The 137,874-nt window shown below is 39.3% G+C and overlaps 9 protein-coding genes and 1 long non-coding RNA gene across 20 annotated transcripts; 5 read left to right on the forward strand and 5 right to left on the reverse strand.

Annotated features, from left to right (window-relative positions):
* Positions 1 to 6,171: 6,171 nt before the first annotated feature.
* LOC127351959 (uncharacterized) lies at positions 6,172 to 24,972 on the forward strand. The gene is made up of 3 exons (XR_007881005.1): positions 6,172 to 6,236; positions 23,362 to 23,426; positions 24,665 to 24,972. It is a non-coding gene; the product is annotated as an uncharacterized LOC127351959 (long non-coding RNA).
* A 23,957-nt stretch (positions 24,973 to 48,929) lies between these two features.
* Positions 48,930 to 63,452, reverse strand: ap1m1 (adaptor related protein complex 1 subunit mu 1). 2 transcript variants are annotated; one of them, XM_051377572.1, is made up of 12 exons: positions 63,244 to 63,452; positions 61,899 to 62,055; positions 61,708 to 61,775; positions 61,458 to 61,588; positions 60,230 to 60,377; positions 59,890 to 60,016; positions 59,477 to 59,619; positions 57,240 to 57,311; positions 56,831 to 56,989; positions 56,463 to 56,588; positions 50,178 to 50,253; positions 48,930 to 49,774 (listed from the first exon to the last, which is right to left on the reverse strand). In XM_051377572.1, the coding sequence occupies exons 1-12, from the start codon at positions 63,283 to 63,285 to the stop codon at positions 49,752 to 49,754; spliced, it is 1,272 nt and encodes a 423-aa protein (XP_051233532.1). In that variant the 5' UTR covers positions 63,286 to 63,452; the 3' UTR covers positions 48,930 to 49,751. The 2 variants fall into 2 exon arrangements, with proteins under 2 accessions (XP_051233532.1, XP_051233620.1); XM_051377660.1 differs by lacking the exons at positions 61,899 to 62,055; positions 63,244 to 63,452 and having other exon boundaries at positions 61,458 to 61,587; positions 61,706 to 61,775.
* A 5,990-nt stretch (positions 63,453 to 69,442) lies between these two features.
* Positions 69,443 to 79,868, forward strand: tpm4b (tropomyosin 4b). 4 transcript variants are annotated; one of them, XM_051378680.1, is made up of 9 exons: positions 69,443 to 69,826; positions 72,683 to 72,808; positions 76,941 to 77,074; positions 77,946 to 78,063; positions 78,171 to 78,241; positions 78,352 to 78,427; positions 78,687 to 78,749; positions 78,830 to 78,899; positions 79,523 to 79,868. In XM_051378680.1, exons 1-9 carry the CDS (start codon positions 69,713 to 69,715, stop codon positions 79,603 to 79,605), a joined length of 855 nt encoding a protein of 284 aa, XP_051234640.1. In that variant the 5' UTR covers positions 69,443 to 69,712; the 3' UTR covers positions 79,606 to 79,868. The 4 variants fall into 4 exon arrangements, with proteins under 4 accessions (XP_051234640.1, XP_051234741.1, XP_051234893.1 ...); XM_051378781.1 differs by lacking the exon at positions 79,523 to 79,868 and adding an exon at positions 79,091 to 79,323; XM_051378933.1 differs by lacking the exons at positions 69,443 to 69,826; positions 72,683 to 72,808; positions 79,523 to 79,868 and adding exons at positions 75,404 to 75,734; positions 79,091 to 79,323.
* A 1,945-nt stretch (positions 79,869 to 81,813) lies between these two features.
* LOC127351670 (ras-related protein Rab-8A) lies at positions 81,814 to 87,109 on the forward strand. Its single transcript, XM_051379484.1, has 8 exons — positions 81,814 to 82,004; positions 82,616 to 82,676; positions 83,204 to 83,264; positions 83,353 to 83,430; positions 83,528 to 83,617; positions 83,758 to 83,823; positions 83,917 to 83,967; positions 84,220 to 87,109. Exons 1-8 carry the CDS (start codon positions 81,881 to 81,883, stop codon positions 84,307 to 84,309), a joined length of 621 nt encoding a protein of 206 aa, XP_051235444.1. The 5' UTR covers positions 81,814 to 81,880; the 3' UTR covers positions 84,310 to 87,109.
* Positions 87,106 to 91,067, reverse strand: cib3 (calcium and integrin binding family member 3). The gene is made up of 6 exons (XM_051379741.1): positions 90,857 to 91,067; positions 90,313 to 90,347; positions 89,843 to 89,954; positions 89,181 to 89,328; positions 87,885 to 88,080; positions 87,106 to 87,744 (listed from the first exon to the last, which is right to left on the reverse strand). The coding sequence occupies exons 1-6, from the start codon at positions 90,905 to 90,907 to the stop codon at positions 87,723 to 87,725; spliced, it is 564 nt and encodes a 187-aa protein (XP_051235701.1). The 5' UTR covers positions 90,908 to 91,067; the 3' UTR covers positions 87,106 to 87,722.
* A 2,170-nt stretch (positions 91,068 to 93,237) lies between these two features.
* On the reverse strand, positions 93,238 to 95,580 carry admp (anti-dorsalizing morphogenic protein). The gene is made up of 5 exons (XM_051377910.1): positions 95,229 to 95,580; positions 94,993 to 95,129; positions 94,753 to 94,875; positions 94,457 to 94,646; positions 93,238 to 93,945 (listed from the first exon to the last, which is right to left on the reverse strand). Exons 1-5 carry the CDS (start codon positions 95,551 to 95,553, stop codon positions 93,521 to 93,523), a joined length of 1,200 nt encoding a protein of 399 aa, XP_051233870.1. The 5' UTR covers positions 95,554 to 95,580; the 3' UTR covers positions 93,238 to 93,520.
* A 1,606-nt stretch (positions 95,581 to 97,186) lies between these two features.
* Positions 97,187 to 102,076, reverse strand: pnhd (pinhead). Its single transcript, XM_051378456.1, has 8 exons — positions 102,036 to 102,076; positions 101,786 to 101,901; positions 101,159 to 101,254; positions 100,836 to 100,975; positions 100,271 to 100,547; positions 99,313 to 99,494; positions 98,439 to 98,497; positions 97,187 to 97,526 (listed from the first exon to the last, which is right to left on the reverse strand). Exons 2-8 carry the CDS (start codon positions 101,835 to 101,837, stop codon positions 97,376 to 97,378), a joined length of 957 nt encoding a protein of 318 aa, XP_051234416.1. The 5' UTR covers positions 101,838 to 101,901; positions 102,036 to 102,076; the 3' UTR covers positions 97,187 to 97,375.
* A 2,611-nt stretch (positions 102,077 to 104,687) lies between these two features.
* LOC127350557 (serine/threonine-protein kinase NIM1) lies at positions 104,688 to 107,688 on the forward strand. Its single transcript, XM_051377326.1, has 4 exons — positions 104,688 to 104,772; positions 104,893 to 105,180; positions 106,362 to 106,630; positions 106,861 to 107,688. Exons 1-4 carry the CDS (start codon positions 104,703 to 104,705, stop codon positions 107,614 to 107,616), a joined length of 1,383 nt encoding a protein of 460 aa, XP_051233286.1. The 5' UTR covers positions 104,688 to 104,702; the 3' UTR covers positions 107,617 to 107,688.
* A 3,860-nt stretch (positions 107,689 to 111,548) lies between these two features.
* Positions 111,549 to 113,800, reverse strand: ccl25a (chemokine (C-C motif) ligand 25a). Its single transcript, XM_051379833.1, has 5 exons — positions 113,717 to 113,800; positions 113,084 to 113,169; positions 112,638 to 112,755; positions 112,386 to 112,493; positions 111,549 to 112,135 (listed from the first exon to the last, which is right to left on the reverse strand). The coding sequence occupies exons 2-5, from the start codon at positions 113,145 to 113,147 to the stop codon at positions 112,084 to 112,086; spliced, it is 342 nt and encodes a 113-aa protein (XP_051235793.1). The 5' UTR covers positions 113,148 to 113,169; positions 113,717 to 113,800; the 3' UTR covers positions 111,549 to 112,083.
* Positions 113,801 to 124,477: 10,677 nt separating this feature from the next.
* On the forward strand, positions 124,478 to 137,237 carry ranbp3b (RAN binding protein 3b). Of its 7 annotated transcripts, none has more exons than XM_051376909.1 (17): positions 124,478 to 124,567; positions 126,752 to 126,807; positions 127,207 to 127,243; positions 127,338 to 127,415; positions 127,524 to 127,595; positions 130,264 to 130,329; positions 130,518 to 130,610; positions 130,839 to 130,948; positions 131,294 to 131,413; positions 131,793 to 131,893; positions 131,999 to 132,074; positions 132,165 to 132,261; positions 133,461 to 133,588; positions 133,682 to 133,802; positions 134,425 to 134,567; positions 135,616 to 135,811; positions 136,029 to 137,237. In XM_051376909.1, the coding sequence occupies exons 1-17, from the start codon at positions 124,546 to 124,548 to the stop codon at positions 136,070 to 136,072; spliced, it is 1,560 nt and encodes a 519-aa protein (XP_051232869.1). In that variant the 5' UTR covers positions 124,478 to 124,545; the 3' UTR covers positions 136,073 to 137,237. The 7 variants fall into 7 exon arrangements, with proteins under 7 accessions (XP_051232869.1, XP_051233047.1, XP_051232961.1 ...); XM_051377087.1 differs by having other exon boundaries at positions 133,464 to 133,588; XM_051376566.1 differs by lacking the exon at positions 124,478 to 124,567 and adding an exon at positions 124,606 to 124,828.
* Positions 137,238 to 137,874: the final 637 nt, after the last annotated feature.

A 137,874-nucleotide genomic window follows, 5' to 3' on the forward strand; every position in this document is an offset into this window, starting at 1 on the left:
TCTGTCAGTGCAGCCATGAGGTTTCCACATCCTGATCCCTGATCTGTACTGTGTGTTCAGTGGAAAGTGCGTCACACGGCAGGAGTCCAGTAAGGCCGGAGAGGAAGTGTGTTTTTAGTGGCAGTGGAGCTGATGTCTGAACCCCTGACCGCTGACTCTGACCCCAGCTCTGTGCAGCAATCCTCCTCTTCTCTGCCTACAGTGAGAGTGCTTTCACTTCCCCTTTTACTCTGCCCACTTTAATGCTTTGTAATGCTCCAAAGTGTGAATTTAAGGAACTTTATACACTTAGTAGTTATGGTCGTATCTTATAATTTACTTGCAATTTTGCATTTTTTTTATGTAATTCCATAACCTTATGCAATTATTTTCACACTGGAGGTTCTCACCTGTTAAATATCAGTGGGTGTGGACCTTTGATTGTTCTTCAATATGTAAAACCAGGCTATCTCAACAGCTAATCACACATTTGTGCTATTTCATGAACTTGTCATGACCTCACTGATTTGAAATGCAATTTAATGTAGTTGTTATGTTGTTTTTTTGCTTAAAGGAATAGTCTGACTTTTTTGGGAAATAATATTATTTGCTTTCTTGCTGAGAGATAGATGAGAAGATTGATATTCATCTCATATTTGTGTGTTCAATATAAAGTTACAGTCTGGAGACCATTTGCTTAGCTTAACTAAAATACTGTAAACAGGGGGAATCTGGGTTTGTCCAAAGGTAACACAATCTGACAGCCCCTCTAAAGCTCACAGATTCTCCTGTAGCCTCAATTTGGAAATTACCTGACTAAATCCACTATACCTGACCATCTCTACACCTCTGAACAGAAACATTTCACATGAGTAGCCTGAAATCCTGAGAAACTGCACACATGATGGGAGAAAGGCAAAAAAGAGAGCTGTAGTTGGCAAGTCTGGTGTTTGCCCGGAGGTAATTCTCATGACGTTTAAGAGACAGGTTTGTGTTTCATTCTGATCCGTCACTTCCTGTGGAGAAGTGTACGTACCCAGCGATAGAATTTTATTTGGGCACATTGGGTTGAGTGTACAGGACCGTACATACGATGGGTGGGACTCACTCTGCATCAGCCCAAATTAAAACATTCCTTAGTGGAGGTTTCAGTTAAAGAAAATTGTAAGAAGTTCATAAAGAGGTGGTAGTCAATTATTCCCTGTAAGGAAAATTCTCCATTTGCTTGCCCCCTTCACAGAGAGGTCAGAGGTTGACACCTTGTAGGGATTCAGTGTTCTCAGATTCTTGACCCAATGCCCTTCATCAAAGCACGTCTCCCTACCTGCAGCCTCATGTGAGCTGCACATTTCTTTTTTCCTCCAGAAGAGGAACCACTAAAATCACTGTATGAAGCGTGTTGAATGTAAACGAGCAACATTTCCACAGAAGCATGAAAAAGGATCTCTTTCCCTGAATTGCGATTTTACACAATACTATTGTCATTGGGCAACTTGCAAAGTCATTTCACAATTGTAAAACTTGTTCAATAGGAGCTATTTAAGTTATCTGTGCATTTAAGTTCTCAAGTCATCAACAAGCTGTCAAGCTGTTAACAAGTCATAAAAGTTGGTGACAAGTTCTTGCAACAGTGACACACTTTAAAATATTCCATTTTCTTAGCACAGTTGTGCTTACAAAAACTTTCTCATGGATTTAACAGTAAACATTTAAAGCATTTCTCTTTTGTTTTTTTTCCAAGAGCATTTTGAAATTTTCTTCTTTTTTTTTTTTTTGAAATACATCATCGGCAAAAAGATAAAGCCTATTTACAAACAGAACTTCCCAAACCCACCGCACCCAAACACAGAAACAAGAGGGCTCAACCAAAATACAAAGTGGTCTTTTTTATAAATAAAGAAAAAAGAAAAAATAGACAATACAATTCTGAGAAATGGTATAAAAGTGTAACTCATATATGGAAATTGGTGTGTTTCCACCTCCATCCTTTCACTTAAGCATTTACAAAAGAAATACACAGTTTTAGACAGACTACAAACACCTATGACGTTAACAGTATAACAATAAATCTACAGAGGTTTTCTTAATAATTAGGATACGTAACATGGCACGTCACACAGATGTCTGTCTATATTCTCCATGATGAATCCTCATGTTGTCACTCATATGTTGTAATTGGGCTGTTCAAGTCAGTGACTTGAGTACAGGCACACATTATGTCTGGGTCATGTCTGTAAGTGTTTTGTCACTGTGGTGAGGATTTGGACACACCAGCTCTGCCTCATGTGGCATACTCTGCTAACTTCCATGGAAAAACTGTGTGTAAGTGTCAGAGGTAGCGCCGGGCCTGCACGGGACGTCCTGACTGAGCGAGAGTCAGTGAGAGTTTGAGAGTGAGTGGGATCCTGCTCCAGGCTTATATAGCCCAGTTATTTTTAACTGCCCACCCCTTGCTTATTACAGAGTTTCCCCCCGGACCACTCAGGAAGCACGTTTGGCTCCTTTTCCTGCTCACACGCGGCCAGATTCAAACAGAATCAAAGAATGATAGCATTGAGGCTCTCCAACCCCCTGTTGGAAAAAGAAGGGGGAAGGAGGATGAGGGAGGAGAGAAATGTTTAGCAGAAAAGGTTGGCACGCGCCAACAGCATGACATTAAAAGAGCTGGCTCTGGTCCTGCTCCAATTTCAGAAAACCTCAAACATTTGTTAGAAAAACAGCACAGGGACCGGGCAGATTGTCCCGAACACACATTTGTACCTGCTGGGGAGCATTCAACAAGGTTTCTGTAGTAAATGCGCATAACTAAAGTACAGTTGAGTTTCACTGTTAAAGATAACTGTCAGCAAACAGAGGTGCCAGCAAAACCTTCAGTAGCCTATATACAGAAGTTAATTGCATGACACTGCCTGGTTGTTTACATTGTTAACATGTAAAATTAAACAAGTTGATGCTTGAGAACACAGACAGACCAATTGTCTACCACCAAGACAAACATAACAACACATTTTAAAGGTATTTTAGTTCGGATATAGTGGGTTTTTATGGAGAAAAATCCCACTCATATAAATGAGGGTTGACCGAATATTTGAAACACTTCTCAGTAGAATTCAATACAGTTCAGGAGAACCACAAAATTACATAATGTTGCATCACCACCTCTCTAGAACAATTTGTCAAACTGTTGCAGGGCTGTTGTATTAGACTAGGTTTAACTAGGTGTACTAAAAAGGTTCCAATTGTGTTGAGGGTTTGTCAGGTATATTGCATAAAACTTACAAATACCAGTGAAAAAAAACCTTTCATGTCTATATTTTTAAGACAGAAATTTTGTTAGTGAGTAATAAACCTGTTAATTGTCTCTACATGCATTACTGAGGTGAGACTTTAGAAAACAAAAGGCATATACTGGCTCCTGCTGCGTTCCCCAGCACCTCTGCATTAAAACAGCCAGCGTCTGGCTTCCACAGAACCCAAACATGTGTCTCAACAACCAACGTAGCTTTCAGCAAGTGTTATGGAAACCAACCTTTTAAAAATATGCAGCTCACTCTGGCTAACATGGCAGGAATAATGGCTACATGTGGATATAATTGAGCCAGTAGAGCACTGGTGGGGGGGGGGTTGGGGCAATTTATTAGCTGTTAACACCAGGAATCACACCGGTCCCACTCGTCATACCACACACACATGGCTTCACTGGCAGTGAAAATGTTGTTTTTCTCTCTCCAAAGTGTTAAGAAAGTTGCTTTTTATTTGATAAATGAGAATAGGCAGGCTCTCAAGGGCTTGAAATGGGCCACTCTGAAAAGACTGGAACATTTTTAGTCTGGCCGCTGGACATATAACAATTCAAAGTGCTGGCCATGCAACTTATGAAATAGAAGTTATTCTATTATGTTAAGTATGTTTTTATGCATCTTTACAATAAAGGAATAGTTCAACATTTTCGGTTGATGTTCTCATCTCAGATCAATACCACTCTAATGTTTGTGTGCTAAATATGATGTTAGGCAACTATTACCATAGCTTAGCCCAAAGACTGGAGACTGGAGGAAACAGCTTACCTGCCTCCGTCCAAAGCTACCAAAATTGCGGACTTCCCATTATTCCAATGGTCCATTATTCTGAAAACCATAAAATGTATCATTGGACCAAAAGCCCATTTGTCTGACTGTTATCCCAAAAACAAATGCTCTTTACATCTTGGTGTAGTTTGATGTGCAAACATCAGGTGAGCTTTGTCGTCCTAGTAACAATAATAAACACGTGCTTAAGTTGTTGCAGTTTGGTTAGATTTTACAAAACTTTTGATTAGGTTTAGGAAAAGATCATGGTATGTACATTAGTTACGTCGGTTTGCATTACATATGTGAGTTAAATACTTTACATGAGTTAAATACATTGTGTAAGTTATACTAGGCTGGTATTTTTGGAGAAATGTGCCTCCAGCTACCAGCACCTCTAAATCCAACTAATTATTTTGTTATATCTTGTTTGTCTAATCCATACAAAAGTCCATATAAAAACAACAGCCAGACTAACCCCCCCCTTTTCAGCCAGAGAGTGGTATCAATCTTAACCTATAAATCGTAATCGTAAAGCGTTTTTCCCACAAAATGTCAAACTCCTCCCTTAAAGTGCACATGAGTATTGTACTGTGCATAATGTGGGAATCTTTTTGATGATGAAAACATGTGTCTATTCCTTTGCTATTGTGTTTTGGTGCTCATTTCTGATCCATTTTAGTCAGCAGGTTAATTCAACTGTTTCACTTTCAGAATGATGACACTGTATAAAGTAGAATCTATCCTGATGAACATTCAACCTGTGTTTTCTTCCTCTGTGTGGTACGACAAACTCAAACCTGTGCACATTTGAACATGCCTAACTAAACTATGCCAGCTGTTCAAACAGCATAACCCCCGGCCTCGACACAGGTTCCCCATTGAAGCCACGCTCCGCTTGATGGAGTGATCCAGCCTGCAGTGCACTTTATAGTGTACACACCTCGAAATGGCGACATTTGTAAAAAGGCTAATAAAAACATTCCTCCAGCAAGGAATGCTCCAGGTATTTCCTCCCCTACACCTGGTTACGATTCCTTGAGTGCACTGGTCTGTTTTCACAGAACCACGCTCTTTCAGAGAGTGGATATTGATCCTGTACTTGTGAATGGCGTTGTGTTTTTCTAAAAGGATGACATTGAAAACACGGGTCTCTTAAAGGGCCAAAGCTCGACAGTGAGTTGTTTGGGAGCTTATGAGTTATAAAGTGATGGTGAAATGAATGGAATTACGTAGTGAATAATCGTCAGGGAGTCAGGAGAAGTGTCAAGTACAGAGGTGAAAAGGTCAGGATGGGTTTGTGAGAAGAAGCCTGATGTTGGATGTGACAAAGCAAGACTACAGCAAGACTATATGACTAAATGTTTATGAGGAGAGTTTCTCAATCTCAGGGTTGTGGCTTCAGATATGTCATTAAATATTTCAAATACTTATGTATGTTGTGAGCTATCTTTTAAAGGGGAACTGTGAGCTTGGGTTTGACACTTAACATTTTTAACATAAAGTCAAACAAACTGGAGTGGGATGGCTTCAAACTACTCCATAATGGAGTGAACGCAAGAAGCTCCCTCCACTTTTTCAATTGCTCTGACATGACCCTGTTAACTTAAAGGACCAGTGTGTAGGTGAAGGTGCAGATTGCAACCATTTGAATACAGCTCAGCCTTCCAAGCGTGTAGGAGAAATTATGGTGGCTGTGAAACTTGTGAAAAAACGCAAAAGGACCTGTCTAGAGCCAATGTTTGGTTTGTCCATTCTAGGCTACCTGAAACATGGTGGTTCAACATGAAAACATACCTATGAATATATTATATTCAATTTCTGCAAATGGAATAGCCTCCTAAAAGTTACACACTGGACCTTTAATTTGAAGGGTTCACAAAAGTGGGGTTAGAAAAGAAGACCGCATAGAAGGAAGAGAGAGTCACATGAGAGACCCTTACTAGAGACTAGAAGTCAAGATATATCTGCCTCTGTTCCTTTGTTTTTGCCAGATCTTTTTGAATCCCTCTTTGAGGAAGTGCAATACTAAAGTACTTCTTACATCGAAACTGATGTTAAATATATCACAAGCTGACAAATTGAAAGTTGTTTAACACTCTCTAAAGAAACTTTATAAAGTGAAGGCAAAGAAACGCCTGATATAGAATATTTAAAGTTAGTAATATATTTGTACAGCCTCTACTTGAGGTAAGAGTTTTTTTTCCTAAATTTAAAAGGCTTTCCCAAATGTCTTGGCAGTTGTTGTGAATAGTAGAATAATTACAGAAACTTAAATCCACACAGGTAAAGTCTGTTTTTCTTCTTAGATGCTATCTCAAAGGATCATGTAGACATTAACCCAGAGTCTAACTGTCATAAAACACCCCTGTTTTTCAGGCGGGTGAGGGGTGAGAAAGATGCTGATGTATGTTATCGAGCGTAGTATAGCTTACTAAGTATCACTTGTTGTTGGCCCATACTGTGTAATATGGAAACTGCAGTTTCATTGTCAGACTGGTTCTCATTAAATTATGGCCACAGTGTGAGTTTCATATTGAGGAAAATACACATGATTAAGGGATTTTCTGGGTGTAACAATTGCAAAATCAATGTCTTTTCTACTTTGGACAGTTAGAACAGTTAAAGGGAGTGTTCAGGTGCTGAGGGTGTATCTACAACTGAGTAATTTAGATTTTTGGGTTTGGTTGCAAAAAGGCAGTGAAGATAACAACCTGTGGTTGACAAACAAACGAGATCCGGTGTGTACCGACCATTTGGCACGCGCAGCATTCAGATTTTGATGTGTCCCTCTTTCACTCTTAGCCAGCTGACAGGAATTGGTGTTTGTAGTGTGGTTTGTCAGCTAACCAGGTGGGTCCACGATGCAAAGAGAATCCACACGAATGCAAAATATTCAGTTCATCATGTGTGAAGTGTGCTACCTCAACGGAGAGAGTGGTTTGCTGAGCCGCATGTCGGTTTCCTCTCCAACTTTCAGCAGTTTCTTTTGTGGCTATGAGCAATCCATTGATGTAAACTGATTTAAAATCTGTACAACGTGCGTTTACAGTTGGAGGATTTTCATCTATTTTAAATACCGTAGTGTTTTACTGCTGTAGCAGAACTGAAAATGCCCACGCAGTACCCAACATAAAGGCAAAGATAGCTTCAAAAATTCCCCAAGCATCGCAGTGAGTCAAATTACTTCTAAAGCCACATACCTAATTGATTTATTTACTACACCTGGCATCAATAAAGGGAACCAAAGCGCAGGTTACTGGTCTATTTAACACTTCAACTAAGGTATAATTAACCTGCTGTAATAGCTCAGGGGCCTCAACCGACTGGTTAACTTCAAACTCCCCCTCCTCCCCACTGCTTTTAATAACCTGTATCTCTTGTATTATCTGTGCTTCTTCACCCACTTCCTGAATGGGGCCCACCATTGATCAGGCTGTAATTTATGGGCTTCTTGTGGAGTGAAAATAGACTGGGGCTGGTTCCTATCACCTGAAATGCTGAGCAGCAAAAACGGTAATAGCACAGTTGTAATCTAAGAACATGACACCATCTGACATCAGAATGATAATTATTACAGAAGAATATAATTACCATACACCAGGCGTCAATGCATATTTGTCTAATATGTCAAGGCAGGGTTAGGTTTATTTGTGAATGACCGAGGTCATTACTACAAGGATGGACTGTTGACGTAACTGCACTGCGGTGTTGTGTGACTGAGTCTCTTATTCATCAACCAACTGTTCCCAAAATATGTGATAATCTTGTAATGTCACAGTGAATAGTGAGTGTAACACACTGCATACACACACACACCCAGTGCTTAGCAATGGCATGTGCTCAGACAGAGTGGGGAAAGCCGACACAGAGCAACTCTCCCACTTAAAAATCTGAGCCTGTGACCACATCTCCTTCAAGGGTCAGAGGTCAAAGTGGCTGCTTCTCTGAGGCATCCCTGAGTCCATGACTTCTAGAGAGCTCGAGGTCCCCTCCCTCTCAACCTTGACTGACCACTTAAAACTTACCTGAGCTCGCCCTTAAGCACTTATCAAGCTCATCTTGTTCGCAGCTCAGCTCAACTGTCAGAACCTGTTCTCACACTGGCTCGTCACAAGACCTGTTGCCTGTGTTGTCCTTTGAGCCACTGACATTAACTGCTGAGATAATGACTCTTGGCTCGATTAAGTCCCTTCTTGTTTTTGTTTCCATCTAAGCCCTCACAATTGCCAGCATGCCTGGGCACTTCTCTACAGCAGGACAGGTCGTGTACTTCAACCTGCGGCAGGCCGAGGGGATGAACACACTTGATCCATAAATGCATGCGTGCTGATTTGGAAGGGGAGCCCCGCGGCTTTGAGTGACATTCTCAGATGCAGCTGGTCTGTTTAACCTGAGGCACAGACAAAGTGCGGGAGAATAAGCCTTTGCTAATCTACCTGCTTGGCATATTATGCAATTCTGACATTCTTTTGTTAAAGGGATAGAGATAGGGAAGGCATGCATGTGAATAAGTAAAACTTTCTAATGACAAGGAGGTGCATCTTTAAAAAAATGCATTCTGGCACAATTAAATAATGGGCTTGTTTGAACATGTGTCTCTTATGCAAATAAATCAATAAAAGGAGGAGGTGGATCAGTTTTCTTGGTTCTGCTTTAGAGTTTTTAAAGTAGTCAGATATTGCAGGTTGTCAGTGTATTTTGAGTTTGAGTATTACGGAGGTGTACTCTGGTTTAATGCAGCTGGTAACCACTTCCTGTTTTTTTAACAGTGAATCTTCTCACAGTTTGGCCATAATTTCCTGAAGTGTTTCGTGTGTGTGAGTGCAAGCATTTGTGTGTTGTGGGTTAACGCAAACTGAGGTGGCTTGCATTTCTGCAATGAACAATCACAGTTCCTCTCTACTCAATGTGGTGTGGTGCACCTTTATGAGCAGCAAATACTATATATTTAAAGTTTCTGGCAAGAATGCACAAATTACATTTTGTATTTTTGTGGGTGCATGCGCAGCAATGCAAACGTGTGTGCCACTGTAGCCTCATGTGTGAGTGTGGTAGCTGTGTTCATAGACGGATGGTGTAATGGAACAAAATGAGCCTCTCTTTTTTTTCTGAGTCACATGTGTTGAAGCTTCTTTGTCTTAAAACGCTGTCAGGAAACTGATGCATCATCCACCATGGCATAGCATCGTACTGTAACTCTCTTGCTCAGCTGAACCTTAACATGTGAGAGCTGCGTTCACGTCTCTTAATCACTTCATCACTCTTTTGTCCTTTGTCTACGATCAGCTCAGCGGTGTGGATCTCACACAGCCTCACGACAGAGATTCCACATTCTTGCTTGTGCTGAGGCTCATGTCGAATGTTGTCTTTCAAATCAGTGATTAACAGGAACACATGTACACCAGTTGTGTATATAATGTGAGTGTCTCTGAGTGAGCCAAGGGGACTGCCGGGCCCTAATTTGTTTTTGCAGACTCTGAGGTCGACTGTGTGAAGATTTATACTCATCTGGCATTTTTCGCCCTCGCCCCATTGCGTTGCACAAGCCTGACTGATACGCTGTTGGCCTGGAAATACAGAGAAAGGACTCACAACTTGTTCTGCTCTCTGCATTTGATCAGTCAGATGAGAGATTTTCAGCATATCATGTTTCTAATCTTGTGGAAAATACTCAGGAGGTACTGAAACTCTCCATCAAGGTCTTACATTTGGTATTAATTCTATTAACTAGTTTCTACTATCAGTTTGGTAATTGTTTACATCGCACACAAAAAGCCCCTAACAAAGGAGAGAGAGAAAAGGGAACTGTTGGGTCTATGTAAATCATTTTATAAGGAGTACGGTTTAGACCTGCTCTATTTGCAAAGTGTCCTTAAATAACTTTTGTTATGAATTGGTGCTATACAAATAAAACTGAATTGAACTGAATTGAAAACAGATAATTTAGCAACCGTATCACATAGGTAGCCACATACACCACAAGTTAGAGAAGTGGGCCCTACTTGTGGGGGAAGAGGTTCCCCACTGGTTTTACACACAGAGATAAACAGCACATTTTGCTGAAAATAGATCCCCTTCATCTCTACTTGACCTAGAATTTTGTGCGCCCACATTGAGGGTTTTCCACCCAACCCTGTTGTTACCTGCTACTGAACAATTGAGGAGAAATCTGAGACAACTAGCGGCTTGAAGCTCATCCGTGTAGGCCGTAACCCAAAGCAGCCCCCAAAAACCGGAGGGGTCCTTCACAAAAAAAAAAAAAAAAGACATCCTCCTTCATCCTGAAATATCCTCATCAGAGGACAAAATGGGGTTATAATGGAAATGTCTGGCAGGGTGTGGCGTGTTATGAGAATCCCACAAATTATGGGCTGGTGGGGAATTGTTCTAATCCAGCAAACCCATGCCACAGAAACAGAGCTGCCATTTTGGAGAAAGGGAAGGAGCCAGTTATTTCCTGAGTCCAGGCTGAGATCTAATGGTTCATAAGGAAGATGTGTGGGCCTGGTGGGTTTTTTCTTTAAACCGGGGACCCCACAGTTTTGAGGGTTTGGGGTTTTTGCATTTGCAAGTGTATGAAAATACCTGTCAGTAAGATCGTAAATTATAATTAGGGTCACTTCTAATCCAAATATGGCTCAGATTCATGTCTTTTCCTTCTCTCAGCAGGAATGAACAGCAATCAAAGACAGCGTAAGATGTATGCGTTTCAGTCATTTAAGATTTCAGCCATTTTCTCTGTCCTTGGCATCATTCTTTACTAATAATTCATTGAACTTGCTCAGCTAAAGCTTTCATCAGATGTTCAGACGCAGCAACGTCCTGGATCATGTTGTGTTTCTGTGGTGTGCTGCTTTTCTTGGAATGTGTGCCGGCTCTTTGATTGTTCTGTTTCCTGTGATTTCAGAGGCCCTTTGTCTCTGCGTGGTAACTCACTAATCAGGGAACTCCGTCATAGCTCCCTGTCGCTAGGCCGCGCTCCCCTAATGTCACCCTCTGTGTAATGATATTTTTGGCTCTACTCTCATGCCTCTCACAGTTCAATGAAGCAAAAAAAAAAATCAATGTTGGCAGGAACAATCACCTTTAGGAATTCGCAGACTAAAAATGAGATTGTGGCATCAGTGGCAGCTGAGGGGGTAACTGCTCCGTCATGAGGTAGTGAAAAAATAACAGTAAATCCCTCTCAACAGGACCTTCCCCTCACCTTCATATGCCCGTTAGCTCCTGTGTGATTTATGATTTGATATATTACAGGCTACTGGATACATGGTTCATTTTTCTCTGTTCATAAAATGTGCAAGTAGAAATGTATTTGCCAAGACTAGAGAATCATAACGAGGTCAGTTTTCTTGCACTCTGGGTTTCCCCCATCTTCTTTTGCTTAGACTGTGGTTTTGCGATGTGTTATGGGATCCATGAAACAACAATGAAACCAGATGTGCTTAGTAATGCGTCTATGTACAGTCTTAACAACTTTGCAGAAGTTGAGCCGAGAGCACACCATGTAGCCAGTGTGAGAACTTTGTGCCGTTTAAGCTTTCTGGAAGGGCCTCTGTTCCCTTTTATACCTCCTCTTAAAATAAGCCCCCTCCCATTGGCTGAGAGCAGTCTGGTCATTGAATCACATCAGGCCAATTAGAGAGTAACACTTCCTTTACCGTGAAAGATGTTTCCTGTTGATAGTAAACGTGTGGCCTGCTGAGGAACAGAGAGAGGGAGGGGAGGGGGGAGCTTGTTGAACCACTGCCAGTGTTTCCTTGACCTTTGTGGCCTTCATGGCGGAAAAACTGATGCTGTCGCTGGGCTGAGGTGTATGTTTTGACTGTGTGTATGTGTTTGCGGGTGTACAGCGGTGGTGGGAAGTAGCAAGTCCATTTATTCAAGTACAACTTTGAGGTACTTTTACTTTACCTTAGTATTTTCAATTTGTGCTCTTTCACTTTGGTCTCGAGAAGCTGCAGCCTTTATTCACTGACAAACCTATATTGTACATTTACTCTGAGACTGACAACTTCACTGCTCACCTTTTCCTCTGCATCGCTCACATTCACACAGACAAGAAGGAGCTATGTTCCTCTTATAACACAGGATATGAAGGGATGGTGTTCTTGACACATCTGCACTTTATCTATTGACCACAGTGTGGTTATGTGGGCTGCCATTATTGAGTGAATAAAGAAATTGCAGTTGCTATTGATGGAAACTTGGCTATTTAAAAATAGTGTGTTTGCGCAGGATGTCACATGTCACGTGACCAATCACAGGTCTGCAGTGTTTTCTCATCACATTTTATTATTGGTTCAGCTTGCCTGGAACCTCAGCTGAGGTGATACCAAAAAAAGTAACAGGTACTCTACACAATGGGAAAGCAGAAAAGAGAGAGCAGAGTCAAGTTGGGGGCTACCATGTGGTGGAAAAGCCCTCACTGTGACCTTTTGGAGGGGGCCGACCTAGTTTGGAAACCACTGCAGTAAACTAGCTACAAAAGTTAAATGTTGCTCACACATTGTTGCATCAGGGTTAACAAAGATGTAATATATCAGTCACAGTTTTTTACTGCTAATATATATGTACTTTTACTTAGATTATAATTTCAGTACTTTTACTTGTAGAGTGTTTTACTATTTCTTTCACCACTGGTGTACACTGACCCAACGCTGAGCTGCTCAAGTCGGAGAACGAACACACAACACATCTGTCCAGTGATTGTGACAAAATTCTGCCATCTCATGACTCCCCAGTGTCACCGGCCAGGGCTGACGGCAGGTCCTGCTGTTTCACATGCCAACCTAGAGATGTGAAGTGGTTTACTCCCTGTGGGAATGTCAGCTTCACTCTGATCAGCTCAGGCAGATCCCAAGGCTGTATTTAGAGCAGCAAACAGATCTGATGTTTAACTCTTTGGGGTGCAGATGTTGTGCCTTTCACAGCCATCAAAACAAACAGAAACCACAAGGAATCTTTTTTTTTCTCCTTTTTGATGTCCGTGAGAAAAACAGACGTCAAAAGGTTAAAGATCCCGGAAGTCTGAATCCTAATGGTGTCTGTCTACAGTTTTGGTGAAGATTTTCCTGTCTGTTGACCTCTGACTGGGTTTCAGTGACCAGTCTTACCCCTCACGCCCACCTGTTTCTGTGGCCTGCATAGACTCAGGCTTGTTTACCTCTAATGGGACTCTGCTGCAGAGCGAAAACCGAGGGGCCCGATGGTTGTGGCCACAGGTTGGAGGAATGTCTACCGTCTGGACGGGAAAATGTAATCAGCTGAGATCAGCGAATTAGAGGCCGGTTTCTCTTTCTCCCTTCTCGCTCTCACTTTCCCTCCATGTACTTCTCACGCATGCAGGCGTTCTCACTTTTTCTCACTCACCCTGTCTGAGTTGTACATGCACACACACACACACACACACACACACACACTCTTTCAGATGAAGAAAAATGACACCTTTTCTTTCAGCTATTTCCTCTGTTTTTACATACTTGGGCCTGGGGTACAAGAGGCAACCTTGTGTTTTCATGTGACAAAACACACAGAGGTCTGTGTGGATTTGGGAGAGGTGAATAGCCTAATTCATCATTCGGGGGTTAGGCCTGTCTAAGCCTCATATGGGAATATCTCTATCTACACTTAAAAAGTGGGACTGTTGGCGCTGTCTCTTGAGCTTAAAGAAACTACAACTCAGTCCTGTCCTCCATTTGAGTGATGACTTCTCTGGAGAATCAAAATTCCACAGTTCCAAAATGTGGTTTTACCTGAGAGCTGTAAGTCTGCGTTTCTCCTCAAAAATCCTCCTGTTTGACAGAGGAAACAGCATTTTGCCTAATCCTTTAGTTTTTTGGCTGCGTTCACAAGAAGTATCCAGATTCTTACTTAAACAGAAGTACTACCATGTAAAAACTGTCTTTTACAAGTAAAAGTCCTGCATTTGAATTTGAGAAATACACATATTTTTGTTCTTTATCATTATCTATTTATAATATTTATGATGTGCTTACTGAACGTTAAGGTGTGGGGTAAATGTGGTTCTACTTACATGTGTTGTTTTTTTGGTTCAAATTCAATAAAATTGGAAAAACAAAAAAACTAATAAATGTTGGGATAGCAGCACTCCAAAGACAGCGTTTAGCAAATAGTAAACTGCCAGCCAATTTATTGAGAGTTTTTGTGTTCCTGGGCAGTTCACAAGTTGTTGTCACATTCAAGATAGATTGGCAGTCAGTCATATCAGCAAACTGTGTCCTGCAGAGTTTCTCATTTGTCAAACCATATTTTTAATACACTTTCATGGCATTTATATTTGTATTTATATGTCTACTCCATGCATTTGTGTTCTGTTACTGCCTATCTCCATAGTAGTCTTCTGATGAGTCACAGCCAAAAGATTCACAGGAGGTGATGCATGCATGTACGTATAGCGTGATCGCTGATTCATGTGCGCAGTTAAAGTTATCTGGAAGCCAATATTCACCTCCCCTGCTCCTCCTCCAGTAGTGCACTTTATTCACTGAAATCTATGTAACTACTGAAGTGCTCCTAAAACCTTTTCACAATATACCATGAAATGCTAAAACACACTTGCTGTTACCACCAGTAACCACTTGTCACCAAATCCACCAAGACTGAAATCTTAATAAGTATTATATTATAAGTTTAGAAATAACACAGTGTAAAAAAATTGTTCTGCTAAGTTCTGCTCGTATGTAACTATTGTCAACAAAATGTAACAAATTATCAAAAGTAAAATGATCATTATGCAGAATGACGCCTTTCATGATGTCATATATTGTAGTACTGGATTACAATTACTGATACATTGAAGTGTAAGCAGTACTTTCTTATTGTAGCTGGTTAAAGAAGAGATAATCTTACATATCCTATGCACTGTTTAATCCCTAATAATGCATCACACAAACTGATCATATGTTTTGTATACAAGAGCTTAATCTCCAAATGAACTAGTAACTATAGTTGTCACATAAATCTGGTAGACAAGAAGTTATAATGTTATCCTCTGAAATGTGGTAGAAAAAAACCAAGCATGAAATAAAAATACTTGTAAACAACAAGTACCTCAAAATTAGACTTAAGTAAATGTATTTAGTTATTCTCCAGCCCTGACAAACATGCACGCCTGTCATCAATATACTCATGTATCACATTGTCACATTTAAGTCTCATCAGAGGCATTATTTCTGATAATTAAGCGTCCACAGAGGAGGCTAATGGTTACAGGTCAACCACAGGCACGCTCAGGCTGCGCTGTACGTCCTCCGCTGCCTGTCACGTACACTCACTCTCACACATTCTCACTCGCTCTCACACACATGTTGATAACCACACTTGTAATGTGAACCTTACTGCTGAGGAGAGCAGGCCTATAATTACAGAGCAATGGTGGGAAAGCCATAATCACAAAGACTCAAATAGAAATCTGAATCAACAGATGACTCCAGATTGACTCGTTCCCTCTGTTTACACAAGGCAGTTTTGATTTACGTTCGGAACTGGAAAACCTATTGTCCCTTGCACAAATGTTAACATTTCTCTGATTGAGCCTTTAAGAAGGCTGTAAGTGGTGATGTGTAATTGTGCTTTTGTGTTTTTGCTTCCACTCAGAAGCCACATCAAAGGTGTTTTTCTATATCTTGCTAGCAGATAGAAAAGGCAGTTTGATTCTGATCATAAAAAACACATTGGCTTCAATCAGTGGCCAGCTATGAGTCGTGCTCCTGTGTTCACCCGCTTTCAACAGATGCCTCTGTGTGTTTCTGTTACACACACAAACACTTTTCAGCCCAGCTGGCGGAAACCGTTAAATGAGCAGAAACTATGACACCTTCGTGGTATGAAAATTAGATGTAATGCACATTTTCTTTCCATATAGGTGCATGTTATTTTAACTGGAGGTTTGGTCACCTGTTTATAGACTTGTTGATCATGCATGAGCTGCACTGACCTGTGTAATGAATAGCTGGCGGCCTGTTCTCATATTTGTTCCATTTTAAATTACAGCTGATTTAGATGCAGTGTGACATTAATATTTGAAAACATAGATACTGTGTATGATTCTTTGTGATTTGGCTGCATATTTACAATATTTCTGAAGCGTGTGACATATTTCTCTTTCAGTATCATCAGTCATCCACTGATTTCACTTTTAATGTAACATCCTAATAGTCCGTCAGAGATGAGTGTTTTCTATCTATCAACAACAAGAACAAGAACAGCTCTTCCTCTGTTTTCTGCATCAAAACTCCGCTGTTTGTTACTGTAGCTTTAAGAAACTACTGTTTAAAACACTGTCGTTGCTCAATGGCAATTGCCTAAGACACCCCATTCCTGGGAAATGAATGCGTGCCCTTGTTCCAAATTTAGTTTTTGCCCGCCACCATGGGCTGCTATTTGGTCTGCCATTTCTCAGGGTTGTGGGCTTCTTTAATGAGCACTTTGATCCCACTCAGGTCTGGCGCTGGTGTTTACGCGACCCTGGAGAAAAAAAAAAATCTAAAGAAAAGAAAAAACGTATCTCATTCTCTGCTAGAGACCTCTGAGCTGTGGCGTCCAGTGCAGCAGCCACATCAGGACCCCGGAGACCTCGTCTTCATCCTCAGACCCCAAGTGACCGCAGAAAGTTCATGGCTGCGCTTTCAAGTCACAGCAGGGTGGATTTTGTGTGGAAAGTACAACAGATGACAAATGTACACTAGCTGAGGGTTATAAGGGACTAAAAGTGACGGATTGTAAAACATTTCCAGTCAACCTGTCAGATTCCTTTGGATTACTGCAGATGTCAGTGGCAGCTGTTTGGTTTTTTTAGGTTCATTTGTAGTATAACATGTGTTCTTGATTAGGATTTCCCTTTATCAGTCTCATAAATTTCATAACTTAACTACAACAGCTTCTTGGCTCTACACACCAGATTCCTTATTTCCAGCGTGGCTTTGACATAGAGCAGCTGTGTTGTGAGCGTCAAGACACTGTAGCCTGCATAAACTTTTCACTTCAAAATATCCCAAGTTTAACATGTAAGTTATCCAATACAGAATCTCAAATATGTGAATTTCTCAAAGTGGAAAAATCTGCAGTGGTCTGAACTCACAAAGAAGATAAATATGGAGTTCATAAAATACAATGTAATTGATACATTTACTAATGACATTCATTAATTTAACTTTGATAACAACATGAAAGGTTTTATTATGAATTCATCTATCATTTGAACCCTATGAAACCTCACTGACCTTCTCAGTCATATTTGAAATGCCATTTGGTTTTTACCTCACAGGGTCTCTGTCAGGGCAGAAATTAGTCTTATAGTAAGAAAGATACAGTATTTCTCTTAATTATTTCTATAAATTGAGATATTATAAAAGGCTCGAATTTCATATGCCACATTACTCTTCTTGTTTTAAACCTAAGGTAGGCAGTATTAGTTTGGCATCCAAAAATTCAATAATAACCTTACATTTCTTATTCAAGTGGTCTGAATGAAAACTAGACTTCCACGCCTCCTCTTTGCTCTGTTTTCAGGCTTTAGAATCCAGCTTGTGAAAAGAGACTATGGTCAATCACATTTCAGCTATTTCAGTCATATTGGCTGTTCTACAAATGCAGATGCGTGTTTACATACTTTCAGATCACGAAAGCCAGATTTAATGGCAGAAAATCCTGCAGAAAGTCCTACAACTTGTGATTCATTTTGAATCACTCCTACAACAGCGTATAGTAGAAAACATGTGTGTGAACATGCTGATGAGCTTCGGGCTCATTATGTTCAATGCCCTGGCATATCTACAAGTGGCAAAGAGGGATTATGTCAAACAGTGTGGAATAACTTTTTAAGTGGGACAATTGTGTGTGTCCCTCTCATTCTGCTGTTAGACGGTGTTGCATCTGCCCTTGAAGCTTGGGGCACTCTGCCCTGGGGCCACAGAGCGTTGGAGGGACATCTTTGAGAAGATGAGTCACGGTGAAAAGGCCTGGAAAGTGAGGCATGAGGTTACGCAGGGCAACCAACTCCTTCTGCTACCGTTCGAACTTGTGGGTTTGTCAGAAGGGGCTCAGTCAGTCCCTCTAGGAAGTTACGATTGCAACAATTAACACAAATTCAAACAATCCCCATGAACAATCCAATCACCTCAACTTCCACCTCAAATTTTACCAATCATTGTAGTTTCCTGCATAAAACGGTGAGCCATAGGTCACCAAACTCACTTCGTTGTTTTGTGTTGTGATATATAGACCATGCAGGTTTCTCTGACTCTGAGCTTTAATTCAGGAAACTAGTTCAGCATTTACACTGAAGCCAAATAAAATCCCTGCACACCACTAAGAAATATTTGTTCTGTTAAAACTCAAAGTAACTCAAATATGTACGACATAGTCCTAAAAGACTTGGACAGTTGGTCAGGTGTTTTCTTTTTTAATTTTCCTGAAGGCATCAGCAGGATTTGCCACATTCCACCAAATGAATTACCACCTGTATGGGCACACATAAATACAACAAAGAGCTTCAACCAGGTGTACTGAATGTTCCAGAGTCATTTATTGTTTGGCACAGAGTCCCATCTAATGTCAGGTTGAAGCCAGCGTGCCCTGTTTGACTCTGTGGGGAACACCCTGAATCAAACATCCAACCAAGCCAGGATAAAGTCCCTCACAAATACCTCAACTGACAGGAGCCACATGTCAGAGCTGAATATACTTCCTGGAAATCAGTGAACAAATATACATCATGGTGTATTTGATCAACTTGGAGGAAGATGTTGGCTGCTCTGTTCACTGTAAAATATTAATCTTTGAATCCTGTTTGAAAGGAAGACAGGATATGCAAAGCTTGCATAACTGCCAGGGTGACAGGTGTGTGTGTGTGAGTGTGTGTTTGCTTTTGCAAACTCGACCTGAAACTGTGAGTCAAAAAAAAAGTTATATATATTTACATTCAATGTGTTGTATATACATATTTTACATACTTTCATTATATGGACAAATAACTTGAGTTCCACTCTTTGCGGAGAAGACAGACTTGGACAATGTGATGGAAACAATTTAGAGCCAAAGACAAGAAGACGACTTGTGTTGACTCAGTGACTCACAGCAGGGTTTTTTTCCTGTTTGCACTAGGCTGTTAATCACAAGAATATACGGCCATGTGAGCGGGTGGAGGAGCAGGATCCTGCTGCAGATAGATTACAATGAACCAATCCGGACACAGGACAAGACAGCATCCAAAGGTGCAACGAAACCAAAACACATGCATTCACGTGCACATGCACTCACACAATTGGGTGTAGAGGAGGGTTTGATGAGACATATCAGAGGATTTAACCAGGTATAAATGGCTGTCAGGCTGGATGCAGCTCTTTGCCAGCACTTGTTGTGTGCCCATCCACGTGTTCTGGATGTACATGTGTCAGTGGTTATGAGTCACAGCAGCTTGGGCAAACAAAGTTGTCTGCCGTGACTCATGACCACTGACACATGTACATCGCATACTTGCTTGGATGAGACCTGGATTGTCGATCTTTTCTCATGCCTTAAGTACAGGTACTATTTGACATGAGCTTCTGTAAGGTATTCCTATCTGCATTTTTTGCATGCTATGTGGTCACATCCAAGCTCAGAGACAAACGAAACACCTGTTTTCTTTTCTCTTTAAATATGCATCTCACATGTCACTCAAGACTGCTTGGTTCTTTATGGAATCTGCTGTGTTAAATCACATGCACAGGAATGATGCCCTTTCCTTTACATTTGAAGAATTCCAGCGTTTTTTTTTTAATTTTTTTTACCATAACACACTTCGACATAAGTACACACATAGTTCCTGGCAAGGGAAACATGCGTGGGCGAATGTCGAGTCGATGCCCGACCAAGGGTTACAGCCCACATGGAGACAGCGTTAAGCCTCAGTGCTGATACGGAGACATTATGGGTGTCTTATCTCTGCCTCAGGCTCCTTAAGTCATCTATACACCACTTCAGCAACAGAATTTTATAGCAACAGGAAAAAAAATGGCCATAAACATAAAATGACTGACTGATAGCTGCACTCGGCTGAAGGATGCCCTCTAATTAGTGTGTTTTATGAGCCCAGGATCCACAGTGAAAACATGTTCGTGCTGCGCCGAAGAGCAAACACTGCCTGGGAGGTCACAGTACCCGCAGGGAGCTCTAGAGTGTCCTCAGACCAAGTTCAGGACATTTCAAGTGTCATGGTAGACCTTTGGTGGTGCCGACATTATATTAACTGCACGGTTGATTACAGTGTGACTAATGGGACTATTTGAATGTGTAACATCAAAGAAATGATAAGATGTTGTGCATTCCACTGCTCTGATTCTGTATGTTCTGTTCTGATTCTGTGAATGAATTAGATTAAAATGTATATATATGTTTATATGTTTATATATGTACAATTTTGATTTTTGTGTCACGACAATGAACTCCAAATTGCTCTAAACTGAAATATTTTCCAAATGCAAAAGTATAAGTGGTAATTTATGGTTACAGAAGTCATTGGTGTGCCCCCCCCCCCCATAACAAAAGTAACATTTGAGAAAGTGATACAAGCTTGTTGACACGAAATAAAGCAACTAGTCTCAGGAATGAATCCCTGAAGAATTTCTCCAGTGTCAACATCTCCTGTTTCACCTGCTCCGATGAGCTCTGGCCCACGACTACACAGGCGGACCTCTCAGCGAAGAAAAGCTCTTTAAATGATTGAAATTGTTCAGATGCCCCCCCGGACAAAAGAAGTAAAAACATGGGAGTTGAGTGAGAGGCAGGAACCTTCCACCTGACCATCTGGTCAACCAGAAAGTGGTAAGGGTTAATCCCGCTTTACACTGACTTCACTCAGCAGCTCCTCAGCACTGGAGTGATAAACAAGAGTACGAGGAGGATTCTCCTCTCACCTGGTGACAATGTAATGCCCTAGGCCTGACCCCACAGGTGACGACAGACCCGACATGACAACTCTCTACTGCGGGAGAGAGACAGAGAGAGAGAGAGATATAAAGAGATGAAGAAAAAGCCATAAAGATAAGCCCCTTTCAGACAGGGAATCCGTAAAATTGCTGGGTTTGTTTATCTGGTAAATTAAGGGCTTTTCATGGAAAAAGCTCTGTTCTCAAGTGATATTTGAAATTCAGTCAGGACCACGCAATGGAGAAATTACAAACAATGTAAAAGGCAAAAGATTGTTTATTTATGCAACATTTTATGTAAGTAGCTGAGTCACATCTTCACCTTCAAAATGATATAAATGATCAATTAACTACTTTTAAAGCTTCACTTTGTCACTTAGAATGTGACTGCTTTTATTTACACTTAATATATAATATAAAATATTATTACAGTGACTAGATAGATGCACAAAGACACATGCAGAGTAACAAAACGGACACTGCAATCAATTTCTACAGGAAAAATACTGTATGCGAGCCAGTATAAATGCTTGATTATTATTTCACCCGAAATAGTTTAAAACACATCTCATCCACAGTTCGTCCCTTTGAGTTTTGACTCAAATGTGGCGTCTCTCCAAATATTAGTCAACTTGGCTGTTTTGCTTTGTTGTGTCTCATGTTGCTTCATGCTAACACTGGCTCCGCCAAGCAAAATTGAGCCAAATTCTCAGATGAAAGATTTGCTTTTGTCATAGAGATGCTGACAAATTCCAGATGGCGTGCTCCGTGCAAGTTTGGATCTGATTTTGTGTCGTAAACCCGAATGGTCCAAACTAGCATGAAGAGAAAAGGGGGAAATAAAGAAAGATACATGGTTATAAGGAGGGATAAGGTTAAGGAGTAAAATAAGATAACGAATGAGATTACGAGTTGGAGAGAAAATCGGGAACAGAAACTCAGCCCGTTATTTATCAACTCTGTTTTTCTCTCCTCTTGTGCTTTTCAAGGAAATCAGCAAGCTTTTCTTCGCTCTTCTCTTGCAACTGATAATATCCCTGCTATCGTTCAATGGTAAATGCAGAGTTCAAAGGATGTCAAAACTGTTTGCAAAGCATTGGGCGTTGACATTAGCTTTGCAGCAATTTGTTTTTTCATTTTGGACTTATCTTTATTTCTATTGATAAGGTGAAGCTGATTCATCAGTGTCGAGGGGTTGAACTTGATCGCTTCAGATTTAAATTTTCACAGTGACTAATCTTAAAACCATATACTATGTACATAGCTGTGATACGATAGCGAGGTTTCTATTTAAGACTTGTGTTTGGGTAATAGCTATAAATCAACTTGGACATGTTTTTGTAGTCAGAGTGTAGGTGTGTTTTGTGTTGAACAGGCTTATAAAACTATTACTACATTCCATGTGTGTGTTTACCTGTCCGCTCAGGTCTCATCTTCGACCACACCCACAATGTGTTTTTATAACAACAGCTATAGATTCATGGAACTGAAATACTCCTTTGGAGAGCAGACACTGAAGTCTGTGGTGGGATCTCCGTCCGTCTGCATAGTTTTACAAATTTGTTTGACTTCAAATGCTAATTATTTCTAATTTTCTGTTACATTTTATTCAAAAAACACAATTTATCTCTGGCAGACTTTTTCTATTTATATCCACAAGTTTCATTTTATTATGTTGCTGGTTTACAACTTTAAATATCACAGCTGTACATCTGCAAACCTAAATTAATTTAAAATATGGACTTGGACAGTTACCTTCAACTAGAAAATAGAGTTTGATGTGGTAACTTCTGAGGTGAGAATTACAACTTTACCTCCCGGAGATACACACAACACAGAAAAACGTCCAACAAAGTGAGAAAACTCCTGCAAACCATTTGAGAGAGTGTTTTTTCCTGCTTTGTTTACATCTTGGAACAATAAAACGGTAATAAAATGATCTACAGACGAGATCCTTGAGCGTGACCTCCCTGTAAAATGCTACCTGAGTCTCTGCAAGTATTTTAATGAGAACATCATAAACTAAACATCCACTTATGTTGACAGAAGGGAGAAAAATAAAGAGCACTGACGGCAGTTTGCCTGTCCTTTCCCAAAGCACTTTCTGTGCTGCATTTTGTAATTATTTACCATTTATGGGGTGCATCAAGTGGTGCAGGTAAGGCCAGTTATGAGCTCGATTTTCTCAGGCAATCACGTAAAATTCCTTACAGTCCATTGACTCTTGAAAGTGCATGTGATTTTTATGTTCAGTTTTATGCAACTCCTGACTCAACCTGTTTCTGGAGGAAACTGAGGATCCTTCAGTTTGTTTACGCAAAAAGACAGTGGGCATACAGTGTGATCGCCTCTTCATCTCCCCTTTCCTTTTTCAAATAAAGGACTCTGACTGAGAAGCTACGCCAGACCTCAAATGCAAGAGGAGTGTGAGATTCCATAGATGAAGGTAACATCAAGTCGAACCCTCACTATCAGCAGCTAAACTCGGCCTCAGTTGGGCGTGCTTCCACACACACTCACTTAAACCCACACACACACACACACACACACACACCATGCACCTGTGCATGATTGTGCTGAAAGGAGCTGATAGCAGAGTGAAAGAACTTGACATTTGTTTTCTTAATCACCTCCAACACCCCCTTTCTGTTTGTGCAGAGCGAGAAGTATCACAGAGCTTAACAAAGGGCCCATTTACTCACCATCCTTATTTGTCCAAGCGTGTTTCCCTCCAGCTCCCTGAAACCACAAGCTCATTATTTCATCCTCCGTAATGTTAGCTCTTAAATCCACATCAGCACACTCATTTGGTTAGAGATGGTAAATATTTATGCAGCGTGTCACAAAAACACACACACACACACACACACACACACACGTGTGCACTCACACAACAGGCAAACAGACACACACTTGCAAGCACACTTTTACCCTACCATTTGTTCAGATTTGCTTTTTTATTTTCAGTTTGCACTGGAACTGTTGCGTTGGTGATTTTGGCTGAATTTCTGAGATTGGGTTATTGAAGGCTAAGCAACAAAAGCAAAACAAGCACTGTGTTGTTTTGCTTTTGTTGCTTAGTTCTTTGTTTTCAAATGCAAAGTCATTCTAAATTGAGTCATGAATGTGTATATGGATAAATGGGTTGAATTATTTAAGAGGGAATCCTCATTGGCATGTAATCAATATTAAAGGACTCCTTGGATTGGGATCAGAGCTCTAGTTTTCACTGGAAAAATGTTAATAACACTAATTTCAAACAGAGGACCTAGCTTAGGTTGGGGCCCCTGAATCCTTTAGGCCCCTTGGTCTGTGCCTGGTAATCCGTCCATGCAAGTGTGGTTGTGATGGAGCATCATGTTGAAGTGAACCAAATTCCACATGATGTACAAAAGTTGCTCTATGGTCCGGGTAAAAACCTCCACTACCTCCTCAACTAGAAGAAAGCTCCAAAAACTGACATCAAACATTACTCAAATATTCCGCGGCCCATCATAACTTCTGGAAACATCTAGATTTGATGAGACATTGTGCAGAAACATGTAAACACAACCAAATAACAAATGGTTCCCAGAAATGGAAGGTGAATCACTAATACTTCTTTTAAACAGTTTATTCGAGTAGATTTGTTTTCAATTCATTCGTCTCTCCGTCCCTCCCCCCTCATTTCACCCCGTGTCTCAGGTTGCCTGCAGTCAGGTATGATGGCCCGAGGCCTCCGGTTAAATCCCCAGCCCAGACGTCTGCACAGCCCTAGTCTGCCTCATCGGGAGTCCTGCATTGATTGCTGCTTTAGTCCCCCCTCATTGTTAATGGGAACCCTGCATTGTGAGGGGGCCACTTGCATTGTGAAGGGCCTCTTGTAATGTTGTCTTGCTGAGTGCTGGAGAATTGGCTGTGTAGGCACCGACCTGCCAGCGGCTCCTGTGAGGTCTTGTTGACCTGCTGAATGGAGCCACCTGAGAGTCAATCAGGGCACCGAAATACCTCAACAGGACAGAAGAATGTGGAGGAACTGCTGTCTTTTTAAAAAAAAAAAAAACACTTGAATGAACACTGCCTTGATAACTTCATTTAGTTCAGATATTGTTGAAAGTGACCTTTCTTTAACTGTGGGGAAAACAGGTAAAGTCTGTTGTTACAGTGAGTTTGAGGTAATTGTTGAGTCAAAGCATATTATTGAGTCCAAAGAAATGAATGTCTGACACTTGGAAAAGAAAGAATAAAGCAGACAGGTCCCCTGACTCAGGATTAAATTAGTTTTTTAGAAAATACAAGCAGATTTTTTGTCTTGTTTTAAGTATCTGGCTGACATGCAGTGTTTTTAAGTCTGGATAAACAATTTTACCTTCACAAAATGCAAATATTGTGCACAATCATACTACATAGATTCTTACGATAAATACTGTAAACAAAACATGCCTCTATTTAGCATTTTTAAGCATATAAGCATTTAATAAATGGTTTATAAAACACCTATTATAGTTGCAGATAGAGGAATATGCTTAATGTTTATTAAGGTACAGTATTTGTGTACAACTAACTTCAAATATTTTTTCCAATAAAGACATACTGTATTCTGTATTATTACAACTGTGTGGGGGTCAAACTGTAAATACACTGAATATACTGAAAGATACACAAACAGTACACTGAAACAGTAATTCCACATTAAAATGCACTCAGCTGCACATTCAGGATAAAGGGATTTGTGTTTGGACTCCACATTGTTCCTCCAGGATGCAGTAATTAAACCTTCATATCAATATCTGCTCTCTTTCTCTCTGTGGCTATGTGTTATGATTTCTCTCTTTGCAGAGCCATTGTTTTGCCTAACCAATCAAAGACTGCTGCTATCAGATTAGGCAAACGTCTGTCAGTAGACTGAACCAGCTAACAGCCTTTCTCTCCCTCAGCACGCAAGATGATGCTAAAAGAACAACTTTGAGGAGGAAGAGAAGAAACTGTGAAGCTAAATTTGGAAATGTGATTCTTTTGATGCAAAAGTCTGATAGTGACATTTACAGTTAACGCTAGTGGAGCTATTGTAATGCTACAACAGTGTTGACTTGCAGAAATCACGCAGTCTCACGATCTCTGAGGCAAGTTGTCGAAATAAAAGCTTGATTAAAAAATGAGAAAGCATATCTAAAAAGCAATTTAAAAAATAATTGGCATGCCATTTTAGCGAGAGCATAATTAGCTTGGACTATGTCCAACCCTCAAAGTAATCTGGGATTTTTAAAATATAGGCTGTTATGTCTTGTGTTCAACATTGAGAATTGTACTCCCAAATGTAGAAAAAAAAACATATATACAGTTGCATTTGGAAACTCAACCCGTCATATGCAACCTTATACTGACGGTCATGCAGATAAACCTGAGGTTACCTCTTCAGTGGAGTCACTGGAGGGATGTGTGCCGGGCTCATGTAACTGAAGCTCACAGTAAATCTCAGTGGATAATGACAGTGACTGAGCCTGCTTCTATTGTTCACCTGCATTGTGTTACATGGGAATGAGGACGGCAGGAAAACTACCTTTTGTTGATCTCTTATATTTTGTATTATCACACCAGAGATGGTGCCTTCGTCTTCGTGTGCACAGCATAAAAGTACGTACACACACACACACACACACACACACACACACACACACACACACACACACACACACACACTAATGTACATTATATGTAAGTGAGCTTCACCACTTCAAAGGCTTCCATCTGTGCACAGAGCAAATGGAGGAGGCAAATTAGAAGGGGAACACGGGTGCTTCTTCAGAGGGAGAGGAAGCACATCGGAAGGACCTTTAATCTCCCACAACCCCACTAAATTGAGCACCCGGAGGAAATGACATCACATTGCTTTGCTGCAGCGATATCACTTTGCCAAATAAAAAATTCTTTGCTGTCCCAGATAGTATTGTCCCCTGCATGACAGAGGTTATATTTCTTGATATAATAAGCTTCTCAGTGAGCAGCTCCTTGAAGGTATTATGTTGCTCACCCGAGCTGACAATGGAAAAAGCAGTCCAATAAAGATGTTGAATTATATTTCAATAAGTTCATAACAAGGTTCCATGACTTTTGTTGAATGTTTGGAAGTTAAAAAAGTTATTTTAAAATGACTTTACCTACATACAGTTGTTGACTCCTGTGTGTGGTGGTACTGTGCAACATCTGTAAACATATATTTTTATAGTTATTGGTAAAAGCAACAACATACTGTATTTGGCCATTTCAATGAAGATTCAGAGCTAAGACCCCAAAACTGCAAAGGAAAGGATACAATGATATTTTGTTTCCAAATTAAATCATGTTTTTGTGATAAAATATGTATATTCTTCTTATTTGCCCCAGCAAAGTTTTTCTGATTGTTTTCTGTTTACAGCATTAGAAGCTAGAGGGCTTAATCTTAAATCCGTATTGCTCTCCACTATCAACATGCACTAAATTGTCTGTCAAACCTCACAGAGAAAAAACCCCAAACATGATTCTTAGGTTATGGGTGAAGGTTTGATGTAAATTCTAACCTTTAAAATAAACCTATGCTGTTCCAGCTCAGCTTAACTCATCATCTCTTTTCTTTGTGACAACCTATAATTGCAGACTTTTTAAGCAGCCCTGGAGATGTGTTGTAGATAAGCTGTCCAGCTTAACACACTCAAGGGTTCTTGGTGGTTTCCTTTAGGCACAACGTTCCCGTAGGCTGCAGTTTTTGTGCAGAGGTGTCATATTTCAAAGATGCTATGTTGTTCAAAACACATTAGAGAAAGAAGACTGATTTGTCTTCTTATCAGCGGTAGAGAAATTATCTGAAAGTAAGGTTTCATATTCAAATGACAATGTGTCAGAGTTGCTGTGTATTTTGTGTATATTTTTCAAGTCAAAGGAGATCCACAAGACCATGAAAGGCAATTGGAGGACAGCAGTTGTTGAAGTGATTAGTGGTCACAGCATTTAATAAAGGCAAACTCCTTAATTACCGAAAACACCAATGGAGGTAAATACTTCGTCATCTGATAGCATCTCTGGTAAAGTAAGCCCCTCCTTTTCTTCCATCAACACTAAACACTAAGTGCAGGTAACGGAGCTGTAGCCCTGAGGTCCCTCTGTCTCCAAACTAATCAAGAATGACAATAGAAGTGAAGCTTAATTGTATTGTTAGAAAAACATTCAGGGCATATGAAACAAAAGTGTTTTTCAGGTCAGAATTTTGACTGAACAAATTCTTTGTTCAATCTTTGTTAACCAGCACAGGTCGGATCTTTCATTCAGGTGTGTGATTACTGTGAAATGTAACTTAACTTTATTGTACATTCTCTACTGGAACAGCAGAACTTTTCTTCCTCCTCAGGATTTCCAAGGTTATTCCTTGTCTGAGGCTGATTAACATCCTGCTAAAATACGTTAGAGCTTGCTTTAACTTGACTCATCCAGCGGCGGCTTCCTTTGATAAGCTGTGATTAGATTTAATGTTCGAGCTGGTTTACTGCATTCAACCCGCAATGCTCATCAGGATGTAAAAAACACTCAAAAAGGAAAGTGAAAGAGAGTTAAATCCAGAGTTTATTCGAAAAAGCGTTACTGTATGAGTCGGACTAGTGTTCTCCAGCTGGAGCTCCTCAGGCAGGTCTTTCCAAGGCCAAAAGGCAGGTCACCTTTGGTCTTTAACCTTGAAAGAGGAAAAGTCAGGACATTTCTGCCTGCAGGTCTCAGGTTGCATGAAGGAATCAACAGTCCAGAAAGAAAACTGGTGTCAAATAAAGCAGCAAGGACACAACAGTAATCAAGACAACCTGCTCATCAAATTGAAATCTGGTACATAGTACCAGTGAAACTATGTTAAATGGTCTAAAATGGTTAAAATTTCTCAGAGATCTTTCCTCATGTATCCTTTTTGCTATTAGTTTTGGTTTTATGTGGCAACCCCGCCTAGAATTTACATTTATCTTTTGCCAAATTTTGCAATTCAATTGCATTTTGGTTGTAAATGTACTGACTCACCTCCTGAGTCAGGCGTGCAAGTTTAGACAAAAAAAGCAGTTGGTTATGGTTAAGATTGTGGCTTTGGTTAAAAGTACACATCTTGAGCTTCCCTAACCTTAATCAAAGGTTTTATTACGCTTTAGTTTTAGTTTAGAAACAAATAGAATAATTTTTCAGTGAAACATTTGCTGTTATGTCGACATCTTGTGACTTGGCAGATGCAATCATAATCTGGGCGGCATTAAATTACTTAGCTATTATATAAATTTTATATCTTTTTCAGACACACTCAAAGAGACGAGTGCATTGTGACTTGTGAAGGGTCTGAAACTCAAAGTTTAGGACTTGTCAGTCTTGACTTTGGACTTGAGTGCAAAGACTTGAGATTTATTTGAGACCTGCAAAACAAAGACGTGGTCCCACCTCTGTTTTCAGATATCTGCTTTGATACCTGTGCCACCACCTCGATACAATAAAGAACAAAATACATACAAAAAAATGCCACAGACACAGTTTATGAGCTTAAAACCACAGACAACCCTGTCAAGAGTATGTATTCATTTCATCACAAGAAAGGCCTGGCCCAATAAAAAACCCTACCGACATGGCTACATACTATAAAAAGTGAAGTAATAAAACGAGTGTGATGAATGTATCTAAGGTTTTATTCATTCTGGATGACAGCCAGACACAGTAATACCTGCATGTATTTATTCTGAGATAGAGGTGAACTGAGCAGTACATATTCTCTGGTTTTCTTACACTTTTCTGGTATAAACAGACAAACCGGGCATTGGAGTTGTTAAGACAATAGGCAGCAAATTATTTAGAAACTAATTTGTATCACTGGAATATTCTGGATGCTTGTGCATAATTAACAGTGTGAGAAGATATGAATAAGTCGTACTGTAGCGCCGGCAGCTTGATTTTTGAGTGTGAGTCACCATAACCGCAACCATGGGTGTGCCGTTCATTGTCCCCCCATTCACCTTAGATAACAGGGATTTTGGATCTTATGACAGAAATCTGTCTGACACATCAAGCTTGTTTCTTTCTCCTTTCCATTTTGTTTTTAATAGGTCACTTATGTGACCTGGCTGACAGAATAATATTACTTTTGACTCTATTTCTCATTACCTTGGCTCTTTTAGACCTCTGGATTTTTCTTTTCTGCAGAATGAATATAAATAAATTTAGAACAAAAATGTGTCCAATCAGTCGGCAGTAAATTTAATTTGGTGGAGATAAAACTTTGAAAACATAACTTGAATCTGTTCCAGCAAATTTCTCTAACAATCGGATACCTATAAGCACTGTTAGATAAGATAAATCACACTAGGAGGCCTGCAGATCATTTCTTTGCTGCGTTATACAACTTGGCATGGATTTAATCTTCTCCTGCAGTAGATTAGATTAAAAACTGGCACATCACCAGATTCAATAACTTCTATAGCAAATGTTTTATTTATTCTAAACCCGAGATAAGGCCTCGACTTTTGCAAACAATTCGCTCTGGGTGATCGTGCGTCTTGGAAAACAAAAGCTACGTGTAGACTGACTGCAGCCCTTCAAGTCACATGAACTTCACTGATGGAACATGTGCTAATTACCTAATGCTGGCATTGTAGTCATTATACCTGATTCAAAATCAAACAATGGGTTTTAAAGTGAGCTGCAAATACCTATAGAGCAACACGTTAGAGAGACAAGTCAGAGCAAATAGCAGCAGCTGTAATTATCCCTTACTCTCTGTCCTGTTTCACATTAAATACCTCTTTGATTAACTAATGATGAGTAATAAATAATAGCACGAACCATGTGCAGTCTTGTTCTTTTTGCTACCAGCAATACTGAATGACTAACACTGTTCATATACTTTGTAAATACAGCATAGAAAGTTCTGCAACAAGCATTTACTGTAAACTTGCAGTAAATGTAATATCTGACAAATTCTCTGAATCACAATCAGAGTTGGGAATCCTATTTTACTCGTTTACAAGTACAGCCCTTTTTAATATACAAATAAAAATAAAATGGTTACTGTTCTTGAACCCTTTAACTCTTTCCAGTTCACTCTCAAAAAGGCATAATGCGTAGTAATTTAATATTTTGTCCTCATATATATTTTTTATTTTTCTGTTCTGTTTTGTTGAGTGACAATTCAACTGCTTGTTAAAGGGCCTTGTAGTATTATATGTTATTATTAAAGTCAACAAATCCCATAAAAAGACCAAAACCAAAGAGTTTAGGCCTTCTCTTAAACAAATCACAAATAGATAGTTTTACTTTACTACTTACATCTGGGCACTGTGGTTTTTAGCAAATGCTACTCAAATATGAGTAAATGGTGCCTTTGTTAGGGACTATTTTCAGTTGCAGATTAATACACATTTGGTGGTCAAATGAGAATTTCTGGCAGCAGGACGGCATATGTGGGAATGACTCAAAGTAAATTACAGTGGCCATGTTCAATGAAGGAACCCAGAGCAACAGTGTGGCTCATGGATGTGTTTTTGGGCAACAATGAAGCTTTATGGCAAAGAGGAATAAGATCAGGCTTTAACACAGACAATGCTTATTAGTAGGATGATTTATTATTGGCTGTAGCCTTTTCTTTAAGTTTGCTGACAAAAGGGAAAATGCAGAATATTCCCAGGGGTTAAAGTACAGGAAGAGGCTGCTATCGCTGAAAAAAAAAGAGAAAAAGTGACTTGTGCATTGTGACTGTTGTCGTTACTTTCAAAAATAACAATGACCTTGCCTTTCTTCATTGTTGTAGCGCTGGTAGGAACATGTATAGTTTCTGTTACAGGAGGGCCAACCCAAAATATTCTCATTATACTCACCACACTCATGTCTAAAATATTTGAGAATTACTCATATGGAGGTTATAGATCCTGTGACTAAGATTTTACTTTCCCCTAAGTACCAATGGCCATACTACAATTTATATTTCAGGCTTTGATAGAGTTGTTAACCAATCCCAATGACTCACAGATTAATTTGCCAGCCCTCAGAGAGCTCTGGCTTTCAAAACTCACTTTCTGGCCAGTACGCCATTAAAATGGAAGAAAAATGCTCCCTGGCGATAAGCATGTCAAGGAAATCGAATAGAAATAATGGTAGCCCTGTTCTGGGTCATTATTTATTATTTCACGACACAATCAAACACTTAACTGTTAACATTTTCTTCCAACAGTGGGAGACAGTTGTGACCGAGCAACCAATGTTGCAACACATATATGACTCAAAAAAGTAAAAGTTGAAGAAATCTGACTTGGTATCAAAATATATTATTGCTTCACTTGTTGTTTTTACTGTGACATTCATGAACATGTAGAGTACAGCCCAGAATAATGTTAAATCAGTTTATTCTACTTCGTTTAAGAATGCTTGATTCTGATTGGCTGGGAGGAGGGCAGGTTGCCTGCTGACTTGTCGGTTGTACTTGCTGCTGACTGAGCACAGCGTCATCAAATAGTAGATCAATACGCCGCTTGTATTTTTTTTCTATCACAGAAATTTCAAACATGAGGTCCATTGTAAAAATAAGCCTTGTTAAAAAAGTTTCTAAAATGTGTTTGAAATCTATCGGAGGGTCAGTCGATACATAGTTTCGCAAGCGAGATACAAAGTAGCAACTGCGTTATCAAACTGGTGATCAGATGCAGCCTTGTGTGGTTGCTGTAGAAACTAATTAGCAACAGCTGAGCTAACATTATTCACCGTAGTTCTAAAGGGGACTACTTTTTGAGGGAGATGAACTCAAACAGTGTATACATTTAATAAGCATGCAATACGAATAAGAAAAAGCATAATTATTCAAGTATTTGAATTGTTTTATTATGTTGGCAAGCAAGAGGTAGAATAAACAGGATAATCACCTCAAGGCAGGGCAATAAACAGTTTGATATGCCCGGCTCATGGACGGTTTACCGCCCGAGACGAAGTCAAGGCATATCAAACTGTTTTTCCAATAATCAAACTGTTTATTGCCCAGCCTTGACGTGATTATCCCTTACATAACTTGTATTATAAATTGCATTATGTCCCTTTAATCCCAATGCAAAGAAAATCTGCAGTGTTACTTTGAAAACCCTCCCATTGTACAATAACCGAAGTAGCACCTGTTATACTGAGAACACTGTGTCTTTTCTTGGAGGATGCTGGAACTGGAAACGCTTTCAACTCAAGTAAACCGCCTACAGATCATAAAATCCCCAAACTGGACAATGAAGCTTGAGTTGTTAAATATTTTATAGTGAAATACCCCTGCCTGTTCTCTCAGACTCGTACACACAAGCAGAAGTCAAACATTTACTGACCCTAAAAATAAATGTTTTCTGCCGATTGTATAATTACATGGCGCGGGGAGCGGGGATGTTAGCGTGTAACGTGATGCCGTTTTGTGTGTGTTTGTGAAGGGAAGGGGTTTGCGGAAAGGGGAGGGAGATGGGGCGGGGGAGCTTTGGTACAATATAATTAAAATAGGATGGCCTTCGCAGGGCTCAACTTGTTATTGTCTTTTCAACCTCAAAAAGACGGCATGTAAAAATAGACATGAGGCAGAGGTTTTTTCTTCTTCTTCCTCTACATATTTTACAAATTCCATGGATGAATTCTGCTTTGAGGTGTTGATCATCATCTTGAAATCTAGTGAAATGACAGCCTCAGCATTCCCTCAATCAAGTTTTTGTACCTGCATATACCAGTTGCATGTATATCCGCTGTAAAGCTGTCAATACCATAAATCTCCTCTCCTTAAATAGTCCTTAAAACCTTCAGGTAAACCTTCAACTGTTGGTGTTCCCTGAGTTTCACCCCTGTCTGGCCAGCGTTAGGTTTTCTGACTTATGCAATTCCATCCAAGAGGTATTTTATTGAAGTGGTTGCCTATTTGCCCTCACATTAAACGCCTGAGGAATGCGTCCCTGGGTTTGCTGAGGTTGTTTTGATGTGCATTCAAAAAACCTGTGTGTGCAGAAGGAGCTCATTCACAGCTCACAGGGACTCAATGGCTTCATTTGTCCTTGAAGGTAAACACTCACAGAGGAGGCCCTCAAATATGGCCTTTTCAAATGCCAAGGCCCCCTCGGCTCTCCATCTTATGTGACAATGAACAAATTCCTATTCAAAAGCACTTACTGTGCGATAGCGTGGCATTGTGGTGCCGTCAGCACACCTGGGTAAATGAATTAACCACATCACTGTTGAACAAAGCCCTGTTTACAGTTTACCTAAGCTGTAAACGTGACATCTATGTATGATGCACCTACACTGGACAAATGCCTAGTTTCATTGACTCAAAAACCTGTTTGACACATTGGAATCAGTCCAGAATAAAGATGTTTCACAGGTTATTAAAATAATTCTGTTGTGAAGTATTGTCTGGGACAGTGGTTTCCACTTGTCTGATATTCCTCCACAGCCCAGGTGAGAGACGTACCCCAACATCAGCACCCCATCACCCAAATGTGTTCTTATAAATGGATTGGAAGCTATTATTGTACTGTACTCATACTCATACTTTTTTTTTTTTTTAAAAGCTGGATGTTTCAGCCATTTATCCATTACTTTCAACAAACTAGTTTGTTACTTTTAGCTACCTCTTTTGACTGCTTATCCATTACTTAAAGTACTTGTTAGTGTAACATTTAGGAGGAGCTATTCGCAGAAATTTTATCTAAAATTCATAACTTAGTATATAATCACCTGAATATAGGAATTGTTGTGTTTTGTGACCTTAGAATGAACCTTCTATATCTACAGACGCCGCGGGTCGCCTTGCATGGAGTTTACCACGTTGAACTGCCATGTTTCTACAGTAGCCCAGAACGGACAAACCAAGCACTGGTGAAGTGAGGGAGTTGTGATCTGCAACTACACCGCTAGATGCCATTAAATCCAACACAGTGGACCTTTTAAATTATTTCAGCCATTCATCCGTTACTTTTAGCAAACTATTTCGACTTTTCTGCTCATTTCCCGACTAGTTTTCACTCTCACAACAAGTGGTGACAACTGACTTACTGTCTATTTATGTAATCCTATTTGTTTCCTCCTTAAAACAAATATATGAATATATTTGTTTAATCAAATCCCAATTTCTCTTATTTGTGTTGACTGAGTTTAGTTGAGTTAAGGTAATCTTCTAGGGTGCAAGTAGGTAGGGAACCAGAGGTCTGGGATACTATCTTAAATATGTTTGTCTCCTTGGCAACCATCAGTTTAATAAACTCCTGCATCGGAAAACTGCCAACTGCTTGTGCACAACCATTGATGTCTTTGTTTGAGTCAAAAGCAAAGTAAGAACATTATGTTCAATCCACTCGTGGAATCTGCTTCTCAGAATCAAACATGTAAAAACAACAAATAAAAAACACAACATGAAAGCCTTCTAAAAATACTGACAATGTCTGATTGGATCTGATAGTCAAAATACCAAAGACACCACAACGCATTTCACCCTGCAGGTTCCCAGGTTGCTGCAGTAACTCATCACCGTCACTATTTGTCGCAGGATGCACCACATGACGCAGCAGCGTGTGTTTTTCGAGGCATTCCCAGGTGAGATGTGTGTGTATTCATTCGCTGTCATGTCTTTCATTGCACCTATTACACGCAGACAGCCCTTGTGAGATCCCGGTGTTCGCTGTCAACGCCTCAGAAGGAGACGAATAACTTTGGGTCCAACAACAACTATGAAGGTTTGAGACTGTGTAGGTGTGAAGGAGCCTCGCATTCCCACAACACCTGTAAAATTCCACTCTAGATTAGTGTTGTTGCAGCCGAGTGACTTCCCACACAAGCCAACATGCTCAGACTTTAGATAAAAGAGGTGTACTCTTGCGTGACCAAAAATCACAATGAACAACATTTTCACCTGATTGACAGTTTGTTCTACTAGCAGACGCTCAAAGATGTTACCAGGGTGTGTTTTGTTTTTAATTTACTCGTGCTGCTATGTATGAGAGCTTCCTTATAAATAAAAAACCAAACATTTACAGAGTTTGACATGCATTTGTTGTGACAGAATTTAATTTACAATTCTTCTATCAATTTATTCAAAAAATATTTGAATACTGTTTGTTTTCATTCTGGTTGCTGAGTTAGTTATTCATTTAGTCAGTCAGTAGTCATGTTCACTCTCCTTTAACTCTGGTTTGGTTTCCACCACCTTCTGAGATAAATATCTGGCTTTTAGCAGCTACATTTTGTAAAACCAAAACAGTAAATTGAAAGACGCTAAAATACTCTGTGCAGCTGAGGAGACGTGCAGAGTTGGGTGATAATGAGTGACACTTTTCACATCACACACATTTTGACATACAGATCAATTAGTGCAGCAATAAAGGCGTGCAGTCACAGAAATTATTATAAAATGCTGCAGACTGCAGAGGCATAAAGAGGCTGCCTTTTTTTGCATTCTATTTTTTTCTTTACACATTTTTGTGTGCAGAAAAAGTCTTTTATTGTTTTTATTATTCATTACCATGCCAGCCTGAAGACGACATTGCTATTGGAAACATAAATATTTAAATTACTGTTAACTGGCATCTTTCATAAAGTGTTTTATTATGCGTCACCTCCATCCACTTACCAGGAACATCTAATGTTTTATGATGAATTTTCAAAGACGTCATTGCGCATATAACTCAAATTGTAACTAACACCAACTGAATGATGAAAAGAAAAAACTTGGTTTTTCAGTAAGTGTCAAACGCACTTTCGTTTTTGTTGTACATCTAGATGGAATATGTTTTCGTTGCACACATGGTGCGAGCTTTAGCAAACACCTCTCACTTTTTCTTGGTCGTTCACAAAATTGTCTGGCAGCCAATCTTATCAGCTATCTGATGAGGGTGAATGAATTCAGTGAATGACTTTTTATGTGCAGTGATCCATTACTGTGACAATGCTGCTGTCTTATCACTGAATGGTAATCCCTCATAAAACTGTTGTTCATGCGTACAGTGTTTGTCTTCTTCTCCTGTTAACTTGTTAAGCCTGTCTCTGAGCTTTCGATTACTCTACTGACATGCACAAAACAAAAGAAACCTCCTGAGTATTCACTGCATCAGCATTGTCTAAGTTCATCCCATCAGCGTGCAAATCATGTAAATTGCAGGGAAGGGTGGGTATGTATGCTGTAATTTCAATGGAATATGTGTGCTTAAATTAGAGCGTGGCGTGGTTAGGGGGGGCAAATGTACCGAGGCGCTGGGGCCTCTGGATGGTGATTGGCTGTGTGTTGTGCTAACAGACAGGGCCTTTCCACTGGTCGTGACGGGCGGTTCTGATGTGGCCGACCATGCGGCCCTGATGATGGGGTTGCATGTGTTCCTTGACCCTGACCATAATGGACAACTTTTACCCGCCGGAAGAAAATTACAGCCCCTCAGGAATGTTGCTGTTATTATTTTTCCTTCTTCCTATAAAATAGAAGAGGACATTTCAACGTGTAAGCCATTATAAAACCATTGCAGCTAACCATCCACAGAGGGAAATGGGCTTTTCTGTTGTTGTTGTCCATGTAGGAGGGTAATAGATGATTAAGAGGGAGTGCAGATGAGTTTATGGGGATGTTCTGCTAAATTAGACAAGGACAATCAACACATTTGACTAATATCTTCCTCTGTAACCCGCCTACTACTCCACTAATTCTCTACCATGGCTGAAATGTATCTGTCACTCAATTTCTGTCAGATGCAGAGGGAGTGGACGTCGTACATTGTATGGCTGTGTGAGCCAACCAACAGCATACACAGTTTTCATTCTGAGTAAACACATGAAGACTTTCCCACACAAGCTTCTAACAATATAACTCAAATACTTTAACACAACTTCTGTGGGAGTAGAGCGAGTTTAACTCCCCTGAGTTTTAAATCATCCTCAAAATATATCTCCTGGAGGATTCCTTCAAACCAACCTGTGCACGCTGGTAAAACTAAAAGTGACTCACTAAAGTCGACTTTATATAAACTGAAATTGCTTGATATATTTGGCTCGAGTCATTTGGGTAAATTTAATGGGGTCTGTAAGAAGCTAAATAGAATTGCCACATGGGTCTACACTAAAAGTGAGGCTGGTTTGGCTACAGCGGGTCCAGCATCTGTTTAAAAGCTATGAGCTTGACACAAATGGGGAACTCTGGCTCACCCTCAGCCTCCTTTGGAAAGCGGAGGCCAAACAGCACACAAACAGGTGGCAGAGCGGTTGTTTCATCTCTTGTTAGTGAAACTCCTCATTAGGATTTAGGTGAAGAGAACTTTGGGACACAAACAGGTTTTTTTCTTTTTTAGTCTTTTGGTCCTGTTTTGAAGTGTGGAGATTAAGATCAGTGAGATTAGCACAGCTTGAATTCAGAGAGATGACTCTGAAGGTCTTTTGGGGGGGTAGTGAGGTACCGTCAAATGATCATATCTGCTGTGGAGGATCAAAGGAGAGGAGCCTCAGCCCTGAGGGATGCTGTTGCCTCTTGTTGCTGCTCACCTTGTTTCACCTGTCCTGTCAGGTGTGTATGCAGAGGACAGGAGAGAGAGAGAGAGGTGGGGATATTCAAGCTATTATGTGACGGATGAAGACAGAAAGGAAGAAGGAGGCAGGCGAAGAATTTCCTTCAATCTTCAAACATTTTACAGTGTTAAGATAATAAAAGGTGTCCTGCAGGCAGATCTAGATCCATCACCTAAATGAAGGTGCTGTTGTTTAAACAAATCCATTCCCTGTGTGGTATTTCCGGGAATGCCACGAATTTGCATACCATTTATAGATTCTGATTACTCACTTCCACCAACAAAAACACACCTAAAAAGACATACCTGTGGTCAAGGTTAGGTTAGGTTTTACACTTTAGTGACAGATATTTTCCAAATAACAACACACATTTTTAGACTTTTTTCTTACTTTCCGTGGTACCAGTATTTTGTCCCATTGCATATTACTGCAGCTGTAAGTATGGGGTGTTTGCCATCGCTTGTTGGCGTAGTCAAGGATTCAAGGTTATTTTTATTGTCATTTACAACACAAGGAGGCTCCAATAATCAAGGCTACTTGGTAACCAAACAACAATCCTTTAACGTAAGAAAGGACTAAATCCAACTTCTCCTTTTCAAAATAATTGATGTTTGCCTTAGGTTCTCTTTCTTGAATGCACCAGCAAAGACTTTGACATCTCCTTTCTCTCTCCTTTCCCGGTTTCTTGTTTCATCTCTCACTGGTTTCTATTCATTAAAGGCAAAAGTGCCTTGCAAAGACTTATCACTGCAAGGTACAGCTGTGAGAAAGGAAACTTGTTGGTGCATTTAGCAAACTTGTTATGCAAGAAATAACTATATTCTAATGATCCTTTTCACAACATGCATCGTTCTTGCAGCCTTTTTGATTGCACCAGCAAGAAAGTTTTTTTAAATGGTCTTTGTTCACAACTATATTCCCCAAGGTAACATTGAAACATCTTTGGAGAAAACACTTAAAACTCCCTTTTACTCCACAGTAAACAGCTGCACACTTTTTTTTTAAAATCAGAGCTTGCGTAGTCTTACGAAACCAACGTAGGATTTCCTGTGTAGCTCACAGAAGACAACGCTGTCCCAAGCTGTGACACAACAACGCGTCCTGTTAGGTGGAACGATAGCAAGCTATGCGATTTGCATAATTCTTTTGAATGATTTCCTGTATATTTAAAGACAATACCGACGCCAAGATTCCTTTCAGTATTCCTGTTAAAACAATATGTTGAGCGTGAAGTTATGAGGAAGCACATCCTTTTGTGACAGAGACACATTAAACAGCAAAAGCTGTGAAAATTTTCCCCGTTGCTTACATGAAACATTAGTTTGCAAATATTTCCTGTTCACACACTTGGAGATGTGGCCTTTGATTCCAGCTTGTAATTTACCTTGAGTGCCTTATGATCTCCTGTGGGCATGGGAGTAAATTGCCCCTCTGTGTAGATGTTGAGATAGTGATCACAGCACTACAACCTCAGCTTTGGTGTGCTGACAGATGGCAGATGAAGCTTTTCAGACACTTGTGAGCGTTGAGAGTGGAGAAGTCAATTAACCTGGGGTGAAAAGGTCAATTTAAGAGGATCTTTTCAGTGACAAATATTCAGGTCTCTCAGATACATAGTACAATGAGTTTCCCTTTCCTTACCACCTTTAACATTTTCTTAAGAGGAGACACTGTACTTCAGGTTCTGGTGATTTTCTTGCTCTTGAAATTAAGCATTATAGATGTCCTCATTGTGATGAAACAACACTAAGAGCTCTGTGAGGCTGTACACAGCTTTTAATGCCGACATGCCCACGTGTCACTATCACGGTGATAATGCTCATGTTTAGCAGGTATAATGTTAGAATACCAACACTGGAAGTACAGCTGAGGCTGATGGGAACATCATTTGTTTGGCAGGATCAGTTACAAACCAGTGAATTAAAATGTTAAACCTGATGTTGCTAAATGGAACATTTAGGAAGATCGATCGGAGTGTATAATCACCTGGAAATAGAAATTTTTGTGTTTTTGGTCACTTTAAATGAGACGTTTTTATCTACAGGAGTCCTGGGGCCTCATGTACTAACGTTGCGTACGCAGAAAAATTCGTGCATACGCCATTTTTCACGTTCACGTTCGGATGTACTAAAAGTGAAATGAATGTGAGAATGTGCGGTCCTCCACGGCAGCTTAGTTGCCGGCGTACGTACATATTTTTTGCTTATGCCAGTTGTAAGTTGGCGACACTCACAGGCGATGCGAATCCTTTGCAGATTATTTAACCAACCCTGTAAAATTATGGCTTTTGCCATTTTCCTAAAGACAGCACTATCTAGGCCTATTTATTCTAATTAGCATATTAAAATCGGTGTAATTGAGGGAGGGGACAGGGTGGAGCGTTGTGCTCGTGCAGGTGCGCTCAATTTCACTTTGATTGCGATGTACAAAGACAATGTGCGTGGGATTCTGCGTACGCACGTTTTGATACATCTGAATTTTTTTGTGCGTACGGAACTTTCACTCTTTCAGTGTACGCCAAATTCTTGTAGGAAATCCACGCAAGTCTTAATACACGAGGCCCCTGTTCTACGGAGTCTGCCATTTTGAAGCACCAGGTTTCTACAGTAGCCCAGAACAGACAAACCAAACACTAGATAGGGCCTTTTGTGTTTCTTGCGCGACCATCATAGTCTCTCCTACACACTCAGTTGGTTGAAATTTGGTATTTCAGCATTAGACGCCACTAAATCCTACACTCTGGTCCTTCAAGGGATCACAATTATCACAATTCAATATAGCAATAGCAACAACTGCATGTACATCTCAGGCTGTCTGCACAAAAGCATTTGAGCTGTTAATGAACATATGTACCAATAGTGTTTTTCTATTGTGAAATACTAAGTGTTACATGCCTACTACGCCATAAATCAGGCCCAATAATTATAGAGGCAGTAATCTCTTTAATTGCACGGAGGTGGGCGAAGGTTGTGTCTGCCTGTCTGCACACCTCATACCACATTTACAGGTTAATCAACGTGGGAGGCAGTAGGCAGCTGCCACACCTACTAATATACAGTAGTTACTACATCAGACTGATATGAAGACATGCTGTGTTTGCTCAAAGACTGAAGAAAGAGCACCAGTAAATCTTATTAATCTTCTCTGAGATTAACAATAAGTGGCATTCTGAACACGTGTTTATTTTTTGAAGCACAGATGTGTGTAATTTACATTTAAAGATGTTATTTAAAAAAAAATCTAAAGCAGGATGTTTGAATTCTTAAACTTTTTGAGTCGTATGCAGAAGCACACAGTAAGGTAACCACGTGTGCAACCACCCTACCCAAAATCATAAATGGGGGGAGCTTTTAAAGCTCTCTAGAGAGACCCCATCATTGCACCACCGAAATATATACCCATCAAACAAGCTATTTCTGGTCTGAACCTCTTCATGTGGTTGAAATTCTATTTTTGCCTCACCCTTGAATTTTAACTGAATGATACTGTACACCCTGACCATACTCCAATTGCAAATTATATGAGGGGGAATCATCTGCAGATAGGATGAATCACAGTAGGTTATCGTAACCAGCACAAAGTCAAGCACCAGTCGTACTGAATGCGTCTTCAAACCCCTGTCCCAAGGATGCGTCCCAAAGGTTTATTTTTACTCAGCTGTGAATGGTTATGGCAGCAAACCGCCATATGGCTGTAAGATTGAGTGGTCTTGGTGGAAAATGGGGACGGAAATTATAGAGGGAGAGAGCTGGTGTCACACACGCCTCTCATTCCTCCTTTTCTCCGCGAGCTGATTGGGTAAATACACAAGGTTTCTCTGGGACTGGGAAACGCTGGTTGAGTTCATGAGGATGGTCACAAGCATCACCTGCCTTTACAACAGGAGAGTTTTTATTTGAACCTTTCAGCCAGAGAGTTGTGATAAAGGGCCTGCTCTTGTTTAACAGTATCCTGCTTCACACAAACATCTAGCTCAAGAGTCACAAAATTGTATGAAACTCCAAAAAAGCAGATTTCATGTTGTGGACATGAATAACATGGAGATTCTGCTCTTTTACCACAAAAGGATTGTGTGACAGGCAGCACCAAAAATGTCCATGTGCATGTCATGACAAAGGGTTGCTTTTTGAAGTCAAACAAGTACAGGTTTAAATAACGGTGGATGTTTTTTTATATAGGTGACTAAAAGTACGAAGAATGTTAATGGTGTTTGGTTAGAATAAAGTTTTCAAACTAACTTCACTTGCAGTTAAAGTCACAATCTGGCAGATTTGAAGGCAAATCCTCCTGAACACCACTGTTATGCTTTCTCTTTTTATGTCTCCTTCATAATCCTTTCATGTCGGGGAAAAAAGCATCTCTCAGACTTTTCCTACATGGACTGAATTCTCATTTCAAAAAATTTCATAAGACAAAGTTTTGTGTGACCTAATATTATTTAATAGCTGAAACACACATCTTTGCTGGTACAAATCCACACCTGGGAGCCCTCTAAGCATTTTTTTCCACTGCATCATGAGCGGCGGCACAGCTGGAGCAATTTGCCTGTTGAGTGTTTTGATTATGAGCTCTTCAACAGTAGTTGTTATGGCAAGAATGGAGCTGCTCATTCACTTTCTCCTACCCAAAGTGTCACTGCGCATCAGGTTTCTGAGTACTTCAGTGATTTAAAGTTGCTTATGACTGTGCCCTTTGATGTTGAGCATGTTGTACATGGCTTGATAGTCTTGGAGAGTTTGTTGTGGCACGGGACACGCTGTACTTTATGTGTGTGTTTACTTTGCTGCTGTCTATCCAGAGCCCTTTTCAAAGAGCTAGTATAAACAGCAGCCCAAACAAATTCAAAATGAGACACAATGAAGGCTCCAAAAACCATTTAACCTCAGTAAGCAGGGCTGTCCTCAAACATGAGCTCATTGATTGGACTGTAATTACCGGTACTCTTTGAAATCAGCCATTGTCACCCGTTAATTTAAGTGGAGTTGCCGTAAGGGGACAATGAAGCCCCACTGCAAAACGTCTAGCGAGTGACACTGATGTCAAACACATGTTTCCCCCCGCAGCCCAACAGAAATAGACAAGCCTATTTAGAGGACTGGTTTGCATGCAGGCTCCAAGGACTGATGTTTGCAATCTGGGAGCCACAGCGGGTTTTTACATGATCAGTAATTCAAAAAGTGGTCGGCCAAAGAATTCATCTTGTGCCTCTTTGTTTTGCTGTTGCCATGCACTTGTGCTAAAATATCATTTGGTGCAATGGGCCGGCATTAAGACAGCAGAAACTATGTCGGACGCCGTCCAAGGACTATCAAATGTCCAGAGGAGCGAGAGAGGGGAAAACACAAATATTTTCAGTAGCAGTGAGCGAAACCAAAAGGCGCTCTGGCGGACAATCACAGTGAATTAGGGGGTTTCTCATGAGCGCGTCAATGTTTATTACAGCTGTTACTGTCCAGATAATATCCAGATGTAGATTTGGTAGATTTGTAGCTGGTTAAAAAAGCTATTTGAAGGACAGGGAGTAGATGATTTGTCCCCTGTGGTACTGCTGAAGATCTGTAACTGTCATTATAAGGGTGCAAGGTGTCTCTGTGCACTTGTCTGTCTTTATCCGAATCTGAAACAAGAACAGAAGGTTACTGAAAGCTCCTACAAGCCTTTGAACTTACATCTAACAGCCAGGTGTCCTGTGCTTTTCCAAAGAGGACAGACAAGGATTTCACCCTCCATTGTGCTACGAGAGAAAAGACTTCTCAATTGGCACACTGCCTCAAGCAACATTTTACTTGTTTGACTTTGTTCAGCGACAGAAGAGCGAAAGACTTCCTCCTTGAACATAAATTGAATCCAGCGCTTTGTGAACACACTCGGTGCTTTGTCTCTTTATGTATCTGATAAAGGACAGCACCTTATTTTTACATGACAACTTCCTTCTCATACAAAGCAGACACATCTATATTTGTTTAGTTGGGGGTTGTTTACTTTTCAAGACCAGTGCAATCGCAGACAGTCGTCAAAGATTATTCAAACTTCCCTGTAGAATTGACCTGAGGTTGCACTGAGCCATCATTATAGATGTCATTTTCACATAATACTCAATGTCACATGTCGTGGCACCGTAACTCCACAGCATGGAGGAAAGCCAAACATGCAAATATAGAGAGCTCCCGAGGGTGTATTTAGAAAAGCTATACCCCTTGTATTGGCTTTTTTTTTTTTTTTTTTTTAGTTTGGATGAGTGTAAAAAGAGGACACAATTATTAACTGTCAAAACAAACAGAAGTGCCTTCTTTGGAACTGGATGTCATCGTAGTATCCAGGGTAGTTTTCCAACACTATAAACAGCTCTGAGAAAACAGAAGACTTCCAGTTATTGTCAGTGAACGGACTCTGTAATACATACTGTATATTAGTAATGTCTGCGGTTACACTCTCCGGAGTTTCTAAACATATCTGAGTGATTCATGAAATAGTTGGAAAGATTTTCCCACCAAGTAGCGAAGGATGAAACACTGTCTGTAAGAGTGGCCTCTATAGTATAGCGGTTCCCATCCTTTTTGGTTTTTGACTCTTTGAAATAAAGTAGAGCTGAAATGATTAGTAAAGCATGAAAACATGAAATTAATCGACATCTATTTTGATAATTGATTAGTCTTTAATATATTTTTTAAAGCAAAAATGTCATATTAGCTACTTCAAGCCTCCCAACTATAAGGATTTTCCGTATTTCTTTGTGTCTTATGTGGTTTATTAAACTAAGCTGATGGCCTTAGTGTCGCCGTATGTCGTGAGCAGCTCGAATTCTGTGTTTTTTTTTTTTTTTCTTATTTAAAGGACTTTTATGGGATTAAAGAAGTAGAATTTTTCAGAATTTCAATACAAATAGCAAAAATGTGAGTAAAGTAAGTAAAAAAAACAATTTTCTGTAAAATTGCTTTTTCTTTCTCATCCCTTTTAAGGAATAGTTTCACATTTTAGGAAATATGCTTACTTGCAGAGCGTAGGAACGTGAGTAAACATATTTCCCAAAATGTCCAACCTGTCCTTTAATTATCCGCTGACCCCTCTGATTCATCTCGGGACCTCTCTGGGGGGGTCCGACCCACAGGTTGGATCCACCTCTGTAGTAGCCCATAATAATATGGTTTGTGTATTATGAAATGTGGTTAATAATAAGGTTGTGCGTGTTCTACTGTACTTGCTGATCTTTCAGACTTTGGACTCCACTGCCGATGAGTCAGTTTCCAAGGCAAACACATAACAACACACTTGTTACATGAGATTCCTTAATGGGAAGTAAATATAGCAACAGTGCCAAACATTTAACCTAGTGTGCACTTTGACCCCATGACTCTACAAGTAACCAACCCAGTGTGACAGCTCTGATGAGGATGTATGACCTACCGTCACGTACAGCACTAGGCTGTCTCAGCACACTATCTGTTGGCCATGTGTGGGCTGGAGACAGAGATTACAACAGCGTCTCAAGGCCAGCTAGGCTGAACACTCAGCTATATGTTCTATAAACCAATATTATTCTAAAGTCTACACATGAGGTTGGAAATTTCCCTACACTTGAGGAATACCCTGCTTTAAAGCCAGCACGGACCACACACTGAGCTCCTGGTGTTTTTTCAACCAGCGTAACAACTATTTCAGGTTTCCGTGGGAGGAAGTCCCTCAAATTCTGCGGCTTCACCTATAGTGAAATACCTTTTCTCCAGTTACTGTCTCCAAGTGACTCATCAACTATTCCCATTTCACAACAGAGGGTGAGAGACATAACACTTAAGATTATAGGGCCACTTCGCGTGCCTGAGAGGGGAACGACCACGTCTTGACGTCACGCGAGGATCAGAGTTCCTGATGTGACATGGGAGGATTTCCCTCGGTTGCTAGGTGCCGGGGTTCCGTGTGTGGATAAACACGGGCCTCCTCGTGGCACACCTGTGTTTGAAGTCGACACTGCCACGCTGTCAGACCTCTCTACCTGTTGCTTCATCACACTGTTGAGTAACCATAGTTATTTTCCATTGACAGAGTGGTATCTGCAATAAAGTCAGTGACTACAGTGTAATGTCGGCATGGCAACCGAATAACTGAGGGGAAAGGTGAAGCTTTTGTTTCATTCACCTGTTAGCCTACTTATGCCGTAGGCACGAGAAAGTAAATGTACAACAGAGTTCAACGGTGACAAAATGCAGCTAAGTGCATTTACTTAAATACTATAGTAAACTTTTTAGGTAAACTAGTATTTCAATTGCTTTTTAACTGCGGTATATAAAGTAAAAGAAAAAAAAAAAGTACACATTGGGGCATCAGTACTGATAATTCAACAATTGAATATACAATAAATGAACACTGAAATGAGCCATTCTGCTGCATTTGAGCATGTTTACTTTTAATAATTTAAGTACATTTTTCTGATAAAACCTTGAATTTAGACTTTAGAGAATTTAAAATCTCAATACTTCTGTTTGAAATGACAATTAGCTTATTCGACATATTTTAACATAAATGAGGAACCTGTGTCTTTGAGAAATGTGTTATGATAACCCTGCGGTTAATCTTAGATAAGAGAGTATATGTTTATGTTAAATATTTGTGAACACAAGAGAGGATACTCATGTTTTGCTGCAACCAAGCGCTCTGTAAGCAATCTTGCAACATGAGGTACATGTCAGGTCTCCCCTCGGACTCCTCAGAGGTTTGAATTTGCTCCATGAATGCAACCTTCTCATCAAGTGCCAAATACTATATTCACATGCTCTGCCAAGTATCACAGAAGACTGATCCCCAGTGAGGGAGCGCACACGTCCACAAGTACGTGTATTCTACCAATGGCTACGCTGTGGGGATTTTATGACTTTGAGTTAGAGATGTTAACTTATGTTAGTTGTATAGGTGCCTGTATGAGTAGACAATTCTGTAAAGATGACTATCCTTCTAACACCAGACTGTTAAAGAGGTTGAAGTAAACTTAATCTGGTCTGAGCAGGAGTTATTACCAGTCTCATACCCGACAGTCAGATCACTGCTGGATAGGACAAGTATTCACATGCAAAACAGCAATCACTCAGAGATTAGGTCTGCAAATCAGCAAAAAAAATCCTAAAACAGACAAAGAAACTGTCTATTGTGATTTATCTGTAGATCTCTTTGCATTTCTCCAAACTTAACTGCATTGTTTTCTGAGTCACATTGTTATGACAGGAAAATCCTGCTTGAAATCACATTTTATTCAAATATTTAAGATGTCATCTCAGAAATGTTCATGTGCTGCAAAATAAAATGTCTGGAGATACAAAAACAGATAACTCTTTACATAATCTTGATGACTATCATGAACCTTGAAAGCTTAATAACACAGTGTTCCTTAGAAAGTGAATCATATTTTGTTCCCAGACTAAACACACCTGCTGTGTAGACAAAAACAGGTGCCTAGAAAAAGAAAACTTATCACACTGTTACACCTATGATAGAAGTCCATCATGTAATGAGTAATAAGAGATAATCTGGCATTTCAGGTCATGGTGACATAACCTGACCATGGGGTTTATTAAACATAACCATCAGGTGAATTGTCTTTGGAAACTGTTTGGAAAAGGGCAGCCACATTCAAAAACTACTTGGAGGTATTGGATGAAGCACCTGTCTATCACAGGCTAACTGTCAGTCGGGAGAAGAGAAAAAACTTTCTATTAAGAAAAGCCTTCAGTGCAGTTCTTTGCTCTTTTTTCAATAAAAACTCTCCAGTTCCAATATAACTGAGCAGCATCTAACCTCTATAGGAGCCACCACTGCATCCTATGCTGCGTCACACCTAGCCTTAAACCACGGCTGCAGCTGAAGCCTCCGAGGTCGCTGACCCGTCTGTACCACTGTGGTTTGGACACAAGAGCATAGCTTGAAGCCTGGCAAGATGGGATTCTCACATGATCTCGTGAATTCAGCTGCCTCGCAAGGTTAACCTTCAGCTCCTGCTTTGAGTGACTCACGTGAATCAAGAGTATCACAGTCGCTTTACAAGACAAACTTAAAGAATGACCTCATGCAGGGCCGACGCAGTCTGGCTTGGCATGAACAATAACTAGTCTGTGCCGGTCCATCCTACATTTCTCTCTAGCATGTCTGCGACCGCTGACCACAGTTTGAGTCACATCCTTCCCAGCTCTCCTGCATGTTTACGGAGTGCTGGCCTATGATATCACAGGGCCTGGGTATTAAGAGTCGCACTGTTTGAAAAGACCTCCAGGACGGGGTGGAAAGAACCATCCTGGGTTTAGCTACAACCACAAGCTTGATACAGGAAACCCCCCCTCCTCTGTGTCTCTCTGCAGAGTTTCCCCTGCATTCAGCATTCCTCATTGGCCTGTGGGACAGGTGCCTGCAGATGACACTATGACATCACACGCGAAATGACGCAAAGGAGACGATGGAACAGTTTCTCTAAATAGACATTTAATGATTTGAAATATGGTTACAGAGGGGGGGGGGGAGAAACAGGTGTTGGGATGGAAAGAGGGATTTTCAACTGGTATTCTATTTACCGTGCAACTAAAACTGACCGCATCTGATTTTTCTCTGTAAAGCTGAATGTCGTAAGGAGTCAAACTGACGAATAGAAAGCACAACAGCCATGCAGGAAGGCATCGCTCTGGCATCTATCAATGGCATCACATGGAGGTGATAATACAAAGAAAAGAGAGAACTCTGCTTTTTAATTTACAGTTATGAAACAAATAACACTGAATTGAAGTTCATTAACATGTAACAAATATATACAGATAATCAACAAATAGGAATTGTGACAGAACAAAGCAGCTTCATATAAAATATCATACTCAGACTGACCGAGAGAGTGTGTTATTAACCTGTGTGGAGGCGATTACAGTAACTTTAAGTGAGAATTGTAACATACTTTTTAACCATCTGACCCATCGTGATAGATTGTGTACTTCTCTGCAATCTATGGTTTGGATGTAAACATTACTCCTGCTTTCCTTGGCATTCGCTCACAATAGGAGCCACACAGTAGTAAAACATAATTACTTTTTTTTTTTTTTTTTAAACCATCTCTAACTCAGTCTAATGTTTGCATTGATCAAAAATTTATGTAACTTCAACAAATACAAAAACAAAACAAAAAGTATATACCGACAGTCCTCTGGTCTCATGAGTGACACCTGCCATTGATAGCACATTAACGGCTCGACTCCGCCCCCTCTGATTTCCACCTGCCTACTGCCGGCTGAGGCGCTGCCTACTGGGTCCGGAGCTGGTAATCTGAGGAGGAAATGGACAAGACTTAATCAAATGGACAAAGAAAAGGGGGAATCGGAGAGAAATCACGTGGAGGCAGCTGATGCTTTCCACCCAGAATGAATGGAATACAAAGGAAATGAGATGAGGATGTTTGGCAATTAGTGGCAACATTAGCAAAAAGACCAACATGTGCAACCTTGGTAATCTCAGTATGAAGATCAGGGAAGCTCAACAAGAGAAAGTTCACTTTCTCACATTTCGCCAGGACGTTGCCACATTGCCTCATGTTCTACAGTGTATCCCCTTTTCATAGAACTGCATTTCGAGGTTGGTTCCCACAACATTGCACTGCATTGCCCAACTGTTGCCTAATAACTGCACATATGGGCACTCTGTACAAGTATTACTGAACTCTTTAACTTACCTCCATTTTGGGTGATGTAGCGTACCCACGGCAGGGCCTGATATCCACTCTTCTCAATGATCTTTAGGTAGCGCACCTGTAGAGGGAAAACAAAGCTGAATGAATGACCGGTAGGAACATGACAAATTAAAGAGAAACCATTTTTCCAACACTTGATGTGAACATTTTTTAGGTTTGCACATTATTGCAGACGATGATGCAAGTAGCTGGGTTATATTGTAACAAATAACACAATATGCCTAAAGTCATTTCTTGGAATCAAGTTAATCGTTTAGAAAGTAAAACTACCTAATCTCAAACATTTTCCATCCTAAATTTATTCTGTGCAGGGCATGGGGGAGCTGGAGCCCATCCCAGCATGCACTGGGAGAGGGCCAGGATACACCCCGGACAGGTTGCCAGTCTAATACAGACATACAGACAAACCAAAATATAAATACATTCACACCTATGGGAACTTAAGAACCGACAATGAATCCATTGTGACCCACAAGGTTCTGGACTGTGGAAAGTACTGAACTGAATACTGGAGCACCAAGGAAGAAAATGTTAACAGGTTTGAACCCAGAACTCTGTAGCAATGTCTCACTTTCATATTACACACATATTCTTAGCAGGTTTAAATTTGGTGTGTTCAAACTGGAAACGTGACTAAATTAAGTATACTACAAATTGCAAGTACGCACATTACAGAAACACACTTGATTTTTGAGCGTACTGTTCCTGTACACTAGTCTTTAAAAAGCAATGCACGAAGAACACGGACGTGGTACAGCACACAGCTGCAAAAAATTACACTAAATTGCGGACGGTGGTGTGACATCTCCAAAAAGATCAGAGCAACCAAAAAATATAAATATTTTGAAAAACATTTAGCTTTTGTGTATTTGTCAGTCAGGTTGTAAAGTTGAAGTTTTAATTACATATACATCGTGCATATTTTAAGCATTTCCTGCTGGTGTAAAATGGTAGTATGTTGACTCCTTGACTAATGTCAAAAAGTATAACAAAAGAAGACAAAGTATAACATTTTGGATATAGTGAATACAATTATGTACTGCAACCACGCAACATCCGTCTTAGTGATTTGTAAAATATCGAGTGGTTTGAGGTTTGAGATTTTTTTTTGCCCTTTTATTGCCTTTATTGGATAGTGACAGCCGAAGATAGACAGGAAAGGTGGGCAGAGAGAGACGGGTCGGATTCGAGTCCGGGCCGCTGCAGCAACTCCGTACATGGGTCACCAGCTCTACCAACTGAGCTAACCGGGTGCCCAGTCTATGATTTGTGATTTTTGTGATCTGCTGCTCCTTTTCAGAGGATGCAGACACAAACTTTTCAGTGGCACCTTTCAAGCATCCAGGTGGCAAGTAGTCGATCTTTAAAAGACAGATTTTCAGTAGAGTACTCCAAGCTGCAAGTCGTAGTAAGAGAAGTGTTGCTGGTGAGGAAGCAGTAGTATGAGTCACACTGAGAGGGGGAAGCAGATACAGACCAGCTTTCAAGGGACACACAAAGTAAATTTACATAACTGTAACATGCTGTTTTTCAAGATCTGAGATGAAGAAAAAAAGTGCACATCAGCATAATCAAGACACAACTTTCACAAGCCATTAACCGATATTTCACCAGAGCAGTGTTACCACAGAGCTGAATTTCGAGAATACACTCTAAAAATACCATGCCATCCCGACCATCACTGAACACGATTGCACATTGTTTTTCCCAGACAGGTGGGGGAAACACTGTGAAAACTTATGTAACTGAAGCGATCTGTCCATATTAGTTAGACTTATAATGACTTGTTTATAAAAAGATTAAATATTACTTTATTTATTTGAATTTGTTTTTTCTATCACAATTCAACCACAATGACATCATTTCATCTTGTGGTAGCAGTACAAAAATAATTACAAACACATCTTTCATGCTTCAGTGTACTTCTGCAGTAATAACTTTCACACAAACGTTTCTGTTAAAAGAAAAAAGTCAGATCTGTACTCTCACAATTAAAAGAGATGAGAGCGCGGCCATTTTAAGGCTGACATGACCCCTTCTCTGGGAGATGTTGCCGTGCCATGTCTCCATCATGCTGGTTCCCAGCTGAAAGCGGGACAGACAGGGAAAGAATTTGTGGGCCGAGTGGCGGCGGGCCTCTGGTAAGGCCTCGGTAGTGTCCGCCTTGTTATTACCTTCCACTACACAGTGAGGTCAGCGAGAGAGAGAGAACGCCGTGGCCAGCAGACACATGACGACAAACACATAGACGCGGGATCACCAAGTTTGCCGGCGCAGCACTTCTCCCTGAACCCAGCAGCCAAACATGCAGTCGGCCTGACCGTGGGTACGCAGTCAGCAAAACGGCATCAAAAGCCATCCTCCGCAAAATATCATTATGGCTTGTAAGATGAGAAGGGGAAAGGAGGATGTTTGTTGTATCTCGTTTGGTAAGTACAGACTACATGTGTGGTCTGGATTTATCAGGCTTTTTGGTAGAAGCTATGGCCCCAAAATGCATCTGCCAACTTGTTTGGGTTCCTTCAACATCACCTAAAGATGGGAGATTTGAAAATGTAACAACAGTTCTGCTCTCATTGCCACTCGGGCCAAAGTGTGGGGTTACTCCGTTTCTAGTTAAATTTATAAGGTGCAGTTACGTGCATCATACACACTTCACATGTGCTCTGCCCTACAGTTAGTGGTGGAGTTAAGAGGAACTTTCTCATGCTTTGATATTTACATGTGTCTAATTAAACTTCACAGCCTCTTCTCACACGTAGAGAGTGGTGCTGCTGGCTGCATTAGAGTCTCAGACCCAGTCTGTTGCTGCCCTATAATAAGGGAAAGGTTACTGGCTTGACACAAGAGTTCGATGGGAATATGGCTCTTAATAGGTTGCTTCTGAGATGGTGGGTGCACCACAGTGTGATTGCAAACACTGAGCAAAGAGTTTTAAGCTTTTGGCTTGACAAACAGTTGACTGGTGGAGGCTTACAAAAACTTTGGACGTGGTGAACTGCTACAATTTAAGCACTAATCCTGATATTTTAGGGGTCTATAAAAGCCAGTGGACAATATTACTTCCAATATTTACTCTTAACTTCTCATTAAGTTATTTCCATTTAAATATTAAGAATCAAAACTACAAATAAAGTTTAGGGTGTAACCCCAAAATGGCCGTCTCAAATATTTAAGCAGAGAACATTTTGAGATGTTATCTTTCTTTAAAAAAATTCTCTAGCACTCAGTTGAAGAATGCCAACAACTAAAAAACACAAAAAGAAAGAAGAAAAAAAGTCCCCAGGGTGCACTGCGGTTTTCAGAACCAGACGTTTTCAGGTGGCTTCCTTCCAGGAAGTTAAAAATTTAACTGAAGACATTCATTCTTGACATTTACCCTGTTTATGGTTTCATATGTTTCATTGTATATTTGTTTGATTTAGTTTAGCTTCCAACTGCCAACTGAACAGAAAACCGTACAAGGAATACCTCAACAGGTCTGATGGTGCAACTCTAAAAATGTGCTCAACCAATCAGTTGAGATGCCCATTAATGGTAAAGGGAGTAGTGCTAAGAATCATTTGCAAGAAAATAGTACTGCCTTGGACTACTAAGGTTTTTTATTATCATAAACTGTTAACATAGTGATAGATGATCGATATGGTGGCAATATTTAATGTTAATTAGTTGTATACTTGCTGAAATTAGTATATCAATACTTCTAATACTGCTGATTATTTTAACACATTTAAGCACAATAATAGTTTCTACATTATTATCTGATCACATCACTAGGGTGTGTCCATATTCGAGTGAACATGACATTTCTTATGTTTGAATACAAATGACCAATGTTTTATAGAAAACCACAAAAAGAGGATCCATCAACCAAAAAGATGAGCGAGTATGATCTAGTTCTTCAAACACTGCACTTGTGTCGTATATCATATGACTTTTTTAGTTTTTTTAGGTTTGCTGTATTCTCATCGTGTTTCATTTATTCATCTGTAAAAAATGTTTTATGTGTACGTCATATGTAAAATGTTTTAGGTTTCAGGTTTTATACATGGACTATAAAAAGTACTGTAAGTGAAATGCTTTTTTACCATTAATGCACACACACACCATTTGGTAGAGACTTATAATTTAAAAAAAACAAAAACCTTGTAGTCCGTTAAGAATATATTTTTCTGTGCCCAAAGGAACGAATGCAAACAATATTTTTTCCATTGCTTTTTTCTGGGTGGCACCAAAAAGAGTAAAACAAAACAATATTAAAGTTAAATCCATTTTTTTTTTAAAATCTACATTTAAATAATTTTCAAATAATGTAGGACAAGGCTTTAATTCATGAACATGTAAAGCGACTCCACACCTGCCTTTGTCGCTGCATTATGACTTAATGCATTTGCTTTTAATCGAGCATCTGTTCATTTATGGATTGGCAAACATTTGAAAGGAAGGAAGGAAGGAAAGAAAAGGAGATTATTTCTTTCAGCTGCCAAATTACCTTGGAAAATGACAAGCATTCTTATACTGCCAAAACCGCCCCAATTAAGTATTATATATTTCAATTAACGTGGGTTTGAGCTTCTTGTTTCCGAGTGGGCTGCATAATGTCCATACAACTTAATAACGTTTTATTGACCATCATGGGAAATGTGGAGAAGCTGGAAAATATGACCTTACAGCTTGTTTTAATGAGAGTTAACACAGAAAGCCGTATTAAAAAGTTAAGAAATAATAAATAAATAAAAGTGTGTTATGAGATATTCTGACTGACATCAGCTGAAAAGAATAAAGCTGATCAAAAAGCTTATTGTTAAATAATATGCTGGTTGTTATTAAAGTAACTTTTGAAAAAGGACGTTTATCTACAATTTGAATGTTTACGCCATCCTCACAATTTAGTAACGCTCAGGCTTGGCTGCTTCTGAGTAGGGATCTACTGCCTAGACTTGCTTGAGTAACACAAACAGGATTGATTATGTAACAGGACCCGGGTAGTATTATTTAATTACCCATGTTCTTAAGCACATTTTGTACTAACACATACTCACAGGAACTGACTGTATACAATAGCAATACTGAAACTCTGAGGGAGCTGCTGTAGGTTGATGATATCTACAGATGTGCAAGCTGAGAATCATGCTTAGGTTGAAATTTAGGCATAAAATCGACAGAATGAATAAAATAAAATACAGAGAACTATTCCCTTTGATTTGTATTATAATGTATTACTCTTTTAATTTAAATAAACTGTCTAATTATTCGTTTAGGGCAGTGGCATTGCTAATTTGTCCTAAGTTCCTAGAAAACTAGCATTTGAATGCATGCACCACTTTAAACATAACTTAAGAATATTTCAGTTTAAGAGCTCTTGCTTTAGATAATAAAGCAGAATGTCTGATGAGATCTGGTAAATGCAACACTGAGGTGAGAGTATGTTAATGTACCTGTAGAAAACGCTGTTTTTTTTTCTTTTCGGGCTATAATATGATATTTTCAAACAGAGTTTGGTAAGTTGCCATTGTTTCCTCACATCAGGACATGGGAAAACTTAATTTTGTGTTACTGTGGTGCTGCACATATAATCACAGGACAACTGTGATTATACGGTAAGTGCAGCACATCTGTGTAAGTCTGTGGTCAGCAAGAGTTTTCATTCAAACACGGAGGAAAAACATTTGCTTCTCGTCTCAGTTTCATGGGAATCACAATCAAAATCCAATGAATCTACTTACCTGTAACTCAGAAGGACATTTTCTATCACTGTGATTAACATGAAGGCAGAGGGCCAAAGTCAAGCTGATGAGCAGTTTGTTCAACAGTAGAAATGTTCTCTACCACAAAAAGGAGTCTCAGTTACAGTACTCCCTGACTGCCCCCTCTGGCCAAAAACAGGACAAATATGAATTGTTTAAATTCCTGCTCTGGAGAGAGAGTTTGTTTGAGAGACACAGCTTTGTGCCGTAAATTCTAAATCCAGGATGACAGAGAAACAACAAAAAACCACAAGATATTTGGACTATGCATACAAGGTGCAAATATACTGCAGCATTTGTTCAAAGGAATGATAAACACACAACTCTTTGACCAAATGAAAATAGATTTAGTGCATTTTCCTGTGATAACATTTTGTCCTATTTTCTAGTATCTCTTCATAAGGAATTACATTTCAGCTTATCTTACCTCTACCCATGTACTGTTGCATGTAGGTTAAACAAATTACTCACAGAGTTATTTGTTTGAAAGAGGTCATTTGTAAATGAGTGCAGTGTGTACCTGGATGCCTGAGGTGGTGAAGTACGGGATCTCAAACTTGACACTGATTGGTGGCTTCCCCTCCTTGTCTTCTGCCTCTACACTCGGCAGACCGAAGTGGGCTCGCATCAAATACTCCTTTCCACCCTGTGACAAGTCACAACATAAACTCTATAATACTCTGGAAACCTCATGCGTTAAACCACGTTTTATAAGCATTAACTATAGGACAAATGCAGAAACTGACATTTTCCGACTATGAGAAGAGAAAAACACAAACTTCAACCCAAAATCTTATTTTGGTATTACTTAAAAACACAAACACAAGACCACACAGTAATTTTTTTAACCATCTATATGATACTTCATGAGTCATGATTTCTGCTCACAGGAAAGGACTTGATTGACCAGACGATCTCGCTGTTCTCAGGCACCCATTTCACGCTGCCCACTGTGGTCTTGAATTTGGGTGAGTCAGCATCCGTTGGCACAGGAATGTGGATCTCCACGTTGTTGGCTGTGGAACGCCTTTTGAACTGACTCTTTGCCTGAGAAACAAAACAAGCAGGTCAAGTTTAACACGCTGTTCTGCCTAAACATTTGCACGACATGAAAACAAGACACATAACATTAAGAAACACAAAATCCCATAAAATCATTACAGTACATTGTACTGCATTACTGCCAAATCATATGTTCCTGTACTTTATCTTTTATAAATAACTAGGGGACCCAGGTTTGAAAACAATGTTCCTATAAATGACTGCAACTGATGAACAAACTGAAAAAGTAACCAACCTTGATCATGTACTCGATCCGACTGTGGGAGTGCTTCTCAATAACAGATTCAATCCAGATCAAGGGCTTCACCTAAGATATAAACAACACACATATTATACCAGCAATCAAATTCAGCAGGCTCTATTACATTTAACATAAATGTCAGTTTGAATAACGTATGACACAGTCACCACCTAGTGACCAGCAGATGTTACTGCAACAAGAACCAACACAGAACATTTGAGAATAGGACATGAATTGGCTGGGTTTCCACCACTATCAATAAAAACAACAAACAGTCATATACTCAGTTATGCATTGTGTGGAATCACTGTTGTGTTTTCAATGTTGTAGCAGAACAAAAAACGGGACGCGCTGTGTATTTGTGGAACATGTTTCTTACTGTATACAGCCACATTATCACAATACCACATTTTTGAGGCTGATACTGATATTGATATTAGGGAATTTTAAAAATCTGATTGCGATACATCAGTCAATGAGACACTAAACCTTTTTTGTAACATAAACAACAATCTTGTAGTACTGAGCAGGACATTTCACAGCTAAATAAACTTGTCAGTGCTCTCTGGTGGACAAACTATGTAAAAGGTGCCACTGTTTGTAAATTACCTCAAATCTAGTTTGTACTGCAATTTTTTGTTACAACATTTTCATTCAGACATCAATATGGCTGCAATAAACTAATCAGCCTGGACGATTCATCAGTCAAACTCTGCTCCACTGCACCACTTCCTTTCCCACAAGCTGACTGGAAACCCTATTGTGAAACTTGATGAAGTTTAAACTGTATAAACCTAAATACGTGTCTGTGGCCTCCTATATTACTCATTATATGTTATTATCTACTCCTTTTCACAGCTATTCTTTTGGTATTTGAAATGCTCGTGGTCTGGTTGATGATGACGCAAAGTAGCCTCACTTGAACAAAAGGCCCTTCTCTTTTGTTTTTTCATAGTTTTAAGTTTTGTGTGTGGGTTAGTTTACAATTGTTTAAATTTTTTTTTCAGCCGTAACCTGTCAACTGCAGTAAAACCTCTGGAAAAGAGTTTGATCACTGCAGTTCTCATGAGAACGACAAAGATCCTCAATGAAGCATGTATGTTTCTAACTAAATTGTCAGAGAAACTTATGAAAAAGGAGCAGTTCAATAAAACTAAAATGCGATCTTATTGTGTCATGATGACAAAAAATCGTCTTGCCATGGATCTAGTGATGATTTTAAACATTTCAGATGAAGCATTTAAGTGATTTTCTAATGGTGCAGCACTGTGTTGTACCATTTTATATAGGCATTCATTTCTACCACAAATGTTTTGCACTGGTCAGGGGGTAGTTGGCTGAAAAAATATTTCAAAGGGGGTACATTACTGAAAATTTGAGAAACACTGCTGTAGTGTATGGTCATGATTCACCTGCTTTTACCACTGTTCATTTAACATACTAAACTAAAGGGAACATTCTGGTATATTTTAACCTGGCCTGTTTACCATAAATGTGGCCACTGTGACTCTACGGGCAGTGCTAACTCTGCTGTGGTTCCCAACTTGGGGGTCACCAAAGCTTCTTCTTGATTTTAAGAAAATTTCTAAAATATAATATCTCAACATTTGGTTCACTTCAACATTTGGTTCACTTCTGTGAAGAAAGCTAAGTGTAAAGTATATTGTTAAGTAAATTGTCTGTCAAAATTCATCCAAATTACAGCCTTCTTGCAGTTACTGAGTTCACTATTTGGGTTCATTGTACAGTTTTGAATGTAATATGAAATATCCATAAAATATGTCACTTAATCAGGAGTTGTCAGTTGACTAAACGATAGAAAAGGGGTCCCTTAAGGAAAAAGGTTGGGAACATTGGGAGCATTAACGACTCAACAGCTACCCTTGCTGGGGTCCACAGGAATACCCAACCATTAAGATATTTATGTTACAAGAATAAGACATTAACTTCTAATTGAAGTGTAGTCTTCTGTGGTGAATTCTGGGCATAACTTCATCCAATTAGTTATTTTTAGGGACTTTTTTTAATGACTTTATTTTTTAATCGAGACAGCCAGAGATGGACAGGAAACTGGGGAGGGAGAGAGAGGATGACATGAAGGGCCGCGGGTTGGAATCAACCCCAGGCCGCTGCAGTAAGGACTCTGATTCATTGGTTTGTATGGTGGACCGTGAGGACAATATCTGAGAACATGTATATTTATAAGTCTGTGTCTGATCCGCAGTACTCACATGAGTGTTGAGGCGGTAGGACATGAGCTCAAACTCTCCATCAGGAGGAATGAAGGAGATGGTACGGTCATTCTCAAAACGAGACAGACGAACACACTGGTGAAACTTGACATCTTCCAGCTCTACTGATTTACTCTTCCCACCTATGTTTAAAAAAAACAAAATAGATGACCTTAAAAAGGAGCATTGCATGAACTTAATCAGGCAGAGGTCAAATTGGTTTTGCAAATAACTTTTAAGGTTTTTCCAATCAGCACGAGGTAACAGGTGGATGCAACAGTGAGCGCCAGGAAGAATCATCTGATTGTTGTCACTCGTGTATACTTTGAAAGGATATTAATTATCATAAAAATGTCCATCAGGCAGCCAGCTCAAATATTTTTGTTAACAGTCTATTATAGGAGAGAACTCACGTCCAGTGTTTTCAAACAGAACCTTATCGTTAAGGCCGAGCCGCAACTCAGGCATTCCAGACAGGAACACACGCATCTTAATGGAGCCAACGATCTCACTACGTAGAACATTACCATTGGCACTAACCTGAAAAATAAAGGGATTGCAAGTGTCAGTGGGTCACAGAGGGACTGAAATCTGTAAAATGTTAGCCATTCAAAGACATCACTCCCAGAAGGTAACAGAAAATGTGGGAATATCAGTTAACTAATACTGTGACGCACGCAGGGAGGAAGCTTACAAACACTGTGACTGGCATTCTTTAAGCAACACAGCGCTTCTAAAACGAGGAGTTCCTACCAGGAGGTTGACTGACTCAATGACGTCCAGGAAAACCTCATTCTTCCTGTACTTGATGCCCTCTGACCTCCAGGAGACGGCATTGGTGACTGTGGCAGGGGGTCGTGGGGCGCCAGTGTCTAGCTTGTGCCCCTCCTGGGTTATGTATCTGAGAAACAAAAATGTAAACATTCAGGGCAAAACAGAGAAAAGGGGAAATCAACTGTCTGCAGTAGGAGAGTTCCCAGAAAGCATCAAAGAAGAACAGAGACTCTCATGGTTACTAAGGGAGGATTGTCTGACTTATTGCTGTACTCAGAACACTGGGGGAAATCCAGAGTTAGCTTGCTACATATCTGCGTCAACCACACTCCTGTACGCTTAAACAGTCACTGACAGTCTGCTTTAACCACAGACCTGTAAGTTTAAACGGTCATTTACAGTATCACAAAGGTTAACAAATCCTGATTTAACTGCTACACAACAGTTATTGCGAAAAACTTTACACCAATCAAAAATCTGGTTTATCAGTGTCTTACACTGGTTGGTAAAAGCACAGGATAATGAATATTAGCACTTAAAGAAAGAGCTTAACACATAATTAAAAATAACACAGAACATATATTAATTAAAGCTTCTGGTGTGAATTATAGTTTTTATGTTTCATGCAATTGTTAAAATGTAACATTTAAAGCAATTCGACATAATTTATAAAGTTTGATGTACAGTGTTTCCTCTCTGTTGATTTTGGAGCGGAGGCCCGCCGCTGTTAAATTTCTGCCGCCACGGTATCAGAAATGGGGCAGACGCACAATGTAGTCACGGTTGCCTTTTAAATGATCCTGCCGACATAATGCACCCCCTTTGGCTGCCGCTCACATTGCAATTTAACAACAAGTAGAACTATTCAGAGGTTATTGGGGCTGTCCAGTTTAACTCCACATACTGTTGTGTTGATGTAACTTATTGTCAAAACGTTCGCTTTCTTCCAGGTCGACTATTAAACTAACAGCTCCACCAAAAACGTCACCGCGGTGGGTCCGTTTTAATTGGACAACGTTCAACTTGTCAGTTCTCAGCTCTCAGGGTTTTCTGACTGCTTGTCAGAAATCAATTTGGACAATTTTTGGACATTTTACAGGCCTAATAACCGAAAGATTAATCAATAACAGCAGTATTGATTACTGGCATTTCTAATGAACATACATATAGGTAATTGCAGTGAGACTGCGGCTAAGAGGGAACTCACTCTTGCAGAATCTTGCTGTCTGTGGTTTGAGGATAACCAAAGTCCATCAGCTCATCCATCAGCTCATATATGATGACGAAGTTATCTCTAATGCTCTCTTCCTCCAATTCTTTGAAATACTCTGAAAAAACCTGAAGAACAAATGCTGTTTTATGATCCTGTTTCTCCATCATAAAAATATAGTGTATGACTTTGTTGCTGTTGTTTAGTGTCTAAATCTGCTGTAGACAAAATCAGCTATAAATCCTACCTGAACAATTTTGTACAAGAAGGAGAAGACCAGCGAGACGCTAGCATTTTTCTTGGATGTTGCCACCACTGTTGTGATGTGTGTTAAGAAGTTGAACTACAAGACTTCCAAGCAGCACAAAAATGATATATAATACAAAGTGTTGACATGTAGCTTAGGTAAAAATACCATGCAGTGAATAATAAGGATACAGTAGAGGTTATTGTGTTTGATCCACATGAAACGGACTCCACCATGGGCCAGGATTGGAGAGAGCGTCCCCTCCTCTTCTTTGTCCATCAGAAGTGTCATGAAGTGCTCAATCTCCGACATGTCCACATCTCCTCGGTAATTTCTGCACACCAGGACCTGAAAAGAACAGATAGTGTTCGTGCATTTTGCAATATCAAATGATAGCAACAGCTGCTGTACTGCTGGTAGTGCGGAAAACCTAAGGATATGGCTGCATAATTAATCAAAATATTATTGAAATAGTAATATGACCAAGTGAAATATACAAATCTCAGGTAAACTGTGTGACAAAGCAGCAATATAACGAAGAACGGTGGTGCTTCAGAGACGCTCTGGCCTACAACTCGTGTTCTCCAGATGCAAGAAAACATGTTTGTTTGGTACAGAGCCCAAAAACAATAATCATTTTAAGAGTTTTTTTTATTGAAAATGTAAATTGTGATGCCAAGGTGATCATTGGCACTAATCGTGAAATCATATTGGAATTGTAATATCTGTCAAAATAATAGCAATGTGAGGTTTTTTTTCCATATGGTGCAGCCCCATCTGAATCACTGTCACACAGTAATTAAAGTTATTAAAGTTAAAGAAGAGGTGTAGTTACCAATATAGCCAAAATCAATGATATTTTCACATGTGTTAATCCATTTATACTTTCTTTAATCTTTAAACAAACATCAGCAATCAAAAACGTACATTTTGTGTACAAAAAAAGTGCACTTTTCAATTCGGCATACATGTTGTGTCTGATGCACGTTTTACTTTTAACTATTTTACTCCACTAAAAAAAAAAACAGGCCTGGAGGCGGAAGCAACAAACCAAACTTGATGAATTTAATCCATCTTGAGTAATAGCTTTCTACGCCGAAATGACCAGAAGACGCTCAAGGTTGAAAAAAAAGTCGAAGGCATTGAATACAAAACACGTAAAGCTTTGCATAGAAGCAATGAGAAGTGAAACTGAAGATTTTTCAAGGGGAGTTTGGCAACCTCTTTACACTCCCTGCTGCTAACAGCTGGTCACCTGTTCTGTTAGTCAGCCTGATGTGTCGTTAAGACTTTTTTTTTTCGTTACGTGGCCTAGTATGTTTCAGTTTAAGTCATCACATGAAACCGACCTACTGAATTTACGTGCGACATGCTGCTCCTTAAACTTACAACACAAAATAAAACCCCTTAAAACCGAGCGTAATGTCGATCCGTCGGCTAGCTGCAGATTGAGCCGCATCATAATCTGTCAGTGAAGAATGTGCGAGCTAGGCTAACGTTAGCTTAGCACCGCAGCAGCCGTCCAGGTTATCTTACCTTTCCTTTCAAATCCAAGACATACACCGCACTTGCAGACATCTTGAACTAATTTATGCGAGCTTAGTTCGGCTCTTTGTCAGTACCTTATTGATAATGTCTGATAATAACGGGTGCAGGGCTAAAATCAAAGAACAGACTTTCATTCATAATACTGGAGGAGGAAAAACAAAAAAGGGGGAAAGCCACCCTTCCCTATGTGTCACTCGGTGCATGTGTTTATCGAGCGCCCCTCTATGGGACGGGAGGATGTACTGCACAGAGGAGCATGAGTCAGAATCAGAATTGGGTTTATTGACAAGTGAGTTTTTACACGTACAAGGAATTTGCTTTGGTGCATTAAAAAAAAAATCACACAGAAAATAAATAAAGATAAAGATAGAAAGATCTAAACTGTACAGGATAGATGTTTACCATGTGGTCGTGTTCTCCAATAGAAATTGATTAAACAGATATTTGTTTGTGAAAGGATGTAGTAAATTGGTGATATTTTTCTCTATAGACATACTATCAGACAAAAAGATCATTTTTTAGAGTATTGTCTCTTTTACGGAGGTTCAGTCACGTTAAAACTCACCTGTTTTGTAAGCATTTTATCTTGTAATGTGTGTAGTTTTAATGTGTGTAGTTTTATTGTTATTTCTTGTTTTATATTATATACAGCACCTTGTAACTCTGGTTTTTGAAAGCTGCTCTATAAATAAACTTTAAATATTTATTAGATGTTATTATTATTATTATTATCTTTGCCCTGTGTGGGAGGCTAACTGAAAGGGGTTATTCTGCTTGTAGCCACCATGCGCCCTGAATTACCTGAGACACTCTCTTCACCTGAAATAATAAAGTATACTAATTCCTGAATGGTATGAAATGTCATCAGATACTCATGGTGTTGTTCACTTGTGCTGTACGTGTGCTACGCGATGACTGATGGGTGCAACATGGAACCGGTTGCTATCATGACAACAACCCAGACAGAAACTACTCACTCATTTTTCCCCATTTCTGTAGACATGGAATGAGATTCTTGACAGACTAATGCTGTGGTTTCCAACTTCCTCTTCCTAACTTTCTCTTCCTATTATATATTTTATATTATATTCAAAACCGTTCAATTACCCCACATTGTGAAATCAGTAACTGCAAGATGTTTGTGAAAACAATACTAAATCATACATATTTAATGGACTTATTTTTTTGGGAAAAATTCAGTGTTTTCTTGTCCCTGATGCTTGGCCATTGTTCTATTAGACAATTAACAATTTACTTTATGTTTACTTTTCTTCACATAACTGAACCAAATTGTTGAGAGATGGAGATCAAAAAGGCCTTGTGACCCCCATGAAGCTTTAGCGACCCTTGATGGGGACCCCTAGGTTGATTAACACAAAGTTATATATTCCGTTTCATATGTAAACTATTATAATTGAAATAAACAATATGATTTCCTTTTAATTTGTCATCATTAAAATGTTATCAATAAAGAAGTGACCTTTTGTTAGATAATGACTGTTGATGATTTGTATGAAAACATTCAATGTTAATTTATTCTGACACAGTGAGAATACAATGCACATATCACAGAAATAGATTCATGCACCCGTGTTCTTCAAAAGTTTCAAACAATCTTAAAAGCCTCCATGTTTTATGAGTTGTGTTACAGTAACCTACTTCTTTCTGTCATCAGCCTTGGTTTTATCTTGTAGCTCCCCCTACTGGATGATTGGATGATCTGCACTAGACAACTTTTACAGTTTTATCAGTTACCAGGTTTTCGGTATAATACTTAACTGTTTAGATCAAACTGCAATGGAACGTGCTAAGGTTGTGGTGTTTCATTCATTTATCATAAAAAAATAAAAAATAAAACACATTTTATCCACAATAAAAAAACTATAAATTACTTAATTATTAAAACTCAAGTCCTTATTGAGAAATGGTGTTTCATTACTATTTTATTGGAGTTTATTGGAGTTTCATTGCAACAGTTTTTATATCAGAAAGCCAGTAATTTTCCTCCTGTGACCCTATCCTGTCACTTAATGTCACTTGTTGCCTCCAATGTCAGTCTTCCTGCCCTTCACACAATCACTTGCTCCCAGCAGGCTCAGCAGCTATTCAATGAAACTACACTAAACTAAAAGGGGACAACGTAACCCTGTAAACATCTCGTTCTAAAACTTTGGGCTTTCTAAAGTCAATAAAGCCCAAAGTCATTTGATTGGCTTGAGTTCATGCAAGTTGCATTAAGATTTCCATTAATTGGAATTAAACAGCACAACCCATGCCATGAAAAACAGCCCAAGACCACAAGAAAAGAGAAGTCTTTTACACTGATTTAATGAAAATAATCCAGACACTTGTAAAAGTGTGGTGGAGGGGATATTAGTGCATTGTAAGTCAAAGTGCCAGGCATGCAAATATTCTTTGTACTTTGCTGATGTCTTTGCATATTGGGTCTCTTTCCTGATATCAGACAATCAAAATCTAAAGTAAAACTGGTCAGTGTTTGTATCCTACAAGGAAAATATTGTTTTTCTCGTCAATGGAAAAAATCTGAAGCACCAACTATTAATCAATGGCTGAATAGCCTCTAAAACTGTCTGGCCATGGAAAAACTGACGTATGCTACTAAGTCCACAAACAGACAAAAAATATGAGGATGCTTAACGCACTGCCTGGAAACCAGTGGTGCCTGGAGAAGTGGGTATACTCTAAATTTATGTCCCTTTTTTTTTTAAAGCGGATGATCCAGCAAAGGATAAACGCCCTGTGTTATAAACAAAGACTACTCTTGCATATTAAGCTCATCCAAAAATGTGCCAGTAGTATTTGCACATTGTCACTTAACTTCTGCTGCTTTACTTCATGGAACAGGGATCATTGTGAAAATAAATTGGACAGGTGGGACAACTACATAATTGTGCATTTTGAGAGCTGTATTTCTTATTCCTTACTCCATCCATTCATGAAAGTCTGTTTTGTCTTGCTTTTTTCAGTCCATGTTTATTGTGGAATATTATCATATTATAGTATAGCATTCTCCATTGCAAAGTTGCAAATGTGTGTCTAACTTCATCAAGGTTGACTCAGCCATAAGTGTTTGTGTGACCCCCATCCTAACTTTATGCTGAAACACAACTTGATTATCTCACTGACTATAACTGCTGATGTGCAAATCTTAAATGGCAGCCATGCAACAAATACTGACTTCATCAGAGGTGAAAAGACTCATGAAACACAAGAAGCATCGCTGATTCATATATCTAAAAATATACCACTTATTAATATCTCAGTGTATTATAATACACAAAGCTTACACACTAATTATTGCGGTTGCATAGGCTAACCATTAAAATAACTTGCTCAAGTACACTAACCCAAGCAGCTTTTCACCTCTGTGTATTGTGAACAGAGACCAGGATGTGGAGAGATGAAGGATTGCAAAGAGATACAAGATAATGTGATGTGTGAATGAACAGCTGGGTAGTTTTGGAAGAAACACGGTGTACAAATTCTGCACTAGAATTAATAAAAGTTAAATATAGAGGTAACTGAAGCAAGGGACAAAAAAACATTTGTTTTATAAGTGAAAACTGACAACCCCCCCAGTGTGAAAAGCCTTTCAGCACTGGGCTTGTGCAAGACAACTGTGTCTCATCAAAGTGACAGATCTCTGATCCTTTGGCTGGTAAGATGGAGTCTAGACATTGTCAGGAGTCATAGATACAACTGGACTGAGTTACAGAGCCAAATATAACAGATTGCCACTTCCCTCAGCCACTTCCCTACACTGTACACAGTGTTTGTTTGTGGGGCTGTAGCTGGGGCTCACTGGATGTGGTTGCGTAGTTAATGAACATGTTTGTACAGAAGCCTCAGAGCTGAACAGGACTGACGTGTGTTTACTTTCGTTGCCGAATGGGCTTGTTTGAATACACTATGAGTCAGTGCATCACATAGGTGTTACATACATGATAAGTCAGAGGTGCAGGTGTTGCCACAGAAAACATTTGTAATGTTAGCTGCTTGGTATTGTCTCCTTAGACAGAATACTGGTATAAATAAATGTTTTCTGTGTGTAAAACTGATCATACAGTAGCAACATTAAGACCAAACTGTAACATCAGTATACACATATCGCTTGCATGACATCAGGCACTTGAGGCTACTAAAACTGTACTAGTTTGTATTCTTCATGGTAGTGTTCATATACACTATAATCTGTTCCACCATTCCCATGGCTTTGTGATTTATACTTAGCAGGTCTTTGACTCTACTCCCAAGGCGATCCTGTGGCTTTTGGGGGAGTTTTTACCATACAAGGAGAAGAGGAGTTTAGCTCAGTTTCCTGTGGGAGGGTTCTGATTTCTCTCACTCCGCATCTGATTCACTCTGTTTCTATTTCTCTCTCCCTTACCTCCTCTCTCTGTTCTCCTGTGCTGGTTTTGCTCCAAACCTCCTCTCTGCTCACTATACAACTCGAAGAAGTGAAAGAAGTTTATTAAAAAGAGAACATCACTAAAACACTTCCAAAATAAATATCTGTATCTGAGCAATTTATTATCATAACACTGTGTGCAGCCTGCATCCTGACAGACCAAATAAGGCACACAGTCACCACTCTTTATCATTGCAGGTCATGATGTAAGCTTGTATTAACCCCAGGATTTTAAAGCTATCAAACTGCCACCACTTTCACAAACTTATGCCAAAAAAGGCTGCAGTTTCCCTCCCCTGCTAAAAAGAATTCTGCTAGTTTACTTACAGTCTCTAACTTGCATAAAGATTTGTGTATCTATGTATTTGCTTTCAATTTGGCAGCTTTCCTCAGGGTGATCTGACTTCTGAAAAGCCTGCAAGTTACACGCCCTGTATACACAGTTCTTACATACTTATATATGTGATATGAGGCAGAACTGAAACTGATCTTATACCAAATGACCTCAGCTAATATAACGTGTAATGACTTTCTCAACACACAAAGGGACATTTAATCTCCCAGTTTACCTGGATCTACCAGCAACAATATGCTCCTCCAACTCAGAGGACCTGCAGAAAACAGAGACTCTCAGGTTTGGTTTCAACTCACTCTTCCTGGACAGTGTCTTCTGTGCCGCAGCCTGAAAAAGTGGCAATGCAACACGAAAAAGATGCATTTGTATGCAAGTGTATCTTCAGATGTCACTTAAATGGCCACCGTACGCCTCACTGTTCTTTTGAGTTTCCCTGTAATCTTTATTTTTAGCCGGGGCAGCTGGCACAGAAGAGTTGAAAGCAAGTAGACAGGTCTATTAGTGTTGATGTCATCAACACACACACACAGACAAACGCACCTCCCACCCACTACGACAATTTCTAATTTACCACTGTTTGCACCAGGATTAATCATAAAAGACTAAAATAAAAACATTAATATCAATAACAATCTGCAAATAAACAGCATGAAGTGAATACCATGTTTGACCTATTTTTGAAATATCTCATAGATGCATAAAACCATATTCCTGGAAACCATCTCACTAACACAAGTTGTATCCCCAAGTCAACAATGCTTTTTATGTTTTGTGCCTTTCAAATTACAGAAAACAGATCTAAATAAAGGTCTGTCAGACCAATAGTAATTAAGAAGATCCTAATTGCAGTAGACCTATGGTTTATATCTGTATAGCTCGACTGTAACGTTCCGGCTGCCTGTTGTAGATCAGATGCAGACAGCTCTTTCCCCAAATTTTCTTTGGCTGGATCATTTTCCATACAGCCCTTTTTCATTCAGCGGTAGAATGAAAACTATGTCCTCTCCTAACCAACTCTGGTTTTAACATCAATTTGAACATTCCTGAGTAAGAACACAGGCATATAGATATGCGGCCGAAAGGGGGAAACAATTAAACTTCAGTAACTCATATTACTAATGTGAACAATGTCCTTTTGATGTGTGATTTCTGGATCATTCTGTTTCTTCTTATTTGCTATTCCTCTCCTGTTCTCTTCAAAACAAAAAGGCTGTGATCCAAATAAGGAGACAGGCTGGATATTGCCAACACATCTTCACCACTTTGTTCCTCCAAAGAGCCCTCAAGAGGTGAAGTTTAGATTAGGAGTGGGAGGGGGGGGCACGGTAAGTTCTAGAGTAGCCAAGGCTGGGAGTGGCGGAAGGGGTAAACGGTGGGAAAGGGCTGTCACTGGAGACTGGGGCTGTCTCCAAACCTCCAGTCAAGTTTATATCACATAGAGCTCCACCGAATCTCAGTTTGCATCCTCCTCTCCTCTCCTCTCCTCTGCTCACTCGCTCTGAGCTCCCTCTGTCTCTCTCCTCCTCTCTGCATCTGCTGGTTGCTCTCCCGTCAGCCTTGTGAGGGCTCTTGTGAGGCGTCTTCCTCTGAACATCTGCAACAGCTTTTCACCCAAAGAAAGAAAAACTTTTTTTTTCCTGAAGCCTGCAAGAAACTGAGATCCAACTGTCACCATGGAGGCCATCAAGAAGAAGATGCAGATGCTGAAGTTGGACAAGGAGAATGCCATCGACAGGGCAGAACAGGCTGAGTCCGACAAGAAGGCGGCTGAGGATAAATGCAAGCTGGTGAGATGAGGCAGATTTTAGTGGGAACACAGGACATTGTTCTGTCAGTCCATCACATCCATGATGGACTGACAGAACAATGTGTCTTCTTGTATAACACTAATTTTGCTGAATCTATAGTTAGCTGGGTAATAACTCAACCATATATTGACTTTCATATAAGATTAACTTTATTTATCCCAACTGAAGTGTTAAAAGAAGTGCAAGAACATAGTAGATAACTTAATACATTATGAACATCTACAATATACAAAATAAAGCACTGAAAAAAAGCACTAAATGATCTATAAACCATCCGAAAATACATAAATAACTACAAAAGGAAGACTACTATAACAATTTAATTATAATTGTTCAGATTAATAAATCCAAGCAAACTGTAATTAAAAGGTAATCAGTTATTGAGGTTTTTGTGTAATGTACTGCATAACAAAGTGACATCACTTTGATTCTTTTCTACGTGATTTGCACATTTTCTATATCATGATATATATCAATATATAAAAGTATTCTAAATAATGTATTTCTGTTGATTTTAACTGTATTGCACAGACTGTATATTGACATGATTTCCTTCTGAGGTACTTTTTAATCTCTTTCATCCACTGATAAGACAAATGTGGGTTGATTATTTTATGATTAATTTGCTATTCACATGTAATATTAACACACTGCTTTTAATAATTACACACATACTTATATACACTTATAAATAAATTCCAAACCACTTGTGCAGACTGCAGAGGGGTTCAACATAAAATGTCAAGTATTTCCCAAAGCACCAAATGCTGAATTGCAGAGAGCAGCTGATACTGAGCCTGAGGGTCCTTTTGTGGGCAGGAAAAGTTGGAGAATGTCCTCAGGGATGCACAAACAGAATCGCAGAGTGGTCGCTGCTGGACAAATTATCTTATCCACAGAGAACCAGAGGGATTACTTGAAGCTACTAGAAGTGGTGCTGCAGGAATTAAGACAACCCATCTATAACAGCTGTTGCTCTGACTCTCAACAAAGAGAGTACTTCATTACCCAGCATCCTTTTCTGGAATATCTGCACATCCATATTTGGTGCTACAGTGCGAGATCCTTAGACGGACTGATATTTCGAGGGCTCACTTAATGACAGTGTGCTTGTACTACTTTATACAAGCTAAGTAGAATCTGGAGATGTAATAGGATATTTGAGGTTTCTAAATAAAGGCAATTATTGCATAGTGGGAGGTGGTCATGTCATCATGGCGGTACGAGAGGAATGCAAGAGAGCAGGGAGTTGAAGAAACACAGACAAAGGCGTGAGCTAAGGCAAAGCAAGTGGAAAGAATCCTCTCTCTTTTGGCTAATGCCCTAATCACACCCTCAGAGAGCACAAGGAGTGACAGTTGTCATTGGCACCGCACATATGGACCCCCAGCATGTCTTCCACATCAAGGAGCAGCCAGCATGAAATCCTAGAAGATTATCCAGAGCTCTTTAGTTTGTTTAGATGGCAGGGATACAAGCAGCGCTGAGAGACGCTGTCTTTGCTATTCTTGGCACGATGGGACGAACATCAGTGTGCAGTTAGGCTGACGGAAGGCACTGAAAATACACAAAACTAATACTGAATATCAACATACATTACAGACAACAGACTCCAGCTGCAATTAAAGGACCAAATTACCAAAGAATTCTAGAAATTCAGCAGCAGTATCCCGAATACTCTTGATGATCCACAGACTTTATCATGAAGGGTTTACATTGGAACTATTTTCTACTGAAGGAATAGTCCTGATGAGAACTTTTGACAGCAAGTTCTGTAGATTACCAACAGTGATGGAAGCACTTCTTGAATATTTAGCCATGCTTACAGAGTGGCTCAAGGGATGGTAATGTCAGTCGTTCCACCATTTTGATCCAAAGTGAAATATTACTATTAGAAATTGAGTTCAGACATTCATGGCTGAGGATGAATCCTAATAACATTGGTGGTCCCCTGATGTTTCCTCTAGTGCCACCATGAGGTTGATATTTGTGGGTTTTGAGTGAAATGTCTCGACAACTATCGGATTGCCATTACATTTGGTACAGACATTCATGTCCTCCAAGAATAATAACTTTCATGATGACTGTGACTTTCCATCTAGCGCCATCATCAGGTCAAAATTTAAAAATTGTCCATTATGACCAAATATCTCTAAAACTGTCATTCCCACCAGCCTCAGCTGTACTTGGTGTCAACCGCTAATTAGCAAATGTTGGCATGCCAACGCACTCAACTAAGATGGTGAACATGGTAAACACTGTAACTGCTAAACATCTCCATGTTAACATTCTCCTTGTGATTACGCTAGCAGGCTGATGTTAGTATTTAGCTCAAAGCACCACTGTTCCTAAAGTAAAGCCTCACAGAGCCACAGACATGTCTGTAGACTGTTAGTCATTTTTCTAACTGAGGTTAGTAGTAGTCGTGCCCCTTTATCTAGTTCTTCTGGGTATTGACCAAGTGTACCTAAAGCAGCAACTAGAACTCATTTTTTTGTTGGTTTCCCCTGTGCAGCCCCCAAAAGCAGCAGTCTTTCCACCGCCTCATCACCATTTCATTGATTTCAAGGGGAATCTAACCAAATCCAATACGGTGGCTGGCACTGAGAATATTCACAATCAGCTAATTAGCTTCAAACTACTCTTCAGCTGTCTAATATATCGAAAATATTTCAAAACTATAGATATCATACCAGCATTTAGAGCCAATGCTGGATTTTTGCATTCAGTGTTTAATTATATATTATAATATTCATTTTTATTTTTAAAGAGTAAAACCTTGGTTTGGTTTTGTTGTATCCTCCCTGACTCTCTGTCATATTTGCCTTCACTCAGCTGGAGGACGAGCTGCTGGCTATGCAGAAGAAACTGAAGGGAACAGAAGATGAGCTCGACAAGTACTCAGAGGCCCTGAAGGATGCTCAGGAGAAACTGGAACTGTCGGAGAAGAAGGCCACAGATGTGAGTTAACCACAAAGACATCTGAAACACATTATCCACATTAAAGTGGAACACCACAACTTCTAAGTTTCAGTCATGCAAAGTATTGATAACACTCTTTCAGATGGACTGAACTAAATATCACTCCATGATTGAAAAAAGACCAATGGTAGAGAGTCAGGTTTTGCAAACAAAAGTTATTTTCTATCAAAGTCAGTTTTGAAAAATCTCCAAATTAAGTTCTTATACACTCAATCTGAGTGTGGCTTCTTCTACACTCCCAGAAAAAGGCCACGTCTGGACTCGCCTTAGTAGTTTACTTTAGTGTCGTGGTTGTTTCTAGAGTGATGAAACACAGCAGCAAAGTGATTAAAATGCTGACATTCAGAAAATATAATAATTAAAAACTATTTTAAAGGTTATTTGCCTAGTTGCAATCATGGAAACTACAGGCACAATCTTAGTCCAAGAAAAGTCCCTTGGTTTCTATGATTTTAACAAAACAAAGGAATAAAAGAAGGCAGACTTAGTGGACCTTTATGGCAAAAGTTTGACATGAGATTGAACTTGAAAATCCCTTATTGCATATTAACCACAGACTGATACTGTACCGTATATATGTTGGAAAATATTTACACTAAACTCCTGCTAACTCAGCACCTACTGACCAACCACAAAGTAGAACTAACAACCTTGAAATGAATCTTGAAATTACTAACTTGAATCTTTTAACCCAGATAGTGTGAAGAATGAGTGTCTCAGTGAGGTCTGTAACAGAGCTATTTCTCAAGCACAGACAAAAACTTGGCTGGCCTGTAGCCGACCAGGCATCCCAGGAATGCAGCTTAAGCAAACAGAGAACCCTGTACTGCAGTGTCTAATGAAATCAATGCTCTGGCCTTTTTCTGGGGCGGAGATATTGCACTCTGGTCTGTCTGGCTCTACAGTACATATCTTACCTGTGACAACAGAGAATGACCATTCACCTTTAAGAGCAAATATGTAATTTCTGATCTTTCTTTTAAAGTAATATCTCAGTGAGCTGGAAAAGATGAGCTCTAGATTATCTTTTATCTACAGCAAAAAAAAAAAAAAGATTCCACAAAAGAAAATAGAGACCGACTTATTATGGGGTACCGGTGACGTATGATGATTCTCGTCTTTCACTCTCTGGTTTTTTAAATTTTTAGAAAGATGTGTCATCTCGAAGCAACAAGACCATGTTTTGTTGTAATTATTAAAATTATATATTTTTTTACAATTAACACTGAAATTACAAAAGAAAGAAAATGACATGGTAACACAAACTGTGTGCATGATACTTTGGGGTTTCATACTTTACTTAAGATTTCATTAAACCTTTCTTTTTCCCCCAAAACACTGACAAAGACGAAGATCTAGGGTATTTGGGTAATTACTAAATACAATAATTACAATTATTTTCATGATTGATTCATCTGCTTATAATCTTCTTGATTAATTATTATCTTGATTAATCGTTTGGTCTCTAAAATGTCAGAAAAGAATGAAAAACAATTCTCACAACTTCTCAAAAACTTCCTAAAGCCCAACACAATGTCTTACATCTGACCAAAACCCAACAATATTCAGTTTACATAAAATAATAAAGGCTCAAATTCTCACAACGGAGAAGTTAGAACCAGTGAATGCTGCTTGGCTTTTTGGTTGAAACATGATTAAAAGATTATTAGAAATGAATCGTTAGTTTCAGCTGTAATTATTAGACTAAAACTGAACTGAATATATAGCATCAATGAAAGTAGCCCTCACAGACTATGTCTAAAACTACCAGTGAATGCAGGTGAGATAAGACCCCCAAAGGTTAAAGGTCAGATTACAAATGATTTCTCTCAGGTGGCCCATCAGCTGCCATCAGATGTGATTTTTCAGCTCTGTCCACCAGAACCTCTTCTTCTAGTGTACTTCACACCGTTTATTCGCGACTCCGATGCATATAAATGTGATAAAAAGGTCAGAAAGGGAAAACTTAATGATAAGTGAGGAGGAGGAAGCAGAGAGGGGGCAGAAGGGGGCGCTGAAGGAATGTGTCGCCACCCGATGGCTGCGGGTCATATCTGCAACCAAATCAATTTACATTCCAGTCCGCTGCAGGTCAACAACCCCTGTTGAAGAGTACCGCCCCACCCCACCCACGACCCTCCCTCCTCCCCCTTGCGACAAGAAAAATCTTTGGACCTTTGATTTCTATTCAGTTTACAACTTCCTCTTTCTTCTTCTTCACACACACACACACACACACACACACACACTCATACATTTACTGCTCTTTTGTTAAATCCGCATTAGATCTGATTCATACATTTGACTCAGACTGATGAGGCAACTGTGCTCCTCCTTGATATCAGAGCAGAAAAATGCAGCCTAAGCAACACCTTACATTTGCCATATAAGTCCACAATAGAAACCCAAGCCTGTCTCTCACACACACACACACACACACACACACACACACACACACACACACCTCTTTTGTGGAGGAAAAGAGCAATGCCTTCCCCTCCTAAATCCTGTGATGTCATCTGAGACCAGGCTTCCTTGGATTGGGTGATCTCGCCATAAATTTCCTGAAAACTCCCAGCCTTTTTTTTCCCCCCCTGTCCTCCCATCCCAACACAGCACGTCCCTAACTTCCTGCCCGAGAACAAAGTTTTCATCGGACTCTTTTGCAACTCTGAAGCAAATCAATAACTTGTTTTTTTTAAAGGATCCAGCCGGTAGACTTGTTTTTAAGGAGGAGGAGGAGGGGGGCAAGGCTCTTTTCTTTTGCTTTTGAGACAAAGTAATCGAGATAATGGAGGTGGTGAAGAAGAAAATCCAAACCCTCCAGCAGCAAGTTGATGAGGCAGAAGACCGAGCACTGACAGTACAAAGGGAGTTGGACACTGAACGTGAACTGCGCGAAAAAGTGAGAAAACTTTAAATTTATCCGACTTCAGCCTTTTCACTTGTTTCTATTCATCTTTAAGGCTCGCATACCGTCGAGCATCTCTGTCGAGGATTGTAAAGAATGTACAGTGTCGGTGTTGGGAGTGCAGGTAGCGAGGAATCAAACAACCTGACCAAAAAAAAAAAACCTTTCCCTGCGTTTCCCATTTGTAGAAGTGTTATTTTAATCTTGTAACGTGTCAATGGAGTCGATTTAGAGGCTCATGGGGAAGTTGGGGCATCATTGTAGCGACATGTCTTGGCAGACTTTTGTTCGGCTTCGTTATCTAAGTGAAACCCGCCCTATAGCTCCTCACACAGAGAGAAATGCAAGCCCCCCCCATTACACTAACTTACTGGTTGTTTGAATATGAAAGGGGGTAACAGGGTTATACCATTTTATTTTTATTTTTTTTACCAGACACTTGGAAAATGGTTTGTTCCAGTTTTCTCAAGCATCCAGTATCTTTGTCTCTGCTCACCTTTTTGAGCTTTTACACTTATATTTGACACATATCTGAAATTAGGGGCTATAACCCTTCCTCCTCCTTTTTAGCCTTCACACAGGAAGAAGAGAGCAGACGTGGTTATCTGTGATACCAGTCCCACAGGAAACAGACTAAAGAGAAGTGATCTGTTGCCCCCCCAAACTTAGTTGGGTTAACAAAAGTCTGATCCCGGCTCAGGCTGCACCACTTCAGATATGTCAGGGTTAAAAACTCCCTCTCTTTGTTCTGCATCAGCAGTTTTTCAAAGTGTCTGGTCAAGCTGCAAAGTCCAGAGCTCATCATGGTTGTTGAGAGTGAAACTGATTACAGTAAGAAATCTGATGGACAGGAGATAAAAAAAGAAAACAGCAATATATGCAGGCCCAGAGAGTATGTGTTCCAGACAATAAATAGGCTCATGGCTTATAGATTAAATGTGCACAGGTTATAATATTCAAACCATTTGACTGCAAGAGATGTTTATACATTAACTAGTTACACCTAACCCTAACTGCGGTATTAATGAGACGTTACACTCAAAACCAAGAGCCAAAAAAACCTAGTTAACTCAATGATTTAACATTATATAGCTACTTTCCGTATCAGTATCCTTCCTCTTGTGGGAGCAGCATGTTTCCTGACTGACCTCTGACCTCTGACCTCTCTCTCTCTGTCTCTCTTCCTCTGTGTTGCTGTAGGCGGAGGGCGATGTGGCATCCTTGAACCGCAGGATCCAGCTGGTGGAGGAGGAGTTGGACCGTGCACAGGAGAGACTGGCCACAGCCCTGCAGAAACTGGAGGAGGCTGAGAAGGCTGCAGATGAGAGCGAAAGGTAAGAATCAACAGGGACCTCAGTCATAATGTGTTAACCACAATTTGAAGACACGCTATCAGCCTCAAGATTGGAAAATGATCGTCTTATGGCTTTGGGATAATGTGATTTGTCCACGTACAACACAACCCTTGATCGAAAATCAGGTTCCACCAATTGGAGACATTGCTGTTGGCATGCAGATGTTATTAACCACCCTGGATTTTCAGTGAGAACAGTAAAAAAAGTAACATGGTTTACTTTTAACAGCTGCTGCATTCATCTTTGTATTCAGAGGGTCCCACTTTGGCCACAATTGCCTACGTTTTGTCTCTTTGGGAGCAGTGAAGTAGACCCTCATAGGATAAATAGGCCAGACACATTTTATCTGTATAAAGTGGACATGGTGGGAGAGCTGCCAGTTCTGGAAATATAAGAGAAGATAAAATAAAATAAGGAGGGAAATTATGTGTTTATTAGGTGAAAGTAGGTGTTAGGTGCACAGGAAAAAGATTAGGTAAGGATATGAATAAGATCAAGTAAAGCAAGCTTAGATTTAAGCTAAATGCAGATACAAAATAAGTACAGGATCTCACAGGATGTATTTTCCTTAAGAAATTCCAAATTCAAAGTTAACTTTTAACAGTAACCTCAAACAGAAGAGAATAACCTGAATTAGTAAATAGTAATACTGTAAGGTTATGTAATGAGGATGGGTCTTTTTTTCTGTCAAGACCTTTTTATGTACCAATGAGCTCATTTGTACCACCCATGCCAGCAAAAGGTGCACAAACAGTCCTAAAAGTCATAATTAATAACTGAATCATTGAAATCAAACTGTCACCTGTCGTAAACGGCTTATTTAACCTCCGTCTGTCTTTCTGATCAACAGAGGCATGAAGGTGATTGAGAACAGGGCCATGAAAGATGAGGAGAAGATGGAGATCCAGGAGATGCAACTCAAAGAAGCCAAACACATCGCTGAGGAGGCGGACCGCAAATACGAGGAGGTGCGGGCACAGAGATCCCATTTCAGCTGACTTTCAGCTTTCACATGAATCTGATGTTCATGTCTGTTTTCGCTCAACTGTGATTTTATGTCTTTTTTTAATGTCAGGTCGCCCGTAAACTGGTAATCCTTGAGGGTGAGCTGGAGAGAGCAGAAGAGAGGGCAGAGATTGCAGAGCTGTAAGCACCAACACATTGAAGAAGTTATATTGCAGGCATCTTTAAAGTGTTACACAGATAACAGGGCAAACACATTCAGAATACTTAAATGTATTTCTGTCTTCATGCAGTAAGTGTGGTGACCTGGAAGAAGAGCTGAAGAACGTCACCAACAACCTCAAGTCGCTAGAGGCTCAGTCTGATAAGGTAGGTGTTGTAAATCTATCCTGGAGATTTGATCGTGTTGAAGTGTTAACCATTCGATTCACCTGCGTGTAAGTCCCTATTCTGTCCAAAACTGTAAAACTCTGATTTAAATGTCTTAAAAAGAGACAAATGTTAAAGTGAAATGTACATCAATAGAGTGTACAACATAGATATTGAGCATGAAACGGTGAAATTCATCAGAAATAAAGGTGATACTGTCAATTAAATGTAATATTCTTCTATTTGTCTGTCTCTATAGTACTCTGAGAAAGAGGACAAATATGAGGAGGAGATTAAAGTCCTGAATGACAGACTCAAGGAGGTAAGTTCATGTCTGTTCAAGCTGTATTCCCTGAGGGAAGCTGTGCCCGGACATTTAATATGTTTGTTATCTTTTCAAAGGCGGAAACTCGTGCAGAATTCGCTGAAAGGACAGTGGCTAAGCTGGAAAAGACCATCGATGACTTAGAAGGTACGCTTTATTTCCATGCTTCTCATCATTCCTACAGTTCCTTCTTTACTTTGTTCAAATCTTTATCGTTCCTAATTTTCTTATTCTTAATCTTTGATCTGATTTCTCTCTTTTTCCTCCTGATTTCCTCCCGTGGTCTGCACAACTTTCCTCCACCTGCTCTCTCTCTCTGTCTGCCCTTCGACCTGCAGACGAACTGTACACTCAGAAGCTGAAATACAAGGCTATCAGTGAGGAGCTGGATCATGCCCTCAATGATATGAACACCTTGTAAACCTTGCATGTAGCTCACGATGTTTACACTTTCTCTTTATCTCTCCTTGCCTGAAGAGGCACTTTGTCTATTCTTTTCTCCCTTTGCTATCACAGCTTCTTGCTCCTTTTGCATTAAACTGAAGCTCAATAAAGATATATTTCTCTTTTACCTTGTCTTCTGTCATTTCGATTTTCACTACTGTGCAGCTGTAACAGTCAGTAGTTACTATATTTAATGGTTTATAGGTTTACATATGTGTGTTTCTTTCGCTGTCTGCTCTAAAATGGCCCGTATATTAGCTCACCCATTGCATCTGTTTACCGACATAGCCATTGCATTTTATATCTGCTGCTACTTTTTATTGCAGAGAACCTATCGAGCGCAAAAGAGGAAAACCTAGGAATGCACCAAGTCCTGGACCAAACACTGCAGGAGCTCAGTAGCTTGTAAAATGCCAAGAAGAACATCAAACAATAAAAATGAAATTTGTTTTGTAAAAGTCATTTTCTACATGCCATCCATTTTCTGTAATTTCACTCTTATTCTTGGTTGTTAAAACAAATGTAACCCTTTTATATATTTATGGTTCTTTTGTTTCTTTTCCCTTTTTTAAAATGGTTCTGGGTCCATATGATATTCAGTTTCGGTGCTGGAAATTGTGTTATAGGCCAAACGCTGAGCACAAATAAAACTGACGATGATGCTGATGATGACGATGAAGTGAGTTTTATGTGTTATGTTGACGTGTCTGTGTAAGCATGCACAGTTCTGCATATGTGTTTGTGTGTGTGTCCTTCAGGCAATTTCAACACATACCCATAAACCGAACAGCAGAGAGAGCTCACCCTTCAGTTTACGTGTCCTAACATGCACAGTGTTTTCTGTGTGCTCTGCTGACGGTGAATTCCTCAAACACAAAACTAGAGACATTGCATAGCTGCTGGCCCTTCGGTCCCTCAACAGCAATGTCTGCCAAACTTTTTTTAAAATCAGTGAAGATATATGTAAGTGATAACCTCGGTGTTAAGCACAAGAATCAAATTACTTACTACCATTTAAGGTTAATGTTATGTTGTCCTCAAAAAGGAGCAAGTTGGTCATCAGTTAAGACTATTAGTCCAGGTCAGCTGAGCAACCCCTGAGGAGGCCATTGGATGTGATTGAAACCTCAGAAAACTGACTAAATTGTACCTTGTAATGAATTTTTTTTTTTTTTTTGTCAAAAAGGAGAAAACCTGGCAGCAGCTCCTTGAAACAACACCACAATGGAAAATCCTCCAATCAATTTTTTTTATTCAGTTAAAGTTATGACACAAGACAGTTTTTTCAGTTTGCATCGTAACTATCTATAGCTGTATAATAAATGTAGTGGAGTAAAATGTCCAATATATACCCTGAAAAGTAGCATAAATGGAAATATTCAGGTACAAGTACGTCAAAATTGTACTTAATTATACACTAGGTCACTTGAGCAGGCTATATGTACTTCTCTAAACTTTGAGGACCTGAACACATGCTATATTCAAAGAGTCTCTGCTAAACAGCCTCATCCTGCATTAGAAAAGTATGCAGTTAAAACAACCAAAGAGCCCACAGAACAACGGCTGAGCATCACAGTGAGATATAAAACTGTGTCATGTGTTTAAAAGAGGCCTGTTAAGGACAAAGAAAAACACATAATACAGACGGAGAACTGCATAAAAGAGTTCTCTAAAAATATATCAGGAATCTCTGATACAATATCCACAGGAAATAATCTGGAATTCATCCAAATTGCTCATTTTACACGAACTTCCTGCAGTTTGCAAAAGGGGTACCCTTAAGGAAAAAGGTTGGGAGCCACTACTGTAGACCAGTGGTTCCCAACCTGGGGGTCGGGAGACCTGTTAGAGGTTGCTAGAGCTTCAAGGGGGGTAAAAAAATAAACACAATAGGCCTATATATCTCAGCATTTGGTTCACTTCTGTAAAGAGAACTAAAATTAAAGTATATTATTGTAAAGTAAATTGTCTTATAGAACAATGGCCAAGAAAACACAGAAAGAATTGTATAGAAAGTTCTCTAAACAGGAAATAATCTAAAAATTCATCGTTTTACACAAACTTCTTGCAGTTATTGAGTTCACTATTTGGTTTCATTGTACAGTTTTTAATGTAATAAGAAATATCCATAAAATATGTCACTGTCAGGGGTCGCCAGTTTACTAAAATGATAGAAAAGGGGTCCCTCAAGGGGAAAATGTTGTGAACCACTGCTGTAGCCCAGGCCTATATCTCAGCATTTAGTTCACTTCTGTAAAGAAAACTAAATGTAAAGTATACTATTAAGTAAATTGTCTAATAGAGCAATGACCAAGAAGAAGAATTTGTCAAAAAAAAAAAAAAAAAGCTTATTGCTAAAAATGATATAATACAAACATAATCGTATAGAAAGTTCACAAATCTTACACAAACTTCTTGCAGTTACTGAGTCCATCATACAACATTTAAAACAATAAGAAACATCCATAAAATATATCACTTTGTAGTTCACTAAAAATGATAGAAAAGGGGCTCTTTCGGGGGGGAAACCTGCTGTGTGGAGCACAGTTAGTGAAGTGAGTACACGCCCACTGGTCTCTCAGTCACATATAACCAGCTGCTGGATGCCGAGCCAGCAGGGGGCGTCGTTCCTGCGCAGACTCATCGCTGCTCCGCCGGGCGGGATTTCCGCAATAATATCAAGTATGGCGAAGACATACGACTATTTGTTTAAATTACTGTTAATCGGCGACTCCGGTGTCGGGAAGACCTGTGTCCTGTTCAGGTTTTCAGAAGACGCCTTCAACTCCACGTTTATCTCAACTATAGGTAGGTTTTTTTTAGGAGGGGAGGGGGAGTTGGGGAGGGGGGTGTTAAAATATGTCTTTCTGTCTGTTTACAACACGCCAATGGGTTTGTGTGCGAGGCTCCGTCTACTTGCTGGAACGCTCGCGTCTGGAAGTAGTTTTCTCTTTGTCGTTAATAGAGATTATGTTGTTATTTCGCGGGTCGTGAAATAGGTTTAACTTGTTCGGAAGGGGTGACAAGGGGCGGACGCCGTCGCCTGTGTGTTTTGTATGAGGCTAATGTGTGGTTATAAATGTTTTGTGTTGTATTTTAAAAGTCATGCCGGTTGGCTCTCCTGCTAGCGGGCGTTAGCTGTTAGCCAATTAGCTCTAACGTTAGCCGCTAGGCCCCGTGTACATCCTGGTAAGACACCGGAAAGCCTCATATGTAGCGCGGTATATCGTATTAATTTAAGCCTTATAAAAGCGCCGTTTTGCTTTTATGCACATGTTACTGTCTCCTTTTATTCCCAGTCTACATGTTTCTGTTTTTATTGAGTGTGTCACAGCAGTGTCGGCCAAGTGGTTGACAGGTATACTAAGCTACCAAGCTAACGTTATGATTGATTTCTTTATCCTTCTTTCTCTCTCCAGGCATTGATTTCAAGATTAGGACAATAGAGCTTGACGGCAAGAAGATAAAGTTACAGATATGGTGAGTTGATCTTAAGTCCTTCTTTTTTTAATGCAGGAGATATGTGACATTGTGGCCGTGTTTGATCCATATATGGCTAATGAAGTATGTATGGCACACACTTTGTTTAAGGCAAGGTTCCTTAGTGTGCACACGGGTCGTACTATGAGGCCTTACAAGTCGTTATGTTTTTAAAATGTAATGTAAAAAAAATATTTTAATTGTATTTTAGTTTATTTAACTTCAAGTAGCATATTTTTAGGTTGTGTAGCTTATTCAGTACAATAAGTGTAATGTCTTTCTCTATATTGGCCAAAGCTTTATTCCTCCTTGTTGTACTAATATGTTAGAAAATGTCCAAAACCAATGTCCAAACCTCCCAAACCTCCTTACCTACATACCTGTCCTACTTTATGGAAGCTTTCCCTCATGAGCTATTGAAGCATTAACCTTAAAAGCACTTCACATTAATTCTTAAACTTTCTAATATATGACATTTTGACATGGTTACAATTGTGGTGTTTTATATTTTTATTTTTTATTTGCAGGGATACGGCTGGCCAGGAGCGTTTCCGAACAATCACAACAGCCTACTACAGAGGAGCAATGGTGGGTGCCTTCACAGACAAATGTAAAATAAAACCACTTTTCTGGCTCAAGCTCTGTTGACGCTGTTAACATTTACTTTTCTTTACAGGGCATCATGCTTGTCTACGACATCACCAACGAGAAGTCTTTTGAAAATATCAAGAACTGGATAAGGAACATAGAGGAGGTAGTTACTGGCCCAAATAGACTCTCCTTTACACACTGGCTATCTCTTCAAGTATGTGGTGCATTGTTATTATTAAATTTGTCTTCTCTTGATCCAGCATGCATCAGCTGATGTTGAGAAGATGGTCCTTGGCAACAAGTGTGACATCAATGACAAGCGGCAGGTGTCCAAAGACAGGGGGGAGAAGGTGAGAATCTTGGTTGATGTTAAAATGATGTTGGCATTGGGTTATATTTGATAATCAATTACACCAGTATTTAAAGTAAAATGTGTTAACAGACTTGGTAAAATGTAAATTTAATGTAATTTTCTCACGTTTTCTTTCAGCTTGCATTAGAGTATGGGATAAAGTTCATGGAGACGAGTGCAAAGGCCAACATCAATGTGGAAAACGTAAGCAGCTACTTACCCTCCTCATTACAATATATTTAACAGATAATATGTCATCACTGTGACACAAACATGTACATTTGTTCTGGTTCACAGGCATTTTTGACACTCGCCAGAGACATCAAATCAAAAATGGACACAAAATTGGTAAGAAGAACTCTTTTTATAATACAACCTAGCATTTCACATTTTGAGAAATTGAATGACCTTTCAGCAGCTCTGAAATATTTCATCATTTAAAACATGTTATTTAAGTTTCAAACTTCTCACAATCAACAGCAGTGTCACTGGTTGAGGGAAAGTAGATGAGGAGTTAAGTGCATAGTGAATAACATAAAAGCAGCCACTGAGGCAACAGGTCTGAACAGTTCTACATGACATTATTTGTCATGTTTGCAGGAGGGCAACACACCACAGGGAAGCAGTCATGGAGTCAAGATCTCAGAGCCTCAGAAAAAGACCAGCTTCTTCCGCTGTAGCCTACTCTGAGGACCGAGGCCTTCGACACTGGCTGCCAGCTGGCTGGACAAAAATGGACTGTGCTTGCTCTTAGCACTTCCTTCCTCTTCCTTCTTTATACCCACCCCCCCCCAAGTCCACACAAACCATTATATTCCCAGTAAGCCGAAGACTTCCCTTCCTCTCTTCCTCTTCGGAAAGCTTCCAATGGTGCATCTCTTCCATTTTAAAGAGATCTGTTGTTTTCATGGGTCAGAGTGCTTGGCTGGTCGAGGACTCAACCAGGAGCGTTGTCTAGATGTTCCTTATCACACAAAAGACAGGCTCTTACTTCTGATGTTTAGTCTGTTTGTACTGCGCACTTAAATTTCACACAGCCGGTAGCACAACCGAGGATGAGAAATCATTAAGTTAATGTCAACGTTTTGGGATTGCAAATACAGACGTGATATCTATCTATTTTTATTAGTGCTCTTTCCCCATTGAAGTTATAAATGTCAACTAGAGACTGAAAGGCTTGAACTTGGGTGAAACAGAGTTGCACATGCTTTCATTTTCATTTCAGCAGTTGAGTGAGTCATATCACAGATAAGGCAGTCAAGGATCAGAGAGGAACTGGATGTGAGTTCTGCTCTTTCATTTGCATGTAGTCCTTGACAATCATTTGATGTGACTAGAAATGTGTGTTTCATCTTGCACCGATCAGTACTCACTGCCTCCAACGCTTTTTTTCTTTGTCTTTTTAACATTTTCTGCAGTAGCTTTCAGGTGCTTGAAGGCATGGCAACACAAAACTTAAAAATGCATACAACAAACAGAATTTGTTCCTCCGAGGGTTAGTTCTGTCATCAAATTATCAGCAAGATACTGGTGTGGTGTTTCCTGTCGTAACCTGCAAGAGAGGACATTGTGGTGCGAAAGTAAAAATGTGCTATCGCTGCACTATTACCCATTTGTAAGTGTTAAAAGTACAGGCCAATAAAATTGGGGCTGCAATTATGTATTATAATGAATTATTATGCCACTTTTTTCTTGATTCAATGTTTGGTCTATTAAACATCTGAAAATAGGGGGAAATGCCTGTTTCCTAAAGCCTAAAGTGGCCTCTTCAAATATCTTGTTTCGTCCAAAACCTGAAAACATCAATTAACTATCAAATAAGAAAAAGAAGATATTTCTGCTTTAAAATTAATTCAAAGTGTTGCCTTTTTATTTTGATGTGAAGGTTTTGTAGCAGCTCTGATTCACAGTCAAGCTAAATGACGTCTCCGGTTATTCGATCAGCAATTAAAAATGAAGTCAAAATGAAGTTTCGCACTGTAAGCCCCCTCTCCTGCTATCCATGCAGCTCTCCTTGCACTTTACCAGTAACTCGTGTTTTGTGTGTAGTCTGTGCCAAGTGATAGTTTTGCAATACAATTACTTACTTATAATTGTTTTGATCTATTGAGTCTTGGTAGTATAATGGGCATACGTCTTAAATTTTACTACACCTACTTATAAATGACTTGATCTCCTTTGCTATTTCACTGCTAGTGATCCACTGTCCTGGTATCAGTTCACTGAAAAACATTGCCCTAATGTACTTTAATGGCTATATATATATTTATAAAAAGGAAAAAGAATTTGCAAGCCTCTGTGTCTATACTACCGCCCTGCCAAATTGTAGTTCAGAAGTGATTTTCTTTCTTGGCTTTTCACATGAACACTGGCTTGACGTAAGCTGAAAGGTGGTCCTATTAGTATTATTGTATATTGTATCATGTTTGTGTTTGATTGTGGCCCTTTAGTTTGACAGCTAGGTGGCGCCAGAGGCACATTCTGCATTATATGTGACCACCTGAACTCAAATTTTAATCAGTATTTAATTAAGAATGCAAGCCACAGTGAACTAGATGTGTGCAATCTAAACTTGTACCCACTGTTTAACATTGATGTTGAGTCTCAATCTATTTCCATTGTTCCTCGTGTTTCCCTACTGCATTTGTTACTAGTCTGAAAATCAGACTCCTATATGCACAATATCAAAGGGAGGATCTGCTTTTGCTTGCCTGCACCTTTTTTTTGCTTTGTTTTTTATTTTTATTTTTTAATATCAAATAATTTGGGACCTCATAACTACCATAGCCATTTGTCTTAACCGCTGATACTCAGTTCTGTCATAGGTGAGCTATGCATTGTGAATCTTGGACCTGTGCATATTTGTGTAATGTAATTTTCAGACATACTTGTAGACCTGTACAGTTGAATGTATGGGCTTTGTTTTTGTTTTTGTTTTGTGTTATTCACTGAGCCAAAAACTCATGCTCACGCACATGCTCTTGTTTGTAGAAATAGCATTGCTACATCAGCGCGAGTGAAACCTGTAATGATGGCGAGATTAAGCAGGAAGAGTCTGGATGTTGGAGGTAGTGCTGTTTTGTCTCATTCGAGTCATACTGTAGCTTTAAGTCATAAACAGAAACATAGGAAGCAGATGTTTGTGGGAATCAAGCTCTGTATCATTTCCAGCTCAAATGATACCCGCTCTTTTTTTGATTTTGTTTTTAAATCATATCCTTTTCTTAAGATTCCTATCATGTTATAATATACTGTACATCCCTTTTTACAGCCATATTTTCATTCCATCGATTTGTGAAGTACACAGGGAGAATAATACATTTTGAAAGAAAAAATAGTGGGAAAAAAAAATACCATTGTAAATATCACATTGAAAAAAAAAAGAGATCTACTTAAATTGTACTGTACTTTCTAAACCCATATGAAAATGTATCTACAATTTGTAGATATGTGTACTTTTGATTTAATAAAATGAGATTATAAAACTTCACATTCACTGTCTTTTTATTGGCTGTCAGAGGAAACTACACCGTCAGTTCACCCCTGTGCTCCCACAATGAGCTTTCATGACAAATGGCTCTCCTTTTACTGGCCCGCTATGACCCACTGGAATATTCTGGCATGTGTTTCTTTTGTAGTCTGGTGTAACTGAACCCCTTTAGATACAAAACACAAATCTACTGTTGATGGTCATAACTAATGAGCCTTGGCTTGATGGATTGGTTGATGCCACCACCTGCTGATAGACCTACAGTCACACCAGGACTGGTGCCATTTCTACATTTGCAGTAATAAAAGTAAAAACAGTGTTGGTACAAGTCACACAAATCCAACCTGTTTACAATAATGTTACCATGAAAGATGAGTAATAAAGTAAAGTATTTACTCGGGATGCTAAATGTTTGATGATCAGAATGTTTTTGGTTACAGATTTTCTTTTTACAAAATAAAACACAAAAAGCAAGACACTAGACATTGACCATATGAGTTGTGTTTTTTGGTTGAGATGTCAGGATTCGTCCACTTTCCAGATACCCTGCAGTATCACAAGCCCATCCTTATGTGCTATTTCCAATGAAGGAATGCACGATTGCTTCATTTCTTTATATTCTTATGTGGAAGGTGCTGTGAACAGAAATTAAAATAGTTCCACTTTGTAGGTAAAGATAGGAGATAAGTGGCCATAAAATTACAATCCTTGATAAATGAGGTAGGTGGGTTTACTCTTCATTATATCTTACGCTAAATGGTTCTTATTGGCCTACCTGAGGAAGTCTGGAGCTCGAACAATCATGTGCTGGAAGTCCTCCAGTGACAGACGTCCATCGTTGTCCAGGTCAGCCTCATCGATCACCTTCTCACACACCATCCTCACCTCGTCTTCTGTCAGCTCATTACGGGTCAGTCTGTTCAGCGTCTTCTCCAGGTCCGACTTGCAGATGAAATCATCGTTGTTGAAGTCTTGCAGAAAATGGAAGAGAAGGAGATATCTAGAGGTGAAATGATTGGTTGGTTGTTTGATTAGTCATGCAACTGTTTTTATTAGCAAATAGCAATCTTTCATTTTCAAGCAAAAAAATACATCAAATTCATTGTTTTCTGCATCTCAAATGTTTGAGTGTTTGCTGGTTTTCTTTTAATTCTATGATATAAAACTTGGGCTTTCAGGAAATTGTGATTTTTAAGGCTTAAACATTCACCCAACACACCCAGTCCTTCATTAAAGCGTCCACTACAGCTGTCTGAGCCTCATCAATCTTGCTCATCATAACACAACCATGCTTTTACATTATGCCACCTTCCTTGTTTTTCTCCTCTATTGGTCTGAATAATTAATGAGAAGTTTCCTTGACCCATGACCATGGCGATGTGTACCTAACTTCTTCATCTGTCAGCGTTTGTTAATTAGGGGGGACCCTGTTGCTGAGCACAAACTGGGCTTTGACAAGCTCTTTGCCTCTATAATGGGCTGGTTAATCATTTATAAAATCCCATGCACCATCCGTCATGCTTACAGCTCCAAAGCCTGACACAATGCTCCCTTTTCATATACTACTGGTATTAAAACTTGGGAAGATATTAATTCATTGTTAGGATTTTAATGATTTTGCTGAATAAAAGTGCATGTTTACACTCTGTAGTTACATGGTAACCCTATTTTAGACCCCAGGCCAACTGAAAGAGGTCTAACAAACGGAAGAAACACATTCTTGCTCATGCAAAGTGCATCCATGTATGTGAAATACTTCCTTGTTTGGTGTAATATCAGTGCTTTATGCTCACATCTGTTGTTTGTCATCTTCATTAAATGTTCAAGCTCAGTTTGTGGCTACCACTTCAATTATTACATATTTGGTTTTAATAATTTCAATGGTATTTAAAGGAAAAATGTGATTAATTTAAATGATTATTACCATTTATTACATATACAAAAGAGGGTCTGTGGCACCCCAAGCTTATTGCTTGGGGTGCCAAGGAAATAAAGACAATCTCAACAAAACACAAAAAAGGAAACTCCCTGACATTTTTTTTCAACTGTATCACTTCTTTTAATATTTTACCATAGATTTTGAAAGCGTAGGAGGCTTTGAGGTCACGTGGAGCCATCTCGCTCAGGACTGAAAACATGTCCAAGAAGTCATCCAATGTCATGTTTCCCTCTCCGTCCTCAGAAAAAACCTCAGCGATCCTCTGGCGAAATGGGTTGTCCTGGACAGAGAGGACACCAATACATATAAATATAAGTCTGATTAAAACTTCTCAGTGCAGCTAATCATAGAGAACTATGAACTGGTGCTTGTTTTTGGATTGGATTTTAGGGCCTTCCTGTGCTCCATGATTGTGTGTTTTTGTTTATATCTCATGTTCTTGTCTGCTTTTTGTGTTTCTAATGGGAATTCTAATTAATTGTCACAATTCATGACGATGAATAACTATGTGGTAAAGTACAATCCTCACAGTCTTACTCTCCCTTTCAGGACATGTCAGTGACCAGAGTGTTCACACACCTGTTTACCTTGCTGTCTTTGTGTAAAGAGCCATATAATTGACCCATTTCCAACAAGTGTGCCCTGAGGGACTCACCAGCATTCTTCAAGTTTAAAGGAGTCGGGTAACATATAACCTTTCAAATAATTCTGTCGATTAGTTGGCCATTAATTATGGATTGGGAGCACTGGGAGAGAGCGGGTCTGCATGGTGTGTGTGGACCAGTGGGACCTACCTTCAGTTCTGGCATGCTGCCAATCAGCTCATATGGTAACTTCACATCTGGGTGGTTGGTGTAGTCAAGAGGAACGAGCTGCGGTGCCAAATCCCGATAGCGGTCGAACAGTCTAGGAAAGGTTTAAAACATTTACTCTCAATATTAAATTACAGGCTGTGTTCTACATTATGTAGTTATGTATTTTAGAGGGGCATTTGGTTGTTAAATTAGAAAATTAGGAAACTACCACTCAGAGTAGTAGTAAAGTTTTTCTCTATTGTGGTCAACATTGAAAACTCTGAAAAATGAGTTTCAGTACAGTAAAGTTCTGAAAACAACTGCCCCACAGTAGGACAGGTCTCCTGATACTGTAGTTTAGAGTTACAGTGTAGTATTGTGCAGAACAAAACAAAAATTCAGCTGTGTCAGCTGTCCTACACCAGCAAGGGCTCAGATATATTAAGATTTAGTGCAAATAATCTGCTCACCTGAGAATTTCTTTTCTTGTAAAATATGTACAGTCCTGCAAATACAATCAGACCATGACAGGAAAGTGAAGTTACAGCATTACGATGCAGCTGTTCATATACAAGCTGGTGCTAAATTACTTGTGGTGGACAACATATTCAGATATTTACTAAAGGTATACTAGCAGTACCACACTATAAACAGTCATATGCAATTAAAAGTCATGCATTTAAAAGTTCTGTACTACAGTAAAGTAACTAAGTAAAGTAAATGTTCTTAGCTGAATGTTAGCTTCCACCAATGGATTTACATGAAAACAGATGTTTTTCACAACACGGCATTAACTCTACATCATGTCACTAACATTGGGACACAGATTGCCTCTGCAGTGTTGACTGTAACATGTCCAAAGACTTTTCTGAACAACAAAATATTAAATCAACAAAGTCTGACAAGTGAGTTAATCTTGTTTATAGATGCCGGTAGCTAGTATTGATAAGAGAGGCACCATTAGCGTGCGTGAGGATAATTGTTCATTCAGAAAAGAACAGGATTGACACCAACCTGATAAGCATCTAGCTGCTGTGCTGTAAAGATGGTCTGTTTATTCCCCATGTCTGAGCACGCAGACAGCAAGCCTCAGGTCCATTGCTGCTCCAACATCAAGTGCTTTTTTAGGGTGTGTGGATATGTCAGATATGAAATACTGGGACAAAAGGAAGCCAGAGCCAATGAGGAGATCGGGTGTCGGGCTGCCACAGGGCCCTTTGGTCCCCATTATAATGGCAGCATTTCATCGTTTTCTCCATTGTGAATAGCAGCCCCTTTGACAATGAATAAGGGCTGTCGTCCAGCATCATGCCAAGTGGTATCAACCCCCTTTAGTGCCACTCTATGGCCAACGCCTCAGTCACTGCTCAGGTTACACTCTTTAGAGACAGGGTTTTGTAGTGGGCAAATAGACCTTTTGATGCGAGACAAGTATTGTTGAGAACACGATTATTGGATATCATTATTATTATTGAGCACATTTTCACCTTTAAAATGTTTTCATTTTGAAGATGATTTATGAGTGGAAAACATGACTTCAGGCATTGAAATCAAACTTCACCTTCAATCCTGCCAGTTTAGATTAACTGATGTACATCAGTACTCCATGACTCATGCAACTATTCCACCTTCATATCACTCTATTGTACTTGGCATGAGCAATAAGGAAGATGTATATATACCAATGAGTGGTTTAAGTGATACAAAGAAAGGCTTTATGTGAAATCCCACATATATACTGTAGTTGCTATGCACAGATATTGCAAGAGTTTTGAAAATGTTGGCATTAGATGTAATTTCAGGGTTTTGCCAAATCGTCCAATACTGATGTTCTTGTCTTGTGATGCAGTTAGAAACACTGGATACTTTCACTTCATCCGGCCTCTAAAAATACTTCAAAATGAAACCAGGGTGTCTGTTGGATTTTGTAAGTCTACAAAATTCAGTTCTTTTATAAAAAAGTTAGAACTCATGTTAAGAGATTTCTTTATCTGTTTCACACTGAGATTAAAAGAGTTACTGTGATACTTTATTTAGAGAATAGAGTTAGACATTGACTGACAATATTTCGTAAAGAGACTTGCTTCTGACAATAGCAGCCACAGTGAGCAGAACAAAAGCTTTTCTCCTGAGAAAACCTTTAATATTACATTTATTCTGGGGTGAAGAATCCAAACATGACATTTTAATGTCCGCTGTTCTCAGCTTGGACAGACCATTAGAACTGGGTGACATCTCTTTCATACTCTGCAACCACAACTGCAGAAAATTCAACATCTTAACATTACATTACAAAATATGCCTGTTTATGACAGCTATCGAATGTATTAACATTCATAACAAAGAAGACACAATGATACACACTGTTCAAAAACACAAGATGGCAAGTCTACAGAAATTGGTTTGAAGAATTTGTATTTCCATACAAATTTGACCAACAGGAAGCACTAAAATACACACTTGGAAATAGCAGTAATATTTCACTCAGTGGTGTAAGTACCAACGGTGCAGCCTGTGCATATACAGGCCCAGAAGGTTACAAGGGCCCATGACAGATGGGGATACTTCTGGGCCCTCAAAGAGCCGTCAACAGTTACGACTGCACTAATATTACTACCTTTCTTCCTTTTTAGACCCCATTTGTTGATGAGGACAGAATATAGAAACATCCTCAGTCCAAAACAGCAACAATACCACCAACAAAAGCCTAAAAAAAAATAATTCTTTAAATTGAGATTTTAAGCATTGCCAGACAGTGGCATTAGATTGTATTGAACTGTCTTATTTTACTTTTTTAAATAATGAAATCACTGTACAGTATGTTAATGTATGCTCAAGTACAGTATGCAAGAGTAAAAATGTTTCCTTGAATTGGCATGGTGCAGCAGTTGTTGTTTTTTTAAGATACTATCTTCGAAATATGCCAGTGATCAACCTGAACCGAAGTTACATTCATATGTTGCAACATTTCAGGCATGTCATATGCGGACAGGAAGGCTTGTGGGAAAATAGGGCCCCAGGCTCTCTGCTATTACGCAATTACCCTCATGGCATCCTGTCATCACGCAGCAACACATCACCACCCACTAAATTATGGTGCTTGCTAACAATATAGTTTTCTTTTGTATAAACTGTTTATTCCAGAAGCAAAAGTCTTGGTGTCGTCAGTCTGACTTAAACATGCGAGTTTAGTAAGACTAATAATTGTGACCAATTATTTCAATTTAATATGAATAGTTATTATCATGACTTGTAATGGTACTGGGTCTTCTGCATTGCGTTTGGCCTCATTCCCTCACCCAATAACACTAATAACTCAAACAACAACACTTTAATGTAGATCTTCTTGAAATAATGTCACATTTTTGAGTGAAATTTGTTTTGCAAATAAATTCACACTATAATGTTTTCTTTACACCATTTATTCTGTGTAATAATTCACAACAGAAAACATAAAATATACACATTCAAATCTTTCACAGGATATCACTTCCATCACTGCCATATATTATAATTTTTTTTGAATATTTACATATATTACAAAGTCACACATGGGACTGCAAATTATTCATTTGTTTCATTTGATTTTGGCTGCTGGCTATCTGTGTACCAAAACTCTCATTTGCATTATATTTTTTATGAATATCCGTGCAGCCCATCACCAGCGACTAGTGGATGTCAGTGGCAGCCACAGCTTCCAGCCACCATGTCATTATACTGTTTCAGCACCACATTCTCATCATCATCGAAGTAGAGTAAGTTGATGGAGAAGAGCTTGTCAGGCACGCAGCACGGTTTTTCAATGCCTTTAATCAGCTTTAGGGCGTTGATGATTGACTGGACGGTGGCGTGGTTGGTCGGCCTCATGTTCTGACCCAGAGGGAAAGGGCAGGAGCCTTTACAGTGGTAAGCATTGTAGCCCCGGGGAGACACGATCCAGCCCGACCAGCCGATCTCCTCGAAGTCGACGTAGAGAGGCTGGCGTTGGCAGGGTGAAGACACACCTTCCTCCTCGCTGTAGTCCAGAGATCGGGCGCTGCGGGAGGGTGTATCTGACATGGGGGCCTGGGGCAGGCTGGAAGTGGCACCGGTGTCATTTAGGTCTGGTAAAGGAAGGCAAAGTACTTTGTTAGGAAACACAGTATTTTAGAGTATGTTCTGTGAGTCAAAATGCAAAATTGAGCTAAGAAACAGTACAGCAGGTCTCTATTTTTTTCTGTTACTCTTATTCTGAAAAAAAGGTTTGATTAAAAACTTCTAAACTGAAACAACAAAAACATTAAAGAATTAGACAACTGGAACAACAACGGTTACAGCTTGGCAAGAACACATTAACTCCCTCACCAGGTAGATTTTTTAACAGAAGACTGATGAAAGAATGTTTTTGGAAGCCAATTAGCACTGGACGTGAGATTTTTCCTTGTCTGATAACTGATTGGTAAAATAATGTTTTCGTTAAGTATAGCAGTGATAAGAATGTGTGGTTGGGAGGCCCAGGGTTTCACTCCTGCTCATCAGCAGTAAGACCACAAAAATACATGACCTGTGTATTTGTTACTATCAACGGACAAAACCTGATCACTCAAACAACATTAAAGCTGAAGCAAGTCTCACCTGTGTTTTCAACATTGGTAGAGCGGCGACCATCGTCAGTAAAGAGGACCAACATGGGCTGTTTGCTCTGGTGGTGGTTGCGTCCTGAAGCAAAGCGGATCATTTTCATATCCATCTGGCTTCCCCCCAGGGTCCGAACCACCACATGGAGCCCCAGGTTACTGCTTTCATCTATCATCCAGGAGCGGACCTACATGGAGAAGTTCACGTTAGTCACTTAAAACACAGAATCCAGGCAGTTATGTCCAGCATTCACCTACAGAAGTTGAGCTTCTTAAAGAGAAGTTGATACTTACTGCTTGTGTAATGGTGAACACCTCCCAACCAGTAGAGTGGACTGGGATGAGTCGAGAAGACAGCAGCTTCCTCTCTTGTGTGTTGTTGTTTCTACTGGTGTCAAGCAGCTGATAGACACTAACCTAAATGAAACAGAAGAGATGGTGGATTACAGTAATGTCCAAGGGAGACGTTGCATTTGAGTGGATTCACTGTATTTCATTAAATTGCTCAGTTGAATGTATCTGATGCTTACATACCTGGCAGAAATGATGTCTGTGGAATGTCATTGTTGCCTGAGGTCGCAGCTTGAAAAGATGGAGCTCTGCAGTGAGAATCTTCTCAGTTCTGGCCACCATGGACAAATTGAACCTGTACTCCACCTGTTCACTGCGCACTGCAATAGAAAATATATAATTAGAGCCCAGAACAAACCTATATTTCGTTGACTACAGAACCCAGAAGCAAACGTGTGCACACACAAATCTGATCTTACATTTGTCAAAGAAGCTGCGCACAGTATTCCCCTCCAGAAGATACGGGTCCTTGGTCACACCGTCCACATCAGCAACCGTGTTGTACAGATCAAGCATGTACTGAGGTGCTTGCTTGTGTCCGTGGATGGCAGGGGGGTCCTCCATCCCAAAAACTTCCAAAAGTCTCTTGATGGCAGCTGAGCGGACTTCTTCTGACTCGTTGTCGGCGGTGAAATGATTCTCCAGGTAGTTGAGTGAAGGCCGTGCAGCGGCGGTGCACACTAGAGTGGCAAAGCTGATCACAAACAGCAACATCTCTGAAGTTTGGGTAGATTCCTGGCGCATCGGTGTCCTACAGCCACACAACCGGCCAGCAACTTGGAGTTGGAGTGACTGCAGGGTCCTAGAAGCTCGACTTTTTATATCAAATTCTCCCGTTCACTCTTCAGTGGTCCTCAAAGCCTTGGTAAACAGCAGTAAAGATGCTATTTGGTCGCAAATGTAAATCACCAATCAGCGAATGTAAAGGGAGACTAATGGCGGTGTTAACAAGGTGTGAACCCGATTGTAGATTTCATTCAAGCCCATTGTCTCAACGTCTGGCAATAAAGGCTCAAATAAACTAAATCCAGCCTTTGAAAAAGCGTGGTACTTATGACTATGTTGTTGTTGTGAAATATATATTTCCCGTCTGTTGTATCATTTTATAGGAGAGAAATGTAAATAATATGAGGCATAAACTTGGAGCTGATCTCTTGAGGAAGTGCACTCACCATGGGAGGTTAACTGCGCCTAAATGAATCCATTAATTTAGAATAATGGGCACAGTGTCTTAGGTGGAAACCAATTACTTCGATAAAGAGACGGGTGTCGCTGGCTACACGTCGCAAGATTTACATAACTGCTTATCCAGTTACAGTCGGATAATCACCAAATTTGCCGTTTTACTTTTTAAAAGACCTCCAACTGGATGAAATTCCTGCAATGGCATAAGTTAATGTGGTGCTTAAAATATTGGAGATACTTTCAACCAGTGATCGTTCATTTCCCCCATAAAAAGACAGTTTCCTTTATATAATTTGCAACAGTTTGGCACAAGTCATTCCAAATGAATTCCCTATATAATTAGGTACAGAATATGACACTGATAATGGTTTGCACACTGGAGATTTCGAGTTTCAATATCCTTCACCGCTTCAGATTAAGGCATCTATAAATGTGATACAGTTAACTGTGTTTAATCATGAGCACAAAAAACAATTCACTCTTTCAACTTTGTTATTTTTCATGTATTTTTCAATGCCAACTCAGTTATTTTCTAGTAAACTCAGAAATGGCTCACGGTGCCATTTGGTTACTTTGATCTTTACGCACAATTACGCACGAGCATAAGACAAGTTGACACCGTAATAAACATTTAAGAGATCAAAGTTTTTTTTTTCTACGTGACACCTTGGAAGCAAGCCATAAAACCCATTCTCTTAGGATGACAGAAAGAAACCCACAAAAGTGTTGTTTCACACTTTGATATCAAAATTAGGAGCTATTAACTGCACGTGTGTGTTTTCAAAGGGACATTTGCTAAATTGGTTGGCTTTTCATGTTCTCCTTTCCAGAGCTTCAAAGCTTCATTTTGGCTCTTTGAAACTTTAGACCCTGATATGAATTTCAGTTAATTTCATTCAGTTCACTGAACTGTTGATTGTCTGAAAGTCTAAAAGATCTGTCATGTCTGCCAATACTTGCTCTTGTTTCTGTTAAATTAACTTGTTTTCTGAACTCAGAACTAAAGTTTATGTAGTTTGTATACTAATTATATTTATCTAATCATTTAAAAGGGCTGCACACTCTATTGCACTGTAGTATAAAGTGTCATTTAATTCATTTTATTTAAAGTAGTGTACCTTGGAGACCTTTCCACTTTGTTTTATTTCCAGAAAAATGTGTTGTACAGTGGTCCAAGACAAGTCCCTCCAAGTTTGTTGTATTAAATTTATTTACAAAATTATCATTTTTACATATATTACATATAATACAATAATACTTTAAGGCAGTAAATGTTACAGTATTCGGTGGGGTCATCAATGGGCTGCAGCTACTGTGAAATATATCCTCTCAACTCCTGACAAGGGATTGGTAGTTGTTTTTCCAGAGGGGGGCGCAGTGTTCAGTTTTGGCAAAGGCAGGAAGTGATGGACAGGACCGTGCGTATCTGTCCATGCTGGTTGAGGAAGCTGTGGCTCTCGTAGCCCTGAGGAACACAGGAACTGGACTGTCTTTCAGCCCATAAGTGGCAGATTTCTGGATCAGATGGACTCCTGCAGAAGAAGAAAAATGAAAGAACATTAAAATCACGTTGTGTTATATGTCAAACAACCACTTAATATGTTGTGTTTGTCCCCTGAAGCGATTAAATACCCCTAAAACTCAGTGTTTACATGTGGCCTGCTGTTTTCAAATTACATTGTGACAATCAACTTTAATATGTGATGTTCCTTCGTGCTTGTATTCTTTTTATTGTCAGTTTCAACTACGGTAATTCCTGTGTAAAAGTTATTATGATTCTGAACCAGAATTTGCTGATGTAAATGCATTACAACTGTGCAGCAGTTGAGAGATTTGTAATATCTGAGACAAGTAAAATGACAAAATCATGCTGTGTAGCCAAAGAAATTACCAGGGCCACAAAACAGGTTTTTAAATTATTTTAAAGTTTCCAAAGATACCAAATGTGTCAGGCTGAATTTAGGGTAAGGTGTAAAATAATGCACAACGCATTTAGAATATCTGCATTTGATAGAATGGTGCGGCTATAAAAACACGATTTGATTTTAGAAAAGCTTAAGAGGGAAGTAAAAAAAAAGGGGGGGGGGTAGTATACTAAGGGGTCAATTAAATTTATAGACTTTTTGTGTTTGTTTGTTCAGCACTTTCCCTCCTCCAGTCATAAAATCAAAGTCCAACAATACGATGGAGGAGGTACATTTGTAATGTGAACCTCTTATTCTTTTCATATGCTTAAGATAAACTGATATCACACTGTTAGAAGTCTGCCACAAAATCAAAATAAAGCAGAAGGTATGAGGGGGGCATTTGGTGAAGGAATTAAACTAAAAAAGCCAACATGCTGAGTGCAGAAAGTGTCAGAGCTCACAGGCAATTGTTGTGAGAGGGGCAGAGGACGTGTGTGTGTGTGTGTGTGTCTGGGTAGCAGCTGTGTTCATACTTACCTGAGAAGGCATCGGTTTCCTGTGGTGCAACCTCCCAAACATCTGCCCACATCTATTTCCTGTGGAACATTAGCAACACAGAGAGAGGGCAATCAGCTCACAGCTGCTCACAAATATTGACCCAGTTGAGTTGGGGGGCCAGCTGCTGTGTAAAATGTTAACTGCTTTGATTCAACACCTGCAGGGACCATTTGTGTTTGTGGTGCACTCGCACCTTTGGCACTAAGGCACAGCAGATGACCAACTGTGTCCAGGAATTCAACTTAAATCTTATCTTAAAGTAATGTTAAAATCACAAATAATCATTGTCATATGTAGAATATGGAAAAGGTTGTGGATGAGCTTTTTGTAAGTGGGACTTTTGTAAATGATGGAAGTTTAAGGGGGAATTCTAATTCTCTACATGGCCAGTAATACAGTTTAAATCAGGCTTTAATTGTATTTTCCTGAATAAAGATGAGCTGTGACACTCAAATCTGCCAGTCTATCATGTGTATTGTTGCAGGTTGTGCACAAATAAGCATGCCACACATCTATCACACCAGGATGTGCGGTGCCAGCCACTGGCCAGTGGATTAGCTTGATTAAGTGCCGTCTTCCACACATGTGCCTGATGAATAAAGATACTTCATTAGTGTCTGGCACCCAACTAGATCCCCTGTTTCCTCTCAACCTGATTACAAAAGAAAGTGTGAAACTGGCATCACAAATGAATCACTCTTCTAGTGTTAATTATGCCACGCTAAGAAGATCTCATTTGGAAAGGCCAGATTTAAACATTAGGTTCACACACACTTTCATTGTGGATGAACAAGACTGATGATTTATGAGAGCCAGAAATAAAGTTTAGTGGTACTTTAAAGTTTACACCTACTTTGAGCCTCTCCTCTTTGACTCCATCTGCGTGGTGGACTATTTCGTAGTAATACTCCACATATGGGACCCTGTAGCAGCTTTCCTTCAGCTCACAGGCCGCCACAGTCTGGATGAGGTCCGCTTTGTTGGGGGTTTCCACCAAGGCTGAGTCAAACTTTGTGGGGACGCAGGAGAATCCCTCTGTGGATGATTGATTAAAGAAATGTTGGAGTTATTGAGAGCAGCTCAATTATATTCTGTGATCCAAATGTAAACAAACAGAACTTTAAAACAGGGGATTAGCTTCAGGATCAATCTCCAGCTGACTGATGGGCTTCAACAACTTCATTGTAGGCTATTGTTTCCTGATGCTGTTAAATAATGTCAACAATACCTACAGTTTGAATTAGGTTATAATCAAACACACAAAATGAACAAAAGTTTTTTTATCACTAAATTTAAAGTTATCCATGTATATTTAGCTAAAATTTTGAAACAGCAAGGATAGGGGCTTTAACTTTGTCAGTATAGTGAATGATGGTGAATCCAATGCTAGCAGTGCTGGGCTGCTTTGACTATGTGAAGGTCAGTATAACTTAAGTAATGTTTTACTAAGACCTTCATCAGGGTATTTTTAAAGGTGCAGGTAAAGTTAATTTCATTCGGGCATAAAATCTGAATTCTAAATTAATTAAAAATTAATCTAAACTGTGTGAGGACAGTAAACAAAGTAAAAATACTTTATTTCACCTTTTTCCAGTGGAAAAGTTAAAAGTGTCATATTGATACTAAAAGCCGACTAACCCCTTTAATCTCCTTTTTGTTCTCAACAAGCTGAACTGATCGACCTACTGACTGCATAGTCCTGCTGACTGATGCTGGTTGTGCAGTATTTCAATCTTTAGTGGGTCATTTTCCATGTCGCTGTTATTTGAAACAGACAGGTACACTACACACACACACACACACACACACACCTGGTGAGCCCTTGGACCGGGAGCATCCTCCCACGTCGATGACGGTCTCATAAGGCGTCTCGGAGTAGAAGGTCCTGAGTGCGGGGACGCGGATGCACTCGGTCAGCTTGATCTCGCAGTGGCACTCCTCGATGACCTCCACCTCCCGGGGGCCCTCGAACAAAAGCACCCGGTCCACACGCATCCCGGTCGGCGCACACACCTGGTTCAGGCCGCAGGAGGGCATCTGGCTCAGCGGCTCCGAGCTCTCTGGGGCTGCAGGTCCGCGCGTCCTCATCTTTTGTAAGACGAGATAAAATAATGTTCACAACATGTCAGAACATGTTCCTGTGTGATTTATTGTAGCTGAGTGGTGCAAATTGACTGGGGGTGTTTTTACACTTGTGGTTTATGATTAATGTTATCTTATGAAATTATTAATACAGAAAATAAAGCGTGCTCCAGTACCACAATAACTTCATGGTCGAGTACAAGCCTACAGGCCGAGATTCAGCATATTAACCTTTGACAGATAATCACAAAGTTACAGCGCCACCGTGTGGCTGCGCGGGGAAACGTCACTTACTTTTTTGCTCCTGAGAAATTCCAGCATTGAGGAATGTTTGGAGTTTTCCTGCTGTCCTGCTTCATGTGATGGCCTGGATGCTCCCCCACAGTGCGACCTGCACATCCCAACATCAACACTGACAGGACTCCCAGAGATGTCTGTGGAGAGATTTCAGACAGAAAGGGATTATTAATACAATCATTATTTAAAAAACAATCAAGTTTTTCATCTTAGCTGCTTTTAAAATTCTCAGTTTGACAAATCATACTCTTTGGAGGATCACAGATGTGCATTTAATGCTGAATTTAAACATTTACTGATGGAAGCGTGTGGTGCTTTACCTTGTCCAATGTAGACAAAGTGGCTCTGTCGTTTGCAGCACATTCTCTGTGTGAACAGGTTTCTGTGGTCTATGTGTTTGCTCAGCACTCCGGTCACTAGAAAACACAACACAAATATCAGTGAGTTAACATTGTTATTAATTTACTTCATATCTGACTTTAAGAATGATTCAAAAACATTTCAATTACGACAAGATGAGCAGATTCAGATCCATGAGATCACAATATTTTACATACAAGTTAAAAATGGGACACGATAATGCAGGGATGGTTTAGTGGAAAGCATGACTCAGCAGTTTATTAGGCTCGGACAGGTATATGGATATTTATAACAATAGCTTTCCAAGAAAGAAAAAAACGCTCTAAATTACTTTGTTTTAAGAGCTTAATGTCTGGGTTCATCTGTAAATATTGATTTTAGAAAACAATTTCATTATTTAGTTAAAAGATAAGTGAATGGACCTGAACTTGCTGTGAACACATCACACACACAGTTCCCAGCATCACACTCCTCTATGACTCATGTTTGCATTTATATAGTACATTTGAGCAGATTGTTCTAGTGAATATCTGCTTCTACACACTCACACAGCAGCAGTAGAATAGAACAGAGCAAACAGTACTTACAGGTCAGGTGGAGGACACACAGGAGGAGAAGGAATGGTCGGGGTAAATCCATGGCTTTAGTCCGAATCTGCTCCTCAGCTGCCAGATCCTGAGTGTCCCTCTGCTCACTGATGCCTCTGATATTTATATGGGATCAAGTTTCAGCCCCAAATGTGACCTGAAAACAAGGTCTCAGAGTGGTGTGGACTCAAAAAAAAGTGAGAGCTAATCAAATTTCCATGCTGAATGCTTTGTGGGATGGAGTTCTTACAAGCAGGGGCCACTTCAAAGGAAATCTCTACAGCTTTTCTGTTTCTGCTGAGAGGGACCCAGTGGCTCGAGTGTGTCGACAGGCCCGAACTCACCCTAATGAAGTGCTTAAGTAGCCTTGAGCCATTAAAGCGTCGCTCATTCAAAGGCATTAATCATCTTTTATCTCAGGGGGAAGGTGTTTAGCACCTCTGACTTAAAACAAAACCTGGCCCAAACACATAAACAGGATCAGCGTGGGGGCCCTGAGCCTCCCATTCAGCAAACTCCACCACCTTTGTGTTTATTCAACATGACACCAAATGGCCAGACCCCTCAGAGCTGCCCTTCAAATCTCAACTTTTCTTCACAAGAAAGAGGTTAAGATTCAGAATTAGAGTAACATATGTAGCGTGGTTTCAGACAGATCAATGTCTGTTTAAATAAAAAAATGTGTGACGTAAAACAGAAACTTAATAAGGAACACTGTATCCTGGCAACAAGGCCCCAGAATACATCTCATCTAAAGGGGCAGCCTAAAAATTACTTAAATACTTTTTAAAAAACCTTTTCCAGACGAAAAAGTCTTATTTTAATCACAGGAAAGAAAAGTTTAACTATCTTATAATGTTGGTATTTTACTGGTTTTCTATTCATATCTTAATAAGGTGTTAGTCCTTCTTTGAAGTGTTGATATGATCCCCTCATTTTCACCAGGATCAACGGATCATCGTTCCGAGAGCCATCAGCACTCAGACACCTTGATTAAGGTGACGCCTACAACAGGTTTCAGTTGTTGATTCCTTTCATGAAGTTACAACAAATCTTACTGAAATTCCATCATAATCCTGGTAAAGCCCAGATTACTTGTTAATTACTTGATTTAATTATGTAGATCATATGATATGTCGTCAGAAAACTATATCATTCTATAAAGATGACCACAGTTGGTTTTCAAATTTGGTTTCAGCTCCTTATGGGGGAGGGATCCACAAAACTACTGTGCTATTATATTATTGTAAACTGTTTTGTTTTGAAAATTGTAAAATAAATTCCCTATTAATAAGAATTTACTAATATCAGCAGGACTCATAGGTTAGCTTGAGACTCACAACTAAAATTAAACTTTGTGAGTTTGATAACAAGACTCACAACTCAAAAGAAATAAAATGTTGTTTTATTTTATTTTTTTGTATTTTTCATCCATGTTAGTTTAAAATATAAAAAATTCCTCTGCTGAGAAAGACATAACCAAAGGTAAAGGGATAAATCTTAAATTGTGTCATGTGCTGTCCATAAAATGGTTTGCTTATAAATCTCTAAGCCATTAATCTATCTTAGCTGCCTGTCTTAGCACATAGACCTGTTACATTTGACCTTTAGACATTTTAAAAGTATATATGTTCTCATTATTATATCTTACAATGGCAACCACAATACAACAGTGATATTTTTCAGAACCTGTTGATATTGTAGTTTATTTCTACCTCCTCATTTACAAGCACACCTGTTTCATTGTAGCCCTCTCCAGTAAACCTTTCCTCCCAACATTAATTCGACACTGCACGTGCTGAGATGATGGCTCAGGTGATGAATGGATTATAGTGAGTCACTCCCGACATAACTGTGCAGCTTATGCATGATGACTGTCAGTCAGACAATCCCTGTGTCTAGTCTGGGTAACAGAGGTTAACAGGAGAGATTGCTAACAGACAGTCCATCAGTTTGTCTGTGCAGACGGTCTGTCCTTATATCTGTCTGGTGTCCTGGTCAGTGTGTCCAGTCTGGGTAGCAGTGGTTGATGGGAGAGACGGGTAACAGACAGTCCCTCAGTCACTGTCATGATCAGTGTCTGGGTCACTGTGTATTGTGTGCACTTACTCTCTGTGTTCTCTTCCCTTTCTCTGTGTTCACTTCCTTAAGCTTTTGGTTGAGGTTGTGAGGGTAAAGTAAAGTAAAACTTTTTTTTTTGTTTTGATTTGGTGGAAAATGAGAAGAATTCGAGTTACTTTTTTTTTTTTTTTACCAGTGCGGCTTTTAATAACAGAGCAACTGTGACCTCTAAAGTAGAAAGAAATATTTAAATAACGTTTAAATTTGAATGTAAAAAGTAATTTACAGTTAGTCTAAGTGAATGTTCCAACCACAGGAAACTGAATGAACCACTTAAACTGCAAATATAACCTTCCCCTTGTCCTTTGACCCCTAACAGTAATGATGGTTATGTGTAGTTTATTGTAGATCTAATCCCATCAATGTCCTGTTCGACACCTGCATCGTGCAGTATGTTCATGTCTAGGGGTTAAAGTAGCCTCTGCAAAGCCTGTCTGTTGTCTGAGTGGGAGGAGTCCAGCACTCTGGGATTACCGGGCATCCTGCAGTAGTTCTGGATTATACACCAGGAGACAATACTGCAGCAAAGGGAGACAACAGGCAAAAAAGAGCAGTTGTACCATAACAGCATCTGGACAAGTTATCTACTAGTTATCTGAGGAACATCTTCTTAAGAGCATTTTCCTGATGCATGCTCATTCTTTTGAATCTATATCATGCTGCTCACATCATCTTTCTTATTGCTTTGTGGAAGTTTCTTTTCTTGGTAATTTACCACCTGATTTTTCTCTAAAATCTTCAAGAAGTCAGATTACAAAAGAAAGGAGAGTACTATCTGGTATCTGGGACAGAAATCATGTATTTGAACAACAGAAACAATGCCATCAACACAGAAAGGAGTAAGAAGAACCTAAAAGGGAAAACATGTGAGTACAGACACACCACTAAATTGAAATTGGATTTTTATGAATTAGAGACATAGACGTATTTAGCATCTATTGCTTCCCAAAGTTTGACATGAACTTAATTATTTTTTTCCTTAACAGGGGCTCACTTGAAGACAACTCCACTTCAGGAAGACATCCTCAACAAGACGTCCCCAAATGCGGGAAAAAAGATGGGGAAGAAGTTGGAGACAAAGACGAACATGACAGAGGAGCAGGAAGTCATGCAGCACACTCCGTTTGGGAAGGCCTTTTATGATCTTACCCATTCGGAGAGGGTGATGGATGATCTGACTTGTGGACGGCGGGTGGGGCTTTACGAGCTAAGAGGCGAGATTGGCTCAGGAAATTTCTCCCATGTTAAATTGGGGATACATGACCTGACCAAAGGTGAGATTCTGGTGCAAATGCCTTCTTTTTAACCCCCATTTTCACAGCATCAATGATCAAATAGGACAAGTGGCTAAAGATTGACACCTTAACTGTTGCAAGGATTTAATCATAATCAGTTTTGGTCACAAGGACAATGTGTAAACTAATATGATACTATATGAGTTTAATCAGTTTAAAGGGATTATTTAGTGCTAATGCAGTTGAAGTGCATGTGCACCAGAGTTGCAATAAATCTGTCAAAGTCTGCCCACTTCTGCTCCAGGTAAAATATTTGAAGAACCACTGCAACCACTGCCAATAAAAGTGGGTCATGTTAACTTGTCTATCTTTAATATTAATAATTGCCATATAATGGTTGGCACTCCTCCTAATATCTCACTTCTTACGTTTAAATACTTTTTCATGTATGTTTACATTTTGTTGCGAGACATTTTTATTTGTATTAAATCACATTTTGCATTGAGTGTCATGAAACTGAATTGTTGTCATAATGATGTGATTAATGTGAAACACTTTAATGAAGATATGTAGGATTAAAAGGATATGACAATGTACAAAGAGAGGGAATAGGACTGATTTGCAACAGTGTAAGAAGAAAGAGGATTTTTGTGCAATCATGACTGTAAATGGTTCTCTTTATTTACATCGGGTTTTTAAAATATCTATAATGATTTTACAACCTAGAAACACAATGTCATTCTGTGGCTTTCTTGTAAATGGTTTCTACAAGAAAACCTTTATTACATCTCCCAGTAGCTCATATTGTAGAAGATTCAGATTTTCTGTGAGAGCAAATCAGTTGGAAACTCAGTTCTAAAAATTAATGTACAGACATCCACATTCATTTCATGGAAGACACAGCTCAGCTCAACATATTACACATGTAAGTCCAGTCTGGGTCAGTCCAGATATCAGAAGACATAACTAATCTCATCAACCAGCCGTCCACTAATCCATACTGTCTTCAGCCTTTACAGCCAGCAGCTTGTGTGCAACATGTCGATGATGCTGATAAACAGACATTCTGTGGGAATTAATAAAAGATCAAAATAGAAAGGAAAAAGCAATACTTTGTAACATAAGGAAGGTTAAATAACAAAAAAGGTAGAACAAATCTTATGTAGTACTCAAGTGTGTCTATTGCTTGTTGCCTGACTGCCTCTGTCTTCATCTGATAGAAAGAGTGGCTGTAAAAATCCTGGATAAGGTGCGTCTGGACAAGCGATCTCAAACGCTTTTCGCCTCCGAAATCTCTTGCATGGAGAAGCTGGCTCACCCCAACATAGTGCGCCTGTATGAGGTGGTGGAGACGTACAAGAGGCTGTACCTGGTGATGGAGTATGCCAGCGGAGGAGAGCTGTTCTCCCGTATCAGCACCAGGGGGCGCCTGTCCGACCTGGAGAGCAAGCTTGTGTTCTCCCAGGTCCTGTCTGCAGTCAAACATATGGTAAGTCAGCAGCAGGATTCATGTGAACACTGTTCATTTGTTGTAAAATAATATATATATATATATATATATATATATATATAATAATATTTTAAAAGCTGTTGAGTTATGAATCCAGTCAATAGCACTCAAGAATACAACTTGTCTTATGACTTTGCATTTAAATGTTCTCATACCTCAAACCAACTGTGCACGAGATAGCTGTTTAACTTTCTTTTCTTTTTTCCCAGCATGATAATAATATTGTGCACAGGGACCTGAAGGCTGAAAACATATTCTACACCAACACCTACTGCATTAAAGTGGGTGACTTTGGTTTCAGCACGTCTTGCTGCCCCATTGATGTCCTTCACACATTCTGTGGCTCTCCGCCGTATGCAGCCCCTGAGCTGTTCATAGAGAAAGGTTACAATGGTCAGTATGCTGATATGTGGGCACTGGGTATCTTGCTCTACTTCATGGTGAGTGCCACTATGCCATTCAAAGCTACTAACACAGGCAGGCTTAGGGGCTGTATCCTGCAGGGCTCCTATGCCATTCCCCCCTATGTACCCAGATCATGCCAGGAGATCATTAAGGGCCTCCTGAGGCCGGTTCCTGTGGATCGCCTCCCTATAGCACAGATCATGAACTGCGACTGGATGAGAGGTATTGAATACCCCCAGGCTTACCCAGCTTGTAGCACTACACCCTGCCACCTGGCCGAGCCTTCCAACATCCTCAGCTCAGAAGAACTGAGAGTGAAGGCAGCGCTGGAGGATCTTGGCATCACCAAGGTCCATCTCCTCAACAATGGCTTAGACTTGAGAAGCCCTGTTACTGGGGCTTACCGGATTTTGCTACACCGCATTCAAAAGAGGAGGTCTGTGGAAGCTGTGGGCTATAGCCAGATGTGCACCAAACAGTCCCAGAACAGACTTACATGGACAGCAGGCTCAGATGGCCAGCTAAACAAACGCCGCTCTGTGGTCTGTATCATCATGTAATTTAGTTTCTTAAAAGGGATAGTTTTGTGAAATGGGCCTATTTGCCTTCTTTCTGAGAGTTTCATGAGACGATCGAATACCACTCTTATGTCTGTGTGTTACGTATGAAGAGAGACGACTAACTGGTCATTATTTATTTTATTTAATTATTTATTTGATTGTATTCATGTATTAAAATGTTCTGTTCCCTCTCAATGATTTGTCATTTTCTTTTAATTTATCTAGTTTTTATTTTATTTTTAAAAATCTATTATATCCGTTTTATGATTAGATTTTGATAATTTTTATTTTTCTCACGTGCATCAGTCTCAAATTGTTTTATTGTTTACAGTTGTGTTGCCTTATTATCATCTATAAAGCACTTTGAATTGCAGTATCCTGTACCAAAGGTAGTTTAATTGACAGCTTAGCATAAGGACTGAAAGAACAGCTGGTCCACTAACACCTATATGGCTGATTAATTAACAAGTTGTTTGTTCACTCTATACTCTGAGTAATGTCAAAACAACATTTGTGGTTTTAGGGGGAAATTACATTCGGTTGCAATTTTTTTTTTTTGCAAATAACAGGAGGGTGGCCTGCAGTGTGTATCCATAGTTCTGTTTTTATCTAACTCTTAAAAAGAGGGTGAACACTGTTATCAAAGCCAAAGAGGCAGAAAGTGGTTTTAACAAAGGTTCTCATGCTATGGAAGTATATTGACACAAAAGATTTACTTCCATATTCTGTGACTGTACTTGGCACTCCTTTAACTGCAACGTCCAATGTTTTTACAAGAGCAACAGAGCATGAAAGTTTTATATGAGGGCTGACAAGGAATGGTGGAAATGTCAAGATGTCATTTTTTATAAACTGGTGAAATGTCAGATAAAGGTAAGTGATAGTACCGACTTATATTTATCCTCCAAAGTTGAACCATTTTGGCATGCAGTAGAAGCAGCCAATATTTTTAGATAAGAAACCAAAAAATTTACATCTTATTAGTACAATAGCCTTTCACTAAACAAATAAATTAAAGTAATGGATTCCATTTAAATTTCTTTTTTCTTTCTGTTTTGAAAAAAAAAGAAAATACAAGATATAATGATATTGTAAAGACATAATAATGCATAATGTCCCAGAAATGTCCAGGGTTGGGCAGTAAGTCACTAGTAGTGTAAATAATTACTAATACATTTCAGTGATACTATTACAGTCACCTCACCAGACCCACCCCCAATCCAATTCAGGTGCTGGAAATATTCCCATTACTTTAATTTTAACAAACAAAACTGGGTTTTAATCATCGTAAGTCTGAATTTTGTGGAGAAGGGACACAATTGCCATTTTTGTGGGGACTAGCAGAAAAGTAATATAACCAACAGTGTAATTAATTACTGTTGGTAGTGAGTAATAAGTAAAGTAATAACATCAGTTTTGAAAAAAGGGAATGAGTAATAAGTTAAATCTTTTGAGTAACTAGCCCAACACTTGTCCTTACTGATCTTTTATTTGAAGGAGGCTGTAAGATTTATATCAGAAAGGAATTAGATTCCATTTGTAGCCTACAGTGTTTTCATTTAATTTAAATGTTAAAAAAGTGTGTGTGTATATATGTATTTCCTGAAACCTTTTCCTAAAATTAATTAAACATTGACCTTTACTGACATTTAAGAATGACAACTACTCACTACATTCATGGTGCTACAAAACATTTCTGTCTTTTAACAGCATAAAAAGGTCAGTTTATGATCCTGCAAAGACGTTTCGCTGCTCATGGTGAAAGAAAGTAGCTGACAGTTTTTTGGGTTAGATGAAATGGTACAATATATTATAGCAATAAAGATAATGTCATTTTCAAATAACGGTGGTGTGCAATGTTTTACGACTGCTTTCATCTTTCTTTTTGCCCTTTCTACCTTTCTTTCATAGGAGTTGTGATTTATAATTCCAACATGTGTCAATATTTCGCACCAAACTTGGACAGACTTCTGTTAACATGAATTCCGTTTCGTTTCTAAGTTATGAAGGTGGCAGAGATACAAAAATTGGAAACAACAAGTCTGTGCCGCTTCATTTCTGATTTCTGTTTTTTTAAGCCTCCTTTGGATCCTCATTTTCTCTGCTTTCTGGTTTTTGTGTGCTCAATCATCCTATATCCTGTAATTCATCACATTTGTTTCAGTGTAAAGTGATTTTTCCACATATTGTTTCCCTGTCTCATACTTTCCTTTCATGGTTTTTTCCCTTGATAAAAGAGGGCTAAAATTTCTGCTCATGATGCCAACCAGCTATTTCTTTCTGCCCCAGCATGCAAAAGTAATGAGAGCAGCTCATTTGTCAACATTATTATGATATAAACAAGAAGAAACTAAGCCTCAGCTCCAAAATCCTTTTCAAGCTGAAACCCAATTCTTTGACCTCTGAAGGTGGTGCATCCAATGCAATTTTGGATGTCCATCAATATTGTATAGGCCATTAATGTCTTGGTAATTATTATGTATTTGTCAAGTTATCTATCACCTTTGCCTTTGGGCAAAATTGGCTGCCAATTCAAACAAATACTTCACCTGCGTGCATGGAGGATTTTCTTCTTTAATTTTAATGTTGATTACCCTACGTTTTTTTTTATAGCAGTAATATTATTCTCATCTCTTAGTCACATGTACATTAGCCGAGAAGATGTGTTCATTCCTTTCCTTTAATCAACAAACATCAGATGATGCACAGGCCTGTACTGTCTGATAGTGTTGCAATTGAGGCATATTGTAACACACCAGTTGCAAGACGGAACCTCTGTGAGACACCAGTGTGTAGAAGTCATCAATCAGAGCAGTCAAACACACTGCATTACTGAGAGTGAGATTTTATCAGCTGCATGTCCCAGCAGTTCCTGTGAATGCCCATGGAGATGAGAGAGTAAACGCACATAGAGCAATGAGTAAATCCAGCACTATGTCACATCAGATAATACTGGTTGTAAATCAGCACATCACATTCACAGATTCTCTCATTGAAGTTTTATGTGAGCCTGATTTCTTTTTATGTGAGCCTGATATTTAGCAATGCGGTTGGAGTCGGAATATTTAGATCTTGGGATTTAACTGGCTTAATTTGTTAATTGTTAGATCCAATTAGCTGTGCGTCATGTGCAAAGTACATCACCTGCAGCCTTTACTGTTGTGAAATTTCATGGTGAAACAAGAAAAACAGGAATATAGCAAAAACAAAAAGTTTTCACCCATCCATTTCCTATATGTGCATACTCTGCTCAGGATCACAGCAGGGAATGGATCTTATCCCAGCATGCATGAATGTATTGATGCATCTTAAATGAAAAAAGTGAATTTTAATTAGGTCTATACAACATTTGAAAAGCCACCAACATTCACATTTACTGTTTTGTGGAACCATTTACATACAAAGGTTTAATCATTACAGTGTGTAAAATGGTGAATGCGTTACTTCAACACTTCTTTTATAACTGCTGATTGTTTTGGTCTCATTGGTTGTTGCAGTGATCTGTTATGGAAACTGTGGTAGTCAAAGGTTGTTTAAGGTGAGAGTAGTTACATATCTACTTGTTATATAGAACTGTGACCTATTTAAATTGTACTTTTGTAAAGTCAAATAGTGCCAGCATAAACTGTGTTTAATGATAATAACATCAGGTGATGTAGGAGAATAATACTGTGAAGCAGCTTTATGAAGAAACCTGGAAATTGGTTTATTTTGCTCATGCAAGTCAATGTGAATGAATGCCAGGAATGGTCTCTACACAATGTCTCCTGTTTCGGTAAAATACTGTGCAAAATGTGTTTAAATTCCAATAACACAAAAGAATAAACTCTCTGTGGGCCAATAGGAAAATATGTGCTGTTAAACTGTATAAATGTTTATGTGAACATGATCATAAACTTTTAGAGAACACTGAGAGGGTGGTGATAAGCCAGTTATTGTAATAATGCTTTTATTGGAACACATTTACTGTAATAAAACTGAAACACAAAAGACTTACATTTAAACCATTAAGATTAAACAAAGACTCCTTTTCTATTACACACATTTCAGAAAAACATTTACATTTATCAATTAGTGTTTGCACATAAACAAGCAGACATCTGGACACAACATGCAAGAAATATTTGAAATATTACATTGATATATATATACACAGTATATTATTACCATTTACACTCCATCACATTAATTAAACAGCTTATTGAATATCCAGTGTTTCAAAGGACAAGAAAATGGTCACAAATATGCTCACTGAAGCAGCCATGCTATTGAAGGCATTTATATGTGATGTGTGCTGGCCAGTCGATGGGCCCACCTAAGCTTTTGACCTTTATCTTAGTGAAGAGTGAAAGCAAAAGTAAGGCTACAAGATTTCCTTGGCTAGCGTCCTCGTCTGCCTTACCCGTAAGACATCATAAAACTGCCTATTGCTTAAGTTTTGGCAGAGGAAGGAAAAATGAACAGGAGTCACTGTAGCAGGCAGTCGCCCTCAGCCTCTGTACGGCCGTCGTGGATGGTGCTGTGAAGAGCAAAGACATTGATTTGAACATCAGTTCACACAAATTGTTTTAAAAATTCATAATTGTGTTAGTTGTCCTATATCAAGATACAAACACTTGTATATCAAACACAAGGATTTCTGTTGGAAACGGGTTGGTGACTGCACCAATTTCGTTGTCAGAAAACAAGGTTGTGAGGACTCAAATATAGACAGACAGGACTTGATAAGATGGACAGTTTGGAGTGCAAAAACTTCAGTAATCACCCACCTTCTTGGCATCTTTTGCGGATTTCTTTTGTCAATCCTCTCCCTCAGCTCTTCGACCCATTTCTCTCTGGGGTCTGTGCAAAACACACGTCCCTTCCTCATGACGAAGCTGGAGGATAATTGATGCAGACAGACAGTTTATTTTGAGTATCATACATTGAAAACTTCTGTTAAAAATAAGAAACCATAAGAGTTTAGGAAGTCAGTTCAGTTTTACAGTGGAAGTTCTTATCGTCTGCGCATGTGTACTCACATTACAGCAGGGATGTTGCAGCCTCCATCTGTCACCTGCAGTCTGTAGTCCACTGCATGTTTTTGAGTGCCACGGGACATTCTTTTCACATATTTCAAACAGCAGTCGTCATAAGTCACTGAAGGATCAAAAATCCAGTAGAGTAAAGTCAAAAATCCAGCACACCCCAGTATAACAACATTATTATTATTATTATTATTATTATATACTGTACAGGCAAAGTCCATGAAATTAAGTAAATCAATCAAAAGGTAATTAATACAGTCAGGCATTGTTGAAGGTTCTGAACGAAAGTACACAGTCAGACTACATCTGCCCACGCAGGTACTTAAGCAATAAACCTGCCTCTTTGACCCTCATTTTATCTTTACTGCATGTTAACAAATCTATCTACGGCCTATGTGACACTACTGCCACATACCAGCTGCTATTTTACTGTGTCTTACCTTGTGCCAGTGCAAGAGAGAGGCAAGATACGAAGAGCAGGAAGAACAGTGTGTTGAACCGCATGGTGCAGTCTGTAGTTGCAGCTCTGAAATAAAGCCAGGTGGATGTAATGAGTAACAATGTTTACATGCAATCCACCTTATCACTCAGTTGTACCTCAGTTCCTCCCAAGCCTTCCTTAGTAACATTTTAAACCTTGAACACTGAACAAACATTTCAACCTCACTATGTATATACGTGCACCTTATAGATACCTATAACGTTTGACCTTTTTAACCCCACAACTCTTTAACAAAGCTGAAAGTCTGTTTGAGTCTCTTTACACCGACACTGTTGAATGAAGTGGTAATTCTAAAACATTAAGCACCTTGTTTCTGAGGTTCATACATTACTTTAGCTTTGTTTCTTTTTTGGTAAGAAAATAAAAAACAAACAATTATTTAATAAATAAATAATTTGTCATTTATATATATAAAGTAAAATAATAATAATAATAATAATAATAATAATAATAATAACTCTAACAGAAGTGCTACAAATTATATAAAACTTACTGAATCTTATCTGCTGGAATACTAATGACCATTACAAAACATTGAGGAAATAGCTAATTAAAACAGTCTCTAGCTCACCTCTAGTGCTCCAGATGTACACGTGTTTTGAAGCTCTCTTTTTGTGGCTGTGTTGTCTTATAAATGTGGTAAAAAAGGCGTGGCAACACTGTTTCGCTTACCTTTGCACTTCAGCTCATTTTGCCTTTTTTTTTCTTTTTTATTTGAACTCCACATTGATGAGGGTTTTTTTTAAAGCCTTTCCCCCAACAGTTCATGGTAAACAGATAAAGATGTGTTTTGTGTTGCTGAATCTGAATTTTACCATGTCTTAGTTTTAGTCTTAGTCTTGTCTAGAAAGACATCTGGAGATACTTGTGATTGAAGTAAAACAAGAGCAGTTAGATCTAGAAATTCGATTTGATTTTTGTTACAATTTTGTGCTCTTATTAAAGGGCAGCTGTGGCTCAGGACTAAGAGTGGGTCATCCACCAATCAGAAGGTTGGCGGTTCAAACCCTGGCTCCTCCTGCTGCACATCGAGGGTGCTTGAGCAAATATTGAATCCCTTGGTGTGTAAATGTGAATTAATTGATTATCCGATTGTGATGAGCATTTGCATTGCACTGTGTGTGTAAAAGTGGTTTGAGTGGTTGGAAGACTAAAAAGGTGCTATATAAGTACAGTCCATTTTCCACTTCTCCAAATTCTCAACAAGCTACAAATACATACATGTCGGGGTGGGTGGTCACTGGTCTTACAAATCACATTTGTCTTTCTTACTCTACAGTTAGATTTAGAAAGAGGAAACAGATCTTACTTAGATGTGCAATTGGAGCCTGTCCTGTTAAACTCTTAAATGTTTTAACACACTGACAGTTACATATTGAGAAATACTCAGTCTTCCATTATGGCTGTTGATTGAAGGTGTTTAGTGCCATTGCTCTTACGTAACTTGTGCTCAACTCTCATCCAAAAAGTTCTCCTGAGTAAATCCTTGCACTTAACACAGCATTTAACAAAAAGGTTGGAATAATAGACAAATAAATTCTTGTCTCTAAGATCCAGCTGTTGAAGCTTGTCCTGCAGAAATCCCTGGTCTTATTTCCAAGAGAAGAGTGTTAACATAATCAACAAGTCAATATAATATATTATAACAACACAACATTTGTACATGAACATGCATTTTCATCTAACACTCACCCATACAAAGTATTGTTTATATTGGATACATGGACAGGCATTTTAATTCATATCATACATCTAAATGCACAAACATATACAGTACGTACATATAACACATTATAAGCAAAATAGCATAATTTGGATCTTTCAGTAAACCCCCTTCCTCTTTAAATACACCCATTTCCATGCATGTACAAATAACAGAATCAAGAACTTTAAAAAGGCTTCTGTAGTGGTTATTAGTAATCCAGTGTTTAGACCACGTTTCACATCACTAAGAATACACTCTGATACTGTATGTGCTTTAATTTGAACAACCTGATGGCATGGTAGTTCAGTACCATCGCTGTTGCTCATTTACTTTTAATTGTGTGTGGAAGTCCCCAACAGGTGGTATACAGTGCATTTTATCAGGCCATAAAGACTTTATCAGAGCAGAATCAAAACAGCTGTGATCTGACAATTGACAACCTGTACGACCTGTTATGACCTTGGAGCTGACAGGAAAGAGGAAACAACATGTCATTACTCAATGCATGTATTAAAGTCATTAGTGCTGCTCAAAGGTTTGTGAACCGTGAGTCTGTCTCACGGTTGACCGATGGAGCTCAAATGTTTCTGAGATGAATTTATAGCTTTCCCCAGACAAATGTGCTGCTACTACCCTCTTCCCGAGGTCCTCTGAGATTTAGTTTCCTCTCGGCTAGTTCTGCACAATATGGTAAAAACATCATATTGCAATTATTTTGACAGATATTGTGATTGCAGTATCATTCATGATTACTGTGGGAACAATATTCTTTACTTCACAAATGTAATTTTTAACTAAATAAAAACAACAAAACTATTAAAATCTTGATTTTTTGGGGGGGTCTGTACCAAACAAACATGTTTTCTTAAACATAGAGAACAAGATTTGCAGACTAGGACATCTCTGCAGCACTACATTAGTTCATTATATTGCCGTTTGTCACACATTTTACCATTGCAGCTTCTGCAATTTCCATATTGCACTTGGCCATATTGTGATTCCAATAATATTGTGATTAATTGCGCAGCCCTGCTCTCAGCATGATTGACCTGTATGGGTTCTGTACTTTGGTGAGACTGACCTGGTTTGATCCATTTCATCTGTTAATTTAAACACTTTTGTGCCACCTGATTGTATCTACCTGCTTGTTTTATGCAGTGCAGCTCAGGGTTCACTAACTTTTGCCCATACAAAAGTTTACCAAAAAAATATTTCTAATTTTGTTTTTTCACCACAAAATTGATTTCGTAACGTTATATGGAATTGATAAACGTACACCTTTTATTTCATACAAAAAATATTGGTTCTGGGCGCCCGGGTTGGCTCAGTGGGTAGAGCTGGCGACCCATGTACCGAGGCTGAGTCCTTGATGCAGCAGTCCAGGGTTCAAATCTGACCTGTGGCCCTTTGCTGCATGTCATCCCCTCTCTCTGTCCCCCTTTCCTGTCTATCTTCAGCTATCTCTATCATAAAGGCAATAAAAAGCCCCAAAAAATACTTGGTTCTGATTAAAAAGAAATAATGGTTACTTTCAAGCAGCACTGTATATCTAAAAATAACGGCCTATATGTGTCAACATTATTATTCCCATATCAGTTATAACAAATTCAGCTATTAAAAGTGCAGTGTGAAAATACATCAGGTCTCAAGTAAGAACCTGTTGAAATGAATCAGAATCAGAGGTGAAGTACCCTTCTCTTAGTCATATTGTGACCTTACAGTTTAGAAGCTTTGCATTAAAAACACTTGTCAGCGTTGCCATATCGCGTATCCACCCAAAGCTTTTCCTTTCAATTCCTGGCCGCAGTGTTCATTTCACACAGATTTTTGTAAAACGCTTTGTGACAGATATTAATGAGCCTTGAGTGCCTTGGTGGACATCCGATAGCACTGTTCACTGTTTATACTCTAACCAGTACTCATGTATAAACCCGCTAAAGCCCAGTGAGGCGTTTCAAGGGCCTGCCCTTTCATTTCCACGGCCTGCAGGATACTGGCGCTCACTACAGATGTTTACTACAGTATCGTACAGAATTTATTGTTTTTTTCCCAGTTGCCAACCAAGCAGTAAAACAGTTCATAAGAATTAGTTTGCAGTGATTTATTCACAAATTGCCTCAATCTTTTTGTGCGATTCTGGTCTTGCTCCCTGCTGGCTGTGTGAGTCTGATCACAGTAAACACAAAAGAGATCTGACTCTTCGTTGGCAAAACAAACTGTAATTTCTTTAAGAAAAAAAAAAGAGTTGGCTGTGATTATCTTGATTCCTGGTTGTGATTGCATATTCAAAATATTCTGATGGATTAATGGCATTACATTTTTGTCAGGAGATGATGGTCTACTGCCAAGGGTACTTGGACTCAGGCAGGGTGATGATACAGTGTGTTGTCTTCAGCATTCCTTTCAGACAATATGATGTGTGGTTTTATCCCATCACCATTGCTGTCATATTGCATGCATATGAAAGAATACATGTCCAAGAAGACATTTATCAGTGTGTGGGAAACTTAACTTTGGCACACAGTACAATAAGGCTGCAGTAGAGAGGAAGACAGAGCTGTCGCACACGCTGTAGACTGAATAATGAAACTAATTTAACATTTACTTCTGTTGCAACCATCCACTGTAAACTACATGTTCCTGAAAAAGAAAAATGAAAACAAACATTGGGAAAAACAATCAAAATATAATTTATTTTCTATTGATAGTTTTCATTTTTGCTGATTTTGTTTACATTCACGATCAGAATCAGAATCAGTATCACTTTTAAGTATGCTAATAAAAGTGATACTGTGCAAAGAACAGACTGGATAATGGTAGTGTAGAACTGGACTGACAGCTCCTTAGGCAGGTTGAGATTCCTGAGCTGGTACAGGAAGTAGAGCCTCTGCTGGGCCTCCTTAATTAGGGTGTTAATGGTGGACTCCCACTTTAGGTCCTGGGTCCACACTAGATACAGTGTTGTTGAGTATGGTTAAAGGGGGGCATTGTTGGAGTGCTCCAGGTTGTTCTGACTGCAGCAGAGGGCCAGCTGTTCAACCTCCTGTCTGTCTCCTGCAGACTCATCCAGCCGTTTGCAGATGGAAAAGAGCAGCGGGGAGAGCAGATACTCCTGGGGGGCACCAGTGCTGATTGTCTGGGTGCTGGATGTGATGTTTCCCAGCCTCACCTGCTGCCTCCTGTCAGTCAGTAAGTTTGTGATTCTTTTTGTCAGGTGGAGACTGGCTCGGTGAGCTGGGTGGGTTTGGTGAAAAGGATGTATGCAGCAAATCCCCTGAAGATGCAATGTTTTCCCTGCCCCAATTTCATGGGATATTAGATAGAAGTACTATTTACAAAAGAAAAGCATTTCCAAAAAAGTACTTTGGTATAGACATCTAAACTTAGCCTACCTGTGTCATGGAGGAACAAACCTGAATGCAGTGCCACTTTAACAGAGTTAATATACACTACGCCCAGGTAGGGTAATTTTTACATTTCTATACCAAACGTTATTAAATTGACCACTTTTTGTAGCTGCTCCGCTATTACGAGTGCAGTTTAGTTTTCAAGCTAGATTTTTTTTTATCGTAATTTATTCATCATTCAGCTGTATTTCGCATTTACCCAGAAGCTGTGTACTTCAGATGATGCTGCTCAGAAGATAAGATCAAACATTATACCACTCAACAAATATGATGGTTTTAAGTTTTGCGAAAGAATGCTTGCATCATAAATACCCTTGTTTGTTTCCAGTGAAATTCCCCCGTGGTTTTATCTTTAGGTGTTAGTTTCAATCATCTGGAGGAAAAAAAGAAGCCTGTTATGTAACAGTGTGTCTGAGGTGGTCTTACAACATATCAAAGCAGCACATATACTCATTACACACATCAGGGGGACAGGATGTCAGCTTTTTGGATGGATTCTGAAATTAGAAAGCCACTTTTACTATTTTAACAGTGTTACAGAGTCTGATTGGTAATCTGCTACACTGGAGGGGTAACACAGATAATTTTGTTCGGCACATCAAAAACTTACAAGCTGGAATATATTTATAATGCAGTGAAAGTTTACTCCCTGGCCTGCTTCCAATAAAAATGTTGACTCAATGATTTACAGCGGACATTGGACATCGGCTGAAGGGCTGATGGATAAGACAAGAAATGAAACTCTTAAGGTTCAAAGCACAAGCCAAGCTTTCCTACCAGACGTGGGCTCTTCTGTGGCAAACACAAGCAGCAGCTTGTTTGAGATGTGCCTTAAGGGAAATTCGAAGAATGATTCTTTCAGAAAACATTTGGTTGGTATTGTGCAATGCAAATTCTTATGAAATCTGCTCTACTTAGGGTTCCTTAACCATAACTGAACTAACTAGACAAATAACTGGTTTATGTTTATAACTGTGTGGTACCTTTATAGTGGTTTATGCCTAACTCCTGTTTCTTTTATCGTGGCTGCATCCGGCACCTGGTCACTTTCTCATTGATACATGTTTGTGTAGGAGCTGCTTTGACCGTTATTCTACAACAAGGAAACTGTATACAGGAGAATGAGAGTGCATGACAAGAAATTGTTTCTCAACAGAGAGCAGCTCCGATTGTAATTATTGTTTTAATCCCACGATTTTAGGATAATAAGATAATGATCTCATTATATCTAGATGATAATGTGATTTTCCGATAACAGGTTATTTTTCTGTATATCTCCAGAAAAAGAGTTGCTTTATAGCTGATCTGGGGAGTGATACAGGAAATATTATAGTTTTGTGATTTTTCAATGTGTGTAAATGTGAGTACATCTTAATTTACAAATGGTATGTGACAATTGATTCAGATATGAACCCGTTCCCACATTAAGAGCATACTGATATTGTCCTGAAAAACTTACCGGAGGGAAACTAGATAGTTGCTCTAAAATCAAATTAACTTCCATTGCCCTTGATTTAAGGACTTTGGATAAAGTAAAATATTAAAGATAAATAATAAGGATTTATTAAAACCTACTCAAGAATTGAAAGTACTGAACATATTGAAGTAAATTCTGTAATGTAATGTTATGTTACATTATATGGAATAATTCCCTCAGTGTGGACATTATATGTTATACAATATAGCAGGGGTCACCAGGTCGCCCCCAAGGACCACACGAGTAGCCCACAGGCCTGTTCTAAAAATGAAAATTTTATATTGATATTATCTGGGTCCGTGTATGTTTTGGTCATTGGTTTTCCTTTCGAAACGGGTATTAAAAACAGAAAACGAGTGGTTATTTGTTTTCGTTTTAAATACAAAATTAAAATTGAAATACAAGGCGTTTTTTTTTCATGGTCAGAAAGGGATGAGCAAATTAAAAAATATTCGTTTTCTTTTCTATTTCATATAACAAAAATAAAATCACTAGAAAACAGAAACAGAAAAAGGCCTTTTTTCATATTCTGGACCGGATGTTGTCATTTACAGGACGGTGCTGTGTAGAAGAAACAGTAGGTTGTAGACTGCGGTCATCCAGCCGTGGTCCGATCTCCGTGGTCAAATCAGCCGCATTTAAATTTCGAGTGTACAGTATTCTCGCATTATGGTAAATGCGGGAACAGCGTATTTACTCCGGTTTTCAAAATAAAGGTTTTAGAACAGTAAGCTATAATTCGAACCTACATTTAAAATAAAATATGTTACATTAAAGTGTTGTGCCCCTGATGAATAAAAACACTTTATATCAAGTATACTGCACCAGTGTGGAGAAATACCAAAATAAAAGCCTCATATTTATGCCTCCAGAGATTGCATATTTGACAATATTTGAGGTACTGTAAAACATATTGCTCGTGTTTCCTGGCTACTGATGGTATATTTGACTTTTACACATATGAGACTACAACCATACTTAATATCAAGCTTTTTACTGTACCAATTTGGAGAAATTCAACAATAAAAGTCCATATTTGTACCTCCAAGTGGTGTTTTATATATTTGAGCTACTGTAAAACACTTTGCTCAATAATTCCTGGCTATGGATGATATATTTGACTTCTCACATCTAAGACTACAAGTATACTTAATATCAAGCATTTTTACTGTACCAATGTGGAGAAATTGAAGAATAAAGTCCCATATTTATACTTCCAGATTCCATATTTTTTATATTTGAGCTACTGTAAAATGTAAACTGTATGTGGAACCACCTGCAACAGCTGTCACACTGAATAATATAAAAATAATATGTGAGGAAGGACAGTAGGTACAATGGTGTTTTGAAGTTAAAACTAATTATTTTTCCTTTACCTACAAATGGACACAGCAGGCTGCAAATAAGAAGAATGTGGACTGGCATTGCTTTTGTGTGAAAAGTAAACAAATTAGAATTGTGTGGATTTTGTGTTTAGTGTTTAGTGTTTATATTATATATAATTATATATATGTTATTAAACATTTGTGTGAAAATTTGTACTGTAAAACATATTGCTCAGTGTTTCCTGGCTACTGCTTTTCACATATGAGACTACAAGCAGACTTAATATCAAGCATTTTTATTGTACCAATTTGGAGAATTCAACAATAAAGTCCATATTTGTACCTCAGTGGCATATTTTTATATTTGAGCTACTGTAAAACACTTTGCTCAATAATTCCTGGCTATGGATGGTATATCTTACTTCTCACATCTAAGACTACAGTATACTTAATATCAAGCATTTCTACTGCACCAATGTGGAGAAATTTAAGAATAAAGGTGGTTCCCCTGTTGTGGACCACTGCAAGCTGTCACGCTGAGTCTGTAAAAGGGAAAATAATATATGAGGAAGAGACAGTAGGTACAATGGTGTTTTGAAGTTAAAACTAATTATTTTTCCTTTTACAGATTCAGTGTGACAGTGTTGCGGTGCTTCCACATACAGTGCCTACAAATGGACACAGCGAGCTGCAAAATAAGAAGAATGTGGACTGGAATTGCATTTTGTGTGAAAGTAAACAAATTAGATTGTGTGGATTTTGTGTTTAGTGTTTAATCTTTATATTATAATTTTTTATAAAATGTTATTAAACATTTGTGTGAAATTTTGTCATGATTACTGCATCATTATTGAGTATAATGAAATGCTTCACCCATAGCCGGTATTATTGAGCAAAGTGTTTTTACAGTAGTTCAATATATGAAAATATGCCACTTGGGGTACAAATATGGACTTTTATTGTTGAATTTCTCCAAATTGGTACAGTAAAATGCTTGATATTAAGTATGGTTGTAGTCTCTATGTGTAAGTCAAATATACCTCAGTGCCGGAAACACTGGCAATATGTTTTTACAGTCCTCAAATATTGTCAATATGCATCTCTGGGGCTAAATATGAGGCTTTTATTTTGGTATTTCTCCACACTGGTGCAGTATACTTGATATAAAGTGTTTTTTATTCATCGGGGCGCATGAAACACTTTAATGTAACATATTTTAATTATAGCTTACTGTTCTAAATACCTTTATTTTGAACACCAGAGTAAATACGCTGTTTCCCGCATTTACCATAATGCTGAGAATACTTGTACACTCTAAATTTAAGTGCGGCTGATTTGACCCGGGTCGGACTCACGGCTGGATTGACGCGTCTACTAGCCTACTGTTTCTTCTCACGCACCGTCCGTAAATGACACATCCGGTCTCGATATGAAAAGGTTTTTTGTTTCGTTTTTGTGTTTTATTTTTTGTTATATGAAATAGAAAATGAAATCGAATATTTTTAATTTCACTCTCCCTTTTGCCATGAAAGAAAACGCCTTGTATTTCAATTTTAATTTTTGTATTTTAAACGAAATCAATAACCCTCGTTTTCGTTTTTAATATCCGTTTCTGAGGAAAATCCAATGACAAACTCCGACCGAAATCATTAACGTGATCAGTGTGTTCACAGAGATGAGTATCATTAATCATTAATAATAATATATAACTAAAGGCAAACTGAGCAAATTTGTTATTTCAGAAGAGTGTATCAAACTGGTAGCCCTTCGTATGACTCAGTACCCATGAAGTAGCTCTCAGTTTCAAAAAGGTTGGTGACCCCTGCAGTATAGGAATACTGCGTACAGTACAAAGGAGGCTTACTTTTGCTTTAAATGCTAGTTTGCCCTCTGGTGGCAGATGGAGTGAACTGCATTCTTTAAATTGATAAAATCACACATGCAAAGCAGCAGACAAAAAGATCAGCTCAGACAGTAAAAACATCCATGTAAAAACAGCTGGATTAGAAAGAAAGTTCAGGAAATAATGTCCAGAAACAACAGACTGAAAGGGGTCAAAATTTAGATTTGTGCTTGCTTTTGTCCCCGTTGGTGTGACACACCAATCAGTACGGCAGAGAAGTCCATTGATGCTTTCATTTCTGATTCAAAGCAGAGCATACCATACCTCCATACCAGAGAGCACAGGCTGATGTAAACAATCATTTCAAAACATTGCAAAAAAAAGTTTTGCAAATGTTTTATGAGGTAGGAAATGTATTCCACATGTTTGTTAGACCTCAACACATTAAGTGTTTTGGTGGGAACATTGACGATAGTCAATAAAACTCAAAGGGATTTCTTTAATTGAGTCTGTTTAGTAAAATTACTCATACTTCACATTTCTGTAGACTACTTCCCAAAACATACCAAAGAGGCTTTTGTTTTTGTATTTATTTCCTTTGTTAATTTCCATATTAAACATTCATGTTAATCCATTACGGTGAAATATAATGTCTTCTTTTATCCTTATCAGAAAATCCATAAACCATCTGAGTGTGAGGCAACACTGCGCCACCGTGTGTATAAATGTAGTAGTTTGTTTACCTTGATGTTACTGGCTGTCATCCTAAATACCACCGCCACCTGTTCAGTAACATTCATGAGGAAGGCTGTAGGGCTACACTGCAAAGGTAAATAAGTAATGATTCACTCTCCTCCCTGCCACATGTGATCAGATACTTATCTTTGCTGCAGAAGCTCAAGTTTTTGTCTTTTCTCAGCTTCTTTTTTGTCTTAAAGCAAGCTCTCCTCCTTCGCCTCCATTAAGAACTTCTCTTGAGGTTCTTCATTGTTGCACTCTGGACATCTTTTATCTTTTTACATGGCTGCTGCACCGTGAGTATAGTGTCAGATATGTGCAGCCGTTCCCTCTCAAGGCAATTTGTCTCACCAATCGAGGCCTTCGGAGGACGGGGCTCATTTGTTGACATCAATCATCATGACAACAACGATGCTGCCAACTAAGATATATCCATGACAACTCCCATCCCCGAGGAAGACCATGAGAAGTGGTTGAAAGCCTCAGAAAAAAAAAAAAAGTGATTTACTACTCCTTTGAAGGTCATAAGAATCAATTCATGTTTTTATTTAGGGTTTTATGTGCAACCTTATCATAGCTGATAACACTTTTAAAATGTGTTGTCATCACAGCATGGTAAACAAGGGCCTGGGGGAGCAGCAGACTATCAAAGCAAACTTTTCCTGTTCCTTGAGGACTGGTTGAAACACGTGTTCAATAAAAATAAAAAATAAAAATAAAAAGCATAAAGACAGCCATGGACAGACAGTATCTTTGTGGCTTTACTTGAGGGGCGCAGGAGATGGCAGGGGGTCGCTCACTGCATCAGCACACGGCGGCAATGTGCTCCCTGCCACTGAAAACATCTCTGCCTCAACTCGTATTATCTGCGCGGTGGGTTGTGGGTGTGTGAGCGTCGAAGTAAAATGGCGGACTTGGCAAACGAAGGTGAGTAAGTGGCGGTATGGGGGGGTGAAAAAAAACAATACGGCTACTGTGCCGCCATAAACGGCGTCTTTACGATGTCTGCATTGTGTGCGACAACCGAGACGAAGCCGCTCGGCCGCACGTTCACGGAGAGTCCAGGTGAATTGTGGCTCCGCGGCGTTCAAAAGGAGCTCAACGTTAGCGAGCGGGCTAACAATGCTAACGGCTGGGCTGCGGGTAATACCTGGAAAATGCCTCGGAACGCCCTCGGAACGCCGCCTGGTATTAGCCGGTTCCCCTCCTAACGCTAGCACCCGGCTATTTATAGTGTGTGTGTGTGTGTGTGTGTGTGTGTGTGTGTGTGTGTGTGTGTTGTGTGTTGTTAAAAGCAAAAAAAAAAAAACATCTAAAGTGTGTGTAAACCCTTTAAAAAAAAAAAAGCTTGCTAGGCCAAGAAAGAGGAGCAGCACTGTGTGACAAAAGGCGATGTGTGAGCGCCGGGCTGGTTTTGTTGATGAAGAAACGTTTAGTGTTCGATTCCCTGCCTTGTTATTTAATGTAGTTAGCGGTAGTTAGCGGGTAGTTTTTGCTTGTGGTTCATTTGGGCGCGTAGAGAGAGAGAGGGGGGGAAAAAATGTCAGCCAGGAGACAATGCTGTTGGTTGTGTCCGCTGCTTCCCTTTTTACTGTCTGTATTCAGTCAGCTCACTCTCTCTGCTTGTCAGGGCGAGGATCGATAAACTTATCGGTGGATTCGTGGTGAATATTGGTGTCGTTGCAGATGACTCATGCGGGGATGGAGCGCATTAGCCAGCTAACTATAGCCAGGAAGCTAAGCTACGCTCGGGGCTTTAGGGAACAACCGGTGGCGCCGACTATTTGCTGGATTGGGTCAGACAGTGTGAACGCTAGCTGGTTAACATAAGCCGGGAACATCTCGGGTTGCTTGAATTTCTGCAATGAGTATCCGCGTTGCATGCCGGAATTTCTTGCATACATTAGCCACGGTAGCCGACTGCACGCCCGCACATAAACACAAAGCTGGATGTTAAATATAGGTCACACAGCGTTTTCATGCTTTCTGTCATTAAACGTGCTTCACGCATAAAAGCCAGCTAGTATTAGAAGTGAAGGGGGTTGCGTGAAGAGAGAGTGAAGGTCGGGTGCTGCGTGTGTGTGTGTGTTGTCGGCTATTTGGCTGTAACCGCATGAATTTATGCCCCGGCAAGGCTCACCACGACAACGATGCTACACCTGCTCAGTGAAAACAGGCCCAACCCAGACAAGGGGTGGGGGGGGGACCTTTTGTCTGCTAACATTATAGGATTACATATCTTACAGAGGTTACAGTGTGCAGGCAGACGCATTCATAAGTGGTGGGGTGAGAAATTATTAGCCTGCTGTGTGATTGCTGTGGTAGGTTGATTATCACAATAGCTTATAGCAGCAGCAGCAGCAGCATCATCTCTGGTGGTTGGGCTGAATAAAATCCCTCTTTTGATTACCAAAGTAGCTGCAGTTGCTGTTTGGCAATGTTGAATGACTCAAAGTTTGATGGCCGTGTGATGCAATAGTATTTGTGTTCATGTTTGGTATTTGAGGATTGTTTATTTCAGGTCAACATAATGTGATCTCATTCTTCCTGGTACTCCTAATGGGATTGCATGATTAACTGTAGTATAGTCGGATCAAGAGTTGATTTCTTCTAACTTTGACATTGTTCAACATTTATAGACATATATTTACTCTGATTTCACGCTGACCCAGCTAAATCTGACATTTAAAGAAACTGTAAACGGTTGTTTTTACCTCACTGAAAGCTTCACCAGAAGTATTTTAAAGAAGGGAGGCACTGTAAGTTTTTATCTGACATACAGTCTGTAAATTATAGGATGTGTAAGGGCTCCTTCCAGTACTTTAGATGGCATCATATGTTAATGCGTGTGGTATATATGTATGTATGTATGAATCACTGTGCACTGGAATTTGTTTGATCCCGTGCTAGATGATTATTACTAATGCACATAACCTTCTAGCTTTATCAACACTCATGTGGTCACTGTTTTTTTTAAGAAGAAAATCAAGGCCTTGACATGAGTAGGCCATAGCCTTAGCTATTTTGTAAACCATGAAAAAGAAACAGATGGGATTGCTATACACTTTAAAATACGTGCTTAGATGACTAGCCTACATCTTCTCTTAACAGACAAGCCTGCCATAGCGCCTCCTGTGTTTGTTTTCCAAAAAGATAAAGCACAGAAGGTAAGTTTCTCTTATGTTATTCAAGTATTTACTGACTGACTGAAACCATATTTTATGATTTTGCAGACCTTATTTGTACTGATATTCAGTCTGGAGGGTATTATTGACATATGGCTGAAGAGTTGTTAAGATCAAGTCATTCAACATTAGCAGAGCTCTTAACAAGGCTTGATGAAATGTTAAAATGTGTTGACATCGTGTTCAAGTACATCTTGCTTGAATTGATACTACTTTTCAATTTCCCCCCATTATTGCAGCTCCAGACTGAATACCACTGATGAGCAAGATGCAACCTAGTTTTATTTGCTAAACGTAATCTTGTTCTTTTAATGATTTGAGTGACCAGGACTACTCTTTTGGGATAAATAAGGACTAAAAACTAATTGCGTTCTCTTGCAGCGATCTGCGGAGGGCTCAAGTGCAGAGGATGGAGAAGGTAAAACTAATGTTCAACTTTATTTGTTTAACATTATCTTTCTTTATTTGTTTCAGCTTGAATGTTATTAATATTTTGTTACCATTATTTTCAGATTCAGATAAAGACGAGGGAAGCTATTGCCCCCCTGTGAAAAGGGAAAGGACCTCATCGTTCCCACCCCCACATTCTGGTAAGGGCACGTGGTGACTAAGCAAAGCATTCGTTTTTTCTTGGTTCTTGCTTGTGGTGTACACATTGATTTGTATGCTGAGTGCAATCCCCGTTTGCTACTTTGCAGTTCCCAAGAACAATGTATTCATGCCCTCAAGTTTCTGCCAGTCTCCAACTGGGAACTCTGACTCTGAGCCAGGTGAGGCATCAAGACCACTATTAGTAGTTTCTCGTAAAAGTTTCAATGGTCAACATGTTTTGTTTTTTTCCCAACAGTTTAAAGAACTAAACACAATAAATTGACTGAGATTGTTAGACAACAACTTTTGCAAGGATTATATGACCAAGGATTTTTTAAACATGTGTTTATGTTTTCTGATGCCATGACATCAATAGTTGCAAAAAAGATGTCAGTGAAGTTTTGCATATTCCCTGCCTGCAAATGCACCCTTGTCATTCTGACCAGCTCTAGTTAACTCGCATGTTGTAATTTTACTTTTTAGCTAGTCCTGTAGGGTCCAGTGTGTAGCATTTAGGAAGGATCTGTTGGCAGAAATGGAATATAATATTCATAGGTATGTTTCCATATACAGTCACCTGCAAACAAGAAACATTGTGTTTTTGTTACCTTAGAATGAGCAGTTTTTACAGAGTGTTGTGGTTCCTCTTCTGTGGCTGCCTTGTTTCTACAGTAGCCCACAACGGACAAACCCCCAAACACTGGCTCCTAGTGGTCTTTTCGCCTTTTTCCCAAGTTTCACGGCTAGTGTAGTTTCTGCTACACACTTTGAAGGCTGAGCTGTATTCATTTCTGTAGTTTTACCGCTAGATGCCACTGAACACACTGGTCCTTTTAAGTGTCTGACTTTATTCATGGTAGGAGGAAAATGTGCAGTTAAAGAATGCTTAACTTAATTACACGGACATGAGTGTATTTCTTCCAGAAATTATTTTATAGAAGTGAATGTAAATTGAAGATGAGTGTAAGTGTAGATTTGACATAAACAAGGAATGTACTCTAATTTGCCTTCTATAGTAGAGCAGTAGGATCGCTGATAGCTGCATCAGACAAAACTTAGTATGTGGGATCTTGCTGGGATGCATTCCTAGTTAAGTTGGACGTCTCTCTATCTGTTCAGGCTGGTGGGTTAAGCTTCTGGTTAGGGTTTGGAAGAGGAGCTTCTCAAAATCCCCTGTAATTCAAAGAATACTCCTTCATTGTGGGAACATTATGACCCAGTGTGACCCATGACTATGCCTGTACATAATGTAGTTCTGTTCTGGATTATAACTGTTTGAACTGCCAAGTTCAGCTAGGAAACAAATTCTAAGTTTACCAGCCAAATTTATGTTGCCAATATTGGGGGAGAAAGAAAGTTGAGATTGATGTTGGTGACGGGAGAGTGTTTGTTATTATAGGATGCCACAGTGTCATGTGCTGGTAGTTGGCTGCAGTTCATGTAGTACCACTGAACAGGAATGGTTTATTAGGAATTTTAAGACAGCTGTGTTTTGTGTTGGTGGGTCTCCGTGCCTTATTCTGTATAGACCATACATATATAATGACTGTTCCTAGGTTAATGTTATTTGTATTTGTTAGAAAGCCACTTTCTTTCGCTTTAAAAAAAAAAAAAAAAGCAGTGTATAATAGTATAACATTTGGGTCTCAGATTTGGCAGTACTAGTCTGTAGGTTAGGTTGAGTTTGGTCCTAAACATGCATATACAGAATGGGTTCAGGTCTCAGTTCCGCACTTGTGCAGACTCTTTGCTGGGGTTTGGGATCCTCTTTGGTTCAAACATGCAGTATTTACTTTATTGCCGTTGGTAGTATGGTGTTGACCATCTCAGACAGAATATTTGTTATGGTTCACCATGTGCATTTAATTGGAGGGAGTAATGCAAAACTTATTAAAATAATTTGCTAATGAGGCGTTTCAGTTATTAATTTGTATGTACACAAATGTACATCACTTAAAACTGGATGAGTTTAATAATGAGTAACACAGCCAAAACAAATAAATATAGATGAAAAGACTCCAGTGGGACTCTAACACTGTAACAGAAATGTATGTTGATTTTGTTATTTGAAGTGTACTTTTTCTGTAAATAATGTCTTATTCAGTTTTTATGCTTTGGATTTGGTCTGTTGAATTCTTATCACCAGCTCAACTGTTTAGAGTTGGCAGGGGTGATGTCACCAGATAACACAGCTTTACTGAGAGGAGGGGGCATCCACTTGAGCAAACAAACATGGCATAATTAATAACCATTTTTAGCATATTACATAAAGCACTTATTTGGAAGTGAAACAACAAAGAATAACACACCAGAACACTTGCATGCAGAACTACAGTATAGCAGATCACCTGTAATGTACCGTACCGTTAAATTGAGGTTAAAAACATTTATGTTTCCTCGTTATTTTTTCATTGCAGAGCTCTGTCTAGTGCCCTATGAACAATGCTGGTTAGTAAAATGAAAAGTTTTTAGAAAAACAAAAGAATGAAAGAAATTTCTTTTTGCTTCAATATTCAGTAGACACTGTAATGAACTTGTAAATCTTGAAGAAAAAGAGGGTGCTTTCGGCTTTCTGCTTTAGCACTGATTAGGGCCAGGTCATGTCAGGCTATTAAAGCCACTGAGATGGAGAGTCAGAGGTAGAAATAGATCAGAGGCCCTAGAGTCCGCCATGTTACTGCACAGGAGTTGGATCATCACTCTTGAGGCTCTACAAGGGTTGCTGTGGTAACGGGGTCTGTGGTTAGAAAGGTGCAAAGACAGAAGGAACGTACCCTTTTATAAGTTTCTGTGTGACTCTTAGATCTTTTTTTAATGTCTGCCTTCTCTTGTGCTCCGTCTCACCAGAGGAGAAGCCTATGGGATTCCGTTTAAAGCCACCGACTCTCATACATGGACAGGCACCAAGTTCAGGTTGGTGTTTGAGATTGGTGACCTTTGTGTAATGTGTTTTTTTCACACTGACTTTGAAATGGAAAAAAAAGACTTGAACTCAGACTTGCACCCTTTATATGACCCGTCTTCGAAATGGAAATGGTACATGTAGACCCAGGACATCTCATTGTGTTTACAAAGTATGAGACAAGTTGGCTCTGTTGCAGGCGTCCCAAGTCAGAAACCCAAGGAACAGCAACGCAGTGTCCTCCGCCCTGCAGTTCTCCAGGCACCGCCCTCTAAATCACATATAGAGTCCAGTGAGTGCAGCTTGGAGTCACCTGCACTTATTAGTTGATACTTATTAAACATTCTCAATAATCGTTAAAATCTTCTTTGTCTGATAATTCATTTGACTTTAATTATTGATAATAGTGCAAGTGCATAGTGTGTTTTCTGCATGTGCCTTACAGACCAAATTTCCTTCAGCACAGTAAAAAGAAAAACAACAGTAAATTATCTTTTGTCTTTTCTGTCTGTTCATTTAGATTCCAGTTGTGGAACCAACGGTGTGAAAAAGTCATCAGATGGTGCACCTGGGACCCAGTCCCTCTTCCTGAACAACACAGAGCACTCAGCCACCCTGGCCAAGTCACTGGTGAGGGCTTGCTAAATCTCTGCCTGTGATAATAAAGGGCTTGGTATTGGAAAAACAATGCCAGTCAGTTCAGTACAGGCTTTGTTTAAGGCATCAGAAAGTGTGGGAAAGTATAAAACTGAAGATTATTTAGAGAAGAGCTAAAGCTTTGTGTTTATTTCCATGCTCCTTTTGTAATGAGGAAGTGTATTGAGTATTCATAAAAAGTGAAGCAAATTTTTGTAGTAATACAGTTGATATCTAACACTTGCTTTTATTTTATTTAGAGCAGTGTTTCTGTAAAGCTGGCATTATATAGAAACAAATATAAAGTTGACCCTGGGGCATTTTTTGTTCCCATTTCAGAAACATGAAAATGAGGAAGATGGAGCAAGTGGTAACAAAGATGGAGGCGGAAGAGAGAAGAAGGAGACAGATGTAGCAATATCTTTTGTGTTTGGTCAGAATATCAAAGACAGAGCAAAGGTGGGTTGTTTTCCAACTTGAGGCAAGAACGTGTGACAAACAAAAAACAGATATACACAGTTAAACGTGGCAGGCAGAGGAGGAGCTGTGGATCGTAAGCCTTGTTATAGTCTACATTTTATGTTTATTTTGTATAACTTTAATGTATTTCTAGACTAACATTTTGATAAGGGTTTCTCTGACTCTGTCTCCTGAAAAGAGGTGCATTTCCTGTGTTGTTTTGTATCATGTTGTGGTCATGATTTTGACAATTTGGAAATGGTGACTCACTCACTCACTTGCTATAGTAGATTTCCCTTTTGTGTGCATTTGTAAAGGTTGTTTTCTGTCATTTCTTTAAGCATAACTCCAAATTTAACAATTTTTCCCCCCCCTCTAGTTGGAAGAGAACAGTACAGAAGACAAGTCAAAGGATGGTGTGCCACTGGACTCTCAAACAGAGGGCACTAATTATTTCTTACAGTACATCTCTACCCCAAGGTAATGAATTTGTGTCCTCCTTTGAGTATTTTTAGCAACTCATCTTCATTTATGATTAACTTCCATCAACTCTCTAATGTTTCTTTTTCTTTCCCATGCTTTCAGTTCAAAAAATGCCACAAACAGTACAGACAGTGGGGCAAAATTTGTTTTTGGGCAGAATATGTCTGAACGAGTTCTGGTGAGTTGAACAGTGAGTTTGCCGTTTGCCATAACTCCTAATAATTGAGCTTTGAACAAGTTCCAATGATCATCTTTGTTGTGTTTTCAGAGTCCCCCAAAGGGTGAGTCCTCAAATGAGGAGAATAAAGAAGTTCCAGCTGCCCCTGTTTCAGAGCCCTCATCACAGGAGACCACCCCAGAGAAGGGTAAAGACACATTGATTATTGAAAACAAAAAATAAAGAAAATAGTGGTTAGAGAGTGACATAGCTACACCCCAGAGATAACCACAAACAAGAAAAACAAGACTGTGAAATAAAATGTTCAACACAACAACATTGAAATTTTAATCCTAACAAATAGTCACTGAAAAATGTCTTTATATATTTGACAAGTTGTGTTAAGTCTTTTGATATTGGCATCACATTTAATTGGGAGCTAGTGTTTGATTAGCACTCCATAAAGAACTGTGGGTGTAATAAATACTACATCTGTCATTTGAGATGCACATTTCATATCACTAGTGATAAAACCCACTAATGTCCTCAAAGATCAAGGCAGTTTTGTAACAATGAACAATCACACAAAATCACATTTAGAATTTGATATGGCAAGAAGTAGGAATTTTGGTATCCTAATATATTTTGACACAAAAGAGGCATTTTATCTTTCCTTTGTCCTTACCATTAGATTCACTGTTTATTTGCAGCAAATGTAAATAACTCCTAAAGAGGAAACAGGTCAAACAGAAATATGTGAATTGAAATTAATTAAGATCACTAGAAAATATCAGCTTGTTTTGGGGGAAAATAATACATTATAAATGTACTGCATGAGTGGATTTAATGAAAATGTTTACAATAATAGAGGCTATGACTATATACTGATTTTGGTTGTCCCTTTACTTTAGAGAATGCCATTTCATTTATTTGGTTTCAATCATGAACTCCTACTTTATATCCCACACAATTGACAGTCTTTTATTTTGTGGGATACACATGAAAGGCTCCACCTCCTAGTGAGATAATGCTGTGCATATATTTTTGTGTTTTGACAGTATGTTTCAGTGATTGTTCTCTTTGTCCAGTGACAGTGAAAAGAAATTAGGCATTTCATAGCTGCTGCGTGCACAGGCATTTCTTAATGTGGGCTTAGAGCTGAAGTGGCTCTTGTCTGCAAATGATCTGTAGCAGTCTGTACACCTCCTGTGTTAATTGATGGGAGAGCAAGCCTAGATGCTTCATGATCACCCTTGAGCATTCGTTTTTTTGTGTCGCTACAAAAAAGTTATTGAAGTGAGAGGAGACTCTAAAACAGAGGCATCCATTTTCGAATTTAAAAAAAATCAGGGACTAAATATTAACAACTGCTACATCCACATTTCTCACCACTGTATCTTATCTCAGCAGTGAACAGCGTGTCAGAGTCTTTGGAGGAGTCTGCAGCAGCTTACACCAAAGCCACAGCCAAGAAGTGCATCTTAGAGAAGGTCGACGTCAAAACTGGAGAGGAATCGGAAAGCAATGTTTTACAGGTAGAAGGCGGGTTCTCTTGATTCAACACATGCACTAAATAAATGTGGCACAAAGCAATACAGTTCTTGTTTGTTGTCACTCTCTTTCTTCAGATGCAGTGCAAGTTATACGTATTTGAGAAGACTGCTCAGTCGTGGATAGAGCGAGGTCGAGGTTTGCTGAGGCTCAACGACATGGCGTCGACAGATGATGGCACGCTACAGTCCCGTCTAGGTAAACACACCTGCAGAAACTAGAAATAAGTAGAAATAAACAGCTTGTTGTTTATAGTTCGCACAGATGCAATCTTTTTATGGTTAAGCGATTTCAGTTTGAAAACCTGAAAGCTTGTTTTTGAGTTCAGTGGTTGTGCCATAAGTCAAGATGAAAGATAACCCCTTTCTCAGTTAAAAAAAAAAAAAAAAAACTTATTAGTTTTGCTTTTCATTTCCATTATTATTACAATACCTGACTTTGGCCACATGGGGGAGCCCATTCCTTTTGTACACACTTCTGAGGACTAGGCACCACAGCATGCTGTTAAATACACTGTATATGTATGATAGTAGAATGTGGAGTATGAAGTGTTTAGTTATCAAAGAAAGAGAAATACGAGAATAGAAGACAAGCTTTCCTGAGAAGGAAATATAGGATCATAGTAGATAACATTTCTTATCATGGTGTTTATGCTAATAAGTGCATGGCAAACTAGGCCTATAGTTACAATTATGGTTGTATACATTTTCTCTTAACTCACAGCACAGATATCATACAGTCAGGTGGACTACAGTAAAACATGTGGCTGCTTGGGCCTGTAGTTCAATTTTGTTGTCTTTTTGTGTTTAAACCCTTCCAGTGATGAGGACCCAGGGCAGCCTCCGGTTGATCCTCAACACTAAACTTTGGCCCCAGATGCAGGTGGACAAGGCCAGCGAGAAGAGTGTACGAATCACTGCCATGGACACAGAGGACCAGGGGGTCAAGGTCTTCCTAATATCGGTATGTATGAAAACATATAAGGGCTTGGGGAAGATTTTAATCTTTAATCTTTCTTCCCTGCACAAATGCAAAGAACCCCAAATATTATTTTTAGCTGTAGAATGTTAACTACGAGATCCTTTAATTAAGTAGAGCATGGACATCTGCTTTAATATAGCAGAAACTGAAAGCTTTCTCGTGATTCATCTGCTGACTGTTGGTACTTCCTGACAAGACATCATCAGCCTGATACCTGCAGGCAGCTGGCTAGCTAGCATTAGCAACCCGGCTATGGGAAGTGACAGCGACCGCAGGTCAGCGAGCAGTGTTTTTTCAGTTGATCGCTTTTACAGAAGTAATAGCTACATTTGCTAAAGTGAGACAGTCCTCTTGAATCACAACAGTCCCATAAACTTAAGCGGGTGCACACGTACTGTAAATATTCACCCTTAGATGGGTGAAAGGATCAGATCCTTTACTTAAGTAAAAGTACTAATATTCCACTTTGTACCTACCAGTACAGTGCGAGTACAACAGAAGCCTTTCCTTGTCTTATTTTCACTATCATATATTTACTGTTGCTGTTTTGCTACTATTGCTTTAATAAAGCCAAAGTATTTCTTATCCGATTAATCGATTATTATTATATTATTATTTAATTAATCGTTGGCTGCAGACCTAGTAAGAAGTATCTGACCTGATTCTGTTTTAAATTTGACGATGCTTTTTTGGTTATTCCAGATAATGTAAATTTCCACAGCACTATTGTTTTGTAGCAGGACTGCTCTCATGCATTTAAATTTCAGTTGCTGCAGAGCTACTGTTAGTGAAATGTAAAACTTCCTGCTCAGATGTTTCATATAAAAGCCCTCCGGTGGCTCAAAGGGCACAGTCCCTCCTTTCAGGTTTGCTTTTAATGTGAAACATCCACATGGAAATTTGAGTTGTACTTCTAAATTGCACTGGTCACATGATGCCAGCGGTCTAATGTAAGAGTATGAATGTTGTGGCTTTTTTTGCCCCTCCAAGGTGGCTGAGTGGTCTCTCTATCTGTGTCTCTTCTCTTTAGGGTAGCTCTAAGGACATAGGTCAGTTGGCTGCAGCGTTACATCACCGTATCTTAGCCCTGAAGAGCAGGGCAGAGCAGGAGCCTGAGACCCCGGCAACAACCATCCCTGAGGCCGAGGTACCGCAGTCCAACGAGGATGACAGCGACGAGGAGGACAATGCCTCTGCCTCAGCTTCAGCCTCCACTCCTGCTACGAGTCAGTGACATTTATTGTTAGTGTGTGTGTGTTTCAACATTCCCTGGTTTACTTACTCTTAAACCAAATCAATGTCATGACTTGTAGGGTTTGTGGGTTGTTTTGTTTTTGCTGCCTTTTGCTTGTCTGTACCACAGCAGCAGTGTTTTGTGATATAAACATTCATATCATTCGCCTACAAAACCCTTGTCAACCTGCTGTCCCGTTCTTTCTGCAGGTAATTCAGAGGGAGGAGAGAGCCAGGCAGCAGGAAGCACATAGCGTCACTCTTGGACAGCCTGCTAAGATGCTGTTGTTGAGGCATTTTGCTGTAGGCATCTCCATGGACACCCCTTGACCAACATGGGTCCTCCAGACCAGTACTTTTGGATATTAGAAGTCTAGCTCCAGGAAAATAACCCCTTGTGCCGGAGTGTCTCACCCAACTCGTGCAGTTCATCTTCTCTGCATTCAGCGTAATATCTGGAGTCGTTTCTTCCCTCCCTCTCCTGTTTTGTGTTTTATTTTTGTTTTCGAGTATTTTTTCCTCTCCCCGATAGCAAAAATAAAGACTTCAAAGCTTTGGTTTGGGACTTTTCTGCTCATCATATTGATGAGTGTAAGGGTGTTTTCCTCTACATTTTAAAGTATGGCACATGTTAAGACTGCAGTTTCTACTTTGGGACCTTTTTACTCACTCTACAGTTGTGCCTCTGGACGCCACACATCCAGAGGAGCTTCATTCAGTGTATTTGACTAGTCATCAGTCAGTTGTTCCTACATTGAGTCCAATCCTCCTCCTACCCCCCCATCCCAACCAGTCCGTGCGTTAGGTTTTGGCAAATGTAATTTATTTTGGATCGTCATTTTCATGAGGCATCTCAACACATATGTGCTGTTTGTAATGGCTAGCCAAGACCACTCAAGTTGTCATTAATAGCAGTTTCTTATATTTCCTATTGACCTATATTATACTGAATAAAAGACTGAAACAATGCAGTTTCTGCTAACGTGAGTTAATTATGTCAGGACAAAAGAGCAGAAGGATTCACCTCAAATTTCTCTCTAAATTAATAAGATGTGTTAGTCATTCACCTTGTTGTTTTTTTTTTAATGATTTTATTTTTGTTTCCAAATCCAAAAAGGTAATTCATCAGTCTACATTCTGCATGTAACTGTTAATTCTTTTTTTTTTCCTTTGAGCATCCCAAGGGTTTACTGTGTTGATACATATTTTTTTATTTTGAAAATATACAAACTTTTTATCCATTTACATTTGGAAAAACATATTGGAATGAAGACTTAACTTCATGTGTGGAAAATTTGAGTGATAACTGTAATACCTTTTGAATGTCATGTACATTTGAATATATCATTTAGTAGCGCACCATGTTTTCTCATCTCCTCCAACTGCCCCCTTTACAAAATAAACCATTTTGGACTGACATCTGGCATTTTTCCTTATGAAACCTGAGTTTCTGTGCAAGATCCAAACTTAAATCCAAATTTCAGAGTAAGATGTCGGTAAGAGTGGTATACTTTGAAATCGCTTGTCTTCTGTAGATTTATTAAATCAAAACCGCAGCCAAAGAAAGGGAGAGCGGTTCATCTGTTCTGTATTCATGTGTTGGATCTGGCCTACAGGTTGATGTATGCTGTGCTTTGAATGCAGTGAGCAGGATTTGGACCAAAACTTACTTCTATACAATATGCATCATGCACAAGGTCATGAATTTGTGATGCATGTACCTATCATAACAGCCTGACACAATCATATGCATCCCAACTAGACCGCTGCTGCTCCCAAACTCCCCTTATCTGACTTTCTGTGGAGCCACAGCGGGAAGGTGCTTTTCTACGCTGTCTCTTGTAAATGACTGCTGGTGTGGTGAAAGTCACAAGAAATAGTTATGACCTTAAATGTTGGGACAGTATTAAATATAAATCTATCTGCATAATTTGTTTTTTTCCTGAGGCCTTGAAACCCTACTACTACACACACACACACACACACAGTTTTTGCCTTGCTATGCGATTTCAAAAACTTGTTTGAGCGACTACTGGAGAAAAACACAAGAAAAATT

This window comes from Dicentrarchus labrax, unplaced genomic scaffold, assembly GCF_905237075.1.
Source record: "Dicentrarchus labrax unplaced genomic scaffold, dlabrax2021, whole genome shotgun sequence".
NCBI classification, from domain to species: Eukaryota; Metazoa; Chordata; class Actinopteri; family Moronidae; genus Dicentrarchus; species Dicentrarchus labrax.

Excerpts from the sequence above, each read along its gene's own strand:
- ap1m1 (XM_051377572.1), bottom strand. The coding sequence starts at position 63,285 with ATGTCTGCAAGTGCGGTGTATGTCTTGGATTTGAAAGGAAAG. Across the intron at positions 57,312-59,476 it reads CCTACCGCCTCAACACTCAT|GTGAAGCCCTTGATCTGGAT; the intron begins GTGAGTACTGCG and ends TTTATATCTTAG. Across the intron at positions 56,589-56,830 it reads GGTCAATCAAGTCCTTTCCT|GGTGGAAAGGAGTATTTGAT; the intron begins GTGAGCAGAAAT and ends GACTTGTCACAG.
- tpm4b (XM_051378680.1), top strand. The coding sequence starts at position 69,713 with ATGGAGGCCATCAAGAAGAAGATGCAGATGCTGAAGTTGGACAAGGAG. Across the intron at positions 78,242-78,351 it reads AGGGCAGAGATTGCAGAGCT|TAAGTGTGGTGACCTGGAAG; the intron begins GTAAGCACCAAC and ends GTCTTCATGCAG. Across the intron at positions 78,750-78,829 it reads TGAATGACAGACTCAAGGAG|GCGGAAACTCGTGCAGAATT; the intron begins GTAAGTTCATGT and ends ATCTTTTCAAAG.
- admp (XM_051377910.1), bottom strand. The coding sequence starts at position 95,553 with ATGCGCCAGGAATCTACCCAAACTTCAGAGATGTTGCTGTTTGTGATC. Across the intron at positions 95,130-95,228 it reads GCGCAGCTTCTTTGACAAAT|TGCGCAGTGAACAGGTGGAG; the intron begins GTAAGATCAGAT and ends TTTCTATTGCAG. Across the intron at positions 94,876-94,992 it reads ACAGACATCATTTCTGCCAG|GTTAGTGTCTATCAGCTGCT; the intron begins GTATGTAAGCAT and ends TGTTTCATTTAG.
- LOC127351670 (XM_051379484.1), top strand. The coding sequence starts at position 81,881 with ATGGCGAAGACATACGACTATTTGTTTAAATTACTGTTAATCGGCGAC. Across the intron at positions 83,431-83,527 it reads GGATAAGGAACATAGAGGAG|CATGCATCAGCTGATGTTGA; the intron begins GTAGTTACTGGC and ends CTCTTGATCCAG. Across the intron at positions 83,618-83,757 it reads CCAAAGACAGGGGGGAGAAG|CTTGCATTAGAGTATGGGAT; the intron begins GTGAGAATCTTG and ends GTTTTCTTTCAG.
- cib3 (XM_051379741.1), bottom strand. The coding sequence starts at position 90,907 with ATGGGGAATAAACAGACCATCTTTACAGCACAGCAGCTAGATGCTTAT. Across the intron at positions 88,081-89,180 it reads CTACGCTTTCAAAATCTATG|ACTTCAACAACGATGATTTC; the intron begins GTAAAATATTAA and ends ATTTTCTGCAAG. Across the intron at positions 87,745-87,884 it reads CGAGCTCCAGACTTCCTCAG|CACCTTCCACATAAGAATAT; the intron begins GTAGGCCAATAA and ends TTCTGTTCACAG.
- ccl25a (XM_051379833.1), bottom strand. The coding sequence starts at position 113,147 with ATGCGGTTCAACACACTGTTCTTCCTGCTCTTCGTATCTTGCCTCTCT. Across the intron at positions 112,494-112,637 it reads TGCAACATCCCTGCTGTAAT|CTTCGTCATGAGGAAGGGAC; the intron begins GTGAGTACACAT and ends ATTATCCTCCAG. Across the intron at positions 112,136-112,385 it reads CCGCAAAAGATGCCAAGAAG|CACCATCCACGACGGCCGTA; the intron begins GTGGGTGATTAC and ends TGCTCTTCACAG.
- pnhd (XM_051378456.1), bottom strand. The coding sequence starts at position 101,837 with ATGGATTTACCCCGACCATTCCTTCTCCTCCTGTGTGTCCTCCACCTG. Across the intron at positions 101,255-101,785 it reads GTGTGTCCTCCACCTGACCT|TGACCGGAGTGCTGAGCAAA; the intron begins GTAAGTACTGTT and ends TGTGTTTTCTAG. Across the intron at positions 99,495-100,270 it reads CCGGTCCAAGGGCTCACCAG|AGGGATTCTCCTGCGTCCCC; the intron begins GTGTGTGTGTGT and ends AATCATCCACAG.
- LOC127350557 (XM_051377326.1), top strand. The coding sequence starts at position 104,703 with ATGTATTTGAACAACAGAAACAATGCCATCAACACAGAAAGGAGTAAG. Across the intron at positions 105,181-106,361 it reads GATACATGACCTGACCAAAG|AAAGAGTGGCTGTAAAAATC; the intron begins GTGAGATTCTGG and ends TTCATCTGATAG. Across the intron at positions 106,631-106,860 it reads TGTCTGCAGTCAAACATATG|CATGATAATAATATTGTGCA; the intron begins GTAAGTCAGCAG and ends CTTTTTTCCCAG.
- ranbp3b (XM_051376566.1), top strand. The coding sequence starts at position 124,642 with ATGTCTGCATTGTGTGCGACAACCGAGACGAAGCCGCTCGGCCGCACG. Across the intron at positions 127,416-127,523 it reads GTTCCCACCCCCACATTCTG|TTCCCAAGAACAATGTATTC; the intron begins GTAAGGGCACGT and ends GCTACTTTGCAG. Across the intron at positions 131,414-131,792 it reads ATATCAAAGACAGAGCAAAG|TTGGAAGAGAACAGTACAGA; the intron begins GTGGGTTGTTTT and ends CCCCCCCTCTAG.